General features: G+C 31.8%; 6 protein-coding genes across 17 annotated transcripts; 3 read left to right on the forward strand and 3 right to left on the reverse strand.

Moving 5' to 3' along the window:
- Positions 1 to 462: 462 nt before the first annotated feature.
- LOC110996325 (angiopoietin-related protein 2) lies at positions 463 to 37583 on the reverse strand. The gene is made up of 8 exons (XM_022263939.2): positions 37156 to 37583; positions 4931 to 6052; positions 4581 to 4776; positions 3545 to 3676; positions 3131 to 3318; positions 2857 to 3000; positions 2337 to 2461; positions 463 to 1425 (listed from the first exon to the last, which is right to left on the reverse strand). Exons 1-8 carry the CDS (start codon positions 37329 to 37331, stop codon positions 1334 to 1336), a joined length of 2175 nt encoding a protein of 724 aa, XP_022119631.2. The 5' UTR covers positions 37332 to 37583; the 3' UTR covers positions 463 to 1333.
- Positions 37584 to 38139: 556 nt separating this feature from the next.
- Positions 38140 to 41683, reverse strand: LOC110996318 (peroxiredoxin-6). Of its 3 annotated transcripts, none has more exons than XM_022263928.2 (6): positions 41665 to 41683; positions 40672 to 40795; positions 40345 to 40520; positions 39835 to 40036; positions 39381 to 39453; positions 38140 to 38376 (listed from the first exon to the last, which is right to left on the reverse strand). In XM_022263928.2, the coding sequence occupies exons 2-6, from the start codon at positions 40752 to 40754 to the stop codon at positions 38245 to 38247; spliced, it is 666 nt and encodes a 221-aa protein (XP_022119620.2). In that variant the 5' UTR covers positions 40755 to 40795; positions 41665 to 41683; the 3' UTR covers positions 38140 to 38244. The 3 variants fall into 3 exon arrangements, with proteins under 3 accessions (XP_022119620.2, XP_022119619.2, XP_022119618.2); XM_022263927.2 differs by lacking the exon at positions 41665 to 41683 and adding an exon at positions 40920 to 41089; XM_022263926.2 differs by lacking the exon at positions 41665 to 41683 and adding an exon at positions 40878 to 41089.
- LOC110996319 (cdc42 homolog) lies at positions 41451 to 46147 on the forward strand. Of its 2 annotated transcripts, none has more exons than XM_022263929.2 (5): positions 41451 to 41566; positions 43049 to 43323; positions 43535 to 43644; positions 43743 to 43940; positions 44190 to 46147. In XM_022263929.2, the coding sequence occupies exons 2-5, from the start codon at positions 43146 to 43148 to the stop codon at positions 44277 to 44279; spliced, it is 576 nt and encodes a 191-aa protein (XP_022119621.1). In that variant the 5' UTR covers positions 41451 to 41566; positions 43049 to 43145; the 3' UTR covers positions 44280 to 46147. The 2 variants fall into 2 exon arrangements, with proteins under 2 accessions (XP_022119621.1, XP_022119622.1); XM_022263930.2 differs by having other exon boundaries at positions 41457 to 41604.
- Positions 46148 to 48995: 2848 nt separating this feature from the next.
- Positions 48996 to 57881, forward strand: LOC110996327. Of its 7 annotated transcripts, none has more exons than XM_022263940.2 (18): positions 48996 to 49137; positions 49247 to 49327; positions 50057 to 50174; positions 50430 to 50506; positions 50900 to 51057; positions 51487 to 51559; positions 51855 to 51981; positions 52832 to 52914; positions 53193 to 53282; positions 53401 to 53538; positions 53923 to 53969; positions 54063 to 54140; positions 54386 to 54562; positions 54730 to 54796; positions 54915 to 54952; positions 55758 to 55948; positions 56626 to 56833; positions 57386 to 57881. In XM_022263940.2, the coding sequence occupies exons 1-18, from the start codon at positions 49110 to 49112 to the stop codon at positions 57452 to 57454; spliced, it is 1848 nt and encodes a 615-aa protein (XP_022119632.2). In that variant the 5' UTR covers positions 48996 to 49109; the 3' UTR covers positions 57455 to 57881. The 7 variants fall into 7 exon arrangements, with proteins under 7 accessions (XP_022119632.2, XP_022119633.2, XP_022119634.2 ...); XM_022263941.2 differs by having other exon boundaries at positions 56629 to 56833; XM_022263942.2 differs by having other exon boundaries at positions 53404 to 53538.
- A 1592-nt stretch (positions 57882 to 59473) lies between these two features.
- Positions 59474 to 72368, reverse strand: LOC110996323 (protein Teyrha-meyrha). 3 transcript variants are annotated; one of them, XM_022263934.2, is made up of 8 exons: positions 72282 to 72368; positions 71722 to 71780; positions 63265 to 63459; positions 62922 to 63087; positions 62275 to 62453; positions 61665 to 61878; positions 61027 to 61129; positions 59474 to 60807 (listed from the first exon to the last, which is right to left on the reverse strand). In XM_022263934.2, the coding sequence occupies exons 2-8, from the start codon at positions 71722 to 71724 to the stop codon at positions 60603 to 60605; spliced, it is 1065 nt and encodes a 354-aa protein (XP_022119626.2). In that variant the 5' UTR covers positions 71725 to 71780; positions 72282 to 72368; the 3' UTR covers positions 59474 to 60602. The 3 variants fall into 3 exon arrangements, with proteins under 3 accessions (XP_022119626.2, XP_022119627.2, XP_022119628.2); XM_022263936.2 differs by having other exon boundaries at positions 60642 to 60807; positions 61032 to 61129; XM_022263935.2 differs by lacking the exon at positions 71722 to 71780.
- Positions 72369 to 99595: 27227 nt separating this feature from the next.
- On the forward strand, positions 99596 to 118536 carry LOC110996321 (sterol regulatory element-binding protein cleavage-activating protein). Its single transcript, XM_022263933.2, has 22 exons — positions 99596 to 99984; positions 100191 to 100300; positions 100819 to 100926; positions 101445 to 101553; positions 102307 to 102493; positions 103133 to 103278; positions 103915 to 105084; positions 106051 to 106259; positions 107141 to 107294; positions 108079 to 108172; positions 109708 to 109868; positions 110707 to 110798; positions 111211 to 111245; positions 112361 to 112488; positions 112720 to 113011; positions 114022 to 114208; positions 114345 to 114458; positions 115106 to 115215; positions 115620 to 115764; positions 116169 to 116314; positions 117183 to 117303; positions 118002 to 118536. The coding sequence occupies exons 1-22, from the start codon at positions 99866 to 99868 to the stop codon at positions 118130 to 118132; spliced, it is 4068 nt and encodes a 1355-aa protein (XP_022119625.2). The 5' UTR covers positions 99596 to 99865; the 3' UTR covers positions 118133 to 118536.
- Positions 118537 to 121166: the final 2630 nt, after the last annotated feature.

Here is a 121166-nt window from a genome sequence, read left to right on the forward strand (position 1 = left end):
TTTATATGATTTCTAAAGGTTTACGCATCACGTTTTTTTAATGGCAATAGTTATAACTTTATGCCAGTTTCATTAAATTTAAAAAAATATTTCTAAAATCTCATACATAACTTTATCATAGGTATTTAATTACTGTAACAGGTAATTAAATATGATAAAATTATGTACCCAGATTAAAAAAACCTATTCATAGAAATACTAATGCACAATTTAATTAATTAAAAATAATAATCATTTAATTGTGTAGTACTTTGAAATTTTAACAAACTGAAGAAAAAAACATTTTTCAACATTCCCCTGTAAATTTTAATCTTTACCGCTGTTTCTATATCTTTAATATCAGAACAAAGAAAATATTTTTATTAAAAAAAAGAATACCACAACATATCCCAATATATGTGCTATTTTGGATAAAATATAAAGGGAACACTTTTTTCTTTATATTATTTTATTCATAAGTATAATAAATTTACATTTATGTACAACTTAAAACAATTTCTTATAACTAAAATAATTCTAATGTATGAAAAATGTCTCAATTTATGAATAATAAATTAATGAATAGTACAAGTTGTGTGGGCCAAGTGGCACATTCTGTATTCAGGTATTTACAAAGATAGGTGATATAATGGGGAATGACAATTTTGTGAGGAATTAAATATTATTTACATAGAGCTCTATATTTATAACATCTTATTATTTGAGCATCAGTTGCCCTCTATGTTCTTTATGTGGACCAATTTTTAAAATACCTAGAATATCTTCACCACTTATTTTAGCAACACATTTTTGTACTAAAACTTATAATAGCAGGCGAGTTTAAGGGCAGGATATTCGAAATAAATGCTTATTGAAAATGATTCTTTGATTGCACTCTCTATGACCAATATAACTAATTGGAATACCCAATCATAAATATTATAAAAGCTTCTATAAATCTTACATAACTTGCTGAATTTAATAAAAGAGTTTTAAAGTGATAAATACATATAACTTAATAGTTAAATATTAAAAGTTGCATCTGTAAAATTAAGAATAAATTGCTTTACGAGGCATTAGTGGTGAGTGATCAGTGATTATACTGGCGTGAATAATGCATATCTTTTTATTTTTATTGTGATCATAGATAATATAAGAAATTAAGACAATATTATGTAGTTCAATTTAAGATTTCCGGATTGTCATTGTAAAATATATGTTAAATGTTAAATTCAATATAAATGTAAAAATTTATAAAGAGTGTAACTCTGATATTCTCAAGTATTGGTTGGTACCACACAAAAACAGATAACAGGCTAATAAGAAACAAAAAACATCGGGAATAGGTGGGTATTCACGTTGCCGGTTGAATACCTTTGGGCTTGATCATCATAGAAGCTTTTTTAAGCGTATAATCCCAGCCTCTCCAACGGAACCATACGATACCTGAAATATTTTATTTTATTATAATTTGATCTATTATCATAAATCTTTTCATTTATTAATAATGCCGATTCGGTTTAAAATAACGAGAGTGACTTAAATTTAAATTCACACAATCTTCTCTTTCATTAAATGTGGATTTACATCAGACGAGCGAATACTCTATTAGCGAATATTCTATCCCCACTATGTCAAATTCTTTTAGTGCAAACAGCCGTTGACCGTAGAGGATTCTTTCAAGGTCCTTAGTAAGTTCACAAAAATTCTATGGAATATTCTATGAATACTCGCTCACTCGATGTAAAGTGTAAAGGGCGCTAGAGCGCGCGAAGTGCGAACAGTTGCACAGGCCTCAGAAGGTTCTTGTGTGTTCCGTGCTCGCGCCCCTTAGCTGCCTCATTAAAGCGTTCTTGTTCTAGCGATTGTTCCAGCTTTAGCTGTTTGTTCGTTTGATATAAACGCTGAATACGACTTTCCGTTTACACTAAAAGATCACGAAAGAATGCTCTTAGTGCATTAAGCGAACACAGAGCTAAGAAGCTCTGTGTTCGCTTAATGCAAATCGACCGTAACGGCATTATTTATAATGTGCCTAAAATAGAAATGTATAGATCACCCTATCATTCTCATTAAATTTAAAGATAAGTAGCGTGGCAAAACATTATTTAACTATCAATGGATGTTTATTGGTCACGTATGCCTATTGTGTATTTATATTTTATAGATTTACAGATTTTAATACTCTTAAGTTAGCTAATGTTGCTTTGTCTCAGTACAAGTAAAGTGTAGTCTAGCCTGGACATTGTACATGCCCTCTGGCATTGAGAGTGTCCATGGGCTGCGATATCACTTAAGATCAGATGAGCCTCCTGCCCGTTTGCCTCTGTTCTATAAAAAAAAATGTTTGTACCAACCTTGCCTGGCAGTAAGATCTTGCGGATCATGAAGATACAATCCATTCAATCCGCGACCACATGATTTCCACCACCAACCACCTTTCAGCATTGAAGCGCAGTTTAATGATGATCTATCATTATCCCTGTAATAATTAATAAGCGAGGTTATTTTTATTAAACACTTATTTTATTATAAAATATACATAATTTAGCTTTCTATGCATACATAGATTTTGGTTTTGAATCTGAGGTTTTGACAAGCCGGTCCCTGTGTTTTATTATTACTGTTTATATTTTATCAAAGAAGGCAGAAAAAACAGCAAAGTTCAAATATTTATGATATTGACACGAGTGTTAAAAGAGCGATGCCGGCCTGATGTGTGTGTTATTATACTTATTTATTGTTTTTATGTATAGGTAAATAAAAAAATGTTGTGGAGGGATGAGAGATGAAAACCTCCTTCAGATTTAAGTAGTACAGCGTAAATTTAAGGTTTTTATTTTAATCTTAGATATTTAGGAACATCCAGATTCTTACCTGTTGTAAGTTGAGAAGGGGCTATTATTGGATCCGTACCAGGGGTCATTAAGAGAATCTCCGGCGTTCCCCTCATAGCCATCTATCTCAAGCTTGTAGTATTCCGCTTCGGAATATATTTTGAAGTGCGAATACTGCGCGTATCTGAAAGTACCAAATTGTTTAAGCACATGGCTTTTTATATACTGACAATGCAAAATATTTGATATTTATATTCACTTTTCATAGTAAGTGCGACTATAAATGTGTGTATAAAGAATTCGAAAATATTTACCTCTTGTTACCGTCAAAATCTTCCAGCTCTACGCGGAGCATGTAATCATCGTTATTAGTGAGCATATATATGTTTTCATTTCCTAGCCAAAATTCCTTGCTGGGATCACCGAAGCCATTTTTATAATCACTCCAATCTCTGTTGAAATTTTCAGCAGGTGTACCGAAATCATCACGACGGTGAATAACCTTAAATATTAATTAATACTTTTTATATAATAATTTAATTTTAGTTTTCATTCCAAGGTTTGTAAAATTTTATAAACCTTAAAAGTTACTTTTAAAATAGGCACGTAATAAAATCTGATACGGAAGTGAACTGATAATTTATGTAAGGTCATTATTCTGCCCATAGCCTGGATCCTTTAATACGTTAAAAAAAATAGGGAAAGTTAATCGTAGGCGTTGCACTTACAGTCCAGCCGCCGTCAGCAATAGCTTGTTCACAAAAGACCTTGAGGAACCAATACGTTGTACCACGAATCTGAAGATAGTACACGCCAGAATCTCGCATGCCAGCATTCAGCAGGTCCACACAGGAATAACCCTGTAAAGAATTAGTTTTATTGTCACCGTAATGAATCGAATTTCTAAAAGAATTCGATATAACGATAACATAGTTTCGCATAGCGTTAAATATGCAACAGGATATGTCTTACGCAAGCCGCAAAGCCTTAGGGGAGTTAGAATATAAATCGCTTTAACTTACACGTGTGTAATAAACTATTATTCTAATAGAAAATTTTTATGATCGCATACATCGGTAATCAAATATCATCATAATCAATATTTCGTAATATTGAATAAAATAAACCACAACCTGACGATTTGGTAGAGGTTAAAAAAACAGTTTGGCTCTACCATATGTTTTACTCTGCTAAAACAATCAGTCTCGCTCTTGATCACTTCATCAAGAAATTTCTATTGTAATCATAAAGTTGTTCAAAAGCAGTTTATAATTAAACTAAATGTATGTGTTCGCAACAGGAATAAATTACAGCGTCTGAATTGAATTATAGAAAATTGTTGACCAATATATTTAATATAGACTATTACTGGTTCCCTATTGCTCAAGCGAGAGACGTAAAAGGTATGAGAGCAGGTAGCTGGTTGATAACTTATGTATTTCTGAGTACTTAGCCACACTACGGCCGCAAATGCAACAGTCAGGTTGGAAACAAACTTATTAAAATTCCATCTGTAGAATTTTGGTTTTAACCTGTTTTAATTAATTGATAATTCGGTAAAATATCAATTACATTTAACGATTTCAGTTAGCAGTACGAGTATTATATTTCCACAAAAAATGTTTCAATTATGAAATGGATTACGTGGTACTTAAATATATACATATATATTGTTAAAGTAAAACTTATTTTATGATGAAAATTGGGTACGCGTTTAAGCCAGTGTAAAATATGAAGGGCTGTCTTCAAAAACATTTGACTCACTTTAACATCCTTATAGTTGGCGACAATTTCCGAAGCGAATGTGTTGTTGCCAATAATTGGTTTGTTTTTCACGCTTGGGAAGATGATGCCGCCTTTACGACTGGTCGGACGAGGGCTCGTCGGGCCAGTGCTGGCTGGGGTCACCGTCACTGTTGCGCTGCTTGAACTTGTGTTTGAGTTACTGGGACTGCTCGGGCTGTACGTGACACCATAATTATGTAAGATGAAACTATTGAATATTATTAACCTTATATAATAAATTTCTAGTTAAAATTTCGCAAACAAAATTCGCAATTGCAATCACATTTTTAGGAACTATTCGCTTGTTGCAAAAAAGAAAATGGCTTCACCTATTATTTGCTGTTGAAATGGATGGCGTAGTAAAGGCAAGTGTAATAGTGCTGGGATCTGTTGCAGGCTCGTCTACTCTATATCTGTTGGGTGCATACTCTACTAGTCGATCTATAGTCGGGTCTAGTAATAATTCCGCCGGTACTGGTCGTTGTGCGAGGGTTGCTACATCATCTTCTTGCTTTTTTAATCGTTTCTCTACCATGTCTAGATTTTCAATAATGAGATTTGTTTTTAAACGTAAATCATTATGAATTTGACCAATAGCTCGCTCTTGTCTTTGCGTTTGAGTCAGTAGTTCATCAGACTTTGGTACTAAATCGTCTACAGAACTTTTTGTACCTACTACCACATCCCACACCTCATCCATTTTCTCTGATACGCTCATCATGGGTATAATTTTGTTGACCAATGTATCTATTTTATTAGTTTTAGAAACTGGCGAAGATGTGCTTGTGGCAGTACGGTTTTTAAAAATGCTATTGACATTAATTGATGCAGATTCGGGTTCTACTATAGCGGCATGAACATCTGCCATCATGTACAACACCTTTCCTAGATTTTCTGAAACAAGGTTAATATGGAATTGCAATTTCCTATCAACAGTTGTCATTGATGTTCTTAATTGATCTACTTCTTTCGTTATTTCATTTACGACCTCTGTATTTAAACTCTTCGCTATTTCGATAACGTTGAGGTTAATAGGTTTTTTTTCACTTGCTTCAGCGTTTATATCATCAACGGGTAAAAAGTTATTATCAATTTGGGTTTTGAGGCCTACTAGTTTAGAGTCAATGTCAGATACTTTTTGATCTAAAGATTCTAGTTTTTTATCAAGTAATTGAGAGTTGCTTATTCTATTATCATTATTTTTTTTGTGAACATTTTCAGTCACAATTTCTTCTTCATCTTGTCTTATTCTGCTAAACAACTTGAAGTCTAGATTGCCTAGTTTAGATATAATTGCGTCGGTTTTAATAATGTTATCGTTAACTCGTGAATCTAAAGCCTCTACTCTTCTCATGAGATGTTCAACGGCTTTATCCAAATTTTCTATTCTTTGAAGTTTGGTCTCTAAGGTACTCACTATAACCTCAAATACATTGAAGATGTACTGCTCTCTGAAACAAATAGAAATCAGAATTATTTATCTATTATAAATATTATCTATTATAAATATTATTCAACTGACGTCGAAAAAAACTTTTTTCAGTAAAATATTTATGGCCGTATTATATAAATGTTGTTATTATCAGACTGATGACCCATAATTATAAAAAGATGTATCTCTATATGTAGGTACTCGTATATCAACTAAATTGATAATATAATATTTTAAGAATTGTATTGACGTAATAAAAAAAAAGTACATAATCTTCTTTCTATTGATGTATATTCGAAGCAATTTCATTTTTACGCACTGTGGTGTATTAAGCCAAAGAGGAGTTAACAATATGATAAAAAACAACATTTGTGTAAAAAATAGGGACTGTACTATAGTGACTGTACAGGACTCTAGTAAGAAATTCGTTTAAGTACATCTCGCTATAGTCAGTAAACAATTAAAATATTAACACAAATAATTTATTAAATCATTCATTGTCATTAGATAATCCTCAAAGCTTGATAAAAGTTAGATAATTACAAGTTACGCAGTATATTAAGTTTTAAATGTAACGCATTATTGATTTTATCGTATGCTTTAAATATATAATTGAAACACATTTGAACGTTTTTGTACTATATTATTATGAACGTAAAATGATAGTTGCGTAGTTGTACGAAACTGTTCTCTCAAGTTAATTTTGTCACCTGTTTATGTTATACTTGCAATTGCGCTGGTAGGAGGTACAACCTGCTTTACGTTGCGCAAATCTACCTTAAAATTATGGGTGCTGTCTGCAAAACTAGAGCAGAATTAAAGCATTCATTTTATTAAATCGATCGGCCAGTCGTAAAGCAATTATAATATGCATTTTGCAAATTTCTTCTTAGATATTATGTGCTAACCCGGTGTTTGATTATTATTTAGAAGTCATTTTGAAATCTGACTTCGAAATTGCTAGAAATATTAAGTAGACTGTAGCGCGCAACCGAATACGCAGTTATGCCTCCTACGTTATGAATTTTGTATTTATACTTAACATCTGAAACTTCCCACGTTATGCAACTATACATGTGCATATACTTACACTTTTATTTTAAGACATATTAGTGCTTCTAGACCCGCAATGTTTGCTTACACTTCTTGCTAATGCCACTAATACCTGCTTCAACAATGACCGTTCGACTTTCTGTTATGAAATGCCACAGGGATTACTTATGCAACGAGCATTTTAGTAGAGGACTGGTTTATTGTACCAAACTGTCCTGTATGGAGCAGTGAGGTGAATGGTCGGTAGCTAAGTCGATGATGGCACTCACTAGACGCTAACGACGGGAATGTGGCTCAGGGCCTTTTAATCTTTAAGGCCTTAAAATTTTATCTTAAGAGTGCCTTGTCATTTTGTATTGTAACTAGCATCTACTCCACAAAATTTAATTTAATAATGGATAAGTTTGCACTAATATGTTTGATATTGAGTTAAGCTTACGTTTTTATATTATTTCAAGGAAACATTACTTATTTTTTGATCTGACATTTAAGATGCTACTAAGAAATGGCGTACAAAACAAGTCATTTTCTACAATAATTATGATGACTACAGCAGTCTTTTCTCGGTTAATGTAAACGCAGACCTTGTGACATGAAGACAGGAGTAGGCAATACGGGCAAGTAAACGCGCAGATCGAGCCTTCATCGAGATAATATTGCTTAAACTAAGTAAATGCATTTATTATATGTTGAGCAAAATGCGGCAATTTGTATGTTGCCATTTATGGATTATTTAAATCAAATGAAATATTCGTTTAATTTTAATCGAAGGCCAACTCGTGCTCTACATATGTCGTAGGTATTATATTGTTTGATTTTAAGAGGGGTTAATAAAATCAAGCTTTACATAGGGCAGGTATGTTAAAATATATCTGTATATACACAATTGTTATAATGTTTTTAAGGCGGTTAAAAAATCAAAGTTTACCTATAAATTTTTGTATCTTTAGACCACAGGCGAATGACAAAGTTTATTTCATACCTCTTAACAAATCGAGTACAACTGTTGATTAGTAAAATAATTACATACATAATTCTACGTCTCGGAAAGAACGAAAAATTACGCAAGGAAGAACGTAGGATTTTAAATGTAGCAACAAAACATGTAAATGACAGTGAATTGGAAAGTAATGCAAAACGAAAGGGCGGAGTAATTAGACACGTCGGCATTTATAAGTCGATTACGCAAATGATCAACGATTTAATTCAAGGTTCTGAACGTGTGCCAATTACAAATAATATGTAAACAAAATAATTAGCTAATATAAATAAAAAAAGCTCCTAAACCATTCACTGCATAAATTTTGAACTTTTTGTATTGTCGCGAATCTTAACACTATAAAATAAGGGAAAATCCTTTAAATTTTCACTATTCCTCAGTAATTAATGATGAATTCATTCACGAATGAAATGAAACTTTATAAACGATTAATGAACGACAGATTTAATAAAGCATAGGTCAATAAAAATTAGTCGTTAATAAAGAATGACAAAGGGTACGTCTATCACTACTACTCACTTTTGTATTAAAATAACAAATGTTACATTAGGTAAGGTTATATAAAACAATTACATTTTTTTAAATCTAATATAATGTATAAAAATTCCGGATATCCACGAGCAGTGATATAATCATTTGGATATGATTGACATCGACCGGAGAAAGTCACGCAGCTAATTGCTATTCGCCACTAAGCTGAGCTGTATAAACTATTAACTCATTCTTCCATGGAAAGTCTAATTACGAAACTATGCAGATTGACTTTTTAAGCCTACTGGATAGTAACTTATTAGTTGTATATTAACATAATATATTTCATAGAAGAACATCTTACAGATAGTCAGGTGTGCCTGTTATATTTCGCTTAACGTTACCCAACATTCCCTACTTATTTTTTTAATTTTAAATTAAATTAAAATTAATTTATAATTTATATTAAATATATGTGTGTTCGGTTTTGGCGTTATTTCAACGCAATACAAAATTTTACCTTTTATCAATATAAATATGACAATTCATACAATATATAAATATAAGTAATTTACGAAGCTATAACACGGGTATATTTTCTACATTACGATAGGCCTTGAAGAGGACTCCTTTGAAAATATGTTCAGTATCCGGTGAGTGGATACAGCGATTGAAGCATTTACTCACCACAATGCAGTTACCGTTATCTTCAGCTATCAACATTATCAATCACTAAAGTTTATTATTCACCGGCGGCGCTGACCTCACAACTATATTATCTAAATTCGAGGTAACTCAACACAAAACAAAGGGCTTTTAAGGAATTAAGAACAATCGTCTACGTAGCTATAACAATAGGAGTTTCTGGAGTTGATGTTTTTATATGGCTTATAATATAATAGAGGTAGTGTGTAATTACACAAATGCTATCTTATCACTTTTTAAATCTTTGCGTTATACGTTGATGGTTTTTAGATTCATGTATAAATTGTAGAAATACCTAAGATCTGATCACCAAGTTGTATGTATTTTAGTTGGAATGTAAATAGTTGAATGCAACGGTGCAGTCGTTTAGAGTGGCAGATTGTACCTTCACGAGATTGCTTGGTATACGCGATCTATCTAGGTTACCCACATAATGTAGCATTACGCATAAATAAAAGAAGCTAATGGATATCGATTGAAATTTTTAAATTGTTTCATAATACTAAGTGCATATTGCAACTGAAGTTGTCTGACGAAATTATCCTTTTGAAGTAAATAAATTAGTAAAATATTTACAAAAAAATTCCTTCCAATGAGAAAATATTATTTCTAGTCTAATGTGTGTTACGTGATGTATGGCCATATATAAAAATGTGCAATCATAACTATATTTAAAAGGACTCGCGTCATTACGACTTTCTACGTAGAACAGGCCTAGTTTTCATTAAGTAACGAGTATAACTGTGTGAATATTGTGTGAACCAGTACTCATGTGATGTATTATATAATAATTGTTGGAGCGAGTTCTAGCTACATACTATGCTGATGCTAAGCTATTTATTTGGAAGTAACTATAATCAAAATATCGTAGCGGGATATGTAATGGTTGTATAATCAAAATAAAATGTCTCTTATTAATAAAAAATTAAAGAACTGAAGAGAGGTGATGATTAGAAAATAGATAACATAGGCGAGGTATGACTGTATCATTTAAAAAACATCTTACATTTTGACAACAACAGAAACCTTGTCAACTTACTTTTTAAATCTTAACTTTGTTATTGTTACTAAAACTAATTCTTAGGTTCGAGAGAACGGCTACTAGCTAGGTACCTATATGTGTACGTTCTTCACCGATTATTCTACATGTTATAAGTAACGATATAGCAAGCAACTCTTGTGAACTCAGCCAGCGTACTTATATTATATATTAACGTACAAATAGGTCAACCTCGATAAAAATTCTGTTTATAAGTTGTTTTTATTATATTTTTATCTTTTTAGTTTTTATTTATATTATTAGTTAATATTAGTAATTTGTTTTTTGATTATTTTGTGGCCGTTTCTTTAGTTTTTCTTTTGATTTATTGCTTAAGTTCTAATGTAATTGATGTGTATGTGTAAGTGTCTTAAATTTGTGATGTCATATTTCCTTGTATTTTAAGGCATTCACATTGTTTTAGCATGTATATATAAATAAATATAAATAGATATTGCTCGCGTAAACAAATTGGAATATGCGCGCGGTACATCCCAAAGTTGAGACTTCCGTTTCAGGTTTTTACTTTGTACCCGTAGACCGAGTGTCTCCATTATATCCAGATTATGAACCCGATCTGTATCTTAAATAAATACTAAGACAAAGCTAGCTTTCTTCTATGGCGTAGCATAGTCATAACCAACCATACCCATGACAAATAGGGTAGGCAACACAAAGCATTCACTCCATACAGTCTCCTATAAAGGTAACGGGTGAATTTATTTTGTGCTCTGCTTTTCAGGTTTGAAGGCTTTCTGCCTTGGGTTGAAATAATCAAAGAAACAGTCCCACATTTTGAGTTACAGGACTTCACAATTGCAATTATAATGTTATAACTGGTCAAAGAATTATATCTAACTGATAATGGAGAACAGTGCAAATGTATAAAAAATTTACTAATATGTATGAAGATCATTATACTAAACTATTTATTATGCATCTGTAAAAGTTTTATTATATTCAGCAAAAAAATTAAAATTTAACTATTAATTTATTCATTATATTGATCGACAATAACATATAATTCTATTGAAGGATGAGAAGAAGAAGGCCGACCGATTATGATAAATAATATACAAAAAAATGGATGGATAAAGAACGAAAATACTAACAGATCAAAGGCTTCATACATACAATATTTTCTGTTTTGGAAGACACTCTCCTTAAAGCCTGAACTAGCATGGGAATACTGGGCGTTGACATATCAAATGACGTTCAGTTTCGAGTTCGTTTATGACGGAAGGCTAAATTAGCCTCCACAAAGTTGGTGTGCTCTGCAAGGCGAGGCGATACTTCATTTCAGGCCACCGCTTGAAAAGTTCTCATCTCTGAGCGGAAGCTCGCCAGTACCAGCTACTTCCACTTGACCATATTCAACGAAGAGCGACTCGAATCGTCACGAACAGTCACTTTCCATGCGGCTTGATCCCTTGACGTTGCGTAGGAATGTGGGCTCTCTGTATCTTGTACTGCATGTGCCATGGAGAGTGTTTAGAGGACTTGTTCGGACTTATACGGCACTTGAGTTTCATTATCAAACATCAAGGCAGAATACAAAATATCATCACTAAATATCCCATCACACAATATCACCAGCACTTTGCAGAATCAGCTGGCCTCTGAAGAACTTCCGAACCATTTCGACTTACATTCAAGTAAAGAGCATAGCAATTCTTATTCTAGGCTGGCAACGTATTTGAGTGCCTTTTGACAACGTGAGTGTCCATCACATGAGCTTCCTGCCCGTTTGCCCCATGTTATATAAAATAAGTACGTACCTACTACATACTAGTATGGAGCACCTAGCATATGATACAAAAATAACTTCATATAACATTTCGGCGTTGAGAGCATTCATTGCACAATACGGAAAAGACGTTGATAAATATTATGTTACGTGAAATAATCTTTGCCTTCTCATATTACTTGAAAGCATTTTATCCTGCTATCATCATTTGAATTTTGCTTTTTCACATCTTGTTTAGAAGCGAATAGAATTCGCTGTTTGTTCCGGCTACAAGCATCTAATTGATGGGTATTAATCAACTGTAAAATCCTGTTTTTGTATAAATCAAGATTCTAATCGATATTGCCAATAAATTATTTTATAGATAAATTATTATTATATTACCAAATTGATCTTTATTCATAAATTAAGGATATACGTATATTTAAATGATTGTCTCTAAGATTGGATATTGATACAATACAGCGCACTTATAGCTAAAATAGTTGATTGATATTTATAGAATGAGGCATACTGGACGCAACCATATTTCGCCCTTAACTGGATGTTATTAAGCATATTAATAGCATTAATTAAATAATTATAAGCGTTAACATGGTAGGGCGGAAATTAGAGAATGGAGGATACATAAATATTATAACCATATTAACTCAATAGAGTCAATATACAAAGTAAGAAAAATTCATTTAAAATATTTCATCAAGTTCTTTGCCTCCATTTTGAGATGTAATCGTCTCAAAATGGAGGCGAGCGGAGCGCGACTGGTTAGAATTTCTAGATGCATTATGCGTGCTATTTACAAAGCAAATCTTTAAAAAATTGTTTGTCTGCAAAATTTAATTCGAATGAATCTACCACTGTGTTGCAATTGTATTGTAATTTGTAACCCTTAAAATGGAGTTTATTACTTAAGTGTCCGTTTATAGTTAGCATAATAATGGTTAGATGCGCGAATGTATGGTTTACTTTTGCTACTTCCAATTAAATACACAGCCCCCATTTAGTATAGTTTAATACTGAAAAGTATGACGTATTAATTATGTACTATAATCACTCATAGATGTTATTAAACGTAATCCATATAGTACATGAATAAATTCGTATGCGTGTTATCTTCGTTTACAATTTCTAATTTCATATTTGCCTTTAAAGCTGCTATCTTCGATTAAATCTATAATTGACGATATTATGAATATGACGAGGAGAAAACAAATTAAGTGGCAAATTACATAAGACAGTGGGACAAAAAGTTCAACGTCCTATTTAATAAGAAAACCACTTTTTAAAACCAGTTCCTTAACTTGATTTTGGACAAGCAGTATACCAACATATTGTCGTTCAATACCTTTATGCAAATAACAATTGCGAACGATCAGAATCTCATAGAAAACGGCTGTAAAAGTCCATAAAGTGCAGTATTTTAATCAGAGCTTCGTTATGTATCCGACATTAAATAGTATGTCTAAAACTAATGCAATGTCGACAAAATCAACACTCCATCGCTGCCACATAATATTACTTATTATGACTTTGAGATTCTTTCGCAACGTTATCTCTTTTATCTAAACGCGTGTGTATACGACATCGACAAGTTTAGACAGAAGTTTCAGATATCTATGAACGAATTATGTCTACATATTTTATGGATAAGTATCAATTATACATTAATATATATCAACCTGAACGTTTTAGACTCACTTCAGATGTTTTTTTTCTTTCTTTTCTATGGTAGATTAAATCTAATTAAAGATTATTCTAAAAACATGTGCACTCCTATAAAAACATCTTTAAAAAAAATAGATTAGGAATAGGTTGTAACAGTTTCTAAAACTGTCAAACGATTGCATAATTGAATAAAAATAATGACATTTTAAAATACCGCTCCAACTTGCTGCCTAATTTATAATCGTAAATGATATATACTTATATAGGTATCATCGTAAACTCTAATCGTACATCGTAAAATGATGACTGCGTTTATAAAAAAGAATCAATTGGCATTGTGGTTTTAATAGAGAAGAAGCAGGTAGCCAACCTTTGGGCATGTTAATGCTAATGCATCCCTACTATTTACGATTATTGGTAACGTGGTATACTTTTTCTTATAGTTCTTTATTTGAGAGTCAAATAACGATTATTGGTCTATATTTATTTTCTGTTTAGTTCGAAGTCGCTAAGAAGACCAGTGATCTTAAGTGCAGCAGGAATTGCTATTTATTTTTCAATAATAATTATGAAAACCCAATGGCGTTACAAGCTGTATGGTCTATGCAGATTCTTGTTCATATTTCGCAATCATTTATATTTCTAATAGGCAAGTAGGTGATCTGCCTTCCGTGACTGATACTCATCGATTTTTGGTCGAAGGCATGTTGGTTTCCAAAAGATGTTTTCCTTCACCGTACTGTTTTTAATGGGCACTTTAAAATAAAAATCAATTTCACCATATTCTATAGTCGGTAATACTCTTTTGAGATTTATGAGATATGAGGTTATCTCCATTTAAATTACTAAGTTTAGCCTAGTAGGAAAAAAATCAGTACAGAAATTGACCACAGGGCACAGCGGCTACGTAACATTTACAAAACCCGTTAAGTTTATTTGATATATTTTTACCGAGCCGTATGTACAGATGTAAGGCAGACTTTCGTAAAGCGTACCTAATTACAGATAATTTATGCAACACTGTTGACATTTATAAAATTGAATTCTTTTCTTTCAAAGTAAATACTGAGTGTAATGACAGTTATGTAATACAAAAAATAAGATTACAACAAAAACGAAAGCAAAATGCTTTTAATCAAGCGTTAATGCATTTTTATACTATCTTAATATTAAGATCACTTATCATTGCTCTATCGAATATTGTCTAAACGTAAATATGATTAGTTAAATTAATATAGAAAAAGGTTTATTTCTTTTGCAATTAATCCACGACATTTTTATGTTTGTCGAGTTACGCACGTAAACTTATTGTAATTTAATAGGAAAGAGTCATGTAAAAAAGTCAATTAATTACTATCCATTTCAGTAAATTGCGTGACTCAGTAAAAACAAAATGAAAGTGACGTCTATACTAATTCATAAAAAATCCACATATAATTCAAACACTTTACGGTCTCGCTTCAACACCGCGTAATACAAATAGATACGAAAGAGTTAGTTATGGCAGTCTGATTGAATTTTTACAAATATGCGCCTATAAAGCCTAAATGCGCATATAATTCCATACGCAAGAAATGAATACGAATATAGTGTAAATAGGTTTCTCGTAAGCGCACCCTTTATATTACTTGTATATAAATAATTTTCTAAACTCTATATATATAGGAAATACTTCGTAAAGACTTCAATTGTTAGTTTATTGATTAAATCGAGAACATTGATATAATTCTCGTATAATTATGTCGCAATAATCAAACCCAATTATTACGAATAACAGTGAAAGTGTGGAATTAAGTCGAGGAAACACTTATGTAGTAAATCTTATTGTGTCTATTGCTCTATCGTTTCATAATACTATTTATCAGAGAAGGCGTTTAGCGGAAACAAATTGAATTTGACGTTGAAACTTAATAGGCCTAGTTCTGAGAGTTAAGGTGAATTTGTATGCGGGAAAATTTTCTATTTCATCCTTGTCACGAGAACATGTATATAAAAAAATAGTTTAACTTAATAAAGTTATAGATTGTGTAGTCAAAAGCTAATATTGCTTTTCAATAGCACTGTGTACATTTATGAACATCACTTTTTAAGTGTGAATGAATAGGACAGTCGGAAACCAGTTTTTCATTCAAGTATCGCAATAAAGTAAAGAAAATACTGCAAGGACCAAAGTTTTTAAATTTTTTTAAAGTTGTCTAATTATGCAATTTTTTATTGTTACTATTAATATGTAGGTTAAGATTTTTTTATAGAACAGTGGGCAAACGGGCAGGAGGCTCACCTGATGTTAAGTGATACCGCCGCCCATGGACACTCTCAATGTCAGAGAGATTTTCCACTGAAGATTTTAAAATAGAAATTAATATTGGCATAAAAGTTTCAAATCGGGTAAGAAGTAGAGGCAATCCTTGACCCAGTGCCGACCCTGCGCCTGCTGCTGTCTCGCGGAGATATTAACAATAACTATCTTGTGCTATTGTTCACATTTTTTTCACAGAACAAGGGCGGAAGGTATAAAACTGTAATTAACAGCAAACGTTGAAAGAGCTATTAATTGCATTGTTGTAATATTTGTTCTCCAAGGCCCATTATGTTTCAAGATAGCATAGAAGAACATTTTTCACATTAAATCATTAATTATTATAACATATTTGTGACTGTGATTATACAATACAGTGGAAACATTCAAAGACGTCGTTAACGAAGTAGGTAAATTCATTCATTATGGTGACCTACATTTATCGTAATATATTTTTTTTTATGGGAAGTTATACCTCGAAACAATAGTACATACGTTGGTATAACTTCCTACTTTTTATTTGCAACGTTATGTCTAACTAATTCACTGCATAAGACATATATATAAATACGTACAATCGATACACTGTGCTCTATGTTTTTATTCATTCACTTCGGAAATAAATATCCTATTACCCTTTTCTACGTACGTACCTAAAAGTAACTATTCGTCTCAATTCGTCAAATTATGTTAACGCCACGAAGAAAAGAGACAAACTTTGTATTTTAACTTTATTATTATTATGTATCACTTAACATCAGGTGAGCCTCCTGCCCGTTTGTTCTATTAAAAAAAAAACAAATAAACGTAGTCTGAAACACATTTTAATTGAATAATGTCGCGGCTACAAATATATTTGTACAACACACAATGGTTTGTCAGTTTCTAGAACCACGCATATGTTACTCTAGATTGATTGGCATTAAAATACAGATCATGTGACATTACTAACATTCATACAGTAATATTATTTATACCGCAGTTTAGACTTAATGAGCTGTGGCTGAACCAAAAACAGCAACGCTAAATCCGATTACCTTGTTACATTTAAAATCAATGCCTTGAAGCTTTTTCATGAAATATTTAGGTTTAACAAGCTAAGCACTTATTAAATCATTAACGTTTTATTATGAGAATAAAACATTAAGGTTATTCCAAATAAATAACTTGCAATGTATAAGGAGTGTGAATTTATAAAAAAATAGTTTTGTAATTGATGTAGTTTTAAAAATAATAAAAATATACCTATGACCTGAATCTAGTCGCAATTTTCCATTTTGTGACAGCATTGTTGTGTATAAAGAGAATTTAGCCCACCGAAGTTTAGTAAAAACTTATTTCAAAAGGTTTTATGCTGTTCTACATGACTGATCATATTTATTGAAATTTGCTTTGTGTTTAACAAAACGCAAACAGTTATTAAAAATAATAGACAAATAAAGGGTTGTGGAAAATATACAATACACAATATAATAAAAATAATACAATTAATAAGCTACTTCCTCTCTTTAATCGACAGCTCAAGTCTGAGGATTGTGCATGCGATGATATTAGTTATTTCTACGATGTATGTGAGTGTTGTTCCCACGAGAATGTAAGTGCGGGCTCCTATTTCACCATGCCTTCTGCTGATAGAGAACAAATGTTTGTTTTTAATTTATTTTATTATTCTTTATTAGTTAAAATGTCATATGGAACATGGTGTAATGCTTGCAGCGCCTTACAAACGTTGTGTAAAAGAAAAAAAACTCGGCGATTAAAAAGAGTTGCGGAGAATTTATTGCCGGTTCTTCTCTTCCGTTCTACGCCCTTGATTTGAGAACTGCCGGTAAATGTAAAATTAGAAGCATTCAATGCATATTTCTTTTTTGACGTTCATAAGTGTATATTATGTACAATACGAATAAATGATTTTTTAATTTAAATTTGAATTTGTGGTCAGCCAGGAGGAATATGGAGCGGACTGTTTCCACCAGATTTGTCCAGCGCCTTATGACATTGTACAGCTTTGAGAATGTTGAGTCTTTCACATGATCGGTCCATCTGATAAACCACACAACAACGGATCGTGGTTGGAAAAACAGAAGGATCTGCCTTCTGTTTTTCCAACCACGATCCGTTTCTCCAAGTTCTCATCGCTTCTGCACATTGTAATAAGCTTCTTTATTTTAATATTTTTCGGAAATTTATACGCTTTACGAGTAAAAAGTTTAATGACGGCACACTTGCAACCCTTGATTGAGTAGTACAACCGCCACTATATACATAATATATTTGTCTTTTTTATTGATCTAATTTTCCATATATGTTAGAATCAGAAGTGGCGAAGGCCACATGGCGCGAGCGTCTGAGATGGCAGCATCTTAACTGTAGAACTTTATAGAATAATACTATGAGTAGGAGTTGAGTTAGGTTAGATATGTCATTATATACAAAAACTACACAATTACGCACATTGTACTGATAGTTGTGACCACTAAGCGAAAGTATTTTTTATCACAATAGCTAGGCAATCCATTACCGACTCGTCGAGTGAAATCTTACATTTACACAAAGACTCTTTTGTTTTAACCGCATTCTATTAACGCAATTTCTCAGCTATTAACTAGATTAATTATAATTGTCATATGCTTCCGCATTATTTAATTCCTAACTGTGATACAAAAGATTTTTTGTCTGATATTTTACTAAAGTTGAATATAGAATTGAGCGCATTACGAAACTATTTCAAATATCGCAATTTTATATGTACTATACACGTACTGCAGTTAATAATTAAAAACAAATCGTTCCCCATGTTATGTCGAAATCTTTATAGAGGTCATGAGTATTAAATTAATATAAACCTGTTTAGGCATTAAAACATTTAACTGATAGCCGCTCGATGGAAAATCGAGTTACAAATCATTAAGTAAAGCATTAAACAATTTCCATTCATTAATTTTGATTTCAATGATACTATAAATTATTTATTGATTACATATAAAGTAATATAAGTATTTTATATATTAACTATATATATCATACTAGCTGTGCCCCGCGGTTTGATTTACATATATATTGCGTCTGACCCTAAGATACAATCCGACAAATATTGTATACTAGTGTGACTCAATTGAGCTGAAAGTAGTCTTGAATAATTCGCAAGTTCAATAAAGCCCCACGCGAGTTCTCTAGGTTTAATAACTTTATTTCTCAAACAAAAATGTCACTTATATGAGAATAATACTTAATATTAACATGACATTATCGTCGTTCTTAAAATAGACACAGTATAAAGATAGCCGTTAATGCAATGAACTTAAAAGTAAACAATGAAATATGTATTGAAAGTAATTATTAGAAATTAATTTAAAAGTAGTTTTGTCTACCACTTAGCTTCAATTTGAATGCGTTGAAAGATGTAATATTGTGTTGTTAGTTGAGGAAATTGCATGGATCTGGCTAGCGCTGCATTTGCATAAGTTCTCACGACATTGTCACAAGTCTATATATTTCTATAACATATAATTCGGAAGTATCTGACTGTCCTTAACTTGTGTAATAATTGAGAGCAAAAAAAAACAGTACAAATATATTAAAAGAAGACTCAAAACAAATGTTGAGCAGATTCCTAACTGATACAAAATGTTGGTTTGCAAAAAATCATTGAAGAATTTTATTATATGAGGAATCATATTCGGTGTTTAATGAATTAAACAAACTAAGAACTCGGCCATCGGATAACTTGACATATTTGGGCAGTAATAGTTCAAGTTTTGATGGATTTATTATATTATTGCCTTACTCTCGCTCTAACACGTTCTACTCATAATATTTGTATAAAAACTTAGTTGACCTAGTGTTAAATTATCTATATATCTATATATACTCTGGTAATTTCTAGTATGACAGTCATAAATCCTTTTTGACTTAATATGTATATAAACCAAGGGTAACTAATGATTGCTGAAAGCTACAGTATGTGAACTATCTATAATAATGCTGGTCATTTTTATTTGTTAAACTTATAATATAATAACTAACAACTAATCATATTTTAGGTAGCAATCACTAGATTGCAGATTTATCTTAAAAATTAGCTGCATCATTATACAGCTGATTTTTAAAATAACACTGCAAATTTAATTAATTATTATCAGCTGTAGTATAAATTATAGTTGGGTGTATAAGAAAACAAATACTGCTGCTCATTTCGCCATACGAGAACGAGAGTAAACAAACTCTCGTTTCGTCAAGATTATTTTTAAGTTAAGTTTTTTATCACGTTAGATGCAACCTTCGAAACCTACCGACTAGAATGAACTACCTTCTGGACCTTTGCATTTAAAAACACATATGAAACATAAAGTATAATTGTACTTAATTTACAATTTTCGGAAGATTTGTCATATTAACACTAAGACCATAAAATATTATACATGACTTTAATCGTTTTTTTAATTTGTAAACTGGATTGCGTGTAACAAGTTATATCAGGAAATATTATATATATTAATTATTTAAAAGAATTTAATTGCCAAAAGGTTTGATATTTACGGTGGTCTACAAATGGTATAATTACCTCAAGACGACAAATATTAAGTGGGAGTGATTCATTCAATAACACACTTGTCCTTCACATTTGATTTCAAATGACCAAAGGTAGGTACTGTATACTGATGGAAACTTTTAAGTTGATAGAAAATCGCTTTGACTATTACGAGTATCTTTATAAAATTATACGATTTTTTTATGTTTGTAAGAAATATACTTAACCTGCTGGACCGATTTTAAATTCTTTCACAATTAGAATACCAAGTTATTCCTGAGTGATATTCGGTGTATTTATATTTTTTTTAATTATGTACAATGTGAAATATTACAGGCAGTATAATATAAAGATGGTTTTCTTCTCCCTATATTTCTCAGTACAGATCTGCATGTTAATCGTTGACGTCTCCATACTATTTTTAATTAATTTCTCCGATACTAAGTAATAATATATATATAACCCAAGAAAAGATGAGCCTTCTACAACGATTTTCCCATAGCAAGTCACGCATGTCCCATAATGTGTGAGGGCCGCACGAGAATTGCAGCTTCAGAGCGAGACAATCATCACGACTAACCACTTGAACAGTATTAAATGTTAGTATCACGTTCAAATTAATTTTCAAAGTCACATGTTTCACGTTATAAGGTATTAAAGTACCCATAAAACTTGTTAAAATCAGTATAATTGTTTTAGTTACATGATATTTTACTATATATTAGGGGGGCAACCGAACATCGGGACACCCCTTTTTAAGTGGGTGCGTTGCTGGCCTTTTAAGTGAGGAGTACATTCATACGCATGCACTGAATACATTATAAAAATACAATTTGTAAATTGTTTCAAAATATCAAACCCCATCTGAAAGTCTTAGCTTACTTAAATATAATTATGATATACAATATACTTTCATATTTAATTGTCAACAAGATCCAAAACGCGTAAATGTTAGTACGTATTTTTTAAAGATATAAATTAAAATACTGGCAGGGTGAATTTACGTTGTTATGTTTAGATGTTATATTGCTATATCACTTTTCCGAGAAAATAAGCATACTATTGTTACAGAAGAAAGTTGGTCGGAGCAAACGTGTCAGTCAATATTGTATTAACATTACAAAGTTATAGCGCTATTTTGTAATACCTTTGGGGCGATTTCGAAGTCGATCGATAGATTACCTACGGCGACAAAGAAATGTTTTCACTACGATTTACAAATAAAACCGGCAGTCGCGGTGTATGCCTTACAGCAAGCAACTTAATACTAAATTGCAGTGTGATTTTCCGTTATATAAGTTTGACAACGTTTATTAGATTTGCTAACGGAATATAGTTTTAAACACCTGCGTTGATCAATCGATATAAGTACATTTTTTACTGAATTGTGTTTCGTACAACGTAGTTAAAATTTTTTCTTGACTAGGTTGAGAAAGACCGTAAAATTTTAACATAGAAGTAATTACCTACTTCACTCCTTACACTCCATTCATATTTTATTAGTGACAATTTTGCCCGGTTATACCACTTTCTAAATTATTTTTAACCTAGGACATCCTGGAATGTGAAGTAAGTCCTTTAAACTTAAAAAGTAACTTTGCAAAACCAAGATATTGCACTTCCAAACATTTATTTTGCAGCAACATTATTACCGCTAAGAATTATTATACTCAATAAAACGTCCAAGGTCCCGTTCAGATAATTCTTTATCAATTATTATATCTGGCATGAATAGTATCTCGGTCGACTAAAGCTAAATATAATATCAAAATAATTACTAACGTAAGTCATGGAATACGTCGATACGAGCTTAGTAACTTCTATTTTTTTATCGAATTTATGCCGGTAATTTAATAATTACAAGCAATTATAATCCAAATATCGGCATTGTTATTTTATAAACAATTTCAAGCAACCGGGAGAGAAATATAAACGTATGTTTTTATACTAGCTGTGTCGTGCGGTTGTATCTTTGCACCGCCACATTTCCCTAAAAGAATATGGACATTCAACCCGGAAAAGATGTTTGCAATTTTTACTAACTGTTATGAAGATTAACGCATTTTATTCATCCCACGAGTATGTAAATGCGTGCTCCTATTTCACCATGCCTCCTCCCAATAAAGGACAACTCTTTGCTTTTAATTTATTTTATTATTTTTGATTACTCAAGATGTCATAATGAACATGGTGTAATAGTTGCAGATCCTTACAAACGTTGTGTAAAAAATCTTTGCGATTAAAAAGAGTGGCGGAGAGTTTATTGCCAGTCCTCTTCCGTTCTACGCCCTTAATTTGAGAACTGGCAAGTAAATGTAAATTCACAATTAATTTATTTTTTTGACTTTCATAAGTGTACTTGTTTACCTATATGCAGAAAGATATTTTTATTTGTTTGTAAAATTAACAGATTTATTTATTATTACTATTATTGATAAACGAATTAATATATCATTACAGAAAACTACTAATTTAATGACTTTTCTATTGGCTTGGAATATTAAGATACTTATTTTTGTGATACCTCAACGTCAGAAAGCAATTAATTAGTAATCGTATTCCAACTCTTACTTCGCGTAGCGTTTCCGTTATTTAAGATACTGATTAAGGTTATGACAAAAACTATTGTTGGTTATATATAGAAAACTTTGTTACAAAGAAGTTAAGCCGTAGTAAAAGTTTTGAATGAACGGACGTTATTAATAAGGCATGCTTACAGCTAACTTAACTAAATCAGTTCTCATTGTCGAAACGATTAACAAAGGGTGAAAGTGATTTCGCAACAAAAATGTATCACTTTTAATTTATTATTATTGACTAAAAACTTAATTTTATACAGCTGTGATATGTTTCAAAAAAAGCTTGGATATGAAGTAATATTGATACAAAAATTATATAAATTAAGGTTATTAAAAGTTCTATATCATACTTCTAAAGTTAGCGTCATTCATGATGAGAATTTCTAAAGTTCACAGGTCCCCAAGCTTATGCCCTTCTACAAAATCATTTGCATGTTGAACCAAAGTTAGAGTTAAGACGAAGGAAGGAAGGAAGATAATGTTAGGTTTTTTTACTAAAAATCAGTATTTGGGTCATATTTTCTGTAATGCTTCACAAATATACAACTCCTGAATAAATACATTTTTTATTAATTTTATCGTCCGTATAATTTAGAACGTAGGATCCTAAGTTTGAAACAATACGTTAAATTTGTATAAAAAACCTTGACCAGTTAAAAAATTGTATAAAATATTTCTAGTATACTATTTAAGTTAAAAATTCATGGGTTCTACCAGACACTGACATAATCGCATACATCTTGTAACACCATAAATATGGTGAGAACTAATAATATTGTTTCTGTCATAGACTCAAGTAGGATGATTTTGCTATGTTTCCAGAGAGCGATACATGTTTGCTTTAATTGAAAATCTCAAAACGGGTAAACTACAGTAAAATGATATATCTAACCGTATGGTATCATCACAAAACTAATTTTAAATAAATCTATCCATCTTTAAGATACTTTATTTAAAATTAGTGTTTTTTATTATTACTCATTTATAAAAATGAATTCAGTTTTGTTTCACATATTATAAATGTCTCATTTATTTCCCGCTAAAATCTATGACAAATGATGTAAAAATATAACAGTCTGATATAAACAGGGGAGAAATATATAGATAATGTTTATCAACACAAATAGCTTTATAAAGCCATGTAACAAATCACATAGAATTAAGGTATACTGCGATAATTGCGCAAATACTGTAAAAGATCTTATGAAAAACAATCAACATATTAGGAAGGCATTAAAACAAGTCCAACGACAATATTAAAATTCAACGAATAAATGAACAAACTTATGGTACGTGTAAATTGGATAAAAAATCAAAGTATGAATAGGTTTTATAAGCGAGATAAAATGCGATTTATTTGTATCTAGGGCCGCCTATATAAAGCAATAGTTTTCCGAGAGCAACATTATAGGCAAGACTTGTAATTAGCTAATCAGCGCATTGCGAAACAGCCTGCTTCTGTTTAACCACAACTAACGTTTACAACCATATTCGAAAAAAACAGCCGACATTATTTCATCAAAAATATGTGTCCAGCCCATCTTCAATTGTAATTGTGTCCTCTGTGATGTATGCAGATGGTCCTAAACAGTCTTATAATAATCATATAGCCATTATATTCGGAATGTGTGTGATCTTCACTAAAGTTAACCTCAGAGATCGGCAAAGGCTTCACCTCTAACCCTTTCCACTGTTCTCAATCCTTTGTGACTCTTCAGTTGTGGCCTTATCTAAGCGGTGATTCAGGAGTACAAGTCATCGTGTTGAGCGATGTTAGATATATATATTATGTTTTTTTATTAGAGGGCGGTGGTCTCATCCTCTCGCGGCGACAAACCGTTGTGGAAAAGCGTCTTGATTGGATTGTTTTAGAATGTATTTTTTCCATATCTGTTCAGTTCTCCCTAACTACACTGTTCTAAATAGCTGATGTGTCTCACTTCATCATACAAAATTTGTCAGGACATACAATGTTAAGTATTGAAATCAGACGTGTTTTAATACAGATGGTTATAAAAAAAGTATAAGTAAATGTTGTGGTAAATATTGTCTCTCCAAAATATGGGATATAAAACTCTTATTATCGAAAAATAAAAAAAAAATGCTAATAGTTTCTTCGTATGGCGAGTTTAGGGAAAAAATTATGAGAGTTAATTTTTTACGATTCGCGAGCACACCGTCACAAAAAACCGACACCCTGATCTCAGCAATAGTCATTTTTTTTTACTTTTTTCTATTGTTAGTGTAGTTTTTTTCAACAAACGTTGAAGAAGGCGAAAAATAAAATTTTTGATTTTTTTTTATCTTGTTACGCCAAAGAAGTATAACTTCTAACGCTTGTACATAAGTACAGATACGTTTTTTTAACTGACCGTTATTTTTAAGGCATTAAGCGATCCCGACGTGGAATCAGCTACCGATTAAAGAGTTTTCAAGGCAATGTGTCATAAGGTCATTCAAGAAATGACCATGAACCCTTCTGGTATTGTAAGTACCCACGGGTAACGGTATTTCTTAAGATTCTGTACCCTTTTATCTTAACTCCTGCTGGATAGTAAAACAAAAATCTAACACTTTAATTCTTAGAAAATAAAAAAAATATGAAAGTTAACATACAAAATGTATGTAAGTATTGTATAAATTGATTATTATAACTGTCGATACTTTGATAGAAACAAGTTAAAGTATAAGAAATACAGATCGAAGATATTGAATAACATGTAGGTTAGGCGTGGTCGTGAGAAAGTAACGCGTAATGACATAATACATACTGTTACACATTAATGGTACATAATTTTATATGCCATGACAAGTTTAAGTAATATATGTGAAAATAATTGTTAAAAGTTACTTTACCTTGAGCATTAAGGTGTATGTATAATGTATATCTATGTTAAGACGGAGCAATGAAAAAAATGATGTACACTATTTCGCGACTGCACTTTTAAATAAAAGTTCTTTAACGGATGTATACGCGAATTCTTTACATAATTTACGTTACGAGAGATCAGTCGTTTTGCTGACCACGATTGCTAAAAAGCACTCGAAATGTCGAGTTATGCAAATAATAGATTGGCGTTTATAAAACTTCTTTTACGCATAAATATTTATTTACAAAACATCTGCTTCCGTGAGGGACATAAGATTGCATACGGGATAAAATTTTCGGACACAAACTATTTCCTCTAGGATTTCGGTTGTTAGTCATACCCACACCTTCCTTATATAATAAAACCCCAAGCTCTGCTTAAAGAAATAGAAACTAGTTAATTTGTAAACTCACACTATGTATTTATATTTTAATTTATTTAATAAAATTAAATTTTCGTTGAGTGCTTATTATTAAATTATAAATATGTTTTAAGTAGGAACAAATTTAACCTCATGTATTTACAAGGCGTTGCGAACGTACAATTTCTTTAAGGAATGAAATATTTATTGGTTTAAACGTTCCTTATTGTCTCGAGACAGATAAGGACAAAATATTATAAAGGTATACAGATTTATAACGTTACTCACGTTCATAATAACTACTCGACTTCATTATGTCGTGCATTTAGTTCAACGAAATTGAATGATGTTATTTGTAACTTTCACCCATGGAAATATTTGCATTGTCATTGCTAAATAACAAACTTCGACATTGTCAAAGGAAACGTCGTAAACGAGTTATGTGAATATAAATGGAATTGTAATCGACTATACAGAATTTCTTTGAAATGAGTTAAGTCATTCAATATCACATTACTAAAGCTCAGGAAAGTTATTTAAAAATCATTATTTACTTGTGTGTAACTATGTAAAAAAAAGTAATTTCGTTTAGTTATATAATACTAGCAATGGAATTCGCGCTAGGAAAACCACACAAGAGAAAAGTTAACAAAGCGATTTCATAATTATTAAATAAATTCAGGAAGAAGGAAGGAAGAAAGGAAGAAAAATCGTTTAAACTTTTAAGAACATGGTCTACGAAGAAACCGAATCCAATAATTAATTTTAGTTAAATACCAAACAAATTGTAAAAATACATATTTTCACCGATTTTTACCAGCCTGATCTAACACACACAATGTCTCTGATGGATACTACAATGGAATATAGAGTTGACTAAGCTTTAATATTTTTTTTCTTTTGTTTAAGTTCTTTTAAGAACAAAAAGAAAACCCCAAACCCGTTATAACAACAGAAATATATAATATAATAGTAGTTCACATCCGTATAAATAATTTAATTAAATCTGCTTATAGAAGCTATAAATTAATATTTCCATATAGTACTGACGAGCGTTAGCTCTCAATCAAAAATAACAATTTCTTTATTAATAGATTCAGATTTATTGCTATTCAAGTTTAAGTTATACGATTAATTTATATATTTAATCAGAACAAACTGTAACGGCCTCGATCGGTTGTAACCTCACTAATGTAGCATTGTATAATACTTTCAAAGATACATAACATTTATATACAAAAAACAAGTGCTATTTTAAATATTTACTCGTACACTGTGAATTAATTATGTAATTGCAATACATATATGAAGAACTATGTTGGTATGAAAAGTCAGGGTCTCGAAAATTTAAATAACACACGAAAAAATCTTAGTCACTGTTTTAACTAATGTACTTTTTTCCGTCAAATTGTGTTTACTTTGAGATGAAAGGAGTAAGATCAGTGCCTTTGTTCTTTTCTTTTTCACGTAATAGGAATTTCACCATAGTATAGGATACCACCGCCCATGGACAGTCACTTTGCCAGAATTGCCGGCATTTTTTTAAATCTGTACACAATTTTAATAATTATAATTAGCCTAGTTAATATTTTTTTAATTAGACTAAGTTTTAAGCTGTGAGATTTCGATTATAATTTAAATAGATTCGTTAGCAATTTTTTTATAGAGGAAATTTCAACAAATTCATGTTACATTCACCGTATCCTTGATTGCGACAAATCTAATTGCTAATTAAAAATCAGATCGCGGTCGAACTAATCTAGTATAAGGCAAATATAGTGTGGTATTTTTTGTCAATCAAGCACACAAATGTAAACTCAATTAAAAACATTTTTTATTACCTAACGTCTTACGTCGTTTTCTCTCTAATATATGAAAATTATATTTTTTTTTAGTTAAATATTTGTTATTTGTTTACGTAATGTAATATTAATGGTGCTTAAATTAAAATGTATAATATCTTTAAATATTCACCATAACAGCAAGTTAGTAACTCAAAAATTCCTCACCAATTCAGGCGGTTTGCACAATTCACGATTATTATGACACAGCCTATTATGGCATTCAAATCAACATTTATAATGATTGCAGATCAGTACAAATGACGACCAATAACTCGTTGTCACAAGTTTAAACTTAGATAATGAATAGATAGATAGAATGTTTGGAGTAGCGAAAAGCAAATTGGATAACATACGGGTACTTTGAAAGATACCAGTATTAGCCGCGTGTTTTTACCCTGTTTATATGCAAATTTAAGAGAAGTATTTAGTAATACATAAGTATTGTTACATATTTCTTAAATATTAAAATTTAAGACCGAGGGTCTAGGCTCTGAATATGATTTTGTCCCATTCGGTGTCGAGACCCTTGGTCCGTGGGGGTATATCAGAATTACTATATGTACAATTTGTTCAAATATATGTATAAACAAATTTAAGTTTGGTCCCTGTGGAAAAAATAGTAATACAAAATAATTATAATTTATTTGCAAGAATGTGGTACAAAAGTTATGGTAGTACAATCGAAAGTTCGCATTTTTTTTTTTATAGAACAGGGGGCAAACGGGCAGGAGGCTCACCTGATGTTAAGTGATACCGCCGCCCATAGACACCCTCAATGCCAGAGGGCTCGCGAGTGCGTTGCCGGCCTTTTAAGAATTGGTACGCTCTTTTCTTGAAGGACCCTAAGTCGAATTGGTTCGGAAATACTTCAGTTGGCAGCTGGTTCCACAGAGTGGTGGTGGCATATTCTGCCAGATAATCATCTAAATACAGATTCCATAGAGCACCGTGAATATGACAAAGTGTTAAACGCTATCGTCGTTTTGTATAAAAAATACACACATTTACGCATAACCAGGGCTGAGATTTTTCCAGTAAATATTTCAGGTATTGTATTTCAATATAATTGGAGCTTGCAATTCTCAATCTAGATTTCGTAAATTCGAACCTCGGCTCTACCAATTTTTCTGTTCGTTACTTACTTATACGGCGAAGGATAATGAATATAAGTATTAAATATAGTAAACCAGTGTCCACCTCAGTACTGTAAGGCTAAACAGGCTAATATGCTATAAAGATGATGAAGGAAACAGATACATAAACCTGAGGCTAAGTGTTGTAGCGCCATATTTTTTTTTAGCCTAACTCACAATTCATAATTACTTTATTTAACCTGTAACTTTAAAAAATGAACACTTGTAATGGAATCTATGAAGACGTTGTGACTAAAAGTGGTGATGTTATGCCATAATTAATGTTCAATACTAAAATGGTATCATGTGCTTATCTGTAACGATCCAATATAACCAAATTCCTAGATACATCTTCAACCTCCTTTGGCTTGTTTGTATAGTACAAGGTCACATTACTATAAAAAACATCGCTGGCCATATGTGGAAGCTTGTGGATGTTTTAACTATGCATTTGGCATATGAAGAATTCATTTTCACCTACATTTGTATTTCATCGCTTTGTGATAGTATCATAATACAATACTTATGTGATATAATATGAATGATCAATAGCATTTTTATCTTAATTACAACCGATTAATGCGTATTTATAGGATAGTACTTGAGATACAAATTATAAAAATGGACTGGCCCAAGAAGTAAAGATATAGACATTACTCAAATGAGCGTAAAATATAGAGAAGAATGTTGATAAATTATTATATATCTATATTGTAAACGTTTATACATCGAAAGGTACTTTACTGATTTTGATGAAACTTGGACTGTTATCAAACTTGAAATGTAAGTAATAAAATTCAAGAGGCCATCTGGATTAGAAAAAATAGAGAAATGGGGACAAACATACAAATCCGTACGAAAAATAGTAAGCGTGCTTGGAAGCGTATATAGATATCTATTATCCAATTTAGCAGTATCATAGTTCAAACTGTATAACCTAATGCTGGTTCTACCATAACCAATCACACCGTGTGTGTTATATATAAAACGTTTCATGTATTTTTGTGAATTAAGAGTATAATACGTAACATTAATGTGTATCAGCAGAGCTACTCTGTGTTAGCGATGTCAATATCGAAGGATTGTCTGACAAAACATAGTAATTCCAATTTGACAAACCCAATTTTTGTGTGTTTCTTTCAATATCCGCAAGGCCGTCACAAAAACGTGGAACGTCTTTCATAGTATGAATGTTTAAAACCGGCATTATGATAGCAATTGAAGTTAGGTGGTAAGGCTAGCAGGTGCTTAAAGCGCAGTTGTTAAATTTAACATTGACCAAACGTTCCTTGATTGTTAGAACCGGACGTGGTGCTTATTACTTATAGCTTGTATTGTAATTTGTGAATGTTGCCAACGCCTATAATACAACCTTATCAAGGACGGCTTATAATCTTGCTAAACGTTCAAACTAAAACAAAACCCATTCTTGTTTCGAGCGCAACTTATTATTCGATTGGTACACAGACCATACACAAACCAAATAGAAAATAAAATTTCACTTTACATTTGTTATACGGTAGTTATAGATATTGTTCTAAGGAAACAGAAAGATCACAGCATCCGTCATTATACGGGTGATTTGTTTGAAGCTACTTAACAGTTCACCAACTTTTATTTACCAAGGAAACATAATTAAAGGGTTCTGGGATAAAAAATTGTGTAAATCGCTTTTTTCTAATAAAGGGACTATTGGGTAGTTCACGGTGCTATTTTAACTGAACTTTTCAAAAATCAATATTTGCAGGTAACTGTTTTGCTAACAGAGAAAATACGAAAATCTCGGTCAATATAAGGTCAAGATCGGACGAATATATTACGTTAAAATTTTATATGCATAATTTAAGAGGGCGAAAGTTCAGATATTGCTCAAAACCATTGACTAAGAATAGTACTTCTAACTTATAATCTACGATCTAGAGCGTTAAAGACTTGACACCTCCTTGAAAATTCGGGCGAATTTATGTTTGAAGCTTGTAAGTTTTCAATAAAGAAATCACTAAACAGTTAAATATTCTGGTCGGATTTGTTTTCTTAATCGCCGACAAGGAAATACAAAATAATTCTCCGCCTTCTTTGTTAAACGAACAGATCGAAAGTAACAGTAATGTTTTATAAACGAATAGGTTAACGGTTTCGTGCGATGTGTCTACATAATATGATGTAAGTTTATATTACCGTCGTGAGGCCCAAATTTTAAACTGTCATCTGACTGTCCACAACATCAAGATATTAGCTGTGGGCCGTGTTTATCATCAATCTGATTTATAATTATAAAGAAATGCCACACGTATCCAAAAATTTTTAAACTTTTCATATTTTTAATTGATAATCCTCCATCTTCGTGTTTCACGAGATCAAATAAAACGGCTTTATTTAATAATTATCATCTTACGATCATCCTATATTTAGTCTAGTGTTTAATCCATAGAAGCGGGCTGTTCGGGGTATTTGTTGTGTTTCTCCAAGTGAGTCGGTACGGAATAAATTTAAGGAACTTAACATTATGACACTATCCGGTCAATATATTCTTGAAACCTTTTTGTATGTCCAAATAAATGTAGGTAAATTATTTTAAAACAAATGGTGACTTTCATGGAAATTGTATTCGTTTTTACAACAAACTCCCAAGCGAAATTAGGGAATCACTAAATAAATTCAAAGCCTTCGTTAAAAGTAAATTAATAAATCAGGCTTTTTATAAATGAGACGAATACTTATATTATTCTAATCCTTGCAGTTCAAACAATTTGTATTAAAAACTTGTCGATTGAAAAGAGTGGTGAAAGTTTTTTGCCAGTTCTTCTTGCCCGCTCTACGCCCTTGACTTGCGAATATCTCCAAAAGAGGAATATAGCAAACTCATTATACCACTTTGGGAATTATTGTATAATACACAATTATATATGTACGATACACACAATGTACACTTAATTTTTAGCGACGGCTATTTAGAACCGCTCCATACGATTGTAAAAGTTTTGATTATCTGATACATGAAGGTCGCCTGTTGTGAAATTTAATCCCAACAAACTTTATTATGATTCAAACACCTATTGATCAAGATAGAAGCACAACGTAAAAGCAAATATTAATATTTCTAAACCATACTTTTAAAGATTTTTCGTATTGTAAAATGTCACGGCGAGACTATAAACAAAAGACTTTATATCTGACTGTGATTCATCAACGTTGTGTCTATTATGGCCTAGAACCAGTCATAGCGACATAACTGTCATCGCTTTTGACCAAACAAACAAACGAAGCGACCCATCTTTTGTTTCACATTCCGGAAGACGTACAAAAATTGGAAGAGACCTTTATTTTTACCTATCGAGTTCCCACACCAAACTTATTTATATATAAAAATGTTATAATAGTAAAATTGTGAATCAATTAATTATATTTGTTAAAAATATAAAAGTGTGATCAAATCTCCTTGATAAGTCATAACTGAACGTCATGATAAACATCAATCTTATAAGTATTCGACGAATTGAAAGTCCCAATCAAACAATTTAACCTCACTTTTTGTGCATCAAAAATCAAGCGATAATAGCCATTCATTATCATTATTTGTTCAATGCATTCCAAACCCGTTTGTACATTAATATTGCAAAACATTAATCAGATGATTTGACCTACATTTAACACATGTCCGAACAATTTGTATTTAGACAAACCACACAATTAAGTCGTGTCGGTCCTTTGCTCTTAGCACTAGCGGTGTTGAAATCGCCTTTCGTTGGAGTTCGAGAAATTTGCTTCGACAAGATTTAGTTTAACTCGTTATTGTATGTATTATGCCTAAATTAATCGTTAAGTGATGCCATGATGATTGATGTTTTAATTGAATAAGTATAGTCTAATATAAAAATGTAATAAAACGGTGAATTAAAGAAAAACGGTTAAATTCGTTGTTTATTTTAATTACAACTACTTCCAGCCCGTATAATCCTTATTTCTTTATAATCAGTAAATTAAACAAAATATACAGTAGTCCAATTTAAATGATATAATTTTGTAAAATGACTATCAAATTTACGGTTATGCTTAATATAAAATATCTATTTGATACTAATCAATGTATAAAAAATTATTAAGTAAACTTTACAGTTTTTAGGTTATTGGAGAATGGTAGAGCATTCTCCAATAACCTAAATTGCATAAACAATAACTATTGAGGAAATGTAACTAGACTGAAAGGGCGGTCACAAAACCTGCATTGCTTTCACAGTTCTATTTGTTTCGTAAACTATCCTACTTCTAATAGCGACGACATAGTTGATAGCAGTGCCAACCCACCCGCGGCCGCCGCGCCGGCAACAGGTTACATATCAATGGCTAACAGCGGCTGTACAAGCATCAAAAGCTTCCGCCCTACAATTGGGTTAAATTGCGTAAAATGCGCGGTGCCTGCAAACTCCAGTTGGGCATGAAATAAACACTGTATCAACCGTTGTGAAATAAGCCGATACAGAAAGTACTTGAGGCCTAGACAATGTTATAATCAAAATCGCTTTTCAAGCAGAACCTTTTATGATACAACTACTGTAACTGTGTACTGCTGAACTTTTGTTTGGTTGTATCATTAATACAATGCTTATTTTATTGAAATATATAACAATGATATAATCTATAGATAAAATTTAAAACACACGAAACGCATACATAATTTATTTTTGCCGAAGCGATAAGACACGAGTCAGTAAACTGGAATATTACATAGACCTAATCGATTAGAGTGTTATTGTTTTAATATTGTGTTTAACACAACCATGTTATATAATATACGACGTATACCTTTCAATGTAATATGTGAAGGCTATCGAGGTCCAATTACAAAGATAACATTACCGCCAACACTGATAGGACTGTACCATAATATCCTTGTGTGGAACCCGTCCTTGTGACATTTAATAGGAATATAGGTAATTACCACAAATAGAGCAGTACAACCATATTCTTTATATAAAACAACAAACGGCATTGACATTTAAACATAAGTGAATAGTATAACCGATTTCACATTATACTGCGGGCAAACGAGGTTGTGTTTTAAAGTATTGGAAGTAAATCAATTCCTGCATCTTCCGTTCACTCATGGTTAGTGTATGCTTAAGTGTCCTTGTCTGGCAGCTCGTCCCTTCGAAATTATTTGTGTCAGAACCATATGAAGCTGTACTCTTTTTGCTATTACGATGCTAAGCATAGGGTCGCGCAGTGAGTAAACTATTGTCCGTAATAGCTGTTAGCACCAGTAATTAGCGAGAGATGGAATTGTAACAATAACACTGAGTGACCTTGACCTCGTTTTCTGATTTGCACGCATACCATATCGAATCTTAAATTGTTTATAGACATGACAAAAATAATTGCACATTGAGTTATGTCCTGTGTTAGTAAAATTATCTTTATTTTATGGCAGTTTGTTTTATTTAACAATTATAAAAATGATGTATAAAATTGGAATTAATTTTTCGATTAAGATATTTTATTTATCATGTTCTGATTAAAACCTTGTAGCTGTTCCCTGTGGTTTCATGTGCTTTAATTTGTTGGATGAGTAATATTAATACACTATATTATTTAAAATAAATACGTGTGTGTACTTATGTGTGTTAGAAGTTAGGTATACTTCTTTGGCTGAACAAAATCTTTTTAGTTTTTTTCTAGCTAGTTAGTTATAGTCAACATTTCAGTTTTAAAAACCTTGTGGGTTTTTTGTGACGGTGTGCGTGCGCATCGTTAAAAATTTACTCTCATGATTTTTCCCTAACACGCCAAAAGAAGTAATACATAAATCAAATTAAATCATTTATAAAAACATAACCTAAGAAGTATCCAATTAGGTGCAGTTAGTGGCATACATTTCGGAGAGTAGTTTTTTTATACAGTTACGTATTATACATTACAATTTCAATTGGTATTTTATGGCATAAACCTATACGAAGTATAAGTCTTACATTTGAAAGGAAATCAAGGTAATTATTGTAGCTCAAAATAGTTTCATAAGATGCCGACAGGTTAGGTATGAAAACCTATTTAAGCAAATACTAACGTGCTCGGTAATTTGAGTGAACTATGTGTCCAAGCAAATCAAACATAATTATTACATTCAGCGAGACATGAATATTATGTACCTCGATTACTATTTTGTTTTGTAGATAACTTTATAGAGTTACATTCCACATATTTCATTTCGGGACACATTTAGTCTCGTGAAGTATTTTATTTTCTAAAAATGGCGTAATAATTACCTTACTAACACGAAAACCTCATTGTAAATCATATAAATACCCCTTGCATTATGATTGAAATGGACATGAATCAATTGTCCATATTAATATGCACTACGAGCGTACTTGGTGTATAAAAACATTTACATACACTTCAGGAAGTGAATGTGACCATGATTTTTGTGTATCAAACGCTGTAAACGTATTATTTTAAACAATTCGAAATAAATGAACATGTTTATTAAACCAATTATAAAGTCATAAACGTATAAATTTCGTTTAGAATATTTTATCTAGATATTCTGGTGGAAAGCGTTAAGATGCGCGTGGCATGCATCCGTGATTTCATGCTGCACGTGAATTCATTGCTCATATATCGTTTAAAGAAATAAAGTATATTTTGCTTTTATTTAATTTTATTGTTCATGAAAAAGGTATGAATAAAATGTATCGTAACCAACGTAAGTAGTGCAGTGCCTATTAAATATAAGTAGAAGTCCTTGAATATTTAAATGAAACCATACGAAATTGAAAGTTTCGCTTTTCTCATTCATAGTTCTAAATAAAATTATATGCGTATCCCTTCATCCCAGTTATATTTTTAACCTATATTGATTTGGAGAGGTTTACATGTCAAGAACAATGGCGCCAGATCTTTAAAAATTGTGTACATTTAATGATAACTGACCCTCTATAAGTTCGCCGGTGGTGTTTGCGTCAACCACTTCAAAAGAAATGTAGTAGTTGTTGTACTTGACAGGTTTATTCATAAAATTTTTAAATGGACTGCATCGAATGGAACGAGTTATTACTAGTCTACAATTATTCCCATGTAAAAATCACGGCTTTGGTTTGAAATGTCGATATTAGAAATTAGTAATTTAATAGCATATAATGGTTAATTTTTTTCTGCCAAACTGTCTAATTATATTTGGAATATTACTTGTGGCGAAAGAAAAATGAGAAAATCTGCACTAGCAATTTTTTACAAGTTTTTTTTCCTAATCTAACTCAGCCACTAAGATCCGTACTATTAATCAAATTGATTAAACAAACAAAGATTATACAATAGAAAAAAATTATACTTTATAAGCAAGTTATCACCAGACCTTGACGAATAAAGAAAAATAGACCAGAAGAGCCCTAGATTTAATCACATATGTTACTTGTAATATAATTTAAAGGATGTACTTCTAATATTAATAACGTGGAAATATTATGATCCGGCGTAAAATTAACACGTATCTGTGAAACATTTATACTTCAACAATGAGGGTCACAAAAATTATATTACAAATTGGCATCTAAGTAGTTTGACGACAAAACATTTATTAAGTTACTTATGTAAGAAATATTCAAAACAATTCGATACATTTATGCAAATTCAACATTTGTAATATTTCATTGAATATTGCTTAATAATTCAAAAATACATGGGTAAAAATATAAATTTGCATTATTATTCGTTAATATAAGACGTTTTAGTATCAGTTTAAAACATGATGGAAACACCCTTATGAATTTGTTTACCTGCCTCCGAAAACCTTTTTTCAAAATCGTTTTTGTTTTTGACCAGTTTAAATTACCTGTTCCTGACTGAGGATCGTGATGAGATAGTAAAGTTCCGTTGCGGCAGACGCGGCGGGTTTGATGTAACGGGAGTATGCGCGGGCGTTGAAGCAGGAAGCGAGGTCCGCGGCAGGCGGGTACCCGCTGCCACACCACTCGCTGCCAAAACGACCACCAGCCACCACCGGGACATCACGGTACAAACGCAACACAACCTATGGTCACGCAACTCGGTAACCGACTCGCGCCTCAATCGTTCACAGCCACCTTCACTTTAGTTGTACCTTGCTCCACAACAGCAAAACGACCCCCACTACGATGAAAGTGACGGCTTTCAAGCACTCTATGCCGCTATAACACTGTCCCTAGTGTCAATAACGTTTGTTCACAGATTTATCGCAGTGGTTTGTCACAAAAACATGTATGGGTTCTTCGACACTATACGATCGACTCAATTTATTTGGTTATGACTTTTTGAAAATGTATACAAACTGGTTTTATTGACACGATACTTCGCAAGCTTCATTAATTTCAACATAAAATTACAATAAACAAAAGACGGACTGTGTTAATATAACTATACTATTGTTTATCATATCTTTTGCTGCCAGTAAAATAAATAGAATTACTTTTTAATACACCAAATTATTGTTTTTTTCAGTAAGTTTTTATGTAAAATAATCCTCTAATATGTGATGTGTGTGTGTGATGAATGATTTAAACAAATAATTTTGCATCAAATCTATTGCACTTGAATAAATTAAATTTAATTAAATCAGTATAAAGTTAAATTTTGCCTAATTATTTTTGCAATTGATAAAATTCGTCATATTGAGATGTTTTGATTGAAAGTAAAGTAATTATAAACAAATCAAATTCGAGAAACTTATTGCGATACTTATTAAGCGAACAAACTTATTTATGCACCTTAAACATACCCTTAGGATAAATATTAATTTTGACTCTCGTAACATTTTTTATACCAAAATGAAAACAATGTATATTGAATTTATTTTTATTACTAAAATAAAATTGCTTATCATTATAATTTTCATTGATTTACAGGAACCTTAAAGTTCAATTAATCATAAATTAAAAAAAAATTGTTAAATTTTTGGACATGGCGTCTTGCGCAGATATTGTTTTCCGGATGGAACTTGCACAACCTTTACTTGAGGGAAAGATTTCTTCAGTTCGTCGTCTGATACCGTTGGGAGCACCATACAATCATCACCCATCTGTCAGAGCAAATTTTATTTAAATGAGGTTTCGAATCTTCGCTAATGAGATCGTAGTTGGTATGAAGTCAAGTGTTACCTTATTTCAATGGGGAATGTTCATAATTTTATGTTTTGTGTGAAGTTTATTTGGTTTGATGGAGAATTCGTGTAAATGTTAGATCTAGGAGGGCGAAGGCTTCTTTTTATAGGATTTTTTTGCGGACAGAAATCTTAAGGGTCATTACACACTGGCACAGAGGTGAGGCCGTATTGACTTCTATCTTTACATTAATATATGTACAAATTTATTCGCTTGTCTGGAGGAGCGCGTTATTAGGGTGCGGTGAAGCATTTTCTAGCTCCTCAGTTTCTAATAATAGCTCAATCATGTTAAGATCAATATATATCATTGTATACTGCTGAGCTGCACTATTCACTAATGTAGAAAAGGTGAACTGGTTACAGCCTTTTGATTATAGGGCGCTCTAAGACAATGACGCAACGCGCCGCTTCGACTCTACGCCAAAGTGAGTTAGTCTATAGCGACCGCGATCCAAACGTATGCGATTTCGATAAAATTCTTTCAATTTCCATCGCAACATTGGGATCGCGTTATAAAAATTTTAATATATATAAAAATTGATATATAAATAGCATTATTTATACACAATGTACAAGTCTAAAAATATCATCGTCAATATCAATAGAATGCAGACCGTCAGACACTTATGCGAATGATGATATAGCTAAACAAAATATGTACACAGTAGTATCAGTATGAGTATCAAATTATAATGAATCAACTAATTTTATATGAACTTTGATAAAGCATAGTTTACAGAATGCTATTCAATTTCTAAATCACTAAACCAAATAGATATTGATTCTGTTTAGCTATTTTTTAATATAAATTTATTTACCAGAGAAAACAAACATTGCATTTAAAGAAAAGAGCAAGCTCACCTATACTTAAATTTTAAGTATTAAGTGTTGTGTTATACTTAATGTATTCTATTACTCACCTTCCAGTCAACGGGGGTGGCTACTCGATGCTTGTCAGTCAGTTGCAACGAGTCTATCACACGAAGTATTTCACTGTAAATTTAAAAATCATTATTAACTGTAATTTTTACCAATATTATTAAGAAAACTTTAGAAACCTTTACTTTTATCCTTGTGATGTTGTGTAAAGGAACAAAAGCAGGTTAAGTTAGTAAGCTTAAACGAAACTAATGCAATTAATATTTAGCTTATATAATTATTTAGCTTTATAATCAAACTCTATATTCACATCATATATTTTGTTTGTTATAAATTGAGTTGAGTTTTGTTTGTGATATTTTAGACATAGCTTTAGATATTGTGGAAATTCCACAATAACACAACATCAACTTTATTTAATGTCCTAAACAAACAGCCTTACTCGACTTTGAAAAATACAGTTAAAAATGTTGAATAAACAAATTAAAACCTTACTCAAAATTTCTTCCAGTGGAAGCAGGATACAGAATAGACAGTCTGTATTTCTTACGCGGATCTATGATGAATACAGCTCTGGCACTTAAGGGCATTCCTTTGGAATCCATCTCATCCTTATCTAACATGTTCAATGTTTTGGCAATTATGCGATCCTCATCTTCAATAATTGGATATGGAAATGATTCGTCTAGTGTGCAGCCTGAAAACAGCAATGACTACAAACTTTTGTTGAAAATCTTAAGTTAATGACAAAGTTATTCACACAGTTAAGCCATCACATTATGGTATCTCAACAACTCTCTAACTCTCCAACAAATATAAGGAGGCATAGTAGTTAATGACATTGAAATGTTTACTCAGGTTACACAATATCTTGAATTACCATGACTGACCAGATTGTTTTTATTTGCATTAATGTTATATTCAACCAAAAATATGTTGGCTTATGAGAATTACTTTATTTATGATTTCAATATTCTGATGTAATAGATATTTGGTATTTCATACCCGCATAACTTCTGATGTCCCTGCACCACAAGAAATGTGAAGTAAGAGAATCACAAGATATTCCAATGACTTTTACATTGCGCTTTTTAAACTCTGGCATTAACTTGACAACACGAGCCAGCTCTGTTGTGCAAACAGGGGTAAAGTCCGAAGGATGAGAAAACAGGATAGCCCATCTTAAAACAGAAAATACTTTTTAAATCAGTAATTTAAATACCTTTAGAAATAGAACCTATTTAGAAAAAGTAATATGGTACCATGTGACTAAAGAGTTGATCAATAAATACATAGGTATATATATATTTCTATTTTATACTGTGAACTTACGATTGTCCTATCCATTCGTGGAAATCAATCTTTCCTGCCGTGGTATTCGCTGTGAAGTTTGGAAATTCGTCCCCTAAATACATTTTTATTGTTGTTGTTGTAAAATTTAGTAGGTATGGGAACTCTAAAAGAATAAGTCAAAGATTTCTTAGTAATTTACCAAAACTAGAATTTTAAATAATAGCAATGATACCAAGACGTTTTACGTTTCCTTCAGAATTCATTTGTTTAAAAAACAAATAGCGTACAAAAATCGCAAAAAGTTTAAACTGTTTTTCTAGGTATCTATTGTGTAACCACTTTAATTTTGTAACAAAACAAAACAAAAATTTTGCTGTTTTTCTGGCTATGAAATGTGTTTCCACTTCCAGTTTCTAGTTTCCACTTTCCACATGAACTTTTATACCACAGATTAAAGTATAAACACAGAATTGTATTGATTAGGGTTAGCTGAAAGCAAAGTATCTATGAAGTCGGTCAATTTATCACAATTTTAAAAGTATAAACCTATAAACAGTTAACGAACTACAAAGATTCTTTGATCTTACATAATAAAATAAAATTTAGTATTAAGAAAGATGTGTGTAGGTGATTTTTCTACAATATTGAATGTAAGCAATATGAAAGCACTCTGATTTAAATTAAAATTACTTTATAAAATCGTTCCTAAGGTTTAGCAATACTGTAGATGTTAACAACATTTTCTAGTTATTCTATGTTATTTCAATATAATATAGGTGAGTCACATTGCTTTTTCATTATTATATGGTCACCCCACAACTCCCAAGTCCCAAGCCGACAGCTGTCAAAAGTATTGCCCACTGCCCAGGGGCTTAATTATTTGATTCACTGTTTGTACCTTGTCTCAATACTTTCTTAAAATTACGAATTGAAGGTATGTTATAAATTGTTTTATATTAGTGACTTATGAAGGTAAGTGTTTTGCTGAATGTACAATATATTCTTCATAATAAAAGAAATTCTAGTTACAACCTGCACCTCCAAAGTTGATGATCCGACACTTCACAAAATGGACGTCTACATATGTGACGTGATTATGTAAAAATGTTTTATTAATGTAGGAGAATGTACAAGTTAAAACTAAATTGGCTACTATTGACTAATTTAAGACAGCTTGCTTTTTTAGCCTTATAAATTTGATAAACCCAATAGGACATATATAGCATGTACTGTAGAAACGAAAAGGAAAACGCATCCTTTTCTGCTATGGCGTATTTATCTGAGTTAGGGAGGAAACTTGCGGGAAGACTAAGATAATTAAAAAATACATGCTTTCAGAATATTTGAAATCTAAGGTCAATGCTCTCTTCAAAACATTAACACATGCTGGTATTAGTTACTGTTAACTATATGCATCTAGTCTACACTCATTTATAGCTATGCAACTATTTAATTGAATATATATACATAATACTGCTCATTTCAAATTTAAAGTATCACAATTTGTATTTTCACTAATTGTCTTTGGTGCTGCATCAGAAATTACGCATTTTACCCACCTAACTTCTTAGGTAACTGTGTGAGCTTGACATATTTAAGAATATTTAAACAAACGGTAATTTGCTCCCTTTGTTAATCATTCAAAATGACAAACACACGGCTTATCACTTATTGATGTAGAGCTCACATGTTTTAAATATTTGTTGGTCTATTTCTTTAAAAGTATGTAGTTTATAATAATTATACATTTTTATTTATCACAACAACAAAATATGTGAGATCAAAATTTTAAATTAATTAATTTCCTAAACGTAAATTAAAGTTATACTAGTTATTAAAAATTGATTAATACAATTTAGATGAAACTGTTATGGTATTAGAACTTTAGCTTATTTATCAATGTGTAATTTGCTGGAAATTATGAATCTACTAAAATGCAATAAGTAAAATTTGCCATTTTGAAGGATTTAAATAGAAATATATTAAAATTTTTCTATCAGTTTATGAAATATAATAAAAGGTTTTTAAGAAATGTATATGTGCATTATTGCACATAAAACATATTTAGTGTTATAAGCATCCTAGTATCAAAAACCTAAAATTTTTAACTCACTCTTGCCTTTTTTATTAATTGAAAAGGTTAACATCTAATTTGATTATTATATATCGACACATTTATCATATAGTATGGTGGCCACAATATAAGACTTGATTCTTATTTTGATCATGTAAAAAATAATAATAATTGTATCTGAATGTTTATCCTCCTTCAGAAGTATTATAGGACTTATTATATTATATTCATCAGTTATTGTTATCTTATATATTTAGTATTATTAAGTACTCTAAATTAATTAATTTTGGGAAGGTTTAATTTATGTTTTCTTCTATAAAAATCTTTAACATTTTTTTTAAGATAATCTCATCCTGAAAAAAGGGGGCTATGAGAAACAACATCAGCGGATAAGCAAATTTTACAATTTGTTGCAAACACGACAAGAAAAGGAACTAAAATGCAAACTATTAAGTGTGTTGTGGTTGGAGATGGAGCAGTGGGAAAGACTTGCTTGCTAATCAGCTACACAACAAATAAATTCCCATCAGAATATGTGCCAACAGTATTTGATAATTATGCAGTCACTGTCATGATTGGGGGAGAGCCATACACCCTTGGTCTGTTTGATACTGCAGGTGTGTAAATATGACTCATCTCTTAATTTTCAAATCGAAGTTATAGTCCTTCCAGAGTAAACAACAATGTTCAAAGCTAAGTCAAAAATATTAAACTGGCAGTCTATAAATTTAATATGCTCGTATAGTTTGTAAATATGAGTTTAAGTGTGGAAAATGTGTCCACCAACCATACCATAGTTTGTAAAAAATATTGTCTGTTACTTTTCAGGACAGGAAGATTACGATAGGCTTAGACCTCTAAGTTACCCACAAACAGACGTTTTCCTTGTTTGCTTCAGTGTAGTGAGTCCAAGTTCTTTTGAAAATGTTAAAGAAAAGGTAACAAATATTTTTTACCTCATGATTATGTTTTTATTTCATATTACATATTAATTTATACACTTAATGGCTGTTACATTATTAAAAACCTTTTTTAGTGGGTACCTGAAATAACTCATCATCAGCAAAAGACACCATTCCTTTTGGTGGGTACACAGATAGATTTACGAGATGATCCAGGAACCATGGAAAAATTGGCCAAAATCAAACAAAAGCCAGTGTCGTTAGAACAAGGAGAGAAACTTGCAAAGGAACTTAAGGCAGTGAAATATGTAGAATGCTCAGCTTTGACACAGGTATTTATATACATTAAACAGCTTATGAAATAGAATGTTATTGTGAAGTAGACAAACACAGTGGATCTATGCTAGCCTTAACAACATTATAATATAACATTCCAGTTATTTTCTTATTGTAGTTTAGCTTTGATAAATATACACTTAACTATAAAGGTATGTGATCATGAAAACCCATTTATTTAAATTTCTACCCCTATAGTTAAGCATTTAGTATATTGACTAAAGTGCATCTTCTTTTCATTCCAGAAAGGATTGAAGAATGTGTTTGATGAAGCCATTTTGGCTGCACTGGAGCCTCCAGAACCTGTAAAAAGAAGGAAATGTGTCATGCTGTAAGATTAACCAGCTTTCCCTTGTCTCATGCGCTTTTTCTGATTCAGTGTGCGAGGCTTTTTATTACTGTAATATTTGACTTTTAAAAGCTCATTAACAAATATGATATAATAGAAATACATGTTTAAATAGGATACATGTGTCAATATTACAGTATATAGGGTAGCAAATAATCTTGAGATTGGCTGCCATACAATTTGAAAGTTTTCCAATTTGACAATTTTATACCACTTACATTGCTCTTATGTAAACTAGTTTTAAGCAATTGTATTAGAACCATTTTGTTTGAAGTTATCCACCATATAATTTAATGGTTCAAATTTGATGGTATTTTAAAATAATTATTTATATTTCTATCACATTTTAAACAATTTTTTAAAAGACTTTTTAGATACTATTTTGATTACTTGACATTTTATGAGAGGCTGAGTATTCTGTATAATATAAACAAAGTTAATACTTAATAATTGTTTTAAAATTTTTTGATAAACAAACTAAGGAAATTATTGGTCTCTATGAAAAGTATGTTATTTTAACTTTATTATGTACATTGAATTAACATATTATCTATTTAAATCATATGAATTCTTTACTTCTGTATCATTTAAAATAGTATTTTAGTATCTCATGATATAAAAAGTTAAACCATTATATTATAATGACCATTGATTGCATTTCAATTTACAATTTATTTATATCAAAGCATTTTAATTATTATATAGTATTGATTTTTAATAATGATGGATTGGAAATAATTGAACTTCTCAGTCTCTCTAGTAATAACTTCATACATTTATTTATGGCATTGATTGAATTTTGATTTAATTATAAATAAGTGGTTAAACTGTTGAACAACTTATTTTATTACCCTTATAAGTTTCGGGTATGATAGATGCAACTAAGAAGCATTTTTTACTAATTGCTTACTGCTTAGAATATGATATCTGTTAAATTTTGTAGGGACAGGTTCAAGAAAATGTATTATCTTTGTGATAAAGGGAATGAAAGTTTTTATTGCGCTATTAAATCAATAACTCTTGGTATGGGCTTAGGTATAGATAATAACTAAGGAAAAAATAACTGTTACTATAAATGCAGTCAAATAGACTGAATTCAATAATTTCATTCCATGTTACTATTTAATTTATTATTATTGATACATGTAAGATTTTGAAATACCTTTACATTTGGATAATTCTACTGTTCAAAATTTTTGAATTTAGGTTTACCACTGCCATTTTCTCTAAACGCACATGTCTTAAGTGCCAAATCTCTAGTTTTATAGGTCTAAAGCTAGCCCCACCAGTTTTTTTTTTAATTTATCTAAGCCTAATCTATAACTTTAAAGCGCAGATTAACGCAAGACCAAAGTACCACAAACCTACCTAACCCAACCTACCTGTAGCGCTGTACCGCCTAATGCTTAAGTTGAAATAATTAGGAAAAGCTTGGTATCACTTATCTGTATGTCAGATAAGTTTGTGACACCTCACAACTAATTTAATTTTGATGACGTTCGCAATTTTCAAATATCATATTACATAGCAGTATATTATAGTATGGTTAAGGTAAGCATAAAAGAATGATATAGCATCACATTAATATTTTTATTTCACACATAAATCCAGGTGTACCGAAATTTTCATTTTACCATTTATTTTATTTTAAAGAAGCATCTTATAAAATATACTAAAGAAAAGTTAGCCTCGTGAATAATTGATATAATATATGACTTGCATACAATGCGTGAAAACATTTTTTTTTCTTATCTTTGTATTATCTGTCTGGTTTTATTAATGACTAGTTCAATTAAGAAATTTACAGTAAGAATAAGAATTAAGTTGAATTATATTAATAAATTTGAAACAGTATTTAATTATATTATTTCTTTATGATGAACTGTCTGTTTAGTCTTGTTTATACATAATTATTTTTAAAACAAACATTTATTCATTGATGTGAACATAATTTTGTTCAGTTATTATATTCTAATGTGAGAATTTGACATTTATTCGATTTTTAACTCTTAATATATTATTTTCCTTTGTGTCAGTAACTTAAGGATTAAGTGTATATTATTGTATTAAAATATATTAAATACAATCTGTCTTTTATTAATACTATTTTGTCAAGAGAGTATAGAAAATTTTCAGATTTCGATTACCCAAATAAATCCTTTACACCATTATCTACATTAAATGGGTAAGAATTATGTCTCTTCAGTATTTAGTCAGAATAAAATGAATCTAACGTGAGAAATTTATTGGTCAATGATATATTAAGTCTTTTGTTGAAGCCTGTAGGCATACTCAACAACAAAGCTATGATAAGCTGTGATTAGCATATCTTAATGTAGCCCCATCTCGTGGCACTATTTACAATTGGTTTAACTTTAAGCGTGGACGTAGCACGGTAGCAACTAGCTAACTCAATCTAGATCCACGTGTGGGACATCCTTAACAGCGACTACGATGATAACATCAGTGCTGTGCGATTCATGACGCATTTTCATTTGCTAAACTTTTTCCATGTTACCTAAGTATATATACATGACTTCATAATTTTATGGGTGGGTGTGTGTGTCAACATCTAAGGAATATTGTCTATTTATTGAAAATAGTTTTTTTTTACATTAGACATTAAAATGGCCTGCAATCTACATAAATCATGGGTGATTAATCTGAATTAATCAATTGAAAAAGGATTATATGCAATACTCATTAGTTGGATCTACTAATTTACAATATATTTCTAAACTAATCTGCAGCCGAAAATAGGGGAGGGGAAGAGATATCTGCTTTGTCTGTCAGTATATTCTTGAAAATCTTCTACACCACTTTGCTCAGGGTATCTTCATGGTAATAAGAAAGTCATACCTTCATTTAAAGTAGGTTGAGGAGGAGTTATAATTCGCCATTCAGAATAGGTACATAAATCTAAAACAAACATTGACAATTCAGCTGCGGACATGCTGTACAGAACTGATGCACTTATAAATATAGTATATAATAAGTAGCAAACATGATTAATGATCTTCATATAACTCAGTTACCTTTATGCCCCCAAATAAAGTATCCTATTATTGCAACTATGACATAAAGTATCACAGAAGACTTAGCTTGTTATGAATTTTACTGTGAATCATTGTTGAAACAAACCAAGTGGTAGAAGAGAAGACATTTAAATAGTAAATTTTTCTGCTTTCAGTGCAGGATGCAATCTTGTTACTGAATGCTTATTTCTTTTGATACATTTGGGTGTAGCTGGTACTTTGATTTTAGATCATTTCATACATAAATACATACAAGTTTTAAGTTATTAAATCATCTTTGATCTCTTAACATAAAACTATAAGTCTTACAATAAGTATTTTACAATCTTTAATAAATATATATTCCATGCATAAATTGCTTTTTGTTACTGTGGACTAACCACATTAAAGCATATTTGTTGGTTAAACTATGAAGAAAAATTGATCTAACATTGATCCTGACCTAATTATAAATTTGTAAGATGACAGAAGATATGAATCAATTGTCAAAATACGGCTTATGAATTTTTAGAATAAATAAATATAACAAAATATAATCTCAAGACATTTAAATAATATTAGCAAATATATTTAACTAAATTGTATTAGGAAAGTCAATTACAAATATATTGATTGAATGCATGATGTAGATTGTAGTTGATTTTAACTGTTGTACTGATACATAGACAAAGACCAACATTACCCAGGTGAAAATGAAAGTACAGTATATTCAATTTCTAATAATTTAACTTCAAAAGATTTTATTCAAAAACTACATAATAATTCTCACATAAAAATTTTCAATGATATTAAATAAACCTCAGATCTAAAAATATTGATTAACTTTTGATTCAAAGTAACTTATGATTATTGCATTGGTGCCAGCAGTAAATTATTAAATGTATGTAATGTTAAATGTATAAATAATATTTTCATTTATGGTTTGGGATTTTGATTCTAATGTCTTTCTAGCATTATAATTAAACCTTAACACTGGAACTAGGAAGTAAATATAGTATCCATATCTCCTATATCATTTCACAGTGCATTTTGATTATTTCAGCTAAACATTGTATTTTGTTAGTTGTGTTTTTTGTTTCTGTTAGTGATTTGGTACAGCGAGATATGATTAATAAGCATTATTTTCCTCGTTGCTGACCGATAGGCGTAACTATTTAATTTTTCAGGGGTAAAGCATCATTGATCATTCTTCCAAAATTTATGACACTGAGTTGTGACAGTAAAATTCTATTAGCATGAATTCAGAGCTAAATATATACAGTAATGTCAATTGTCATGTCCTGAGCCACAGACTGGCTGTATGTGATGTGTGGTTGTTATCAACAGGATTATCTTTTGGAAAAAAAGTCACGAATTACACAAAAAACAGTTTAAAAAAAACATGACAAAAAATCTGTAGTGTGTGAGCTTTATGAATAAAATTCATTTTGCAATTAGTTACCGCAGGCAGAATCGTGGTTGCTTGCTCGCAATAGATAACGTACAGTATCGTTAAAAAAGGCTCCATCTGTGTATTCTGTAAGAATTCTTCTCAACGCGACATCTTAGCGTTGGCGATTGATTTATATTTAACAAGTACCAGCCAGTACTGATATTAAAATTTAGAAGTTGCCCTCATTTGTCAATAAAAAAATCAAATTGTTGTTTTTTGACATATTTGACGGGATGGTTTTTTAGTGCTTTTTAATCAACATAATTTTTATATTTTACTATTAAAAGGCACTTTCTTTTCGAATTGTTAAGAAAGCGGTCAAGTTGTGTGATGAAAATTTCAAGTTAACATGGGCGACGGATTAAAAATAACAAAAGGTAAAAAATTGAATTAACAAAATGTGATATTTAACAGATTTTTTCACTGCCGTACCCTGGTATTCCGAACCTTTTTAGTTTTTCTGTATTAATTAGTAAATTTTTATAGATAAGCGTCATAGAAGTTCTAGTAGTCTTGCAGGAGGAAATATTGAAGGGACACGTTCCGAACGAAAATTGGATATAAGGGGTGAGCCACCATCAGCTATTAGTCAATAAAAAAAGGGCAATACATAGAGAAACAAAATACTAAGATAATATTTTAAGCGAAGCTAAAACTTTCTTCATAGAGTTATAAGGAATGTAATTTTTAAACAAATTAACACGCACTACTAAAAAGAGTTTTTTTTATATTTTCCTTGATCCTTGACTTATTTCGGGTCACGACCAACTAGTTTATACGCTATATTTACGCTTTGGTTGTTAAAATTCTGGTGTAATCAGATTTGGCGTTTGCAACTATTAGTACAAGCAAGGAGCCAAACCCAAAGGGAGCCTCGGCCTTCGGAACTAGGGAACGGCACCCTTGCCGATCGCGTGTTGCCATAATATGCGCCTTCTAATCGGGCAATGAGAGGTTGATTCTCTCAAATTAACCGGAGTATTCGAAATCAAGTTTTCCTGACTCTCTAACTTCCTCTCCTTTTTACAAATTTTTCTTTTGGCTACTAAACTTTCTCGTGTTCGGAATTTCCACAGCTTCTTTGATCTCAGACTGCAAAGTAACTGTTACAAATCAAACGAGCAATTTATATATCCTACCTGACGTTAATGATATTTTTTCTGCAAGGAGGTTTATCTGCGTTCTGTGTCATAGAGCTGCAAAGCAACTTCGACGCATTGAAAATACCAATCGCTTGGTTATTAAGTCATTTAATTAGGTTGCGTAGTTTTCTAATAAGACCTAATATTTTAATAGCATCAATACCGGAGGTAGACGATCAATTCGCATTAGCCGAAGCGAGGTGCGATGATTTAAAAGAAAAAATTGATACAGTCAAAGGTCTTAAAAGAAGACGAAAACTTAAAAAACGGAGGTATACAATGAAATATATATTAATAATTACTTAAATAATGAGCATTTTAAACCTATTAAAATAGTCATAGAAGGATATTTTCAAGACGAGTGTATAATGTACATCAAGGCTTCCATGCATGCAAACGTAATTTAGCGATTACCTTGTTGTAAATATTTAATTTAATCTAGACATATCTCAGCTTTATTTTTTTTATTCATCTACGACTCTGTTATTTTCCGGGAACGTAACACTAACATTTGTATTTTTATTTAGTATGACACGCGTAAGTGATCAGACAGTTGCTGGTGAAAATATTCCGTTTATAAGTGTTCGGACTCAACCAAAAAAGAGTAAGGATAAACTTTTACTTATTTCAAGTATTTTCATCATCTTAATGTATAATTTCCAGTACAGTTGGTGTTCATTTTTAAACAACGTTTACATATCTAGTTGTAGATTACTGTATGAATACTATTATAAATCGAACGTTTAGTTTTCACAACCCTGCAGCGCTTATCATCACTTCCTAGCGAACACATTTATATGATCTCACCTAGATGATTATTAATCTGCTTAAACTCAATGGACCACTAGGTATTTAAAGATGGAAAAAAGTTTGGTATCATTTTAAAGAGGCTAATCAGCTACTTGGACAAAATATGTTCAATTTGATGATGTTTAATACTTTTATAATGTATATTAACATACAATGTGAAACAGTGTATACACAATTAACAATATAGTTTTGATGGTTACAGAGGTGTCCCCGCAGGCGGCTAGGTTGAGAAGACTGGAATTGCCGGCTAATCCAACCCGAGGCTATTTAGATCCAGCTATGGTCGAGCAGCACGAAATGGTTGGACAGGTGCGGGGTTACAACCAGATGTTTCGTCAACCACAGGTAATATTAATTTATAATAGAAATGACGGCTATATTTAAAAACACCTTAGGTGAGCTAATGGTATTATTACCTCTATCCTCTCAAGCTTAGTAATGGCGCCTTTTTTAACGTCACATAATTATTATACTACTTAGTACTTATCACTCTATCTTTAAATAGCTGATGGTATATCAATTATAACAAGTGTAGCAGCGCAAAGGGATTTTTAATAAATGAGGATATAATTTAACTTGTGTATTGATTACATCTCAATGAAGTAAGCTCTATGTACGACATTGTTCACTATTAAAGAGAACCTGAAGTATAAAAATATTACTATGAATGTTTTTATAGATGACAAATATTTATATATTTATTGTATTTTAATATATGTATATGTATTTATTTCATTAATGTTCTCTTATTTTTTGTTTTTTCCTTTTAAGCAGCGTGCACAAGTAAGTTCAGCGCGAAAATCTCCGAAAGTAAGACCGATGTCCCGGGGTCATCCTGAAGGAGATGGTGAGTTTAAATATATTGTGCAAACTTATGCCATCTTTTTTATATCACTAACCAAGATTCCACAAAAATGAGTTTATATCGCTGTTAAACCATTTGCACTAAACAGATTTTTCGTATTCTTCTTCTTTTTATTTCCCGTGTATACTTTTTCGTAATACCCTGAACTGACTGAGTTTTACGTGGATTCCAGCTATCGATTAGAAGCGAACAACCTATCCGATTGTATATAGTGCAAATACTCATTAAAAAAAAATAAAAAAAAAGTAGAGAAATTATATTATGATTTCATTCGTAGCTGTATATGAGATTGATTCATCGACGGACAAATGTGAGCCTCAAGAGGTGGCCTGCGGTGATGATGAAGTGATTCAGGATATCTCTGACCATAATGACAGTCAGCACTACTACGATAATTTTCCTGGGTAATCATTGTGAACCCTAAGTGGTTTATTTATTTGTAATCTTTAGGCGTGTGAAATGTAAATATAAAAAGTGCGTGCATACAAGGTAAACATGTCAGAAGTGAAACTTCTTTGTAAATTAATTATTACTAAGTTAAAAGCCCAATAGATGTACCATGTACCGGTATATGATCACTCCATGTATTTGTATATCTGTTACTGTTTACACACTGTATACGTGCTAATGATAATTATTTAATTAAAAAAATGCGTCTACTGCACAAGACGTTATGCGACAGAGTTTCCATATAAAGTTCTAATATATAACTACTGAACCGTGTGAATAGCGTGTATTTTTTCTTGACCTCCCTTTCGCACTCAATCGGTCTCTATCGCTCTCTCCCTTTTCTTCAACAAAAACGCTGCACATCTTCGTGACGATCCGAAAAAATGTTACCCTCATGGAAAAAAGAGTTTCACTTCAAATATAAATACTCATACGGTGAAGGAAAGCACTGCGGGGAAATGATTATCTATTTGCTTGAAAATTCCTGTCTCATTGAAATGATCAATGAGACAGGAATGGTCCATGCTGAGACACAGATCCCATAACTACATTACCAGTAATAAAGTACATTATTTCATTACAAAACAAAGTGTGTAAATAATAAAATAAAACTAGGTTAAAATGCCGCCTGAGAAGATCTGAAATGTCAATTCGTGAAATGTCAAAATATTTGCCTGACGCGCAGCTTTTACGCAGGTCACCTAACACATGACGATTGACCTAACACATGATTATTTTGTATGATTTGTTTACTTCGAGTTATTTTTGTCAAAGAAACACATTTGTATGAATATATATTTCTAGGAATATAACTGTCAAGAAGAAAAAAGGCGAAATTAAAAAAGGCTATGGTTCTCGTCGACGTAATAAGGATCCAGTTATCAATCGTAAGATATAAACGGAAAAAATTTCATCATTTCAAAGTTTACATTTTAGAATATTATTAGAATAACCATGTATTAGATGATGTCATAAATATTAATAGTAGATTAATGAATACATTTTTATTCGACCTATACATATTAGACTTTCACAAATCGCGCTACGGTAGGTGAAGAGTTAGTATTGAAACTTGTTCGAGGTCTTCATTCTTCAATACAGTTAATTATATTTAAAAAAAATAAAGTAAATTTGTCCCAAGTCCTTAACTGTTTCTTTTTTTTAGAAATTCCTTGGTCTTACGGTCAGGATTACTCTCAGGACGCCAAAGTATCACCGCGAAATCGCCGACAAGCGTCAATTCAGCAAAGCACAGGTCATTTTGTCAAAATATAAATACTATATTTATTTTTAGGGGATTTTCTCATGCTTAATTAAGTACATGAAACTGTGGCGCAAATCATCAACTTAGTTTTTATCAATATCTGTTTTAATAGGTACAGGGGTGAGTAAAGAAGAGGAGAGACCTGTTGTTGAACTATTTAACAAAAGCCGTGGAAGCACCTCGCCAGAGTCGTGGCAACGTCATCCGTTTCAAAAACCTGTAACGCCAGACTATGAGAAAAAGAGAGGTTACTCGAAATTGCTTATGTAGATGATATAATATGTGCAGTGTTGGCCTAGTGGCTTCAGCGTGCGACTCTCATCCCTGAGGTCGTAGGTTCGATCCCGGCTGTGCACCAATGGACTTTATTTTTATGAGCCCATTTTTTTGCACGAACTGTGAAGGAAAACATTGTGAGGAAACCGGCATGTCTTAGACCCCAAACTGACGACATTGTTTGATTGAAAAATGATCATGAAATAGATTCAGAAATCTGAGGCCTAGAATTAAAGAGGTTCTGGCGCCACTGTTTTTTTTATATATGATATGATATTTTTATATATGATACAATGTAGTAATCAAAATTTGAATCATAATTATTTGTAAAATATGAACTATAAATTATTTACAGCTCGTGGAGACGGTAATGATGAAGCCGGGAGAAAATCTCCAGATAGAGTAAGTTATTTCTAAAAATAATTTCATAAATAATAATTTATATTTGTTTTGTACAAAGGCAAAAGCAATGATCGAATTATTTTTATTATTTAGCGAAATCTGCCTGAGCAGCAATCTGAAGATAACAGAACTGAAGATGGGAAAACTGAAAATATAGAAAAAAAGAAAAAGGTTAATTTAAATATTATAAGGCAATGTGTATCTTGCGCAATTATAAAATGACGTATAATCTTGAAACGAATAGGTCAAAAATATAATCAATTTAAAAAATCTCTTTAGTTTCCGTGCATGTCCCAAATTAGTAATATAATAATGAAGTAGTGACAATTTTTTGTGTTAGTTAAATTTTCTTTGCCGTTTGTGGCCGGGCCGTCATTTCTTCAATCTTTTGAACCTATTATGGAACAATTTTTTAGATTGTCCATCGCCGTGTTAATTACCGCGGTCACCACTATGAAATGCCGACGGTTGCATCTCAGATGAAGCAAGCTGGTATGCGGTGCTACTATGAGCAGCGATGTACCTCAAATATACCATTTATTGTCAGCAAGAGCACCGCACCTTCACATAACATTGGCGTTAATATTCAGCAGGTATTACATTCGACTTCCATCTCACCGATTTCACTGGCATTGGCTTGTATACATACATATATATATGTTATTCATATAGACATATTAATATGTATTTCATACAAAATAGGACAGGAAATTTTGATATTAACTTAATAGCCGTCTTTATATGAAAAATATACTTTAAGGTCTTGAATGGTATGAAAATTCAACAGCCGGTCTCCGGAATTCCCTTTACTATGGCTCATCATATGGGTGAGTATATTTTCAATTTTCTTGGCTGTTGGAAATATTTTTCAGTAGCTTTTTATTTTAAAGGCATTAATTACCTTTGTGTATATAAATGAAATACATCTTCTTATTGTTTTAACAGGATTGGGCTACTTAGCATCAACTGCACCCAGAAGCACAGTGAGTATACTTAACTTCTTTATATATAATTTTCGATACGAAATACTATTATTCAAAGGTCAACTAAATACATTAAAAGAGAATTTTCATGTGCTACAAACATAACTATATGAATAAAATCGCCTTTAAAATTCGACTCCATCCGCCATCTACGTGAATAAATTACCTAAACTTAAAAGAACAATCCATGAAAAAGGTCAATGATAATCCAAACGATCATTACTACTCTTTGCCTGTCCCAGAAAAACCCATAATCTAGAAAATTTACGATCTGCTTTCTCGTTTCCAACTTTGTTAATAATTTGTTCAGTCACTACTAGGGATTTTTTTATAAATTTATGAGAACACGTTCTGACTGGTGCAAACAAACACTGCTTTTATTAAAAAATGTATTGTTGATGTGAAACATCTATATCCGCACGTTAACACGAGCACGATTTCTGGCGTGGCGACGCATGCCGTGGCGACGCATCGCCACGCTATATGATGGTATATACATACAATCGATATGCAGTAGTAAATTTTTGTATTTAATGAAAATAAATGTTTGTTCAATAAATAGTCATCGTAATCTGGAAAACAAAATCGTAATATTTTATTTTATCATTATGACATATTTAGTTTCTATCACAATTTGTTCTTTTCTGCATATTACTTCACAGAATAATTTCGATGTTTCACATCTGCCAGGCGTCCCGTGACGGCTCACATTTTTTTTATGATTAAACGAACAATCTATTTTTTAGCAAAGCCAACCTTGAAGCTTGACGGTTTTGTGAAAAAGTAATTTGTTTTTTTCTCAAAGGTTCTATCATTGGATAACCGGGAGATGAATGCTATTCGAGTTGGAAGGCGTTTAGTCCGGTTACCTTCATATAAAAGGATGGTTATGCCATACAATCGTCTCTTGCACATGTACAGTGAAGGGGATGGTATGGTACCACGATTTCTGCGTGCAATGAGTCGACCCAACTACATATATACGTCAATGTATAAGTAAGTAAGTTAAAACTATTAGATGTCATACATACTACACATAAAATGTGGTGTATATGGAACATATACTATTTCGTATTAAATCGAATAAAACTTGATGTCTCAATATAAAAATTTTCTTCCTTTTGAATACTGAGTACTAATATGAGAGATTTATTTTATTTTTGTTAACGATGATACATTTTGCAGAAATTAGCTTTGCAGAACCAATAATTGGGCATAGATGGCTCTCTGTTAGGGTAGATGACCCATGAAAATACCAACAAGGATAGAATAATTAGTGTAGGGTACACGATTTATTGAATAGCGTTATAGTTTTTAGAGGATAATACAAATAAATAAATAATATCATTTGAAAAGCCTTTGATTTCCTTTTACAGTAATTAAAAAATATATAAAACATAGCAGCATAGTATCATGGTAATTAAGTTTTAGTATTCGATTTTCTACTCCACTTATTATGCTGTAATAAAAAACTATAATTTTTCAAAATCGTAGACGAAAATAGAGTACATATTCATATTGACCATGAGAATACGCTATCGAATAGGTTTTGCACGGGTATTAGATGCATTTATTTAAATTTTGTAATTAAAATAACACTTTAAAGATGTGTAAGAATGGTATATTTAATTTTTGTTCATATTTGTTTTCAAAGTAACATTCTCATGTTTAAGCAGTCTATCGAGGAACAGAGATGACGCAACATCTAAGGGACATAGCGAGAGTCACGAGGCCAAGCAAAGTTTGGCAATATACGCCAAATTGTACAGAGAGTATGAAAGAATATGCAAAAGTCTCGAAGAAAAGAATGATGCGGACCTAGACAGCCGTAAACAACAGCTGATGAGGGAACTCACTGCGCGCGCTGAACAGATTGGGAAGGTTTGTCTTAGCTTGTCTTGGATTATTTACAAGTTTTAAAAAACATATGTCATTTTGTATAGAATTCCGCTACAATTAGCGTGGTATTAGCTGCATGTTTCTGTATCATTGATATTCGGCTCATTGATATTTATTATATTCAATATCACCTTTTTTATATACCTACTAGACATCTCGGTGAACTTCATATCACCTAACTATATTTCTGTCAAGTTTCAATAAGCCGTAGTACAATGTTTTTTATCTATAATATATATATATATATATATAGTATAATATGTTAAATAATATATACAATATATTATGTTAAACGATATCCGCTGATCTTCCAAAAGTCATGAGCATAATGATCCATATCGGTCCAGCCATTCTCGAATATATATCAACAACAAATCAACAATATATATCAATTTGTTAGAAAGCTGGCCATATCGTACGAGGTCCCGTTGATAAACGTGGTTTTTTACATACAAAGTTTGCTTTAAGTCTTCTTTCTGAAGATAAATTACAGTGACCTCACGTTGAATATTAAAATGCCTTTTCCATTTCAAGGTCGTGGACGAGCAGGAGAAACTAATGGACCCACTTCTAAAAGCATCTGCATCAAACGAAGGTCGATAGTGGAGAGTTGTATTTTTTTCTAAATTACAAGTAGCAACGACAGTTTTTAATTCTGCGCTTATAAAGAAAGCTTATCGACGGATTGTTAAGTGATGGGCTGATTGATCAGAACACCTTACATTTCATAGCAGCCATTCAAATTGACATATATTAATTGTAATAGGTGTAGCTAAGAAAATAACGGAAAGGGTATTCTTATATTGGTATCAAACTGTTTTGAAACAAGCGAAAGGAGAAATTATTGATATTTTTCTTTACAGACGTATGAAACAGTAACTAAAGAAATTTAGAAATCTAAAAATCTTTTAAAAATCCCACTTAAGCCATCTGCAATAGGTCCTCTTGATATTTTTGTTTTTATTAATGAAAACTGTGCAAGCTTTGTATAAGTTGTAAAATTTTAATCTAAATAAAGTACTTGTGTAATTTTGGTGTTTTTTTATATTTACCATATAATTTTGGGATATCTCAATATAAAGCTAAAAGTTACCTGGAGTTTAAATTTTTTTTTATCTAACAGAAGGCTAATGGAAATATAGCTAAAATAAATAGAAAGATTGGACTTGTGATCTGGAGATTTCGTTTAAAACCTAGTTGAGATTGTTACAAACATGAAATGAATTTAGTCACTCTTTTCCGGGTTGATCGTTTCCAAAAAAAACACAGGTAATCGTAAGTTATTAAGATAAGAACGCACGATTTCAGTGGGACACATACTAGGTTAACGAATGAATCAGTGGCGCTTCAACCTCTTTTTAGGTCTTGGCCTCAGATTTCTGAATCTGTTTCATGATCATATTTAAATCTAATAGGCAAGTAGGTGATCAGTCTCCAGTGCCTGACATACGTCGTTGACTTTTTGGGTCTTGGACATGTCGGTTACTAAGTTAACAGTGTCTGAAAAAATGTAATAGGAGGTAATTTTATGAATAAATACAGAATGCTACAAATCTCCATGGGATCCTACTTTTGGGGCTTTCTTGAAACGATCCAGTCGAGATGCATATCATGAGTTGGTGGATGAGTATCGATTCCCTTCCCCAAAAATTTAATCGCATTTTTTCGTACCGTGACCTATTGGAATCGCAACACGAAACGAATGAACGGTATTTTGTGGATTCTATGTATGTTCTGAAATTACTAAAAAGCTATGAAAATTGCTTCGACAGAGAATAAATGTAATATAGAAATTATTTAACAGTTTTAGGGTCTGTTTTACAATGTTCGTATAAGTTCCAAATAAGCTATTTATTACTTATTGGTAGGATTAACTCGTGTTTGTTGCGTTTCACGACTGGCAGATAGCGCTATTCGTCATGAAACTCGAAGTTTCTTATTCGGAACTTTTATTTTCCATATAATTTGTGTTGCATAGCTATTTGTTACTTTATCCATACATTGTGAAACAGACCCTTACAACTATAGCTTAACATTTGGTAAGTTGTATATATGGGTAAGTATTGTTTATAAACTTGTTTTTCAATAATACACACCTATATCGAAATTAATTCTCCTCTATGAAATCATATAACAAAGCCTTTAATTTTTATTAAATACTTATAATTTATGTACCTACTCAAACCATATCTTATTGTAATTGACGAATTATTTTACTTATTTAAGGACTTAATGAATTATCATAGAATCATCTGTCGAAGTAAGTTTGACACTAAATTTCAGAACCACCAATAAAATTATCATTCTTTTGTTTGGTCGATTCTAATACGTTTCAGTTTATAAGAGGTTTTAAAATATCAAAAGGTCAGAAAATATGCTATATAATTTAGCAACCTAGATCAGCACTTTAAATAAAATATTTTAACAATGCTCATGGAAGGCTCCTTATCAATTTCCTAATCATTGTAAAATTGATGAGACGAAAGAGGTTACTTACACTGATACAGTTTTTGTAAGGAGGTTACACTATTGTCTCATTAGTTCATCAATCGGCTATTGCGGGAGGCTGCAATAAACACTATTTGAAGCTTAGGTTACTTAACTAGGTATAAGTACGCATAGTTAAAATTTTAAAATTTATTAAACGATAAGTGACCTTAATATAGTAGATTAAACATCAACAAGAAAAGTTAATAGTTCCATACTTATCTCTGTTCCATAAAAACTAACTCGTCTACAATGCTTTAATCGACGAAAAATTCAGGGACTAGCAGTATGTCACAACGTTTTTGACATATACTATTAATACTGGATAACTTGAGATACAAAGGTTGACAATTTTACAGACGAAAACTATATTACTTGGTTTAGTTTTTATGAATGAGATTAATTGCTAATTAATAAATAGCATATAATACGAACAGATATTTTAACATACAAAGCATTACATATATATTTACAATATTTTTGCACTCAGATAAATTATTGTTTTTACGTAAATCGCGCTACTTACAAAGTTGGGTCGTGTATAATTGGAAGTGTAAATTTTTTATTATACAAAGAAACTATTTAATAATTTATCTGAGTGCTATATTTAAAGGAAGACAAATCATATTTTCTACACATTAGCCCATTAGAAACCTTAAATCTATAAACATGTAAGTGTTGATATAATTTATTAGATACACATATTTACTAAAGTAGTGTCTATTAGTAATTGAGTATATAATTCTAGTTAATTTTTACTAATTTGACGTAAAAACAACAGCAACAAAAACCGACATACGGTTCCAGTTTTTTCTGGTAAGTTTTATTAATACAGCAATAATGAGACTATAATACAAAGGGGATTAGTAATAGCGTTAATTAGAATCCTTTGGCTTTAACTACGATTAATAATTCACAGATTAAACAATAATAATTCGAAGCTAGCATGGGCATTTCTTTAAGCTATGAGTAAAAATAGTTAAATAATTTTACTCCATTGAGGCTAGATTTAATTGACCAGGATTAATTCTCGTGTACATACATAAGAATACGGTTTCTAATGTTTTCAATTTTTAACAATTCTAGCGAGTCGAGACTTGTGCTAAGTGTGATTTCTGGAAGCATACTTAATGTTGTTTTATGCTCAAATCTCAATTATAACCGCAGAATTAACGTAATAAGGTATTTGAGTGATGTCTACAATCGGCTACGGATTATCTACGAAGTGATCGATCGCATACACGAGAAAGAGCCAGTGAAGTGTTTAGTTGCGTGAATCGGTGGAAGAAGGCATCTCGCCTTCCAATTTGTGACGAGCATGCACGTACGCTTCGGTCAAAGTTGGCCAGTTCTCCGGCGGAGGTCCATTGGCCCACTCAGTAGTTGTCACTTCGGCCGGACGCTCGGCTGTTTCAATTTTTGTGCATTCAAGAGATAACGGTTTTGGAGTTTCCATTCGTGGTACAGAACTGCGGATACAGGGATTCATTAATAAAATATGAACGCGGCTATTATGTTTTTAGTTTTAATAAAATATATGTATATTTCTTTTAAGACGTCAAATATTTTCATTCATTGGTCATTATTATTTGAAAGCTAATGCTAATAATTTAACATTCACAATGAACAAATTTTTTAATTACACGTTTATCGTAATATATTCCATATTAAGTAATAATTAAAAATACCTCACTCGTTCAGGCGACTGCATCGCATCGTTAGTACTCGATATTTCTAAATCCTCTGAATAGTTCAAATGTAGTTTTTCGTTATCGCCATGCTGTTCTTTATCTGAAAATTTTTTATATCTTATTAATGGAAGTACAGGTGATATATTTGTATCGTACAAATATTATATGTTAAAGGCCAATACTCGGAATCTATACTAATATTATAAAGATAAAAGATTTGTATGTAGCTATCTTTGTAACGAACGGGCTCAAAAAGTACTGGACCAATTTTAAAACATTGTTTTACCATTTGAATGCCAAATGATCACTGATTAAAGAAAAAAATATGGATCACTACTAACACTACAATAATGTTAACCAAGGTGTAAAAAATCATAGAAAAAAAATGTTCCACAATATTAAAGAATATCTACAAATAATGATTTAAAAAAAATATCCACCCTTGCGAAACCGGGACGGGCTAGTTAGAAATAACCTATTATTGTATTGTTTTTTTTTGTAACAGCGTAAATTTAGCCATCCTTGATAACCGGGCTCGACTGTACAGCACATAATAACCTTCGAACCAGTATTCCTCAAACATAAGTGTTCTTCAAGCAAGAAACTATAACTATATAATGTTGAAAAAGTGTAACCGTCAATATTGATCGCCGCTTCTGGCCATCCCAAGGAGTCACCCTCAACGTCAACAGGTTCGTCTTCAGCATCATAGGACCTTGTTTCACGCGGTCTCTCCTCTCGCCGCTCATCTTCTAAATCGTAGCCCAACATACTTTCCACTGTGTGATGACGCTTGCGGGTACGCAGTTTAAGACGCCGCTGGCGGTTTGCACGGATTCGTTGATACGTCTGTTAAGTAAATATAATGAATAATTTAACCATATAAAAAAGTTTATTTATATTGTATTTATTTATTTATTTATTCACACTTCGTTGCTAGAAAGAAACACAAATAACACAATATATATAAATTACAAGGGATGCAACGGGCGCCCTTATCGCTAACAAGCGATCTCTTCCAGGCAACCCTAGTAAGAAAAGAAAACAATAAATAAAAAATGATGAGTGCAAGAAGTGGCTCATTATATTATATTTGTAGAGAGTTTACTGCCAAGATATAAATAACGAGGAAACAAAATATTAAAATTGGTAGAAACTTATCGAAAACAATTTAATTATTTCTATCTTTTTGCTTACTAGTACTTACTTACTTATATACTAAAGCTTTTTATAATTTCTTTTTACCTCCCAACGAGCATCTTCATCTTGATGATGAAGCGAGTGAGTAGGAGGTGCGGCCACATCCCTAGGTAAGGCTGTCAGGCTATAAAGATGCTGAAGCTCTTGTAAAAAGTGGGCTTGAGCAACTCCAGGACCAAGCCTGGTGCCGCAAACTCCACAAGATGACTTTCGTTCCCCGTCCGCTGTTCGGAATTACTTTTTTACTAAACTTGGATTTTTTTTGTACGCATTGAATGATATGAAGTTCTTAATTGCTCCACAGTTATCAATATCATGTCAGTTAAAAATAACGTCATAAAATTTGAAAATTTGATATTGTTATTCTAGAGTTTCTTAATCCGTAGTAGTAAGGGAACATACCATGAATTGAATTTATACAGTTCAATTTGCGGTAAAAAAATAAATTCCTTGCTGATACATACATCTTGCAAAACAAAACTTAGCGATTAAAAAGTGTGGTAAAGATATATAAATTTAAAACAACAATTTTTTTACGTCCACAAATGTATACTATGTTACAGATACGTATATGATATACCTAAACATATTTTGAATTTCTGAAATATTATAATAAAATACGAAAGTCTCCTAACACGGCAAAGTCTTTTTTCAAACTACATAAGGGACTTATCATCGTTTCAGCGACTTACGTGAAAATAGGTCATGGGAGTCAGAGCAGGGAGTAGCAGGTGTCGTCTCATCATCCTTGCAGGGTCTTGGAGATGCTGAGGCTGCAGATCCAGGTGAACTGGTGTCGTCTCGTACAGTATAGCTGTGCCGATATAACGGCGGAGTGTTGGTGTCATCACGAACATTCTATGGGTTTAAAAAGGTTTTACATTTTTGTTTTGTATAAATTACGTAATGGCCTCCAATAAAAAATTAAATGTGTAGGATAAAGCTTTACATATTTTTCAGCGTAATTCCGTTTCGTAAGTTGAACGTGTTATTAAGCACTTTTATTTCAACAGAGGTTATAAGTTGCATGTATACCCTGAGGGCCTGTCCAACGCTTTGTCCAAGCGCGTACTGTTCTCCCAGGTGTCTGGCGAATGCTTTACCAGGGTAGAGGGGATGAAAAGCACCACCGATGGGCCGAAATGCACCACATCCAAAGCTTTGCAAGGCAGGATGCAGAAACTGCGGCGCCATGTGATGTAGGAAACCCTCCATCGCGTATTGAATACTCTAAAATAGCAGTAAATGTTAGTCATTGTTCAACCAAATAAATTGTCGCACAGCGAAAAATTTAGTATGAGACGTCAGAAAGATTTTGTTATTGAAATGTTTTAGATAGCCGTCGTTTGTTATTACCTACATCAAATTAATTTCTTGGGGAAAGATATCCCGTATGATAGGCTCAAAACAGCCAAAAGCCGTAACTATTTACCTAATAAAGTAGGTCTCAAATCTCAATTTGCAAATAAATAATCGTGTCACAAAAAAAACAAGTTCTAACGATCGAGACGACAGTATGTAAAATCTTTTGAATATTATATGGTGTATAATATTCAGTAGTTTCTCCACGCCCACGAAGAATGGGCGAAAACCATGTACCTATACATCAAGTAATGAATGTATTTTTTTTACTAAATAACTATAATTCATTACGGTCAGTACATACGAATAATTTTTTAATTCCGATTTAAGCATACTAGCATTTTCTCCGAATACCATCGTTAAATACGTTTGAAAGAAAACAAACAAATCAACGTAAGTATCGGTAAAATAATGAAACCGCACCAGAATAAAAATGTTTATTTTGAAAATAAACGGACCTAAATGATGTGTTGCTGTTGGTAAACGTTATTTGGGAAAAAGTTGTTGGCATTATTAATACATAACTTATTAATCATCTATCCTCAAAAGACAAGACGTTGTGTTAATTAATCAGTAATGTGTTTTAATTAATTTATTAACATTTGCACCAACAAGGCCACAAAAAATAAACATCACAAGGCGTGAACAAACGTAATACTTATAAATTTAGATACATGAAAAAAATACAAAAAGAGATTAAAAATTAGAAATACTAAAAGAACCTAAGAGTCAATTACTAACAGGTGCCCTATATATATAGAACTATAATTACACGGGCGGACTATCCAGATATCCAGTTAGTTTACGCCCTGCAGCTGATTTCACATTCTAATTAAACTAATTATGTATTTCATCTCGCTGCATAATAACCAAAAACCGATAGTTAATCAAAATAAGACAATCATGCTATATCGGCGAAAATGTAAAAAATCCACTTTAAAGATGTCCTAGATGTATTTTGATAGGCGCTTTATCGAATCTGTACAGAGACGGGAAGGGTCAGTAGGTAATTCCTCTTGTCGCTACGGGTTTGTGCCAGCAATTAGTTCGGACATTGGTATAATACTGTCAGTAGCGTTTCTGTAATCAATCGCTAAGTAAACGGTCTCCTTTGAGCTTACGTTTGCTTGTGTAAACAAACACAACGCAAAGGGTGAATCCAACCGTCACTAAGACACAGGGTAAATCATATTATCGCTCTTGTAATATGACACCTGGGCCCCAGGTACCATGAACTTTCTAAAAATATCCAGTTAAGATGCTGATGAGTTTAGGTTCCTGAATTTAATCGCATTTTCATCGTTCTGTGACCTCCTATAAACTAGATTGGAAGTCCGAAAGAAAGAACGATCATTTTGTTTGTGGTTTCTATGTAAGTTTAATTAATTAAAAATCTATCTTGCTTCGACAGATTTTTCTATGAAAATAAATAAAACATAAAACTGATTTAATTACTTCAAAAATCACAATAGTAGTAAAGCTATTGTTTCTTAATATACATATTTTTAATATAAAAGTATTCATTTAATATAATATAACAAAGTTTTCCGGTGCTATGTTGACTTATTATTTTTAAACGTCCCTTAAATTTTGATAGAGCCTATAAATATTTTGGTGTATTAAAAATATAGTTTTACAAATTGTTTAACTTATAAATATGATGGGGTAAGTACGATCAGAAATTTGTTTTCTAAAAATAAATATACCTATATCAAAGCGAATTTTTGATATAAAACTCTTTGTAAAAAACAAATTTACTTAAGTCTCGAAAATGATTAAAAATAAATTCTTTAATTTGTACTAGTTTTGTGTATACGTTACTGTTATATAATCTAAATAACATTTTAGCAAAGAAGAACCCTAATGTAATATATGAATATATGTTTCTATTCAATTGAACAGTGGGCCAAGACATCTTTTTTATCTTGATGGCGTCATCCTGACTAAAAATACTATTATTAGAATATTTTCAAATGGTTATTAAATACGTAGTATAAATATAACATACCTGACTATACCATGAAAATATATCACTAACACACTTGTGATAAATTTAATTTAAAAAATAGTAGTAATATATCATTTATATTTATTGAAGAAAACGAACCAGGTGGAGGCTATTTTTGCTGTTTTTACATAAAACACAGATGTAGGTTTAGGTTTGGAATTAATGATGCTATTTTTCAATACACGAAGTAATCGTTGAATAAGTCGTAAGAGGCTTTGCTAAAATACTTTGGTCGAAATCAACGTGGCTGGGACCTGGCTTAAAATAAAGTATGATATTTATTTATTTATTTATAACACTTCGTTACATTACTATATGAAAATTGAACATAGTTAAATGAAAAAGAAAGCAACTGGCGGCCTTATCGCTATATAGATATATTGGCATAATATTTTTGTTTATTTTTGATTCACTTATTGAAGTGAAACTTCTTTAGAATCGTTGTGATTTCAAACCGGATGCAACGGAAAAGCGACAGTAAAAAGAGACAGAAACATTAATTCATATGATTTAACGTGGGAGAAAATGAGATAGATAAACTTCTTTAGAATCGTCGTGATTTCAAACCGGATGCAGCGGTAAAGAGAGACAGAAACATAAATTCATAAGATTTAACGTGGGAGAAAATGAGATAGGAGGCATTATACAGCCTCTCTTTACTTTACAGCTTTTTTATTTTATTTGATCGAATTTCAAACTTTCGTTGTTTTAGTTTTTGCCAAACTAAAGATTTATATTAAACTTATAAATTAAAATGTATCATTAAAATATACTGTTTTTATAGAACACACACATTTAGTTAGTGGAAAATGATTAATTTATATTTGATTAATTATAAAAACTTTGCTTTTAAAGGTTTCACTTTTACCATGTGTGAATTGCACATATGTTTTTTTTTGTCATACTTTCAAAGCGAAATAGTCAAATTTTACTTAAGTCACGCGGTACGACTATCCATATAAATTGGATGAACGAAATCTGATAACGACTACACGAGAAAACATAAACGGGCTGATTATTTTGACGTCATGGTATGAATAAGCGATGCATATCAGTTGTAGGTTGTCAATAGGCTCGCAATAACAGCTGATGGCTCCCGCAATAGGCGCCCTGTAAGCGAATAAGATATCCTTTGTAGTCACTAGTAAAAGCATATACGGTTGCCTAGTGCAAATTAATTCGTTGCTATATCTAATAAATTATTTGTGAGTAAATGTGTGAGTTTGGGATTTCGTTCGATATTCGACAATTTAAAAATGAATTGTAGATTCGTATTAAAAAAATGAATAGCTTTTTTACATATTCTATTTTTGTAAATATCTGCAATTCTTGTATATATATATGTAATTGGAATCTCGGAATCGGCTCCAACGATTTTCATGAAATTTAGTATACGGAGGGTTTCGGGGGCGATAAATCGATTTAGCTAGGAATCAGTTCTAGAAAATGTTCATTTTATTTGTGTTTTATCAACTTAAACATAGAATTGCTCGTTTAAAGATGTCAGTCAAATAAAAACTTAAATATATTGTATTCATATATAATTATCTTCATTCGATAATTATATTCATATTTCATAATTTTATTAGTATGTAATTCGTACTTAAATAAAATTTCCAAGAAACACGATTTATACAAAAAAATGCCGAGCTAAGCTCGGTCATCCAGGTACTGTAAGATAACGCTGCTAACGAGGTCTACTAGCAGTATAAGATCTATATATACAAAGATATAACGAAAAGGTATGTTGTTTGTCTAACAAAAGCATTTAGAATTAGAGCAGCAGTTGGCTTTCATTACACCCCATTATAACTACCGTAGTTACGTACAAAACCAAACAACCGGGAAAAGAATGGGCGAACCAATAAATACGGTGTAACGTAAACTTTATGATATGATACATTTGGTGCTCTCGCGTATAATACAATTTCCGTTAGTCTATTTATGAATTCTAGTTATTATTAGTATTTCGTGGTTTACTATTTATTTCCATTTAATATATCAATGTTACACGTTTCGATTTTGACATACACATACACAAATAAGATGGATATGTATATATATTATATTTATTATAATAAATATTTATTTATAATTTAGTGATAATTTTCTATAGAGAAAACCCTCTATGCTTTACAATGCAATACAATTATTGATCATTACTCATTACTGGCCACAGTTTAGTCGTATGTATGTGTCGTAGTTTTGGTTGATTTGCTTTTTTAATTATTTTTATGTAATATTTTTAAATTATGTTTAGTAGTCAAATGCTTACTAAAGTGTTAATTTATAGGTATAATATACGTATAATAAAATAATATAGAATCATAGTTATAGATTACGGTGGTAATCGCCTTTAAGTGGGCAATAAAAGAGATCTAGCAGCGTTCCTACACATTGGTGCTGATTTACGCCTGATAGGAATTCGCCCCTTTTTCAATAAGTTTCAAGATAAGAATCATTGCTGCAGCCGCGTGACGGAGGCCGTGGTATGCAATTAAATCGTTATTTAAAAACCAATTCGAGGCTAATATTCAAATTTTATGAGATAGAGCTAATAATGTGCATCTGTATGATGGTAGCTTAATATGTTGATGGTGAAACTTTATGGTTTGAATGCGAACAATTTATATCTGATTTTTTTATATAATATATGTATGTAGTATATAAACATAAATCAGGACACAACATGCAAAACCAGTGGATTTTAGGATTTCCGTTTGCGGTTGATTAATAAAGTAGTCTCAATATTACAAGTATGTATGGAATGTTTGAATGTGAATTATGATTGATTCGCATATTTTGATTAAATTTTACGTTGTTAACATTAATTACGCTAGTTTATACTTTAATTATTCGAAACTAAAACGTTTAAAACATCTATTACAAAACGCTATTTTCGCTCGGTATCATTTTATAACTTGACACCCGCTATTAACACGCGTTGTTTGATATCCATTATTTTGATAATAAAAAGCGCTTTCAAAATTATAGATTTGTGGACAACGTATTTTTGGCTAAGGTGCGAGGTTTATATTTTAGAGTTTGACAATAAATTCTGTCAAGTTTTAATGGTTTAATTTTGTACAATGACAAAAGTTACTTTATTTGATTTTTTTTAATTTCAAGACTACTTCTTGTAAAAAAAGATATTTTTAATCATTATCAACCTGTATATATTGTGCGTGTGTGTGTATATAAAAACTTCTGTGTGATACATGTCGAGATGATACTAAGAAACTTGGCGATTAAAAAGCGAGTTTATTGCCAGATTTTCTCTTCTGTACTATGCCCTAGATTTAAATCTAGTAATTTAGTTCTTATGAACTGGCAGTAAATGTAAAATTAGAAGCATTTAATATAGGTATATTTCTTTTTTGTGTTCATAAGTGTACATTGTGATACCTATATAAATAAATGATGTTTGACTTTGACTTTATAATTAAATAATTGTATAAAAGTTTATCTTATAAATTTAAAGGGTGTTAAAGACAATAAGTAAATTAAACAATTTTATGCATAAATTCGATTTTTTATATTGTGTAACTTTAAGTTTACTACAAAGTTAGTAAAGATATCTGCCAGATATTTGCTTTTACTTTGGACGATTTTGAATAACCTAAATGTGCTCTATAATTATTTGATGAAGATGATGGAAGATGTGTCGATTGTGACAAACAAACTTTGAACGTCTGATATAGGGTTGAACCGTTAGATACTTGCAGACCTAGAGCGTTATTCAGTAAATTAACTCCTAATATAATTATTTTTATTCCACTCCTAAACGTCTCCATGCAGTAGAAGACAGAGGCGGATTTGCAGACCTAGACGCTCTAGGCCCTAGCCCATGTGCCGCCACTTTCTCAACACCTATAGAAGAGATACTATGATACACTATGATATATATGTCTTTAGGAACGGTGTACTAGGTCTTCATTAAACTGCGTATGGGTTGTCAAGTGTCTAGGAAACAGTTTGTTGCAAGAAGTCAAACACGTTTTGCCGCCCTTCGCGTCTTGCCGCCCTAGGCCCGGGCCTACTTGGCCTTAGGGAAAATCCGCCTATGATAAGAAGATATAAAGATACATTAGCGTCACCTAATCAAGTTGTTATTCGAATTCATGAATTAACTACTTTTACAAGTGTCTATCAGGAAGCTAATACCTCTCAAAATGCATTGAGTATTTTGAACGCACTAACCGAACGGTCGTATAAAACAAAATTATAAATACGCTCAGAAATTGGCGAATATATATTTTTTCTCACTTGTGTGAGATAGTGCAAAGTAAGTGGAGATCCCTATGAATGATATGTTTGATTTCAAATTTATCTGAAAAAATTAACAATGGAATAGTACAACAAAATCAAGTCAGATAAAAATTGATCCGAATGAGCCGTATTCAAAACGAATATGATTTAAGTGAAAGTAAATGAAAATTGTTTTTTTTTCGTAGAGAAAAATACTAGAAACAAGCTAAATAATATAGTTCTTGAAAATGCTTACACCACCCTGCCGATAACTTAAGCTAAATATAAAGATTTAATTTCTCTTGGCGAACACAATTTGATTGTATTTTTTAAATTTTAATATACCACGATTTTTTGTAAAGAATAAGACATACAACTAAGTAAGTAATAACACGTTGATAATGAAGACTGAAGAAATTACAATTTTTGTACATATAAACTCAGAGTAGATAGAGTAGATGCTTATCGCATCTAGAGAGCGAGAGAGAACAAAGTTAATTAGAATGAAATTAAATTAAAAAGAAAATGCGTTAAACCTTAGCTTATTGTGATATTCTAGTATAGATAAGGGTGATTACAAAACATAGATTTAAGTTTTTTTCGTCATGTTACTATCACACATTGTTTAAAACGTGATTAGATCGTGGTAAGGCAGAAATACTGATTAATTTCGGATGTTATTTTAATAAAACAATACGATTTAATTAATGTTTCCGTACGAATTCGAAACTTATGTGCAATTATGTATTTTTTTTAATTAGTACTTCCATAGAACTGTGATTGTATATGTTAATATTGAATGGTCTACCTACTCTCTAGTTAATTATATCACTCGTATCTTAGTCAAAAAGAAATATATTGTAACAACCAATTACTTTTCGCAATAAACCTTTACGCAATTATAGTTCGATTAGTACTAAGGCGATGTATACTCAAATTACACAGTATTCATACAACTACAATATTGGGATGTTCATTGTAGATATCACCTCGTTTGTGTCAGTTGAAAATATATTTCGTAAAGAAATGATATTATCACATTTAATAAGTAAAATTTAATGAAAATCAAAAATTAAAAATTTGGCGGGTGACTCAATTTGTTCAGTATTTCGTAGTAAGTAGACAGACACACAACTCGTCATTATTTACTTACAAATTCCTTTAATTAATTATTTTAAAATTAAGCAATAAAGCGATCCCCTGGAAAATAAAAACATAGTAGATAGCCGTTTCTTGCAAACGTTGATATTTAAATCTTAAGAAATTTGTATTATCAGAAAAAAAATGGAGTTAATTTTTATTAACGTTTTTTAGTATAAGTCAAATGTAAAAATTTTCAGATAAAATATTTTCTAACATATTGAATTATAAAAAAAATTGCTTATTTTTGAATCCTCATCTTCACCCCTAGAGGGACCCCTATTAATCGATTTTTCTTTATAAGTTATGGTAATTTTAAAGCTTTTTCAAATGAAGAAGATAAGAAGAGGAACATACAATTTCTTAAAGCTTTATTGCTAATTAGTTATTTCTTTAAGCTGCCTCCTATACAAATCTCCATTTCCATAGGCTTAAGTCATGTAATGATGACTGCCGATTTAAAAAAAATACAAATAATTTTACGTGTTTTCTTAAGTTTCGTTAACTTTTAAAAAACACTTTTTTATTAAAAATTTTAATTTTTTCAAATCCAATTCGAACCCGTAGCTCATTCAACATTATAGTAAGGATTTTATTCCTAATAATACTAACGATGTAAGCTTTAACTATTAAAAATAATACTTATGTAAGACATATTTATTAATATTGTTGTAATTTATCATTATTAAATGATAGACAATTCGCAATGCTTAGTAAATTAAGTAATTTTTTACCATTTATTAATAAAGTTATCACGTGAAAGGATATTACTGCTTGATATCATGATGAGTGTCTGAAAAGAAGTTAGTTTATAAATATTTGATCGCCGCATGTGTTTAATTAAATCATATCAAGTGTATATAGCAATTTGTTAAAACATCGGAATATTTTAGATTTAACTGTTCATATTTTTTTGTTCTAAAAATTATCAGTAAATGTATTAATTTAATTAAAATAAACCTTAAGAAGTTAATAAATATTATATAATAAAAGGTTTTTCATTCGTTTAATAATAATGTAGAGAAATTAAATTAATTATGAATCTAATAACTTTAATTATATATGTTTATTTGGTTGGATTTTATTTAGGCAGTAAATACAGAATTTTAATGACAGAATTTTCAGAAAAAGAAAATGTTCTTTATAAAGAAAAAGAAATATATTTTATGACTTTAAATATATTTTCGATGATATACCGCCCTGACACTACTGAAAAATTATAAACTAAAATCTACTTTGGTATTAATCCTAAATTTTGGAATTTATTACACTCTCTATACAAATGATGACTTACCTCGATTAAATAGTTTACGTGCTTGTCGATTGTAGGAAAGGCACAAATACGTCAACACTTAACGATGGCCCGCGTAAAACTGACGTCGCGGCGAGCGCAACTGGGCGGGATTACACCTGACACGCCCCAAACCGCCATCGCGGAAAAATCACATTTGCTATATCTCTATAACTTTAAAAAGAACGATAAAATATAATATTAGACTGTGACGTGATGATACTTTTTTACTAACATGAAATATCCAGTTTCTCTTCGCATATAATTTAAAATTTATAGGAAATCTGAAGAGTGAACGTATGGCTGCATCGGTAAGTTTGTAGAAACCTTTTTTTGAAATTCTTATTTTAAATAAACATAAACACTATTCACATAATATTTTATAATTTATCAGGAAGACAAGTATTTTCATTTTGTGAAAGGCATTTAAAATGTGTTTCTTTTATTATCAACGTAACAGAAAAGGAACACACAGAATTGTGTTTGTTATGAATGACAATCAACGTATAAAACTTAGCTACGTTAGCTTCATTTTCAATAACAAGAGTTTTCGATTTGCCGCCAATTCCAAAAAAAACAAATGACAAATAAATGCTAAAATATACTACATAAGGTTACTAAAGAGTTCTAAAATTAAACATTAAAAAAAATTTCATTTGAAATCTTTCTAACTGGCCAGATTTTCAGTGTTAAGTACGGGGAAAGAGCCACTTTTAATATCGCTAACATCGGGCAATTTCTTTCATGATTTTACCGTACATTATCGTAATGTATTACTTCAACGTATCTATAATCTATAGGAATAGATGTTAGAAGAAAAACGAATAGATACAGAAATCTGACGCCCAGATGTAAAAAGTTGGATTTGTAAGCTGTTCGACAAAAGCGATGAAGGTTACCGTTGGATTCCTGTGAACTGACTTCTAGGCGCCTGTTATCGAATCACTGTAGTTATTGGGATGCCGATAAGAGATTGATCGACTGTCACGGTATGATCTCAGATTAATTTCAATCTGAGCTTGTATATTTATTATTGGGTTCCGGCGTAAGGCAACAGTGCGGAACAAAAACTCTTATTCTTTCAAATTTATCGATGTTTATAGATTTATTTAGTTTCATTTTTATCGAGATAATCTACCATTACAGATTACTATAATACGGCAACACATTCTGTTGTATGTGATGTGATATTAATGTATAATAATGGTAGGGACAAACCATATGGAAAAAAACAACACAAAATTAAATAGATTAAAATATTTACAAAAAGACCAACCATTTCTCACAGTATATGCAATAGCAAAAGACAGACCTTGTCTTAATTCAATCACAACAGACAGTTAAAAAAGTCTGTTGATCATACAGTTTATTAATTATTTCAATAAATTGTGTCATGTGTGCCCTTATCGAGATGTTAGTTAAGTATTGAGTGATACCGCCGCTCTCTCAATACTAGCCACTCTCATAATAGCATCTCTCTCAATGAAAGAGGGCTCGCGAGTGCGTTGCCGGGCTTTTAGGCACTGGTACGCTCTTTTCTTGAAGGACTAGGACTCTTAATTATTGACTTGATTGATTGGGTAACGCTATTGGAAGTAATAGTTGAGGCTTCTTGATATTCTTTTCTTAATATATAGACGTCGTCGTTTTGGGTCTAAATCATTCCGGTTTCCTCCAGATGCTTTTCTTCACTGCATGACCGTTGGTTATATCCGTATGAAAAAAATTCCCTTTGGTGCACTTCCGTGAACCGAACGTACGTACTCAGAGTTGGGAGTCGTACCTCGCTACTAGGCAAAATCTGCTCATATAAAAATATTATATAAATATCACGGCTTCAATTAATCAATTTATTAAATCACAATAAGTCATTAATTTACTTGCTCACAAAGAGTTACATCGTCATTTTCTTTATTAAAGCTTCTGGATAGGCTGACAATAAAAATGAGAAATTATTTTTAATAATATTATGGCGGGGTGCCCCGTGATTTCGGCAATATTTCGGTGACTCGCTCACCCTTATTACTTCAAATTCCTTGACCGGGGTAGTCGATAGTAATAAGCCCACTTGCTTTATGACCTTTAGGTTTATGTGAGAATTAAGTGCGATCTTATGTTATGTCAAAAGAGTAAAATTCATAGGTTTAAGTGTTAAATCATATAGGTAATTCGTTTTTAAGATTCAGCATTTTTTATAGAACAGGGGGCGAACGGGCAGATACCGCCGCCCATGGACACTCTCAACGCCAGAGGGCTCGCGAGTGCGTTGCCGGCCTTTTAAGAATTAATTACTAGCTACTAATGAACGAAAGCGTACTTTAGATTAAAGAGTCCGATCTAATTTGTATGAATGGGGGAAAGACTTTCAATATCACTGATATTATAAATTAATGGTTATGTTAAACTTACTTCGTTAACTTTGTTAAAAAAATCCTTTACTGCAATTTTAGGCGTATGCACAGCTGGTAGTATATCTACATGTCGAAGCTAATTAGTTCCCTCGGCTTGTAGGAAAAGCTTCATACCCAGTTTAAGTGATAAATATAAATGAATTGAATTTACTTACTAAAGACAATTATTTAAATAAATAGTATTTTTATTCGAACATTTAGTTTGAGAATTATTGAATATTTAAAAAGCCTTTCAGAAGCATAAAAAATCCTGGTATGCCTTTAACATTTATTTGTCAAGAAATTACATATGTCAACGTTAGGTTGTTTTTATGTAATAAAGTCAAATTTCCAAAATTTCATATCAAACCACTGACATTATTGATCTTAGCAGTTTTTAGAGCGTTCAATTTCGTTTAAATTATTTATTTTTATAAATATTTTAAATTATTATTAGCATTAAAATATTAAATTCTGGATTTCAATTAATTTTAACCAGTTAAGCATTACATACCTCAATTATCTTAAAATAATAGTTTTTAAATTTGTACCTAGATAACAATCATGTTTGAAAACGAATTTGAATAAAGACTTTATGAATAACATTTCTTAACGCTTAAGTTAACTTGAAATTTAATTGCACATTCCTTTAAGTTAATAATGCGTAATGGATACTAAATCACCTTAAGTTAATTGTGCTTAAAGGGAAATAGCAATATTAATCCCCGACAATACGATTTAACTAACTAATCATCTACGAGAATTAGCAGAAGAGGCTGATATTAGATTACCGATTTACAATTACAGCCCAGTCCTTGTCAGATGTATGTAACCACATGATAGTATTGACCATTGTGGATACCCTAATTGAGAGTGAATGTTACGTACTTATGTAATCAAATTATTGCGGTTGCTAATTTAACCACTTATGTTCGATGTGGTATCTCGTAATTCAGGACATTTAGGGGGGAGCATAAAAAGGCACGTCGGTGACGAGGCTCGGTATGCGATGCGATTATGAAACGCCATTTGTCAAGTTTTTATTGGGCTCCCCAAAGCAAATCTATTGTTGTAGACATCCCGCGTAACCCTCGTCTGGCCCTCACTGACATCAACTCGTAATTTTTATAACTTGTTAAAATTTAAGGTGATTTTCATGAAATTAATTTGTTATTTCTTTTACGATTTTCTTCACTTTACTCCTTGATTATTTGGATATTTGATGGTAAAGTCATAACAAGGTTCAAAAAGGGACCAATTGTATATTCATTGAGCCTATTTGTATTTATTACAAGCGGTATTCAGCAATTTAAGATCAATTTGAAAAAGATAATTTACTTAGTTACACTTCTACTATACAGGAACGTAGTACAATTGAAATAATGATATAAAAAGAAGAGCAACTGACGGCCTTATTGCAAGGCAACTATTGTAGAGAAAATATTTTTAATGAAATAAGCAAAATATAAAAAATTACATGAGATAAACAATACGTAGACAAAGAGAATGGAAGAATACAGTGAAAGGGACAAAATAACAAAAAGGATCTATGAAAAGCGCACATGAATCTCGATAATTTCAGTTACATGAATTAACTAACATAAACTGTGTCAATCAATACAAAATAAATTAAAAAAAAAGCTTTAACCTTATTTAATATTATGGTCATTATTAATGATGCATGTGATTAAAAACATGGTATTTATTGCCCGCCACCATTGCCAGCTTATCTATTACTAAACTTACTGTTGTACCTATTAGCCTTTTCACTATGGTTATTGGGACTGAATTAATAATAATATATATTTGTCGCATTGGTAATTTTTCGTTTTCTTTCTTAATGTTATTAACAGTAATAATCACCTCTCGGATAACTTGTAGATAATATTTTAAAATTCAAATATATGATTAGCCTTCGGTGTCTGACACGTTTTAGGTATAGATACTACACGTTCGTGTCACTTTTGTGTTGATAAAAAAATGAAAGCCTTATACCCGAGTGTTTATAATGGAAGTCCTAAACGGCTGGGCATTTAGATGAAATTTTCTGTGTGTTCCAGTGGATTCGAGAGTGATTTAGATTTAGAATTAAATGTTTTTTAATGCTTACAATTATGACGTGTGCTATGAGGTCGGTCGGGTACGCTAGTTATTCATAAAAAACTAAATAAGTTGATGAGATCAATTGAGTAGTTTAGTTAAAAGGTTATAGGGTAATTTTCGTGTACATATAGGCAATAACGCAGCGAAGCAACATTATTAAATTGCGTTGAAAGTGTATACTTATGCCTATATATAAGGATATTTGAGTTCCGTCGATGCAGCCATATTTCTCGCACCGTTAGTCAAAGCATACGCTAACTGATCACTTTAATATCTATGCAATCTAACCCCTCAGGATAATTCATATAAAACTATTTAATATATCCCCAGTAATGCTTACTTACTTAGATTATTGTTAATCTGTATAGATAAACTTAGTAAAAAATGAATTACCTAGTTTTATTATAACAGCAACATTTACGAAATCCCGTAATCCATTTTCCCGCTAGCATACGAATCTCTTCTGCCTTATCAGAAATATTTTGGGGTATGACCGAGTAGGGCCGAGAGTACGAGCCGTATGCTAACCAGTAGGCTTAGTTTCATTCTTCAGTCAAGTTCTTTATTTCTAAACGTCGTATAATGCACATATTCCTACAATCTTACCACAAGTTTTTGCAACCACTAAAATTCAAAAATGGTCGACGTGTTACTGATGTTTTTATGTATCATATAAGGTGGAACTTTTTTTCATCTCATGCAGTTCATTAATTTATTTATAACTATAATTATCTATGTTTATTAATAAACGACCATTTTATTAATGAAAATCTAGATACACTTCTTACATAAATATAGATAAACGTTTATTTTCATAACATGCAATTACACACTTACATAGTCCTTTTTAGTTTGTATAATTGTAATTTCGTTCGTTCATTCAACATATAAATATTATCTTAAAATGATTATCTGTCTATGACAGTCAGTGATAAAAAATCAAACGGAGATTTTATCTAAAATTTATTTTATCGAAATAAAAGTGTTCTTCTTCTTCTTCTACAATTATGGAAGGCAAGAAATAAACTGTTGATAAATATTAAAACGAGAGAATTATGAAGAAAGAAAATTACACTTTATTTTAATTATCTCTCGCCCTGCTCTTTCTTTGTTCGAATATGGCCTATAGTCTGATGTAGTTTCGGTGATATTGGCAAATTCAAATTCAAAAATCATTTATTCGTGATTATAAATATACATTGAATGCTTCTAATTTTACATTTACTGCCATTTCTTAAATATCAAGGGCGTAGAACGGAAGGGAAGAACTGGCAGTATAAATACTCTCCGCCACTCTTTTTAATTACCAAGTTTCTTCTTTTACACCACGATTGTAAGGATGTTCCATATGACATCTTGAGAAATAAATATAAAATAAATTAAAAAGAAGAATTTGTCTTCTCTCAGCAGGAGGCATTTGGAGGCTGAAATAGGAGCACATTTTCTTGGGACCAACACACAAATTCATAGAAAAAACTACCTATATAACTAATATCACCGCATACACGAATTCAAGTACGACCAGATTTCGGAAGCCCTTTTTTTATTAATTTTTTTTTATTAATTGTAAGGAAAATGTATATACTGCTAGATATAGCAGCTGTAAGATAAATCGTGAGACTCCTGGTTGGCTAATTGAAGCCATACATTACTACTTACAATGTAGTAGCAAAAATACTTTTTTTTGTAAATAGAATCTAAGAAAAACAAAAATCAAAATTACGCAACTTTTATAAACAATGTGATCGTAATTATTACAATTGGCAAAAAACTAATAATACGATCTGAAATGATATGAAATAAAAAATAATTGGAGGGAGCCTATTTTCAGTAATCAAGAGCAAGTATTTCCTTTTTTAAAACTGGAAGCACTTTTATATTTTGGTACAAAAATCTATTTATTTATATTGGTGACTGTGTAACAGATTGTTCCGAGATCCAGTGGCTCATTGGTAATTTAGCAGGATTTGATCTCTAAATTTTTTATAAAACAAACAGATTTTATATAGGTATCAAGCTTTTTATATTTTAATTATTCAAACAATGAAACAATTTCATAGACATATCAATTTCAAAACTTAAATATTATTTTAAATTTAAAGAAATCGACACTTCAATTAAATTTATCAAATCTAAAGCCGGAAACCTTAATGATCTTGAAAAAGGCTATCGAAAATATGAAAGTGGTAGTGGTAACAATTATATATTTCGGAGATTCTTTTGGGGAATTGAGTTGACTGTTTCAGCAGAGATATTGCCAATTTAAAGTTTTCGTGATTTAAGTAAGTTTCTCTTGTACTATGCCGAAAAACATAATTTTAGCTTTATATCCTAATTTTAATATAATTTTTAGAAGATTATGTCGGATGTAAACTGCAATGTCATCCTAAGATTTCAACTGTCAGTATAAACTGTCCATTGCATATGACAGCCTTCGGAGCAAGGCGACTATTTGAACCTATCTCTAAAATCTAACTAAATAGAAGAACAGATCTTTCGTAGTCTTTTAACGTGTATAAAAGATATGGTGATAGCCTATCAAATTAATATTCGTTGTTGGGTTAAATGTCTTACTCGTAGATATTATTCTTTAGTTAGAAGTTTATTTATATATAAAAGATTTGAGTGGGCGTGGCGACAGAAAGGCGGCGATTTTTCCCGAGGCTCCGCCCAGTGGAAAATACCTCCCACCCGCCATTTTAATCCGCAAAAACCTCGTATTTGAAATCCAAATATACCAGACATTTATTTTATTCAATATACATGTATTGGATGCTTTTTATATCTTATTAAGCACATAAAAATATACACACACATTGAAGTGCATCAATAGTTCAACAATGAACAATTGTTTTATAGTTATATTACTAGACACTTTTTTTATTGTATAAACTGTACCTATAGCAGCGTTCACTGATTATTTACATTAGTAATGTCTACTGATGAGCGTCAATACTGAAAAAAATTGAACGATCTGAATGTTCTGAAGATCATTCAGTTCAAGATCTGAAGTTTCCAAATCAAGGGCGTAGACCAGGCGAGAATAACAGGCAAGGACTACTAATTTAATAATAAATCGAGTTAACTTATTACTTACTGTATTTTTATACTTCAATCGATAATACTAAACAACTTTTGTCAATCGTATCACCTCGACGTGCACCGTTCCACTACTGCGCGTTTTTCTAGGTAGTTTTTGCCGCGCACCACCATTTTGTAGAACCAGCTGCCGACTGAAGTATTTCCGAACCAATTCGACTTAGGGTCCTTCAAGAAAAGAGCGTACCAATTCTTAAGAAGTCGGCAACGCACTCGCGAGCCCTCTGGCATTGAGAGTGTTGATCAGGTGAGCGTCCTGCCCGTTTGCCCCCTGTTCTATAAACAAAAAAAAACGGTTGCAATTTTTTTTACTATTAATCATAATTTTTGAGTGACGTCATCGCCCGGTTGCTACTGCAACTATTCGGGGCAACTCTGTGCTGTATTGAAGTTAATCTGAAACAGGTGCCTGTCGAGGTAATTCCGAACCTATTCACCTTAGGGTCCTTCATGAAATTTCCTACTTCAAAGAGCTTAACACTTCTTAACAGTCCGGTTACGCACTTGCGAGCCTTTTCTCACCAAACATCAAGTGCCTGCCCATTTGCCCTCTGTTCAATAAAAAAACTTAAAATAGATTTTATGTGTTTTCTAGTTATAGTTATTGTTTTATACAAACTTACGCGTTGTTTTCAGCGAATAAATTTTCAACCTATATATTATACTTAGCAAACCGAATAAACGTCATTTGGCTTCCACACTAACGTGTATTGTTTTTGTAGGCAAAAATAATAATTCAGGTATGGCTTCATGGGCAGAAGGCCTAAGGGTGTACACAAATTATCTAGGACATCCATCACTCTATGCATTCGAACGTCACTTGTCGATCTTTGGAGGCTTTGCGGCCAGACAGCTCAATTTCACCGACGGCTCTAATCCTAACAGTATCTTTAGTACGAATCAAACATATTTTGTTAGAAAATCGTGTCAACATTTAAATTATTGTTTAGGTTTGTACAAAAATACGCTTGATTTACTTCGGAAAGATTTAAAAAAACTTAACATTATATCTGAAGCCATATTAGCCAGGGGACAGACAATTCCAATCTACCAATAGCCGTGCAAAGTGTATATAATTTGTTTTACAATTAAAAAGTGAATATTAATAACGGTTTATATTGTGCGTTAAATTGTTCAAAAAGTTATATTTTATTTCAATTTTATTTATTTTACATTATTAATGTAAAATGCATACATATGGCGTAATATGCCTTAATATTATAGTTGCGCCATATAAGTACTAAGTTGCTAAAGGCATTCAAAAAAGAAGTTAACAATTGTGTTTTATGGAAATCGCTTCATGTTCTGGTAGTATTTTTAATATAACCAACTTGCCCGTTGTCTTATTCTAGTTAATTCGCTCCAATTACCTTACAAGATTAAAAGTAGGTGGATTCTGTTACCGCACTTAGACACTAGTGCTAGATTAAGTCCGTTATGCGTCAAGTCCTGTCTAACTGAACCTGTCTAGCTCCTTCGACTAGTTCCGGTGTTCCGATGATTTCTGTATGTTGTTTAGCTACAGCCAGGACTACGAGGTTGACTGATTCCCCTGCGCTGAAATAATCTATGCACATGGGGCTGTCTGTCGCGTCTAGAACAAAAGATGGTTATTAAAGAAACAATTTGGAATAAAGAAGTCCGCGCTTATAATTGCCGAGAGAGACACCTCTGGTTACCTTATAGCAGTATCATAAGGCATTTATTAAGCTCTATATGTCGTTGGTTAGAACGAAGTGCTGAAAGTTGATGAATTTGTACTAGAATTGTGAAGGTGCAGTTACTTTCAGATTTTTCAAGCTTTGATTTAAGTATAAGCCCACATAATTAAAAGAAGTGTGAATTAATGCTAAAGGTGAGTTAACCTTCAAATCGATTAGGATATTTTTAGCATTACAACTAGAATCTCTTAAACTGGAATATGAATGGAGACTACAAAAAATAATGTTAGACTTTGACTCTTTGAGTTAAAAAAGTATTATTATCAAGGTACAAAGGTAACCAACATATTTTAGTTTATTTTATGTCAACATTATTAACGATAAGGCGTCTTTTTCCTTAATAATTGATGTTATCTCGTTGCATCTGTACTATTATTGTTGCATAAAACAAAGAGTTGATAATAATTATTTCAAAACATCTTTAAAATTAAATAAATTTTGTGGTGGATATATTAATTTTATAATATATATAAATAGTACATTTAAGCATTTTACACCAGTTTAAATATAATAAAAAAATATTGTATTTGAAAGCTTTGTGCTATAGATGTTACTGAATATTTTTAAGTGCATCAGCGTCATAAATCAGTTTTTTAAATCAATCATAATCACGTTTTTTAAAGGCAACGAAAAACGAAGAAAATAAGAAACTTTTTTGTTCATAAAGTTAAGTCTTTATCTATTAAGAGTTCTTGATTAAGTAATTTAGATTTTAATAAGTTGACTAACCAAATGTAAGCTTAAAAGCTCTTTCAATGTCCTAGGCTTCTTTCCTTACATCAATCGTTTAGTAATCGGGCATTAATAGAAAGACAAATGAAATGTAAAGTTCTAAATATGGATATAAACTACACCAATTTCAAATAAACAGATACTACTAGTTCGACAGCAGACGGTAAAGCCAAGTAGGACACAATCAATTTCAAATGTAGTAGTATTAGTGGATTAGCGTGTGGCACGCAACCGGGCGGCCGTGTGTTCAGATCCTGGATGGGCAACATAGGATTTATTGTGTAAAATAAACATTTTTATCCATTCCAAGCCGATCTCTTCGCTCCAAATTAGTGACCTGTGTCGCGAGCAAGGTTCATCACCCTCTCAACTATTGAAAAGCCGTCCACACTACATCATACAACAATCCCAAATCTATACAGCGTATTGCAATCGTATTTCAAATTTCCATTTCCCGTCTCATATAACGTGTTAGGGATTTTATTGTCAACAACTGATATGTAAATTCCACCCGACTTTCAAAAAATACTCATATTTATATTATCGTTGTTATTTATTTTCTCTGTTGGAGCATAAAATATGGTAACATGGAAATGCGGGGATTTTGTGAGCAGTGTACGGTTTGACAGCTTGACAGTTATAGGACCTTCGAAGCTGCCGAGGGTGAACGAGAAATTATAACGAACGATGCACAGTTGATAGTTTAGATAATACCATTTTTATAAATAAATGGTAATTATAATTTGATAATGTAAATGGTTTAAGTTTTTTCCAGATATCTTCTCAGTTTATTTATTTTTATAGACCCACCAACACGACTTAACTTAAGAAAAACTTACAAACGTGTTGTTGGCGTTCAGTTATAAGTTAACATAATTGAAAGATCGAAAAACTACAACATTTGACAATAGAACCAAATATCGTACAATCAGATGGGCGGATCGATTAACAGATCGGGCAACAGTCATTATGTTTAATAGTTTATCTATCTTAATATGTCTGAAGTTCTTCCAAACCAATTTAGCTCTTTTAAGACTGTACCATTTCCTAAAGGGCCGGTACCCACTTGCGAGCCTTCTGGTAGTGTGAGAGTCTAAGGGCGGCTTCTACTACTACTTGTCGGTCGGTACTATATAAAAAATAGACTAAACGTAATACTTTTTTTTTCAAGTACCAAAAATACTAAGTATGTTCGCTTGTGTAAAAATCACGTTGCAATAGATCAACGTATAATATTTGTAGCGACGAAATATGATAAAAGTACTTCTGTTTAGTCTGGGTTTACATTGTATCGCACTGGGCATTAAATTCCATTTATGTTTTGTTATACCAATTTTGGGTATTACAAAACATAAATGTCAAAAAGTTAATGATAAAAAGTCTATATCAAAACTATCTAATGATAAAAACTTTAAAAACCTGTGACGGAAGTATTTTTATATGATGACACTCATCACCTTATAATCCGTGTAAAGGAGCTGCAGTATCATATACATAATAAAGGATTATCATATACATTAGGATTTATATATAAATTAAAATACGTATATTGGCATTATACTTTAACTATACGACAAGGAATTCCTAAAAGTTGAACGATCAGTTTTCTTTGTCCAGTGGCGCGTGTAATCGTATACAAAGACGTAAGGTAATATTTAATGAAAACTCCATTCTGTATAGACTATAGAAGTTTATTCAAGGGTCTTTGAAGTTTTTTAACTTGAACAATTGGTATAAAAATAATATATGTATATATATGCTTATATATGAGTATGTATTAGTTAAAGAGTAAAGAATAGTTTTAAATTGTATACATATCGTATGACATTAACATTTCCTAGAAGTAATTCCGCACTAAGAAAATCCATTCTTCGTTCGTACGTAATAAAGCTCATATTCAAAGTTATGCTACACTTATGAATTGCACATTTGGTAGGAGGGTGCGAAAACTTGTTGTTATCGCAAAGAGGCCAATTTCGGCAAATGGATACTAAGTCCTAACTTTCCTATCTCTTTTATGTGGTTTGGAAGGCGCGTTCTTTTAAAATATCGACAAAACGACATATTGGGTGTACGGTAACGTGTGTGAACACACGACATGCAATTTAGGACGGATTTGCTTTACTGCGGGGTTAAGTCTTCTTTACAAAGTATAATTTATGGGAAATTACAAACGCTTTCTTGGGAAAACGATTTTAAAAACGCACGAGGTTTTAAATTTCTTTCAAGCCGAGCTAAGCGAAGCAAGCAACCGATGCTAATTAAATAAAGTTAGTTGCTTTTCGTTAATGTATCACTCAGTGAATCCTTATCCTTATCTTAATATATATATTTCTTGTGTGCGTGTGTATGTGACTGAACTCCTCCTAAACGACTGGACCGATTTAGACGAAATTTTTTGTGTGTGTTCAAGGGGATCTGGGAATGGTTTAGATTCACAATTTTGTCCGCTGGACAATGGGTTTTTAATTAATTTTCAATTTATTAGTTGTTGTTGATTTTGGAATGTTTTACATTGGATCCGACAGACGGCGCTACCATCGCAGTGTCAAATTTTAAATAATATTCGAATTTTAATTTTAGTCTGTCCCGAAATTTAAAAAAAGTTTTGTTATCATTGTGTTATATCGTGTGTGACCATGTGCTGGATCGTTAGATATTGTCATAACATTTGAATAATAATTTTCATCAAAATGGCTTATTAAAAATGGAAATTTTGAAATTAAAGACGTGTAGACAGGACAACGTCTGTCGGATCCGCTAGTAAATAAATAAATTCACAATTTAGCGATGATGCATATCACTTAATAAAGCATTATAGCAAAGGATTTAATTACGTCACTGCGTCTAGGCTAATTTTGTTTGGAAAGCCTTATTGAATGTCATGACCGATGACCGGTGGTTAGTCGTCGGGTGTCGAGAGGGCAACTTTGCGCCTCGCTGAGCGCCCTTTGACGACAACCCATGCGAGAAGTCATCCACTTATCGGCACGATCTCACGCCGAAATTTTTTCCCGTTTTTCCCCATCTTTTCGCCTCGATGACCGTACTCTAAATGTAACATAATTGAATCGGATCATCTGAATCGTACAATTGTTTCAAATTAATCATGACGTTTCTATCCCTCGTAGACATCTCTTAATTTGACGTTATGCGGATAATTCATTACAACATACACAGAAAAGCACTAGTGTCATTTGTATATGTAAACTTCAATTTTAAACGTGAAGTAGCTACTTGTAAAAATGTTACGACAGCAAAGGTAATAAAAATAAACACATGAAAGAGTCTCTGTAATTACCTCGACACAAGTATCATCAAATGAAAAGTGCACAGTTTTATCTGGTGCAGGCGAAAGGAGGCGCTCGTTTCACGCCAACTGTAGGTAATGCAATTTCAAGTGAGAATCAAAGCGATGTAGGTGCACCCTCTGCAATTGAAAGATGTTTAAAATAAAATGACTTCTCTTTACTCGCTTTTATCTACAGTTACTGGTTATATAAAAACGGGGATTTTTATTTCAGTAGGTTTTTTTGTAATTAAATAAGCGGAAGTATTTTTGAGGTATGTATTGTAAATGGGATGCTGATTCCCCGCTGCTCTAGTTTTTAAGCCGTAAAATTTGGTTTAAATGAAATTACAAAATATACACAGGTATGATATGGTAATAAAATTTTAAATTATAAGCTACACCATCATCACTACATTTTTCGTTAGTTTCGTTATCGCCTATAAACTTATACATAATTTTTAATAAATCTTCATCATTACTAATCGACTCATGATATAAGGTGCAATTTTCCAAAAAAAATTTAATAAAATAAAATTTAATCTTTTACGTCCAGTAGAATATCTAAATTTATAAGGCTGAGTTGTAAACAGCTCGCGATGTGTCGACATGACGCTGGGCGGCGGTCACGCACTAATTACGCCGTCACGTGTCACCGGCGAAAAACACGTAGTTTGGGACCGGACAACGTGACGCGTTAGATTTGTGTCGATAAATTAGTTTTTAATTATGAAGTATTCAAAATGTTTAATTTTCAAAATATGATTGGAGCAAAATCCAAATTTTAACATATGCTATTAACGTAAATATTATCTGCGCAATTTCTTTCGGACAAGATGTACATCATTAAAATTGATGTACAAATAAATGTCTGTCTGAAGCTAGACAGAAGCTAGCTAGAAAAAACATAGAATATTCGTCTCGTATAGGACCATCACTACGATAGCTCAGATCTGAGAGCTGTCTGTATAGACGCAGCGCCAGACCGCTGCTAAAAACACCGACAAAATGGTGCCCGGCTCTCCGCTGCACTATTCAACCGCAACTGCATCCGACGCCATACGCACGTAGTAATTAGTTGTGGCTGCGACCTACGCCGAATAATTGTTTATAATTCATTTTAATGATTGCTATGATATTGCCTGTTTGCACGGTTAAACTTTATTATGAAATCCTGGTGATAGAGGATCTAGTTTCCTGTAACTCAATATTATTTAGCCTTCGGTTTGGCACAATCAAACCGTGGTAAATTGCATAAAAAATACATTTCAAGCTTCAGCTGACTGCAAGATGGTTTCTTTATTAGTTTTCCCGGAGGCAGGCCGAACTGAGGGGGACGTGTGAAAAAAATCTCTTTGGGATTAAGAGCCCGTTTATCGAGCGCGAACACGGACTTATTGCCGTAATACAATCTATGTTATGTCGCACAAGGATTATCCGTATCAGCGTGTTTTTGAAGAAAATGCGTTCCGCGGATCCCGTGTGTATACGTTAATATTGCGTATTTATTTTATACGTCCATAAAGAGGTTTTATGTTCAAAACTTGAAAATTGGCCGGTATCAAATGTTTGCCGAAAATCACAGTTTTTATTTAATGTCATACAGGACACATAAATTATTGCCTAATATTTTTAATACATCTTTTGTACTACTATCACACAAATCGAAGAAAGTAAATTTTTGTTTACAACAGAACCATGCTACTTAAGAAAATTTTGAAAATTTTACTAAAACACCATAGGTCTTTAATCGCCGTTGTTAAATCTAATCAAGAAAAAATATAACCTTGAATGGAACATTGCAAAAATTGAAGACTAGTTAAGTTTTAAATTATATCACGCTACCGAAATCCGCGCGCAAATCCTTGCAAATTGAAAACGTCATTATCAAGTGTAAGCAATTTTAGCGCAGCTGGTGCGGCTAGCCGGGGCAAAACCAGCATAATATAACCGCGATATTCTTCTTTTATTGCTTACTTCTTAATAGAGTGAATTTATAATAAAAAATAATATATTATTTTCCATAATCCTTATTTTATCTGATAAAAGAGCCTGAAGAAAACGCTGTGTGTAACAAGCAGTCTTTTATTTTGCATTCTTCAACTTATTACGATTTGGTCGAAATAAATTAATAAAGAATAATGATTATGGACGCTAAATATCTATACTTTTTTATTTATATTTGTTTTAATTACGGCAGCGTGTTTGATACACGCTGCCGTAATGGATCTATTTAATTTATAACTGTAATTCGGGGAAGTAGGTGTCATATGTCATACTATGCATATACATATATATACATACATATATACAAAAGCAAAATCACGATGTTTTTTTACAATATGTGCATATTATTATAATCTTTGGTATTTAACCGGGATTTGAACTACTTCAGAGTTGAGAAGCCCATGCTTTACCACAAGGATATCTCGCCACGTAAACTTATTACATACATATATATTCTTCAAAACTGAGTTTACCAGCTGCAGTCGTTAAGGGGCCAAAATCTCGTAAATAAGTGAGATGTTGAAGTGCCGGCCGCGAGTTGAATTGAAAATAGGCTTGCCTAGTTATGTTCGTGCGTATTATCAGTCTACGCTAAGTACTTTTAAATTTTAATATATCTTCAAAATATGTACATTTATATATACATAACAATATATTTATAATTTTTTGTATAAATTTATATATCTTAACAATTTACAAAAGCCCTGTTAATTCTATGACCATTCAACAATTATTTGGTCTAATGTGAGCTGAGACACGTAGTCCTCTCCTAATTCTCCAAATTTGTAATCGTTTTGAATTTGTCTGCATTTCAAGTTAACGGTTATTAATAATAATTTACAATTAATAAAGATCCGCATTATGATTATTAAAAAACTCACACAAAATGAACTATATTTCTATTACATTGAAATAGGTTGACTAGGCTTGGGCAAACCTTGGCCAAATCCTATCCTGGAGGTACTAGAGAAATTTCCATAACGGACGAGCATGCATGGTGAATGTCTTGAAAGTGGATGAAGCGAGAATGTTATCTCAGGACCGTAGCAATTGGAGATTCGTGGTCTCTTCTTACTTCCTTCAGTCGGCAAATAGGTGTGAATGTATTAATCATTTTGATTTATTCAATAAAGATATAAAGCTGTCTTTAATTTGCATTCCAATAAATCCAAAATATTTTTTCAGTAGGCCTGAGTCCATTAGATATTGGTTTCACCGTTTGACGATGGCATAAGTACATTCGTACTATTACTTTACATTACATCGATTTCAGTGCAAAGTGCGCCTCATTCATTGTTCACCACAGAACAGTATGCATCAGTGCGTAATTAATTCCTCGTAATGATGTCATATTGAAATCTAACTATGCGATTTTAGACAGTCTGGAAACTGTCGAATAAAGCAAGCGACCCAGCCCCTAATATTGTGCTAAAAGTTTCGTCGTAATCCCTAATTGAAACCATTACTTTGTAGACATTTCAAAGCTCATTTAAGCTGTCTTTGCCTTTATTCCTTTCCTTTTTAATATATCCACTGATCTGTCGCGTGTTTGTAACCTAACTGTATAATAACTTGTAAATAGCGTATTTCTATGTGAGTGTTACGTAGTGTTTTGAGGGAATGATATATTGACTTTGGTCCTAATATGTACAATTTAAAGTATATAATAAATACGCATAGAATTAGTTTTAAATGAATGTTTGTTGTTTGTGTAAAAGTGTGCCAAGCGGTGGCAAGCTTTTGTAAATAAAAAAATACAACTTATTTGTTTTAATGTTATTTTATTTAGGTACCTTCTACTCGAGACATCAATTCAAAGCTATATCAATATCAGATCTACCTATACAATCGTTGTATAGGTAGATCTATTCATAATCGCGACTCGCAACCCCTCGCTGAAACTAAACACTGCTAATATCAGTCAAACATCTGTAAAACGAGCATATTGGCTTAATGGTGTTTTGGAAGTTTTGGCGAGAAAATTTTAGGTTGATGCGCCTACAAGTTGTTTATGTCGATTTATAAGATGATTGTACCAGATTATATAAGATTTGTTATTTTTTTCTAATTTTTTTGTAAAACCTAAACTAGCCTAATATTTCTTTTTATTATTACTGTACAACGACTACAATGTAATTTCTTTATTGTAAACTAAGAAAAAAAAGACTTGTTACCAAATGGCACACGAGGCAAAAACAATACTGCGTCTGTTATAATGGCAATTTTTCTCTTGGCAAGCAAGTTCGTCATAAGCTTTCGTTGATTTTTAAATCGTACAACATGTCGGCTTGGTCAAGATGTGTTATTTTTTAAAATATTTAATTTAAATACGAGTCACACTGCTAGTAGAAATAAGAATATAGAAATAACTAATCAGAACTCGTTCAGAAGTCCTGTATTATTTCCCAAATTAACAGTTATACAGTTATACGTAAATAGCAAACAGCTGTTCACGCATAATGTTAAAATTAATTAGCGCAAATTATATCCATTGGTTGCGGCACGTGGCAATGTTGAGCAAAATGCGTATGCGGCGTACTGGTGATCGCGGCCGCACCTGTCAGAATATTAGATCGGTGGCATTAATCTACAGCCGCAGTCGCCCAGCCACCCCGCTCCATGCCAGACAAACAATCAAAAAGCCCATTCTGAAGCAAAGTCGTGGTTTACCATCGTTTTCATCTGCGATCTCCGGCCGTAGACTAACATCCGGTGCGTCTGTTATTCAACTTTAGTTTCGCCATTGTGATTAAGATTTTAAATGTGTACAAGCGAACATATTCTATCAATTCTTTTTTAGAGAGATGAGGCAATAAGTTTGTCCACTTTTGAATCTTTTGGCAATACAGTATTTTTTATTATACCCGCTTAGTTATTGAGGACAAAGCCATAGTCGTTATCATATTTCACAACCTGTTTCGAATCTCGTCGATAAAACATATTATTACCTATCGAAATCCTTTTGCAATACAAAGGAAAGAATTTTGCAAATGGCCTTATAAAACGCGTAACGCGCAATATAAGATCTCTTTGTTATTTTGTGGGGTCAGAACTTATTCATCCCGCAAATCCGCTCATGTATGAACCAAATCCCGCTCGGTCACCGCTGATTGCATTGTCATGTCTAGTGGACGATATTACCAACAAATAATTTGAACCTTCAACTCATGGTAATAAATATTATAATTGAATAACAATATTTCAAACGTACAGGAGCCCACGTCGTATCGGTTTGTAAAACAAGCGAGCCAACGTGATTGGAATGTTTCATATGACCCTTCGAACATATGAGACTTGCGTGATGTATGTGTTTTCTTGAACGAAATATTATTAGTGTGTAATTATTGTTAATACTTGTATGTTCAATTGATAATTTTGCGTATACTCGCTTATTTTTCTTTAAGAAGTAAGATTTTATTTTTGCAAGACAATAATGAATGCTCGTCACGTTGTCTCAAACTTGTACAATAATGGAACTCTTCTCGACACGCATCGCGTGACATCTGCTACCTGTCATTTAAGCTAACAACCATTTTACTTAACTTTCTGAAACTATAAGCCTACAGTTATGGTCTTATTACACTCATTTATTTTATTAATATGTAATACACGTTTTTTTCTAAACATGTTAATATATAATTGCTTAAATACTTAGAACATAATATATGCTTGGCTTCTGTAACTAAGTAAGAGGTACTAGCAAATTTAATAAAAGTTTTAACAATTTACTCTCACTTACTTCATTGACAAAAATCGGTTGAATTGACAAACGGTAAAGTTTGAATTGTAATTCTAAAAACATTATTATTACACACAAGTCAAGGGTAAGACAACATAAATATTGTTTAGTACATTAATACAACAAAGGCTGGCAGTTTAATCTACAAAGAGATTTTAAAAAGAAGAAACTATGCGGGTATGAGTAAATTTAAGTAGAATGTAGATTTAGTTCCTCACTAAAAGGTGTAAGTGAACGATTAACAAAAGGGAGGCCGAGTTTTAATCCTTGTGGACATGTTAACCCCATTATCAGGCGGTTGGCTTAGTTCGCATTAAGCCGTCGACACGGGCTCGATTTATGCTGGCTCCGTGTAATTTGCCGATTCCTATCCGATCACTTATTGACCATTGGCGTTTCTACTGATATTTACAATACAAATATGTAGCGATTTAGACAATGAAAATACCTATTGGTTTCAGACTTTTGCAAACCTTAAAAACCAATTATATCGGTTATTCAAACTGAAGTATATAAATAGATAGCAACAAAATGAAGTAATTGCTTTTTTAACCCTCATTTCAATTATCATAGGTAAGGTGAAATCCAAAGGTCGTCTGCCCAATAGGCTGGAAAAGGAAATCAAAGGGATCTCATTAAAGGTTTCCAAAAAAACAGAAGAAGTTACAGACATCGCATATGATATTTGATATTAGCCTTGTTTTCACCGAGCAATAAGAATTTCTGAACTTCTTATCGTAAACTTATACTTTGCACAAACGTAAGTTCTTAAATTGCATGAATATTCTTTATTTTAAGTCGTAGTGGTGCTACGAGAATTTCACTACTCCACTGTTACACTGCTACACAGCTACACAGCTACGTGCGTAACATTGCCGCTACGCTAATCCCTCGATCCGCGAAAGCCGAGCATTTCACGCCTCTTTATTACATTAATTTAAATGTTTGCCCGGCGGATTGCCGCTGATCCTCTCCCTTCAACGACATCCTATGTTCCCATATTATCGTGATGATGATTTTACATAAATTTTCTATATTACAACATAAAATTGTAATTGTAACTGGTTAAGTGTGATACAAGTTATTTTGGAGCTCATTGAACATACTTTTTACAGAGAGATGAATTTATTATATTCTTTCAGAACTTTTGTAAGAAACACATTTTATTTATTATTCAAAACGATTTTTTTAATAAAAAGGTTTTTTTCCCGCACCGGTGTCTTGGAGGTGAGCCTTATATTAGCTATGCCAGTATATGAGATGCCTGAGCGGATTACGTTTGTCAACACACCTGAATTCGCGACAACAAACGGTCGTAATTAGTCACGCTAAGCCATCGAGCTGCAAGCGAAAATATTTACTAGTCTCAGGCGTTAAGTTATTGCCCTATAATCCGATAAACAAAGATCGCTCGCTCGAAAATTGTGTTATCGTCGCTCTAAAGCGTTCACAAGTCGCCGCTTTACGAGGGCAGGCGCCGGGAGCATGCAAACATAAAAATTCTCTATCGGGACTAATAGGAACGAAACAAATAAAAGGATACGTAAATAGAAGCGTCGGATAAATTCCAGTGGGGCTCGAGTGCGCGTAAATCCGCTCGATTTGTATCTGTGGCAGGGGTGTGCGGGCCCCGCCACCCGCGGCCCAACGACCTCTCTAACAATTAATTTGACAGATAATATTTCTACCGCAACTACAATAAGTCGTTATTGCATTTTTATGTCTCCCACTATGGCCCGTGATGATGACATCGCTTACAATAAGCTTTTGTGTCCGCGGTATAAGGTTTTTTTTTATTTCGATATTTACAATTTAACTGTAATTTGTTAAATTGTTTTTTACAGTACGGGGGGCAAAAGGTCAGAAGGGTCACCTGAGTCTAATTGATACTGCCCATAGACACTCTCAAAGCCAGAGCGCTCGCTATGCCAGCCATTTAAGAATTGACGTCCTTTTTTTGAAAGACGCATTGGATCGGAAAACCTTCAAAATACTTCATAATACGAAATCGACTGTATTTATATCAGTCAGTATAATGTCAACACTCCCATAATTAAAGATAAATATTTTGTAATAAAAGCTAGCAACATACCGCAGGTCACGTCTATGCAAATGATATTTAATCAGAAACGCTTAATAACAACTGTGGCGTCAGCGTTCCTGTAAAGAGGTGTAATTACACCAATCAATTTGAAATTTTGCCGTACTAATTGCGCTCAACATATTTTATGGCTCGGTCTAATCCGAATGGACTGATATTTGCATGACGGAGGGTTTCGACTCATCTATTTTATTAAAAATCTCACTACCAATTGCTACATGCGACTGTACACGAGTTTATTATATTATTTGTTTTCAATTGTTAATCACGTGAAGTTGGCTTAGCAGGAAATGACGAATAACAATTTCAATTACTTTATTTTATTTTATTTATTTTAGTTATAGAAGTAATAAAAATCACAAAAAAAATATTAAATGGAAGCACAAGATTGTGAAAAGATATGTCTTTGATAAATTATGAATAATTATAATAAATATATTTTATGACTTAATTGTAGAATAATTCACTACTCCAACCTGAAATTAAATATTCGATTTTTGTTTTTTGAAATGAAATCGTTTATTTGCTAAGATAGTGGTACATTTAGATACATTAATTATAAAAATCCGCACAATCCACCATATATAAATCGGCATGCAAATGCCATTAATTTTATTATGTCACATAATAGAGGCAATAATGTCGTAATAATAGGAAAATTAAGTTATTTAGAATTGGCGTCAAACTTATGATCTAGATATTCGCCCATGCTAAAAAAGCACCTTGCCTTTAAAAACCTAATCACCTTTTGCTTGAAAACATTACATGGCAGCGATCTATACCTTCTAGGAAGGTGATTAAATATTTTTATATATAACAGAAAAAAAATCTTATCTAAATTATTTTGATTTTATTATACACAGTTAAGTTTTGTTAACAAATCTGTATAAATTATAAATAAAGCACGGGACATCAATTTTTTTAATTTATGTGTTGTTTGGGTACCGCCAATACCCAATTTTCATTATCGCGATGAATCCGTGCTTTTACTAAATACGGGCTTTATATGTTTGTAATTTAATTACATAATTACCTGCAGCCCATTAAAAATTATACATAAAATTCGTATTAAAATTTGGTAAAACTAAATAAAAAAAATCTGATTAATGATTGAGATTATATTTATTTATACAGATAATAAAAGCTTATTGAATTTTCATTGTTTAGTGAAACGTAATAAATAAATGTATACCTACGCTCATGAAGACACAGGCTTAATTTTTTGTGAGATGTCATCAATAACTGATGAAATTTAGGCTAATTAAATGCTTTTATAGTAATGTAATAATTTAAAATTGTCCCGACATTTCATCTGGCACCCATGCCACTTGCCAGGTATTCTCTGGTTGTCTCTGGATGAGCATTATCCAGAGAATATACTATAAATATACAGAAAACTAGCGTTAATGTGAATTTTATTTGATAGTGATATTTTCAATTAACTACAATCCCCTCAAACAGATCCGAAAACTTCTATAACCGCAATTAATTCAAATGACACCATTTGGTGACCAACTGCGTCTGGAGGATATTTTTACTGTTTTAAATTCAAAAGCATATCTCTCTTGTCCCTACATCAGCCATTGAGAAGCTTAAACAAACAAATGATGCAGGCGATAATTTATGTTGTCATCGGAATATCAGGCTATCGTTTGTGTAAATCAGCGTGTGATATCAATAGTGCGGTCCGTAAAGCCGGCCCGAAACACGCACCTGTGACCAAATCTCACCCCTAAACAGGGATGCCACTTGCGAGTTCGCTGTTACGTATTTCAAATTAAAATTTACAAATGAACACAATTTTACAACACTGGTATTTATCTAACCCAAAAGTAATACAAAATTTTGTTCAAGAACAATAATTTAAAAGACAAAGCATTACCCCTCGAAGCGGTCGCGGTGGACAAGCAATTTAAAAGCAAATAAAAGTCGTATCATCGAGTTTTTCTTGAAGGAGTCTTGTCGCAAACTGCGTTAAAATGATTTAACTCCCCCTAGATATCGTTACAGGCGCTCTTATTGAGCTGGCTGGCCCGAGGCCGTCGGCTAATAAACGCTTATCAACGCCCTCATTATCACACCCTTAACATCGCTTTAATGTCTTGCTCTTGAACAAAACATATTTAATCACATTTTTTCCCGCCGCGCTCCTTGAACTTTTTAAATTTCATAATCACGGCCCGAAAACGGTGAGTTGTGATTTAAAGGTAGTCCACGGATAAGAACATTGTAATATAAGATTTTGAAACAAGATTATTGTATTTTTATATTAGGAAGACGTTTTCATTTAGTTTTTTAATCTGTATTAACCGATATTCGAATATACAGACAAAATTAACAATAACAAAAAAATCAAGACACAGAATATACCTGTTTCCTCGTAAAATAATTATCCAAATGATACTTATTGCTCGGTTTATAAAACCTAATGTTGCAGCAAACAAACTGCTTCAATCATCGAAGTCAGTAATTAATAATATAAAATGAAGTAGGCCCCCGCTGTGCCGCTGGAAGACGTAACGCAGTTACCACCCTCATAGGAACCTCGTTCTGATCTTTTAAGCTTCAGTTTACTGCTGCTTCGCGACACTAAATTATAATATAACACGTCGTAAATTTCGGAAACTATCCGCTAGTGACATGCGCGATTAAGGCTTTAGTATAATAAAGCAAACGCTGGGAAATATAGTAAATAATAACAAAATAGCAGGAATATACACATAAGCAAGGCGGAAATGAATTCAGAGTAACATTCGACGAATCAACCCAAAAAGTACTAACGTGTTTAGTCTAGGATTTGTCGAGTATTCTTTTGAGCGCATCTCTCCCCTATGTTTAAACTCAAAATTAAGAGCCAGTAAGCAAACAGTATCATTGCTGCAGGGAAAAAATAAAAGGGTGCCGGCAACGAAGTATCTACTCAACGGCTGTAATATTTGAAGCAACGGCGAAAGAACCAAAATTGAATATTAAATGAAATAATTTATGCCATATTTATCATTTTGCAAATGAACAGTCCCACCTTAATGAAATCGTTAAAGGTGCGGATAATATGCTAAAAAATTCTCTTAATTTTAATAGTAATAAAAATATCTCCGCCGCCATATCCGGCTACTATAGGCTGAATTGTGTGAATGCGAAACTTCATTATTTTATATTTATATATATATATATACTATATTTATACAATCGCGCATATAGTACATGTTGGGTATAAATTAATCTACCCTCTAATGATTGTTTCTTCTAATAGCTTATAAATACCTGAGAGTTACTCTTTGCATTCAAAATACAACAAAATAAATATCCCTATGCAGGTGTCTGTCGCAGATTGGATGTGAAGCGGGCTAAAATATCCGTAAATCAAGGGATCAAGTGTGACGTGGGCTCATGCCTGGCATCGCTATCAGCGTTTAAAAACAGATTTTCATATATGAGACTGTCCTCGTATGTCCGATCTTAACGATAACGTATCGTTTACATCACCAATAATAATTGAGGTTTGCAGTTTCTTTAAGCTAATGCTATAATATTTCAGTTGATATTTTTAAATATGGTAATATGATTAAATTATAATTAATTTTGCACTTGATATGCGAACCTAATTCACATGTGTAGGGGTAAAGATTGTAAATATCTTTTGTTAATTACTAATATCTACATTATTGTTACGTAAAAATAAATAACAAAATTAAATAAATTAGCGGGCAGGTAAAAGTGGGGGTAGAGGGGGGGAGGAGGTTCGTTAAGGTTTAATTAAATCGTCCTCGGCGGCCTCTCGCGTTTTAATTCCACCGTTATTAACGCTGTTAAAAAGTGAGCATACCGAACTAGGTAATGCATAGAGATTTCTAGAGATATTAATACCATTCGTTATAATGATTCATCAAATAACCAATGAATAAGCAATATAAAGTAACTACTGTGTTTTGATTCTTTAAATCAAGTTTACTGTACTTTCGTTCCATTAAGGTTTCATTTATATACAGCATTACGGATTCGTGAGTGGAATATTTAAAATAATAATTAATGTACGAAAAGATTTTTTTACAGCTTCTGAATAGGTCTTTAAGAATGATATACCTTTATATTAGGACGACACACTACGCCATAACAAAATTTTTTATAGTATTATTATTAAAAAGTTTTTAACTATTTGTTTATAAACTTTTCTTTATTTATTATATCAATTAAAAATTCTATGTAATATTTTTATTAGCACACAATAAAAATATGTTTTCTTATCTTTATCTCATACGAAATATCTTCTGTATTGTATATGTATACTCCACTGCTTTTCAGTTCTGCGTCGCGGACGAGTGGTCGCGGCTTTTCCGGCGAGCGGATCTTATGATAAGACGACACCCTTAGCTTTTCTGAATCTCACTGTTTTGCTATTTAATAATACGCTTAAGTGTTGTTTCTCAAGATGTCTTAGTATTAATTTGTCAAGACTTGATGTGTGCGATTTAATGGAATTTATCTGTATTAATATAATATACTAGCGGATCCGACAGACGTTGTCCTGTCTACACGTCTTTAATTTCAAAATTTCAATTTTTAATAAGCCATTTTGATGAAAATTATTATTCAAATGTTATGACAATATCTAACGATCCAGCACATGGTCACACACGATATAACACAATGATAACAAAACTTTTTTTAAATTTCGGGACAGACTAAAATTAAAATTCGAATATTATTTAAAATTTGACACTGCAATGGTAGCGCCGTCTGTCGGATCCAATGTAAAACATTCCAAAATCAACAACAACTAATAAATTGAAAATTAATTAAAAAAACATTGTCCAGCGGACAAAATTGTGAATCTTAACCATTCCCAGATCCCCTTGAACACACACAAAAAATTTCGTCTAAATCGGTCCAGTCGTTTAGGAAGAGTTCAGTCACAGTCATATATATTAAGATATACTTAGTTAGGTTAGCACATATTATTGTCACCCACGTAGTCCTGGAATGCGAGGTTGTGGCTAAACAACGTACAAAAATACTCGGCACAGTGAGGTCGCTCCGTGAAGCCTGTGAAGTGCCCAGGAGACTTCTGTGCTTCTGAGGAAGCTAGGCTGGCTAAATTCGCCAGGACTTTACGCAAACCGGACCAAATTTGAGTCAAATTGCGGTAAATGAGTCCACCTACCTACCCACCTATTTATAGGTTTGCATTATAAATTACTATATCTTAATTGTCATAACTATGTATTTGAAATAATATAAAACATTTTATTCATTTCACCCATTAATAAAATAAAACCATTGCGATTATCTGAATTATCAGATACCACACATTGTAATTATTGAGATTGATGTATCAACATAAGCGGACAGTCACACGATTTTTTAACCAGAGCTTTCGATATAGACTAAGAAAGCATTAGGAAAATCATCATATATTCTATAACCTGTGACCCATGTCGCAGTTGCGTAATTTAATTTCAAGTAGAAATTCGGACTAAAATGTACGAACTAAGTATATTACACTCTAACTATATACTAGTGAAGTGAGTGGGAGCAACACATAATAATAGCATTTATCAAATTCTTATCTACCACAAAGGAACTGTTCGAAAAAATTTAATACATGGATTCGAATTGCCCAAATCGCCTTTTACTGAAATAAGTAATTAAATTTCATGAAGTATTTAATTTAACAAATGAGGCACGATGTGTATATATGTACCTAGCCTAAATCTCTTAAACCATTTTCTTCAAAATGTAATTTACTAAAATTTCTGTCGAATTTTTAGATTAGTAGGTACCTATTTAGATTCAGAGTTGTGCTAAATAGTGACATCTTGTGTGATTGAAATTAAAAAAAAACGATTTAACTATTACTTTTATTTAGTCACCAGGTGGCGTTAATATCATGAAAGGATAACAATTTAGCTTATTAATACCACTAGATAGAGCTAGTCTATTCTTTGCCTGTACTTACTAACACTATTCTAAAGAACTTGATTACTTGAACATCAATGTTTTGAAAGTTCAAAAGGCTCTTTCATTGCTAAATTATATGAGATATCTTTTTGATCTTGTGATCAAATGGGAACCACTGAAAACAGTCTACTATCAGACACTATTGTCAGTTGTCAGTTGTCAGTCCTCAATTATGTTATAGTCGCGTAGGGCCGATTTCCCAGAAAGTTTATTAATTAACTGTAAGGTCTATGGTGCTAAGTCCATGCCGCATGATGTTTTTTATTAAAGAAATCGCTATATTAACTGCAGGATATACAATGTGTTGTATAAACACGAACCATAATTGTTGCAATATAATTTTTATATGTGTTTCGTAAGTGAAGTGAATATGCGTGCAATGATTTCATGAATTACTCATTTTGAAGCACGCAGTTTTTGGACCTTTAATAATTTACATATATAAACAATGACTGGATCGTCAATACCCGAAAGGGTAGCACAGATATATTATACTTATGGACTATTTTGTTCATCCTATCCTGTGATTGCTATAACATTAGCACTTTCTGTTGTATTAATTTGCTGGTAAGATCGTAGTAAAATATACTTGTAGTAGTTATTGCAAAGCATTGAATAGATTTCATTGCCATTTCTAGGCACTTCCAATAAGTTCCTTGTCAGGAATTATGGCACTGACTGACTAACAGACAGTGCCTTTATAACGAAATGTACCTCTGTGTTTACATTGTAAAGGAAAATGTTACAGTACTATAATCTTTATAACCTTACAGTTATCCTCTGCTGAATGTGCCTTTACCCGGAAATATACCAACTGTTGTAAATGTTCCTTCAAATATCAATGAGAACATGAATTGTATATCAAAGTCATGTTTCCTTTCAGGTAAGGCTTGAATTTAAATTTGTTCCTAATTTTTGAAATTATTATTGTACTTTGCAATATAATTTTAGTAATTTAAACCATATAGGTAATTTGTATAATATTAACCAGTCTATCCATGTACTGTAATTCCAATCTTTTAAGCAATTATTTAAATCCATTAATCAAATTGTCGGTGTAGCTTTAGTTGCACACTATTATATTCAATGCATATTAAATCTTAAATATCAAGGTTCTATTCTGATAATAATAAATGGGGTTGTCAAAATAAGAATGCTATATTACCGCTTAGGAAAAGTTAACAGTGAAACACAATGACATGTATGTGATCTCCGAGATGACACTTATTTTGTTTATTAAAATCATAGCAGTGTTGACCAAAAATATAAAATGGTATGTAACTGTTCCTTACGAAAAAAAATATTCATCTCCTTGTGTTATCAGTCTATGAATAGTCCTAATGATGAAAAATGATAGTCCTATAGTTTATTATTATTAAAGATTAAAAACAATTGTTTCAGATACTTTTATACATTTAGATGAATTGCGAAATAAAACACAAAAGCTTCCTTACGTGTGGGCTAAAGAAACTCCTTTTCTATATATTCAACAAATAATTCTGCGAATAGGTATGTAATCTTTTGCCTGAACTAAAAGTTGTCCATGACCAATATTAGTATTACTGTTATTATTACTACCGTAATTATTACTACACTGAAGTCATTGTTGTTCGAAATCAGGTTGGTTTTGCTAAAGTGTGCTTGATGCCGTCTAAGCATAAAACTTTAATTTTCAATTGTATTTATTTTTAAATAACGTATCAAACCGAATTTTTTTAATAATAAGTAAAACAATTGTTGTTGTAATTGAATGAAGGTGAATTTTGATAACAATACCGCTGAATTATTTCTTATTGTATTATGTATTATATGTATAAAAATATAATAAGGTCTGAATGAACATAAAGTCACACTGTCCCTAGCACATTGTATATATATTCTCTGTAATTAAAATTTGTATATTTCTATACAACAATTGGAGGCCGATGTCCAACGGTGGACATCGAATCGGACATGAACTTTATTTCCAAAAAAACTTTAAAGTTTTTTTGGAAATAAAGGCTATTATTATTATTTTATTTGTATAGGTGTATCTCCATGGAACAATAATCTCAAAATGTGGGATGCATTTCGTGCACCATTACAAGAGGTTTTTAGAATTCTTGAAACAATTCGCAATCATGAAGATCCAGAAACGTGAGTATTTATTGGAGTAATAATTTTTTTTTTCTTGAAGAGCGCATCGTGCAATCAGTCTTCTGACTATGAGCAGATAAGTTGTAATAATTAATATATAAAATTGCAATTGCGAAATATTAAATTTACAAGAAAGTAAAAAATAATTTTAGCAATATTTTGGCAAATAATCTGTTTGTTTTAACTACGTATGTATGCATGCAAAACATTATGGGCAATTGTTTTATACAGTGTATTTCTTATTATGATATCATTTCAGTAGCGAACTTATGAAAAAAACATGTTTTTAACCTGATTACTTGGCGATCATTTTCCATATTTCATATTAATTGAATAACCTTGACTGTGTAATAAATATAGTATATGCTATCTTGTTGTTTTAGCAATACATTAACTTTCGCTTTGCGTTAAATTTAGCATAAAGAACTTGCCAAAATTTATTAGTCTGTGTACACTTCACTTGTTCAGAAAATACAATTATGGAATAAAATTAGAAGTATAGTCGTTAGTATTAGTACATAAATCTCGTTTAAAACCATTCCTAATACCAACGTTACGTATTGAAAGAAATATATGTAGACGACATTAAATTATTGAAACATTTAATTGCTATATGCTTTCGAAAAATAGCCAAAACATGCGAAATGTATTCGGTAATATTCTTATCACCGATAACCTTTTGTTATTCGATGTTTTCATTTGGTAATAACGATTGTATTAATGTATGCTACTGTGAAGCTTTTTATATTTCAGGAAGAAAACAATTGTAAACCACTGTTATCAAATAGGTGGTATAAAGAAGTTAAGCAGTAAAGCCAGAATAGACAGAGTCCTTCCGGAATACAACTGTCTTTTGCTTTCGCCAGCAAATCTCTGGCAACAAAATCTACAATCATTCTCATTAGATGCAAATATTGTGAATACGATTTATAATTACCAGGTATGTTTTCGTTAAGTTTATGCATTCAGACAGTGAACAATAATTCCTTATAAGTAATAACGGTATATTGTCAAAACGAATATGATAAATCTGTATATACGCGGCGATAATTGCCGTCGTCTTAAACCTATTGTATGAGTATTGTGTTAGTTTCAAAAGACCATGAATTTCAGAAGTAGATTAAATTAATAATTATTATCTCACAAAAATTTCTGTGTTTACTCGTTTCAACGTTTGATGATTGTACGCGTTAGTTTTAATTTAAATGATGAAAGTATATTTAAATTTGACAATGCAATGATTATTGTTCTTAAAATCTTCGATTCTACATTGTATACAAACCCATTCTCGTGTCAATTTCTTAACGATTAATTATTCGATTTACCTAAGAGTAGATCTTTTTTATACCATTTATATGTATTATATTCTCTAACTAATACTGCGGATACGAGTTTTTGAATTAAGATAACACACGGTAATGTGTTCGCTTAATTTGTGTATAAATAAAAGAATTTGGTTGGAATATTTATAATATCTATAAAATTGAAATTCAGAGTCGGTAAAATAGCATGAACTGTGATTACCGTGCCGTTTAGTTACGTACCATACGTAAGAAAATTAAATATATAATTCTTGCAGAATATCATCAAAGGAAAAGCGTCCATAGCGGAAATGGCATTTGGTATGCATCTGCGTGATACTGGCATAAAGCGATATCCATTAAGATCCCGGCCTCGTGTACTACAATATGCAGTGACGATTTTCTACGAACAGATTGACCGGAGGTGGATGATGATTTCTGTTTATATTACAGTGTTCCCCTATCCAATTACCGACTTTTGTCCACACGATCTTTGTAATGTTTGTGCAACTTGATACTGTACTGGTCATTTTTGTTATCAATGCTCGGGCGAATTCTCTTTATGATTACCACATCATTCATATATCTACGGTATATGTTGCTAACTCTTTTATTTAAAATATATGAGAATTTTGGTAAACATTATTGTAACGACAAATAAAAAATTTATATACAAAATAAAATTAAAGTACCAGAAATTTTTCTTAGGCAGAGATACCAGCAAGACAGTGGATTAGGGACGAGATAGGAAATTAACAATGCTTTCATAAAAATTGATCAGCCCGCTACAATGTTACTATGTCAGCTGTTATATTTGTGGATTGCGACAATCTCTTATGTAATGTTATATCACATTGCATTAAATAATTTTATAAGCGATAAAGTAAAGCCATATTTCTTGGTTAAGCTCAATTTGTCATGCGGCAGGAAATAAGCATTAATTATTATCAACTAGCCCAAAGTGCGTACTTATCAATAGTATATTGCTCCCAATAATAATTCGATGTTGTAATTTATCAGTAACTAATGTATTGTTTATCTATTGTTATTATCATTTCAGGTTCATTACCTCTCTTACAGACAAGTTAAGAGATATGTACCCGCTGTATCAAGATATGCCGCAGACTCCCACACAAGAGGTTACACTAATATATTATCCGGGCCAGTTTAACTATCGTGAATTAGTACCGCTGTTAATATCACTTGTCGGTATATTTCTTTATGTATACTTCTCTGTGAGAAAAATAGAATTTATCAAGTCTAAATTAGGTCTGGCGGCGTGCTCCGTTCTCACAATCGCTGGTAGCCTCTCTATGTCTATGGGCATATGCTTCTACTGTGGATTTTCACTTAGCCTCCAAGGCAAAGAAATTTTTCCCTATTTAGTGATTATAGTCGGTCTCGAAAATATACTAGTGTTAACGAAAAGTGTGACGTCAACCGATTCGAGACTGGATGTGAAAATTCGTTTAGCGCAAGGCCTAAGTAAGGAAGGCTGGTCGATAACAAAGAATTTACTCACAGAAATAACAATATTGACAGTGAGTCTCTTCACATTTGTGCCTTTTATACAAGAGTTTTCAATATACATGATCGTTAGCCTTATAAGTGACTACTTTGTACAGATGACTTTTTTCGCGCCTATTCTAGTCATAGATGTGAGTCGAATGGAATATTTGCCGGAGCAAAATAATAAATTACATTTAAAGGAATATTTTAGTGCCAGTTATGCCCTGAACTGGCGATATAGCAACGGCTATGAAGATAATAGTTTCTCGCCCCAAAGGATGACAAAATCCAAGTCGCATCCGAGATTAAACGGCCTAGCGCAAACCAGTCCAACCGACGTTGTTGCGAAGAGAAATTCCAATCCTGGAATGGCCGAGAATCGAGTACCGAAGCGTATTCGTCTAGTTAACATGTGGGCTAGAACTAGATTCTTCCAAAGAGCGTTAATGGTTTGGATGCTTGTGTGGATATCTATGATCGTATACAACTCCGGGGTTGTTGATTACTTTATTACGAAAATCGATAAGATAGACACGTCTACGGAGAACAATAAAAAGATAACTAAAGAGGTTGAACCGAAACAGTCGACGAATGTGAATAATAGTAGTGGTCATACATTGGTATTTTCGCCTGTACTAGACGTCATAAGTGATGAAAAAACGCTCGACGATAATGATACTATATATTTGAAACATTCACCACATTCCCGCCCTTGGTCGCGGTAAGTACGCTAATCTATACTTAACTGCGTTCAAAGAAATTAATAGACGTTAATTCCTTATTAATCAATCTTTTTGACATTGCATAATTTGTAATATAATCTTCCTCTTAGCATTCAAATGAATAATGTAATTTATGAATGTTGCAAGTAAATTAATCGGTGGAATTCGATGGCCTTCACTACTACTATAATAATTCCGTAATGTTTTTCTTATATACATTTTATTATATCTTGGTAATTAATAATATTGTTGGTAAGATTTCATCAATTAGTTTAAGTAAAAAAAAATACAAGGTGTTACGAAACAATGATTTGAAGAGACTTGTTGAGTTGGATTTCTCATTAAGAATATATTCTAAACGTTAGAGTTCATGGCAATTAGTTTATATTTTTCTCTTTTGTTTACTGTTGTTGGGTAAATCTGATCCGCGATATATAATTATTACGTGACATACAAGTTAATCAGGTTTTAGCCAATAATAAACCTCGAGAACTACATTTCCCGTTTTAACAATCATTGCTATATTTTTGCAATCAAGCACGCACTTTTCGTTCACGTCAACAGCCTTCTAATACTTTTTTTCTACAGTTATTAACGTCTTTACTGAATAAAATTCCAAGTATTTTTAAGCGTTTTGTAGATGAGTTACGGTAAATAGCTAATTTTCGTTTGGTTCTTCTAATATACACTGCAGTGTTGACCTAGTGGCTTTACCGTGCGATTCTCATCTTTGAGGTAGTAGGTTCGCGGGCTTGAACCCCTATGGACTTTCGTTCTATTCGGTGCGTTACGATGAAGGAACACATCGTGAGGAAACCGACAGGCAATGCACGTATCAAGCACATAAGGCTGATCCTTACATGCCTTTCGGAAAAATACAACGATACATATACGGAAATTACCTATTATTAATTAGTTGTGGCGCTACTGGTCTGGTCAGTTCTTCAAATTATGGAATATTTCAGGTTAAATTCGTACCACTGGTCGGCTATTTTATCGCAATACAACGAAACATTGGCGGGTAAATATCTTGTACTTCTGCCACCCACATTGGTCAGTCATAGGGTTAGCCCTGAAATTGCTGCTGGTGTTCGACATCCAGACGAAAAAGACCCGCCGCCTTTACGATGGCAGGCTTTGGCTGCAGCCCTTGATCCGATAGACACTTTGCCTGGTAAGATTTTAGGAAGTTTATATTTAGCGTTTCATGGTGATTCTTATAACAAGAAAAAACCATGACAAGGACTTTGTGCGGAGTAAACATGAGCAAGCAACTGTTATAAAACTCATTTATCGAACTTCATAATGGCACAGTGTTGCACGATTTTCTTTGGATTACGCGAGAACTACACATTGAATTGACAACAGACCAAAAATTGCTCAAAGCGCACCAAAAGTCGTAACATTGAGTTAATGTAAATAATTATTGTTCGCGATAAACTAGTTGATTTTAATTATTATTGATACTTTTGACGACTTTGCAGAATGTCTACGTATAGGTTTGAAAAAACGTTTTTTACATATTAGAATATTTTTCAAGTTAAAGTGTATACAGAAAACCTTTGCGCATTTCTCACGAACAAAACATTAATCTTACCATTAAATTATTAAACTTATAATAAAAAAGGATAGTAATTTAAACAATAATAATCTTAAATCTATCGATAGTAAACCATAATTCTGATCATGGGGTCAAGATATTTATTAACTTAATGGTTTGACTTGTTTTGTTACCTTAACGAAAAATGCATTAGTTAATATATATCAACTTAAAATTCTATGCACCCACAAAATTAATATTTTTTTTAAATACAATAACTATTTACCAATATACAATATTCAATCACATTTATATATTTCATTAATTAGGCAAGTAAGTGTTCAGTCTGCTTACAACCCGAAACAATTATTGATTTGCCTCTTTAAGTTATCTAGCTATGGTGATACCACATAGTAAAATAACATTTTAGCCTAATAACAATTATTAATTCCACATGCAGATGTGGAATTGCGTTTCAAATAGAAGACAAATTATTTTGGGGATTTTTATTCCAGAATTTGACCTAATAGACAGTAAAGGTCAGCAACAGTGGGGTAAAGGTTCCGAACTGCCGATATATCCGACAACACCAATGGAGATACTTTTGCTGGCCATACTGTGTACAATAAGTATAGTGGTTATCGCATACATGATGGTTGTCTTATATAGGTGAGTGTTATGTCAAATTTCACTACTAAGCATTTTAATTAACTAAGTTTGTGTGCCTATGTTTTATTTATTATTTTTGTTTCGTATCTCGTATATTTGTTATTTATTCATATAAGAAGGATTCAATTTACTGAAAAAAATTTATTCTATAATAAAGAATATATATATCCTTTTTATTTGAATATAATGTTATTTTTGTGTATTAACGAAGTATTTTAGGTTATATACAAAATATTATTAATCCGACGTATCGTTATTTATAGTATTATGTACTATTATAATATATTAGGTATTCGTTTCAGACAGGTTTCTTCCCACATAAAACATTTAAAATTATTTAAAATAGTCTATAGTTTATGTGATCGCATCTTCCGGCTGATAAGAGACATGGTACACTGTACTTACCTGCACAGGTCTCGACATACGGACATCTTTCTGTTTAATTTTTATCTACTCTACTTGTTTAGTTATTACGATTTAATATCAACTTTCGCCAGATATTGGGTTTTTTTAAATATGTTATTTAATTGATTACCTATTGAAGTACCTACCTACAGGTAATCAACTGTTTTGTTGTTTAAAAACTTTGTTAAGTGCGGAAAGAGCGTTCCTCCCTAACACAGGTTTTCAAACTTAAAAGGGTTGTACTAAAATTAAGATTTAATAATATTTACTTAATATTTTTTATTTTAAGGGAAAGACTATTTACCTATTTCTTTTTTTTTAATGTCCTTACAATATACTGGTGCATTTTGAAAAATACTTAGTATAAATATGATTTTAGATGTATTTGTTCTCGACACTACGCTGAGTGGCGGGCATCTTGGAATGAAGACGAAGAGTATAAAAAAATCATCGCCAAACAGCCTGCTGTTCAAGTAATTATAATTTTTATTTTCATATAAAAATTAGCTTTATTTGCCTCTAAATAGTTATAAAAGTTTGTAACAAACTAAAATGTATGACAAAAAAATTGATTATATTTTTAATTTAAAGTATTGCAATTATTATATTTTCATGAATAAATATTGTTTATATGAAAAATTGGGTACATGTAAATATGTATTTTTATTTGTCTTATTTAAAAAAAATACCAATTAAAATTACTTATGACTTATAATTAGGACGGCGCCTTCTTGTTTTACACTAGGACTAATGTCGTCAATTCGACTCCTTAATTTTTGCAAAACTATCCCTGCAGCGGCTACATTACACATTCATTATAACTCGAAATATACGGGTTTTAAGTAAATAAATGGGTACTTTATTGGTTTGCTAAATTATATTTTATAAAATCGGCTAAAAACCATTATCCTTTTCCTAAAATAATTGAGGGTATACAAATATTTTAAGGTGACATAATATGATATGTGCGTGTTAAATAAACATATAAGCCTTCGTAAAATATTTAATTATTACGGTCAACAATAGTAACTAAAGCTGAAGAAATATCTGTTCTATATGACATATATAATAGAAAAACATACATAAATATATGAATGCGATGCAATACTAAGATTAAATTACATCAAAACAAAAGTACATTGCCAAATCAGCTGTATATCCAATTACCTTTTATGATGAAGTAAAAAATAAAACATTAGATGTTTTTAGTAGTTTAAGTTGTAGGTTTTTAGAATTTTAACTTATGTGAAATAAGTTTATAGTATTGTCTTTTATTAACATAACTTTTACACATTTAATGAAAAAACAAGCTGCAAAGCACGCGACACGTCGGTTAAATTTAAATTATGTTTAAATAATTATAAGTTTACAATAATACATAAAATAATCCGTTAAAAAAGTGTTTTCTTAAAATGTAATAAGTTTTTGATGCAAATGGTTACTCGATTTTTTTGACAAATATACAATTAATTTTATTTTGTAATACTTACAATATTCCTGAGAACACCAAAGCGTTTATCAAGGTTTACGATTGTTACAATGAGGTCATTGGCAGTATTCAAGGTAAATTAAAACCAATCAATAAATGCATTTTCTAATAATCGCAAACATTTTAATTGTCATGTTAACTCGTTACAGGACAGTACGTCAGTATATCTTTATTCTACCTATTTGGTTATAGATTTTTTTATCTCCTATGTACACTGTTTTAGAACCTATAAACCGAGTTTGTAAGTTCATTTAAGAGAAATAAAGAAAACATTTTTTGGCATTTGGGAGCCGTAAATTTTTAGATGCAGAGATAAAATATATTTTATAAATTTATTATCTATTCAGTAAAAGTAAACTTCTTTTGAATACACATATCTGTTCACGGTTATGTCGTCGATCATAGAATAACTGCAGATTATTGGTCAATCATTTCATCTCAGGTCAATATTTTTTTTAAATATACTCAAATTAAGACAGTTAATTTTGTCTCATTAAAAAGTAGAATTGACAATTTCAGCTGGTGATGGAGGCAGTACCTTTGGTGGTAGCAGGTCACAGTCAAGAAGTAGAATGCATCGTAACAGATGGAGAGAAAATAGTTAGTTCCTGTTTGCAGGGGAACATAAAAATTTGGGACTCGTTAAATGGTGAAATCATTACGTCGATAGATCGTAGCGCGTAAGTATAGTTCTTATACACCCAAACCCAGTAATTAATCCACAATCTTAGATTGAAAACTACGATTAGACCTTGACAGTCGACCGATTTCCTATCTGCATCCCATTAACCAATCCCTACGAAGACAATCCATTTTTGGCGAACGATAAAAGACAATCTCTTTGTTCTATACACTCATATTTGATAATCAATATTAACCAAATAAAGTAAATAAAACCGTGCAAATAATAATAAAACATACATGTCTATGTTTAAAACATATCAAATAGCTTTTTTATAATTTTAAAAACTGGTGTAAGTTAAATCTTAGGATAGGATCTTGTCTCAGTTGAACTGCCTACCATGGATAGCTTGTATCGACAGATGGCTATTACAATTGGTTATTAGCACTCTTTTATCAAAATTAGAATTAAGATGTCTATCTCAGATGATCAAAAATGGATTGAGATAGGTTATTGGGTTTGGGGGTTGTTTAACGGAATATTCCGAGGCGATACAGCTACGTATCTCGTATTAAACACGTTAAATTTGACATATGGGAAACAAACTCGAATATAACATAACAATGGTATTTGAAATTATGAAATGTAAAGCCAATGGGTTGGTTAAAAAATTTGTCTAGAGGGGACTTCTATACTTAACTTCATATATTATGTGCACACACCGAATTGGTTATTTCTATATGAACTTGGTTAACAAGTATTGTTTTGGTTTGGTCCTGAACTTATATATGTTTGTATGTTTATTCTTCATTTGGATGTAACTTTATGTTTTAAAAATGCGAGTAGTTTCATATATTTTATTTTGTTTAATACAAATTTAACAAAATATATTTCAGCTATTTTCAGATGGAAATGGAAATATATGAGAAAGCTCATCCTAAAAAGGATTTAGAGGATTCAAAAAGCTATGACACATATACAATTCAAGGTATTTATGTTTTTCCAATTTCATATATTAATCTAGGTTAGTCTTTAGGTATAAAGTATCGGTTCAAAGATACTTTATTACTTAGCAATAAAATTTTGAGTAGGTTAGCTATGTACATCGTGTTAGGAAATTATTTTAAAATAAGCTATATAATATAAATATACATATATGTTTCTATCAATATGCCAATATTTTTTACAAAAGTGCGGGTAGTTCGCATCGATGATACAACCCGCTTAGTGTGACTAATGCTAGAAGCGGCTTTTTCATGTTTTCACTCCGGAGGTTCTGGGTTCGACTTCTGGGGAAATGAACTTGATAATAATTGTATTTATCAATACGTGAATGTCGTATCAGTTAAAGTCCATGTTTTATAAGTTGTCATATACAATATTTTTATTTTTTATTACAGAGATTCGCGATATAGAAGCAATACAAAGGCCCGAGGTAAGTTTAATATGTTTAAAATAACATCTAAACTTTTTCTGGGTATTGTTACCTATTTTTAGTGCAGCAAATATAAAGCTATATTGTATATATTATACAAAACATACAGAAAATATATTTAGCCGGAGTATATAGTGTAAAAAAACTTACGTTTTGTTGTCAATGTAATGTAAATGGATGCTTTTACCTTCTGTAAATGTACTATGACTGATTATTTCAATAGGATCATTGTGTAATTGTTGAAGTTCTATATAATTTCCTTGTACCAAATTTGGCGATTAAAAGAGTTTCTTGGTAGCTCCTCTCGCTTCTGGATACTAGTAGTAAATGTAAGTTTAGATTTTTTAATGCGGATTAGAACATTCCCCAGCGTGCGACTCTTATCCGAGATTCGAACCCCGGTCTACCAACGGACCTTCAGTCTATGTGCGCAATTAACACTTGCTCGTATGGTGAAGGAAAGCATCTGTGTGTGGAAATCGGTATACATTAGAACCAAAAAGTCGTGTGTGAGACACAGAAAAAAGAAGCAAATGGTCGCGAAAAAGATACAGAAATCGTACGTATGGGTGAATATACTTATGTTGAAAATCATAGGTCATATGTATAGTCACCCACACCCCATTGAAGCCTCTGGGGAATGTCTATCTTTATAGGTATTATATACTACATGAATAAATGATTGACCTATTAGTTACACAACAGGTCACCGTGGAAGCTTTTATAATAAAAAGCATCATTGAATTACATCACTAATTCCATGATTCCATTCACAAAATGTAAAAACAAATGATTAACAAAAGTATTAAAACATTTTAAAGGTTGCTTTTATAGTTCGCGGCAGTTCATATTACATTCCATGTTTATGATATTGCATATTATTATAAAATCATTTTATTAATTCGCAAAAAATATATGATTTTTCATATTAAACTTTATACTTTCGAACTATAATGACGTAAAAGCATTATCAACATAACAATAAAGGTTTAGCACTGCTGCGATTTAAATTACATATTATAGACTATAATATAATAGTTAGTTGAAATTCTTATAGCATTTTAACTTGCGTCACGATTATTTTATTCTATTTTTTTTATTCGGTATTTTTTCAGGTTCGTCTCCGTAGAGCCTGTCTCAATAATCACTTGAGTTGCATAAAGTTTCAGTCCAATCACCAAACTCCTCCCTTGTGCCTTTCAGTTGCCGAAAATACGAAATATTTGTTTGCTAAGACTTATAGGTAAGAATATCATCTTGGATTACTTTTTCTTATTTAGTTATGCCAGATAATAATAGTTAATTATTTAAAATTGTTGCATATACCAAACAATTGCTAATTATGAACAAAATTGAGATAATGAAAAATAGTATGTAGTAAAAGTACTGTACTGTACATTACCTTTTCCATTTAATTTATTTTATTCTTATGGATTAGTCATATTAGATACACTTGAATTCTTTTTCTTTTCAGAGATCTTTATTGCTCGGACGAGCATGATATTTATGAAAAAGACATTTTGTACCAAAATAAATTTAATATTAATAAGGAAAGTGCAATTAATGACAGTGATAGTTTTAAAAGTGATTTTTTAAGTAGTCACGATAAAGTGCGGAGAAATCCAAGTGATCTGAATGAAGATCGCAAAGCAAAACCTATAAAAGAGTCGCCAGTTTGGAGCATGGATTATTGTAACGATCTAATTATATTAGGCTGTGCTGATGGGAGATTAGAATTTTGGGAAGCAACTTCAGGAAAATTAAAGGTAATTTTTAAGTAATATAAAACATTGCGAGCAATCTCTATATATGTTTATAAAATTCTCGTGTCAAAATGTTCGTTTTCATACTCTAAAACGGCTCGGCCTATTCTTGTGGATTTTTAATATATATTTAGTAAGGCTGAGAATCTACTATCATCTATCTTTCAAAGTCCTAAGTGATATGTCCATCCAAGGATCCATGTCCACTCCAAAAAAATTGTTTTAGATTTTAGGCAATTTTTTTTGTTTTAACCCTTAAAATTGAATTTTTATCTACCCTCTACGATCAACCCCTATTTTTTATTTGTTAGTTAATAACTTTAACCTTACTCTGAGGTTTATGTACAGAAAATCACAGAAAAACCTGAAAACTTTTCACTCCGGGAAACGGAACAGTTGGGGCAGCAAAGCAAAATGTTCCGTGTTAGTATGTACTAAAAAGTGTAGGCTAGGCATTAAGGAGAAACGAAGTTCGCGGGGGCAGTATTATATAAAAGATTCAAAACTCAGAAATGGTAGATGTCAAAATCCACGTTTTACATACGGTTGACATACTTAGGGTATGTTTCACAATGTCCGGATAAGTTCCAAATAAGCTATTTATTACTTATTGGTAGTATAAACAGTATTTTTGCGTTTCACGACTGTCAAATAGCGCTATTTATTTGTCATGAAATGCCAAGTATCTTATTCGGATCTTTCAAATAATTTATATTTTGCATAGCTATTTGGTACATTATCCATACATTGTTAAATAGGCCCTTAATCTCATGTCATTAGACAATACTGCTACTAAATTCTTAAACTGGCCAATTAGACTTCTAAAAAGAAATCACATATTATATTATGTAGTTGAAAAAATTTGGCCACAAATTAATAAAAATAATACTAATTTTAGATTAAAATTGTAACGCCCTGTAATTATAGTCATATGATATTGAAAAATTGTTTAGTCTTTGTTTATGTTCTGACTGGTGGCGCCATCATAGTTATTTACTTTTCTTTCAATTCAGTGTGTTTGGTGGTGTATGGAGAGGCGTCCAGGCGGCACCGGGGTCACGCATGTAAAGGCTTTAGGCGGCGGCAGGCGAATTTGCGTCGCGTTACTTACCGGCCATTTGTCACTATTCCGGCTCGATGCGTACAATAGTACGTCTGGCGCGCAAGTTGACTGGCAATTTAGTACGGCACATAGAAGAAGTAAGTTAATTTATTCTATCACTACACATTCTAAAGTTATTGAGAGCTTTGTTAAAAATGAAGAAAGATTGATCTATAGATTTGAAACTCAGTGGAATTTTTATAGATGTTATTTATATTTTATGCACGCTTGCAGCACATAAGCGAACGGGATCGGCGGATTCCCTACGCAGCGCACAAGCTATAGAAGACGAAAGAGCCCGTGGGCGTATGAATTTTTCATATGAAGTAGAAAACAGTGATGGTGAAGGTTAGTTGTAGAATTTTTAGATTTATAAAATGCGGAATAAAGGACACACGATGCTGCCCAAATATTATAGATGCTACGATCATTAAAGTTATACAGTATTATAGAAAATTTACTTATTATTTATATAATAACTAGCGGATCCGACAGACGTTGTCCTGTCTTCACGTCTATAATTTCAAAATTTCAATTTTTGATAAAAATTATTATTCAAATGTTATGACAATATCTAACGATCCAGCACATGGTCACACACGATATAACACAATGATAACAAAACTTTTTTTAAATTTCGGGACAGACTAAAATTAAAATTCGAATATTATTTAAAATTTGACACTGCGATGGTAGCGCCGTCTGTCGGATCCAATGTAAAACATTCCAAAATCAACAACAACTAATAAATTGAAAATTAATTAAAAAAACATTGTCCAGCGGACAAAATTGTGAATCTAAACCATTCCCAGATCCCCTTGAACACACACAAAAAATTTCGTCTAAATCGGTCCAGTCGTTTAGGAGGAGTTCAGTCACATACACACGCACACAAGAAATATATATATTAAGATGTCCGCTTCTTAAAGACTTAATAAAAGATACTAATCTCTTAAATAGGAACATCCGCCGCTTATCATGTATATCCTTTTTAGAGGTGGTTTGTGTTCGGGTCGCACATTGTCGGCCTCATCAACAACCGATAACCGAGTTACACGCTGAAGGGGGCCGAGTACTCACTGGCGGACAGGATCACGTGTTGAAGGTAGACCAAAAAAAAAAATACTTAAATTCTTAAGATGAAAAAAAGATTAAAGTTCTTCACGAAAATCCTAGTTAACTGGGATTTAATTATTTATGGAATTCGATAAATTTTCTAGTAACCCAGCTGAATGTATTGTCGCCACTATTCGTGTTTTGTGTAACTAAATTTACTTATAAGTCCAAACACAACATGTATGCCTAAAATAATATAAGAGTACTTCACAAATTTAACACAACGCATATACATCAATTATATTAGAAAAACATTAGAAAGCAAACAGCAAAAACACAAAAAAAAAATACGGTTAGTAGGTAGATTCTTATGTATAGTTAAGCTATAAATAAATGTTCTTCTTTCTTGACTTGACTTGAAGTTGACCGGACTAAATATATGTTTGCCTTCAGGTGTTTTCAAGCGATCTGAGGCAGCTTTTTACGCTACACGGCCATTGCGGCCCGATCACGAGTTGTTTTATCGACCATGCGACGCCAACCATCGCTGGTAGTGGTTCGCAAGATGGATTGCTTTGTGTATGGGATTTGCACACAGGTTAGTTTACTTTTCGTTTGACAGATGATATCGGTTTTATTTTTTAAGGCTAGGATACAAGACTGGCCAAAGCCAAAGACGGCTTTAAGAAATTATTTATTTTATTCTTACATTTCCATGATACATGTCTATTGGCCGGTAGGTATTGTGTCCAATATACGGCCAAAATCTTCATTAAAATCGTTTTTATTATGAAAATTATTTTGTTATTATGAACATTAGCTTACTTATAATGGTTTTCGTTTATAACAAGTTAAATTTGTATTTGTTTTTTTATTCCGGATGAAGGACTTGTATTGAAGTTCGTTATGGCGTTCAATATTGATGTTTCTTCAACATTTTATAAGCTCAATATTTGTCATTAAATACAATGTTACTTTTTTACTAAATGTTTCGCATTGCAGGTGCCTGCTTGTATAGTATGCAGGCACACGATGGAGCAGTGACGTCACTAGCGTATACGGCTTCATACGTAGTATCAGCGGGCTCTGACGAGCGTCTCTGCATATGGGACCGATTTCAGGGACATATGCTCAACTCGGTACATATAGTAAGTATACAAATGCTTGAGAAGTAATGTGCTGTTAATCGCTAAACCGCTTTAAACTCGTCTCTGATTTTTCACTTATTAGTCTTTTGTATCATTCAATTAAAAACTAGTAAATTTGTTTCTATATGAAAGTAAGATGATAAAAATGCTTTTTTATTGTAATTATATAATAATATATTTTTTAAAGCACTTCGATCCTCTTCTCGTACTTAGACTATCTTAATATATATAAATCTCGTGTCACAATGTTTGTCCTCAATGGACTCCTAAACCACTTAACCGATTATAATAAAATTCGCACACCATGTGCAGTTCGATCCAACTTGAGAGATAGGATAGTTTAAATCTCAAATTATAGTCGCAATTTTATTTTATTGCAAATTATTTGTTTATTATTTGATACAATTCTAACAGATGGCGCTGTGTTAAAAGTACCAACGTTTCACAGACACAGACAGCTATCTTTTAACATTACAAGTTCTCCTACCGTTTCCCTTGAATAGTTTACTACCATGTAATAACAACAACCTTAGCCACAGCAACGCTTGGCCAAGTCTGCTAGTAGAATTTATAAAAATTACTATTATTACTAAAACTATCACAAAAGTATATATACATAAAATATATTTTCCTTTCCTTTCTGTTTATATTTACCAGAAAAACAACATAAAATAAACTTTAGAACAATTAAGTTTTTTTCTAGAGTAATATTACTAACAGAAATACTAGTGATAGTATCTTGATCCAAAAGTTTATTTGAATTAGTATAATCTTAAATGGTCGATTGACTAAACTTGGGTTTGATTCATTTGTAACATAAATGATATGTGTAACAGATTTAGAAATGGGTGAATACACGAATTTTCAGGGTCTGAATTATATGAGTCGAATGCTACCGCTAACTCACTCGCTTCTCGTGATGGGCGACAAAAATGGACTTACCGCATACGATCTGAGTAGTGGTGAAGTTATACGACGTGTATTGTTTGGTAAATATATTTTTTGATACATTTGTTTGAAAAAGTGGCGTATTGCAGGGACGTATAGCGTTCGGGATGTAGACTATACACTCGTGCGTTCTCATTCCCAACTGTTAAAACTATGTTTATTAAAAAGAAAGAAAAAACAACTACAAAGTTTTTATTTAAAAAATCCACAGAAGGTTTTATGTTCATGCAAATATTTCTAAAAAGAATTTGTTTCAATACCAGGTTTAATGATTAAATTCAATGAGTAAGGTTAGGTTTATTTTCATTTTATACCAATAAAAAAAATTCTCCTGAAAACTTGGCTGCATGGGCATAGTTCTTTTTGTCTTATAATTAAATATACTATAAATAACAGTGGCGCTACAAGCTAAGTCGGAAACTTTTTGCTGTAGTACCGGCGTTTGAATTAACAACGCCATAGCGAAATATAGTTCTGAGTATCAACACTAACTAGTACATAGACAAAAACATAAGCAGAGCTCTGTGGGCATTTCTGAAACTAAACAAATGATAGTGAAACCTTCTCCTATTGGCCTTGTCATTTGATGATGTGTGTTTATGATTTACAGTTTAAAAGTAAATTTCACCAGTTTATAAAAATGTAGCTTCTAACAGGACACAAGTACTTTATTTATTATTACTACGATATTTGAATTAAATTAATAAAGTATTAATTAAATTCAAATTATTATTTTCAGGTCAAAGCGACGGTTGCATTTTTGTACGACAAATATTGCCTTTAAAAGATGCGATTGTGTGTGATTACGCCAACCAACTACGAATTGTAAAGTTTCCTCTCGTATCGCGACTCGACATGAAGAACGAATAATATGACATTATTTATAAATTAAATTTACTATTTTTATTTACTACTGTTCGGCTTACAGAAGGTTGTTAAAAAAATTAAAGCCCACGCAAGAATTCACTTCCCATTGCCGAGTTCACGGGGTAACGATATAGTTAGAGCCATACACACAAAATCTATTGATAAAATTATTAGAAATGCATTTTCAGTTCAGTCAACCTACATAGTAAATTTCTATTTTTATATATTTAACAATGTAAGTGATGGTTAATATAGAATATATTTTTATCCTCAATGCTTTAACACAGTAATTTACAATTTGGCGTGGGCATTGTAGTATTCTAAGAATGTAGGATAAGTAATTTATTCAGACATCTTCCCGCTTTCAATATAAAAGTTTATATGACATATTTTTAATAAACGTTTTGTTACATAAAAGTGTTTTGTTTTGACAATTTCCCTTTAAACTGCAATTTATATACCCACTAGCGATCCGCCCCGGCTTCGCACGGGTGCAAAGCTGATACTAAATACACTACAGAAAATCTGTGAACGTTGTACATATATAAAAATGTGGGTTATCCATAAGAGATAGACATATACGACTTTTCCGTAGACCTTTTCAATGTGTACAATACTTAGTACATTATTTTGATAAAACTCGTAGGGTTCAGCCTGCGTTTGCAATGTAAGCGGAAAAAATGATGCATACAAGGCACAACATATTATTATGTAGTCATAATATAAAAATCAGGTATTTTAGTTTTAATTTGTACGGTTTGCATTAATATAATTCGTAATTTGCAATTTTATTTATGGACTGCTTAAATCGAAGATAATTAGAAGGTAAATTCTAAAATTATATCCCTCCTTTTCAACTCCTTTATGTTCGTTAATTGGACCGTGATTAATATCATAAGGTGTTAAAATCTACTATAATAATATTATCTATTATGTATATGACATTAAGAACATTATACATAGGACTCGACGTTTTTAGCCAGTTAAAGGGTACTGATGCAATAATCAAATAGAAAGTTAAAACCTGTATACAATAACTTGAGTCTAGTACTTATTCTTTCTTATTACTGAACTAGCCGGCCCCGCCCGCTTCGCTGGTCGAATTTTCAAAGGAAATAAGGTAAATTTTATTCATATTTTTTTGCTTTTTTTGTTAATTTTTATTTTTTTTCTGAAATTTACAATATTTTTCAAAGAAGAGTCAAATTCACTTAAAATAAAATTTATTGATATAATAAATTATTATTATTATTATTATAAAAATAAATGTTGATGAACAACAAAACAAATAAATGGAAAAATTGTCCAATAGAAATGGTCCGATTCATGGAGAAATGAGTATAAATCTTCCTCCATCTCACATTCGACGACTCGTCGCTCGTAAGTTGAGTTTGCCGGGACGTAAAACATACTCGTTAACACGTTAACATAACGGAGTTGAAACTGAAAACTCGAAATTCAAACGGCGAGTAATTTTGACCGACATCAAAGCTCTGACCATACTGGCAGACCGCGCGAACCATCAGCACCTTCAAAAAGTAAAAAAAAATAAAATTATTATATTAAGTTCCAGGCGGAACACAGTGACATGAGAAACCACAGAGAAAACTTACGCCAGTACAATCGGTGACAGGCAAATTTTCATTAATCACTAAAATTCTTCCTACCAAATTTGGAATTTATAGGAGCTATAGTTAAAAAACGGGAATTGTTCATTGTTAACGCCCCCGCAATCCCCTAGGGGGGATGAATTTCTTAAAATCCGTTTTTAGTTGACCTCTACATAACGAAAGTAATATTCCTACCAAGTTTCACATTTCTAAGTCCTATAGTTGCCGAGATTTCGTGATGGGTAACTATAGAAATTGGAATTCTTAGCTGTTTGTAAAAGAACATTATCCGTTTAGTAAACTCCGTTGCCATGGAAACAAAAAAATCAAGAGAAAACGCTTGCAATTAACGGGATAAATGTTCATAAAAGTAAAACAGCAATAAAAAAATGAAGAAACGTTAGAATTCATATAAATAGAATATAAATAGAATTCATTCAAAATAAATAGCCATAAACCATCTAGGAAAAATTTCGCATCGAATAGTGGTAGTTTCATGTCGATACGATCAGTGGTTTGTGATTGAGCCTCAAACGAAGACCATTTTCATTATATATATATAGATTAAGAATGTTTACTAATTATAAATATTAGCTGTCCATATTCTCTGTCAAAAATAAAAAATACTCGTGTGACGTCATCGCACAACACTCGCTCCCAGCACGGTATTGTCTTATGGTTCATTATAAATATGTAGTGGCAAAATGTACAAATACATCCAGCAATGAGCCTGACAACTTTTTTATCGTTTCAAAATGCGAAAGAAATGCATGCTCGTACTTGCGAGAAGGGCAAGAAATTAATAAAAGCTATGAAGAGATTAAGTCGCGAGGCACTAATCATGAGCCACTCATCCTTAATAAAAAGGCCAGATTCCTCTCTTCTCCCATCTTTATATTTTTACCTTCGCGACTTCATTTATTACATCTTTATTTGCAACAAATATTCCTTCAACCACGGAGCATCTTCGTGCATTTTCGAAGCTGTTATAGGTACTTACGTCCGCAGCGCATCGCAAACGACAAGTTTAAATCTGATTGAGCAATTGTATTATATTTTACTTGAATATTAGGTCCTTACATATGAAATTGGCGTTTTGTATGGTAGGAACAAAAAGTCGAATATTTTTAAAAATAATAATATTTAATTAATCAAAGAATGAACCATTTTTTTAGTTTTCTATACACTTTTGCCATCTCATAGGTAGTTCCGTGATCCCTTTACTAAAAAAACCAGTCGGACGGGAATCAATCAAATCTGTGAAGGCGATTTGGACTGCCCCATCAGAGTTAAATTTTTTCCAAGTTGTAAAGAAGTTGTCCAAATTTCGAAAAAAATGGTAATTTGTTGGAGCAAGTTGAAAGGATATGGAGGATGTGTCTTAATGGCAATTTACTTGTAGTTCTAATTTAAGTATATGTACACTT

This window comes from Pieris rapae, chromosome Z (assembly GCF_905147795.1).
Source record: "Pieris rapae chromosome Z, ilPieRapa1.1, whole genome shotgun sequence".
Lineage (NCBI taxonomy): Eukaryota > Metazoa > Arthropoda > Insecta > Lepidoptera > Pieridae > Pieris > Pieris rapae.

Bases quoted from the DNA above. Each gene is read 5' to 3' on its own strand.
- LOC110996325 (XM_022263939.2), bottom strand. From the start codon at position 37,331: ATGTCCCGGTGGTGGCTGGTGGTCGTTTTGGCAGCGAGTGGTGTGGCA. The intron at 4,777-4,930 runs GTGAAGCCATTT...TGTCACGTACAG, and splicing joins ATTTCAACAGCAAATAATAG to CCCGAGCAGTCCCAGTAACT. The intron at 2,462-2,856 runs GTAAGAATCTGG...TAATTATTACAG, and splicing joins CCCTTCTCAACTTACAACAG to GGATAATGATAGATCATCAT.
- LOC110996318 (XM_022263928.2), bottom strand. From the start codon at position 40,754: ATGTATTTAGGGGACGAATTTCCAAACTTCACAGCGAATACCACGGCA. The intron at 40,521-40,671 runs GTAAGTTCACAG...TTCTGTTTTAAG, and splicing joins CACGAATGGATAGGACAATC to ATGGGCTATCCTGTTTTCTC. The intron at 39,454-39,834 runs GTAAGGTTTTAA...TTAAATTTACAG, and splicing joins TCCACTGGAAGAAATTTTGA to TGAAATACTTCGTGTGATAG.
- LOC110996319 (XM_022263929.2), top strand. From the start codon at position 43,146: ATGCAAACTATTAAGTGTGTTGTGGTTGGAGATGGAGCAGTGGGAAAG. The intron at 43,324-43,534 runs GTGTGTAAATAT...GTTACTTTTCAG, and splicing joins TGGTCTGTTTGATACTGCAG to GACAGGAAGATTACGATAGG. The intron at 43,645-43,742 runs GTAACAAATATT...AACCTTTTTTAG, and splicing joins TTGAAAATGTTAAAGAAAAG to TGGGTACCTGAAATAACTCA.
- LOC110996327 (XM_022263940.2), top strand. From the start codon at position 49,110: ATGGGCGACGGATTAAAAATAACAAAAG. The intron at 50,507-50,899 runs GTAAGGATAAAC...TTAACAATATAG, and splicing joins TCGGACTCAACCAAAAAAGA to TTTTGATGGTTACAGAGGTG. The intron at 54,141-54,385 runs GTTAATTTAAAT...ACAATTTTTTAG, and splicing joins ATATAGAAAAAAAGAAAAAG to ATTGTCCATCGCCGTGTTAA.
- LOC110996323 (XM_022263934.2), bottom strand. The intron at 63,088-63,264 runs GTATACATGCAA...TTAAACCCATAG, and splicing joins GCGTTGGACAGGCCCTCAGG to AATGTTCGTGATGACACCAA. The intron at 61,130-61,664 runs GTTACACTTTTT...AAAAATTTTCAG, and splicing joins AGCGGCGATCAATATTGACG to ATAAAGAACAGCATGGCGAT.
- LOC110996321 (XM_022263933.2), top strand. From the start codon at position 99,866: ATGACTGGATCGTCAATACCCGAAAGGGTAGCACAGATATATTATACT. The intron at 100,301-100,818 runs GTAAGGCTTGAA...CAATTGTTTCAG, and splicing joins AAAGTCATGTTTCCTTTCAG to ATACTTTTATACATTTAGAT. The intron at 115,216-115,619 runs GTAGACCAAAAA...GTTTGCCTTCAG, and splicing joins GACAGGATCACGTGTTGAAG to GTGTTTTCAAGCGATCTGAG.